Source organism: Diadema antillarum, unplaced genomic scaffold, assembly GCF_040938485.1.
Source record: "Diadema antillarum isolate AM-2024a unplaced genomic scaffold, OU_Dant_1.0 seq00000298_RagTag, whole genome shotgun sequence".
Lineage (NCBI taxonomy): Eukaryota > Metazoa > Echinodermata > Echinoidea > Diadematoida > Diadematidae > Diadema > Diadema antillarum.
In genome coordinates, this window is record NW_027271321.1 from 592,892 (window position 1) to 737,070 (window position 144,179).

At 39.0% G+C, this 144,179-nt stretch overlaps 3 protein-coding genes and 1 pseudogene across 3 annotated transcripts; 3 read left to right on the plus strand and 1 right to left on the minus strand.

Moving 5' to 3' along the window:
* The first annotated feature begins 6,802 nt into the window (after positions 1-6,802).
* Positions 6,803-8,106, plus strand: LOC139730221 (uncharacterized). Its single transcript, XM_071641117.1, has one exon. The coding sequence runs from the start codon at positions 6,919-6,921 to the stop codon at positions 8,104-8,106; it is 1,188 nt and encodes a 395-aa protein (XP_071497218.1). The 5' UTR covers positions 6,803-6,918.
* Positions 8,107-17,044: 8,938 nt separating this feature from the next.
* On the minus strand, positions 17,045-43,418 carry LOC139730214 (mitogen-activated protein kinase kinase kinase 7-like). Its single transcript, XM_071641112.1, has 16 exons — positions 43,255-43,418; positions 36,198-36,308; positions 35,071-35,324; positions 34,046-34,170; positions 33,199-33,327; positions 32,416-32,473; positions 30,261-30,333; positions 29,025-29,076; positions 28,129-28,292; positions 27,038-27,152; positions 23,041-23,616; positions 22,422-22,474; positions 21,677-21,736; positions 20,732-20,787; positions 19,745-19,838; positions 17,045-18,899 (listed from the first exon to the last, which is right to left on the minus strand). Exons 1-16 carry the CDS (start codon positions 43,321-43,323, stop codon positions 18,789-18,791), a joined length of 2,100 nt encoding a protein of 699 aa, XP_071497213.1. The 5' UTR covers positions 43,324-43,418; the 3' UTR covers positions 17,045-18,788.
* Positions 43,419-45,782: 2,364 nt separating this feature from the next.
* On the plus strand, positions 45,783-79,346 carry LOC139730215 (intraflagellar transport protein 88 homolog; annotated as a pseudogene).
* A 5,485-nt stretch (positions 79,347-84,831) lies between these two features.
* Positions 84,832-95,980, plus strand: LOC139730216 (large ribosomal subunit protein eL24-like). Its single transcript, XM_071641113.1, has 5 exons — positions 84,832-84,863; positions 84,999-85,074; positions 93,581-93,828; positions 94,902-94,962; positions 95,821-95,980. Exons 1-5 carry the CDS (start codon positions 84,859-84,861, stop codon positions 95,893-95,895), a joined length of 465 nt encoding a protein of 154 aa, XP_071497214.1. The 5' UTR covers positions 84,832-84,858; the 3' UTR covers positions 95,896-95,980.
* The last annotated feature ends 48,199 nt before the right edge of the window (positions 95,981-144,179 follow it).

A 144,179-nucleotide genomic window follows, 5' to 3' on the forward strand; every position in this document is an offset into this window, starting at 1 on the left:
CTTTTTCTAACATTTTTCAGTTTTCTGTCAAGTGAAAATGTGCAAATTAAAGCTTTAAACTATACAAATGTTACTATAGCGACTGGCATTATGCCTCCGCCATATCGCACCATCCCAATAGGTTTACAACACATAATTGTTAGCAATATTTGTATACAACGTAGCATGATTGACAAAAAAAAAAATCATCCGGTAATTTTTTCATGACAACATTTAGAGTAAATTCAAAACTTTGGAAAATGGGTCAAATTGTAGCATTTTGACATGACTTTTGACTTTAAGGCCTAAGACTTTTCCTACACAACAATTGTGTAGTAATGAATGTTTATGTACCAAGTTTACTTAAACGACAGGTAGGGTCCTGAATACATTCAGTAATTTCCAGCCAATGAAGAAAGCTGTGCAATTTCAGAATTAAGTAGTGCGGTTTTAGTAGTTTAAGATGACCTTTGACCCTTTACAGACCTTTTGTCCTGTGACCCAAATCGTCCAAGGAGAATCAATGTCAGGCAATAAATGCATATGCGCCAAGTTTCATGAAGGTACCTCGAGCCATTGCCAAAATATGGAGTAGAAAAGGTCAAATTTCAGTATTTTCTCTTGACCTTTGACCCCATGGCCAAAGACTTTCACCAGAAATCTTTATTTTGGTAATATCTGAGATGCAGGGGCAGGCACTGAAATGGTAGCATTTGCCCTTGACTTGATCTTCAGCATGTGCGCCCAAATGTTGACAGGCACAGCTTCGTACACTTATACATTCATAATGCCATTTTTGCAAAGTGTTATTCGGATACCTTCAACAGTTTTTAAGTTACCTTGTCCTCAAAATCGATTACGGACAGACGGACAGACGGACAACCAGAAAACATAATGCCTCCGGCGACACTACATGGCGGAGGTATGTAACACGTAAGAGAATAACAACCCACCTGTCCGAGACGGACTGGGGGGGGGGGGATAAGTTGAATAATCACCTCAAGAGCTTATTTCAGACAATGGATGTGTAACCTTAATTGATTATTGCTCTCGTATAGTGCCATTATCAACAGGCTTTTATCAGGAAAGCGTCAATTAATGTGACCTTTAGCAGATTGTCCTCTGAAAGAGTGCCATGATGATAATGTTGTTAATTACGCCGGGACACCTTTTATTTGGTATTTCGCATGTTTCTTTGGAGACAATGCCACAGAGCAAGATGATAATCACTTGAGTAGAATGCGATGATACCAAGGTTAGTTATCCATGGATCGTTGAGTCTGACTCTGCGTGTGACAGAATTATTCATGCATACTGCCCGTTACATTCGGAGAAGAAGAAGAAGAATGAAGAGGAGGAGGAGGAAGCCGAGGAGGGGGGGGGGGAGAGAAAAAAAGAAAAGAAGAAACGCACACACACACAAAACCCCCGAAGGCCGAGAACACGAACAGATGTCGATAGAAGGTGAAGAAAATGAAGGAAAAGAAAATAGAAACCATGATTTACTCGAAAAGATCAAAAGTGAATTTAGCGCGTTTGTGAATTAAGCTCTTCAAGTGATAACAATGAAAATAACCATGGTGATCAAGAAGGGAAAGACAGACAAATACTACAATCATCTGAGAGAAAAAGGAAGGTAAGAAAAAGTGAAAGGAAGGGGCGAAAAGTGATAATGTTTATGATGCTGAGGATTTAAAGGGGATGGCTAGTCACTGATCCGTGGGAATCAGTGGGAATGCTGGGGGATGATTGTTCCAATCCCTGTGGGATTCATTCAAGAGGACATTGTACAATGATTGTTGTGTGAAAATCATTTTCTTCAGAATGGTCTCATAGTCAAGTAATGTGCAATTTAATCGCCCCGTCCCTGTACAGGCATGCTAACCTGAAAACATTAAACGGCACATTACTTGACTATGAGACCATTCTGGAGAAAATAATTTTCACACACACAATAAATACCTTATGTACTCTTAAATGAATCCCACATGGATTGGAACAATCATTCCCCAGCATTCCCACTGATTCCCACTGATCAGTTAGTAGTCATCCCCTTTATCAAGAAAAAAGCAGGAGGAAGAGTATGAAGGAGAAGCGGCAGAAACTGCCAAGTCAGAAATAAAGTGTGGTGGTAGGCGGGGAAAACAGCAAAAGCGAAAGAAAATAAGAACGCAATTCATAGCGATTAAAAGTAAAGTCAGATAAAACGACAGAAAATCAAAGTGACGGAAAAGGAAATTGAAAATATAAGGTAAATGGGACAAAAGAGGCAAAAAATGATCATGAAGATTACGGTAGAAGAAATGGTTAAACGGTTGGGTGGCTGTTGGCAAGTAGAAAATGTGTAGCTAAGTTGGACAAGGCAGATCACGTGACAATCAATTATTTGTATTCGAATGCATTTCAATTATCATGAACTTTGGAAGGTTGTTATGGGTAAATCGGGCAATTTATAAAACCATGCTTTCCACGCACACACACGCACACACACCCACCCACACACACACACACAGATATACACACATACACACGTTATATTCACATCATGGGAACGTGGGAAATAGGAAACACAAAATCATGAATTATTTTGAGAAGCAATTTTACTGGCCGAAAGCTCGAGAATAATGAGCGGAGACGTGGCGGTTGCACTCTTCTTCTTTCGCCTGTTGAGGAAAGCTAGCTCGAAATGATGCTGACACCTATAAAAGTTATACTTGCTCATTTGCATTGCAAAACATACTATTCTTGTGTTCCCCCTTCACCTACCAACTGCTGTATATGGTGGGCAAGTGTTCACACTGATATACGGATCGCCTGGAAGAGCGCGACCTTGAAATATCTTTAATTTGAGTAAAACCTCAATAAAATATTAGAACTAACCAGACATCCATTAAGGAGATTGATCGGGGAAATATCTTTTATAAGATTGCGTAGCTGACAGCACAATGAATATCAATACATATTTTTCTAGTAACTCCGTCTACCAGTGATAACCATAACGAAGGATAGTCAAATTAATTGAGCTAATATATTGCATGCATGCTCTTTGGTGGCGTGTAAAGGCCGGGAACTACGCGACACGCAGCACACGTTTTGCTGTCGAGAAGGCCATTCCAACTAATTGCCCGGAGATGAATACACGCCCTTTAGTATTTTATTCTAAGAGGATATGGATAATGTATGAAGGCAGCTCATGCCATCGCCTGATGGAACTCGGAATCCACTTTGCTTTTCTCGTCAGTGTCTCATGAATTAGGTAAAGTTTGAGTCTGTGTTGTCAATCTTGACTCCTGAACTGTCCAGCCCTCTGTTTTGTTTGCCGCCTTCGTCCCCCCCCCCCCTCTTTTGTACTCATACACGTTGGTCGACGTCCATATAAGTACTAACACCGATGATAAAAATAGATATCATGATATTGTGTGTATGCCTGTTTATAGACACATTGATTCTATCGGTACGTGCACTCCATGCGTTGGACATTATGTCGCTTATTTTACTACTTTTACACAAAAATCAGTTACTCTGTGATTCTGCTGCATACATGCCAAATGCACCGTGTAAATGAAGAGTTTGTTTGCAAAAACCGATAAGTCCATTTTTGAAGATTTTGATGTACGGTCTCTGTCATAAAGTACAAAATAATACCTTTTAAATGATAGATTGGTCACTACATGTAAAGGTACATTTTTGAAGTTATGGTCAAAAGAAGCAAACCTTTTCTTATTATTCTCTTTATTTTTATTGACCTTTAATCGCAAATATCTCCATTTGGCAAATATGGACTTATCGGTTTTTGCAAACAAACTCTTCAAATACTGATGTGCTTATAACATGTTTGATATAGAATGATAACAACAAACATTCAGAAATCGTTCAGTCCGTTGTTGTTGTTTTTTTCATTCTATGGGGTAGCATGCAAACTTTCGGATATCTAACGGCCTTTTATTTGTTATTGTTTTGTTTGTTTCATTTTTCTTTTGCTAAACGTTTTTTTTTTTTTTTTCAAATCACGACTTCTCAAATTGTACACCCTGATACGTTATGACGGATTGTTGGGGCTCCCTCACTTGAGAGAAAGCGAGAGAAAGCGAATAACAAAGAGAGAGAGAGAGATAGGGAGAGAGATGGAGTGAGAGGAGGGGGGGGGGGGAAGAGAGTAAAGACTGGTACAACTTTCGACTAACAGTTAAGCACCAAGGAAGCAACTCTTCCCCCTGCATGTGAGGAAGAAAACACGTAAGGGGAATCAACAAACTCATTTAGAAAGTAACACAACACTGAAGGAGTGACACCTGTGTCTCCTTCCCCAATTTATGATGGACATGCAACAGACATCTGAGGACAAAACAACAAAAAATGACCCACCTCCCTCAAAAAAAAAAAAAATGAATGCATGAAAGTTGAAGCAAGACTTTATTGGAACTGAGAACTAGGGATATGCAATTATCTATATGCGCATCATCTGTGTCAATTATATAATTATGCTGCCTGACTTAACATTAAATAAAATCAAACCTTCATTACGAGCTACGCTGCAAAGAACGAATGTATTTTATATATATGAGAAATAACCTCATGTACTCATATTTTATTCCCCACCATAGGTGGACGGGAGAGCTAATATTGACAGCACCACTTAAATTTGTATTCCGAATTCCTAAACGGCACAATCATCCTGTCCGGGAAACAATGTTGACACAGGGATCGTGTCCCAACCAACAAGCAAGCTAAATACATAGCGAGAAAAACGTATGAAAAGGGGAAAGAATTATGATCGTATGAACAAAATTGGTGTCTCCGCGAGATAGTCATTGTATAATACCAGCATCTTGGACAAAGCTAGAGCAAAATTCTCTTCCTTACGCTTCATCTTAGAACAGGCACGGCAGGTGCGTATGATCAGCTCATGTTAATAGTTGCGTATTTACTAAAGTCGAAACAAAAATTAAAGGCGATGAGATCAGGGGGGCATTTCATGAAGGAACTTATAAGTCAATTATAAGTCAATTATATCCGACAAGTTCAGAGAAATCAGCCAATCAGACTAAAGAATTTCTCAAAACTTGTCGGATATAATTGACTTGTCAGATATTTTATCCGACAAGTTCTTTCATGAACTGCCCCTCAGAAAGGGGTATATGTTTCAGATTGTAATTTATGCGTGTATCGGGACGGCAAAATTTAACCTTATTCAACTGTATTATAATCTTAATATCATGATAATATTCAGTTCAAGAACATACAATGGCAGTGACCTTGAGCGAAATTCTCGCGAATTTCAAGCCATTATTTTCAAGTTGATTACATTCACAATTATTTGACAGAAATGTTTTAACTGTGCATATACCTGTTTTGGTCTACTATTGCATGCAGTAGCTATTAAACGAAAGTCGTTATGTGTGTCTGTCTGTCTGGCTGGCTGGCTGGCTGGAATAAGGGAAAGCTAGAACTTTGTGGAATATAGACAGATAAAAACGTTTAGTTCAACCTACTTCTAGACAACTCACACAATACAATTGCATTTTGTTATCGTTATGATGATGATGATGATGATGATGATGATAGTGATAATGATGATGATAATAATGATAATAGCTATTGTAATGACAATAGGCATTTCTATTAGGCAGCTGTACAATATAATACTTTACGGCGCATTAAAAAATAGCAGTCATAGCCTTTCTATAAGAATAAGGTTAGTTTTTAACCTGATCTCAAAGTCATAGCTACCTGCCTTAGAAATTCTACGAGCATTATGGGTCAAACGGTACTGTATTTATGTGTGTGTGTGTGTGTGTGTGTGTGTCTGTCTGTCTGTCTCTCTGTCTCTGTCTCTCTCTCTCTCTCTGTGGTGCGCATGATTAGAATTAGATGCCATAGATTTTGTAATATTGCAGTAACTTCAGCGACGTTAGTTTCTCACTTTCTTTTGACGGAGGGAAAGAGGGGTTATGCCATAATTGCTGTTGGCATTACCAAGTAGGTCTATTTCATCTAATGTAAACTGGAACCACTAACGTTACTATAAAGTGTCGTTACCCCTGTCAGCCAGGTATTGTCATGCCAAGTTGATTTCCTTTTCAACGTACTACTATAAACGAACCAGCGAAATCTAATTGGGCTTTCACATCGGGCTTGGGTAAAGTTGCGTAGTGTTGCGCACCGACTACGCCAATTTTACGCTATATATACGCTGTGCTTCCGCCAACTTTACGTAACAACACGCCGAGCGACGCAAATGGGTACGCATGGCAGGTGAAAAAAGAGAAGTGTATTTTTTCGCATACTTTCGGCGTAGAGCACAGGACGCAAAAATACGTAAATTATACGCAAGTCTAAGCAACACTACGCTACTGTCGCCATACCCTACTCAAGTCAGTCGAAAAATCCTTTGCGGTTGGTTCAAGGCTTTACCAAACACTTATTTTTGTCACTCTATCTCGCTTGTTTCTGTCCATTTTTTACGACTACGCGACATATTTTTGCGTCTTCGGTTCTCAACACTACTCAACTCTACGCAGGTCCGGTGTGACAGCCCCTTGGAATGCTGCAATGTTTCAATACTGCGTTGGTGAAATCTCGAGGATATATTAACATAAAGACGCATTCTACAAAAGTATATAATGAATAATTAGTTTGAGAAAGAGATAAATGTTACTGTCTTTTTTTGTGTGTGTATTTCGCTTGTCTATCAACTTAGGGTCAACTTAGCCGACTACAGTCCACAAGCACAACGTTGACGGACCAGCTCTACGTCCAATAAATGCTTCGATTTTTTTTTACTGCAATTACGCACAGACTCCGATGATGAGTTAGACAAATTATTTGCCAAACGGTGATGAAGTGAGCCTACAGTATCTAAGACGGAACTTGTCATTTGTTTCACGGTTATTGTTGACAGTCACGCTTCAGTCGCAGACGAGTTGCCATAGAAACAACATGTCCGGTCGTCTGCAAAGTTCCTCCCATGCTGACAAACTTCGGCTCTTGAACACTACCCTCGAGAAACAGTACACCTCGCAAATTGCTCATCTTGATCGTCAGCGGAGGATATTTCTCAGCCAGTTCTTCCGCGACATGCGAAATGTTGAAGAAGAATCTCGCCGTAGGCGTAACTCGAAACTGACCGATCCGATTCCAAAACGCCTACTCGGTGACGAAGCCAAATCAAACATCACAGATCGTCCAGAAGTCCTCAGTGTCGGGCGGACTACAGCAAGTGCGAGTCCTCGTGATAGACTGCGCATGCGTCAGCGAAGTTCAAGTGAGGGAGATCTAGCCGAACAGCGATTTCGCCATGTTTACAAAGACCACAGCCATCTTGATTCCCAAGATGTAACAGAAGCTAGATCCAGTCCACAACCAACGTCGGTGTCGTTGGGTTACCCTGGAAGGAACTTGCGCCGAGATTCAGAAAGTGGTGAGGTAGAAGGCCACGTTGAAAGGGAATTCACGGACATGAACCGCTCCAGGAGAAGAAGAAAAGTGCACTTTGAAGATCAAAAACAAATAGAATCGGATCATAGTCCAGCTGAGGCGTGGTCCATGACAGAGTTGACAGCGGCAGACCATGAATCAGTCGAAGGCATCCCAGCCGGAAATCGCATTTTGGACTCGGCGCGGGCGTTGGCTGTGTACAGACGGCTGCAGCGCAAAGTTCAGGACTCTCTAGAGCACGGGAATAAATCCAAGCACCCGGAGGCTGCTGTCGAATCAACTATGAAACTGATGAAAAGGAGACAGCAGCGAAAAATGCGCGAAGACGACGCGGAGAAACGTAAGGGCAAGCCAACTTATGCCAAAGGGCGAGGGAATCTCGAGCGCGCTCAAAAAGATAATAATTCCAAGTCGAGTAACACGCATGCGTGGTGGAATCGACAGCAACGTAGGTCCTCCTCACCCTCCAACCGAAAGGAGGCCTACGCTTTACCCTCCCTTAGCATCGACCACCACGAGAAAGGTACAGCAGCAAAGCACCTTTCAGCGACCGATGGGAGCGCCTCCAACAAGTTGAAGAGTCGCGCAATAATTGAGCGCGAAACAAAGTTGTACTTCAGCAAATTGGAGCAGACAGCCGAAAACGAAAGAGTTACGAAAAGGATAAATGCTTACCTCAAGACTTATTGAATTAGCCATATAGCTGCACAGCTGTAAAATTAATGAAATACGTTTGTAGTATGTCTGCATAACAGTAGGACCTCGATTATCCGGCCACGTCGGGACCGGCTGGCGTCCGGACAATCGGTGGCAGGATAATCGAGGTCCTACTGTAATTCGTTTCTAACAGAAAATCATTCTTACCAGGTCTTCCTCGTGACAATCTCACATGGCGAAAATTCTCTTCGCTACCTCTCAGTAATTTTTTCCCTTCTCATGTTTACTTTTAGCGTCACGTCAGTGTGTTCTTGTATGTTTTGAAGTGATCTGTCCAGGCAACATCCAGTGCTTCCATGTTTTCATTTTTAAATAGGTCATAATAATTACTCCACATCTCCACTAAAATCAGTTTTGACAACAAGCGTTGGATCTAGGGATCTATCCTCATGCGATCCGATGGATAGAATATTTTGCTTTTGGCGCTAGTATTCAATTTACTGCCGACGTACAGCAGAAAGAATATACTAGCCAAGTTTATCTACCTAAGTTCACTCTTTAAAAAAAAAAAAAAGTTTAAATTGTGGTAAATAATGGAGTGCATCTTAGTCACAATGAAATACGAATGCCTCTGCATCTGATCAAGCTTTGTGATTAAAACGACAGTATCTGGTCATGTATATGACTTATTTCCTGCTCCACAATTACTTCCTTTTTTTTTTCTTTTTTTTTGTGTTCGTTTGTGTGTGTGTGTGTGTGTTTTTTTTTTTTTTTGGGGGGGGGGGAGGGGCAAGTCTTTTCCTCACACTAAATCGCTTGGAGTTTTTGGTTCGTAGCAAAGCAAAGAATCGAGACACAACCACATGCACGAAAGGTTCCTACTCTACCGCACACAAAGCAACGCAATGGTATCGTGGCAAGTCATCCATCCGAAACCCTGAGACACAGCAGAACTAGAAAAGCAGTTGGGAGAGCGCAATCCTTCGCTAAGCAGACCATAATCTATCCAAATTGTGATTTCCACCCTATATTATAGGCCTTCATCCATTATAATCTGCATTTCGTGATACACTGTACTTTGACCATCACAATATGCCCTTGGCATTCGGATTGACATTGATATCATTGTTAGTTTAATTGAGACTCACAAAATCCTTTTTAAAAAATCCTGGATTTAGACCGTGATCCGGATCGCTACCAAAATTTAGTCATCTGTTCTTTGTGCTATTCTAAACTTTTCACAAAACTTTCAGCTGAATCCGTGAGTAACTTTTTGAGTTACTTTGCAAACAAACAAAAATCCACACTGGCAAAAACATAATCGCCTTGGCGGAAGTAACGAACATATCGAGCACACAAGCTAAAATTTCATTCATCTCCTCGGAATGATTACACTCAAACACATTTACAAACACGCATTATAGTAGAGTAAATTTGAGGTTTGACCCCAAAGAAATTGATACAAAAGGTTTTTCAACGGTTTTGGGTAGGTTTTGACCTCCAAAATAACATACTAAAAATCTACTCAAATCCACCTACCGGAAAGGGCCTATTTCCAAGATGGCGTCCAAAATGGCCGCCGTGGGCTTAAATTTCCATAGAATGTGCAATAGCTGGCCTACATTTGTGATTTGTGTGTCAATTTCTATGTTTTGGGGGTCAACAAATCCAATGAAACCATTTTCAAAGCTGATCAATGATGGGAAAAACCTTAAATCCAAGATGGCGTCCAAAATGGCCCCCAAAATGGCCGCCATGGGCGTAAAATTGCTACTAAATTGTCAATAAATACCGTGCATGTGTGATATATGTGTCGATTTCTATGTGTTGGCGGTCAACAAATCCACTGATATCATTTTCAAAGTTGATCAGTTATGGAAAAGCCTTAAATTCAAGATGGCGTCCAAAATGGCCCCCCAAAATGGTCGCCATGGGCATAAATTTGCTACTAAATTGTCAATAAATGCTGTGCTTGTGTGATGTATGTGTCGATTTCTATGTTTTGGAGGTCAACAAATCACCTGATATCATTTTCAGAGTTGACTAGTGATGGTATGGCCTTAAATCCAAGATGGCGTCCAAAATGCCCCCCCCCCCCCCCAATGGCCACCATGGGCGTGTACTTGTTTTAAAACAGGCAATAAATGGACTACATTTGTAGTGTTTGTGTTTATTCCTATGTTTTGGAGGTCATGCCCTATCCTTCAAATAGTGTCTACCTGAAAAGTTGTCCCGTGTGTAGTGATCAGAATTAATTAACCATTTTGTGCATAACATAAATAAAAATATGCTTTGGTAATTTAGAAAGTAATAAATCAATCGGCATTCTCACAATGATCACCATTTCCTCTAGAACGTACTTTCAATTAAAATGCCTTCAAGTTAGGGTAAATCGAAAACATCAACGAAAGTTCGTTCATTGAAGTAGCATTTACCATAGATAAACTATGCTTCCTCTTCGTCCTCCGATACTGTCTTGTTGAAAGGATTTTCGCAGGTATCAAGTTGACAGGGTCCGCAGACGCTGTGGCATGGCAGACCGTATCCCCTACAGCTACAGCGACTTGTTCTACAGCCTGTTGTGCAGTTGCATCGGATCTTCTTCAACAACTTTTCTGGAGCAGCGTCCTCGTTTGACGTGACTGGAACTAGTTTATTGTCCTCCAGTTTCCAGCCCCAGTCTGTTGCCTTCAAGTTTCCGTTCCTCCCCATCCAGACCATAATCTGATGGTATACTCTCAGAGAGTGAAACCTTGTTGAAGACGCTGTTGGTGGCAGACGTTCTGGGGTGACAAACGACTTAGCTGAAGTCAGTTTCTTCACAAAGACATTATATCGCAACTTGGCGAGGGAATCACAGGGATGTCCTCCAAATAATACTTTCATGGCATTGTTGCCGTTTTCCACGACCATGTTTCTTGTTTGGTTGGGGACAAGGAAAGTGTTTGCACAAGTCTTGATTGCTGAATCCCCCTTTGCCAGTTTCTGAAATGCTGACTTTTTTCCAATTCCAAATACTCGAGATGTCGAGTCACACCCAGTGAAGGCATGAAGGAAGAGAAGATGTGGGCATAGCTCTTCACCCAATGATACTTTCAGCTGGTTGATATTGTGCACCTTCCAGTTCCTGGATGAATTGTCAGAACGAAAATACAGTTCTTTGCTGTCGACGCTAGCGTAATGCAATACAGTGTAATAGCACCAACAGATCTGTATCTTTTCCAATCAGGGTAGTTGATTGTTGGTATGACGATGTCACTTCCGTTTTTACTATGTCTACATCAGCATCCCCTGGTGCATGAATTACGTTCAAGCCAATTTTGTTCATTTCCTCACTGATGAGGTTGATGAGCTGTTGCTTGTTGGAGCTCCTGGACAGGAACTCATCCTTTTTGCCAGAGAATTCTGTTCCAGGTGTGAAGCTGACTTCGGGATGAACAATATGGCCACGGCCCTTGTGTGTATTGTCCTTAATAGATGGTCCATCATCATAACCATCAAAAACGACTGTTGCTTTTCCATAGTGATGAATAGTGAAGTCAGCATACGACTTGGCTATCACATTGAAACTGTCCCCGGCTGTCCATGACAAATGAGGCAGCAAGGAGCCACCATCAAGAACATAGTGCTCAGTTTGGGGAACAGAGTCGGACACGGTATCATTTGACACTTTGGCAGAATGGTCTCTGATAGCTGAACTAATTGAGGTTTGTCAGCCTTTCTGAAAATACCTATACCCTCAAACAGGGCAGCGGGAAATGGGCTCAGCTCATAGCCCATGACATCTTCCAACGAAATGTCTCCTGTTTTTGACACGACAAGAAACCTTTGAAAGAGTAGAGCAGGGTCAATTGCTCTGTCTGGACCAAGTTTGACTGAAGATACATCTCCAAGTGTTTTGGCTCTGTCTTTTCGATTGAAGGAAGATGTGAAAGCAGGTTTATTGACCATACTTTCCATAATCTTCTCTCCAACAGACTTATGCTCGTGGACATTCACATCCAACGCGGCCATCACTCCAGTCACAATATTTCTTAGTGAGGGATCTGGAGAAAATGGAGAGCATTCACTGAGTTTTGAACTGCTTTTGGCTAGGTCAGAAGCATCTCTTTCCATCCTTGCGCCACTAGATTCCTTGTGTTGTTCACTAGTCGTGTACAAAAGATCAGTGAATTCCTGCATCGCACTGTTATATTCCGACGTGACCGGCATTGACATTGTCCATAGAGACAGTTGTTCTTCACCCATCCCACTTCCGCGTGTTAGGCCACCAGTGCTCTTCAGGGATCTCATCAAGGTCTGTTCGATGACAAGATCAGGGCTTAGACCCGCCCAGAACTTATTACTCCGTCGGATGACATGGAATCCATCTGCAAACCTGCAGAAGACATCTGGAAGATTCTGTTCTAGCTCTGTCATTTCTTGAAGATACAAGTAAGAAGACTTCAGGTAGTTGGAATGGCCAGCTGCAGCAAATATTGGCAGACATTCAGTTACAGCATGTAGGTGCATTGGCCAAGATCCTTTTCGATCTGCCATGATCAACTTTCTTGCAACCCCTAACATTGTCTGATAATTTAACCACAACTGACTTGTCTTGGATCTTGTTCGAAATTCCATCTTCCGTTTGTCCATTTGTTTTCTGATTGTAACCATTGCTTCAGATGTCACGACATTCTCAAGCGTTGTCTCACCATCCAACACCTTAGAGTACATATCCTCTGACTGAGCCACAAGTGATGCAAACTCAGTATTCTCATTCATCATTTCGGATACAACCATTCGATTAAGGCACTTGTCTACCAGCAAATGTCCTCTGAACGCTCTTTGAACTGCCTTTCCAGTCATCATATGCACCACTGCATTCTCACCATACACGACCTCTAGAACCTTGCTGAGCCCTGTTCCTTGCATAAGTGTTCCTATGGCACCGAGCAAGTTCATGAACAAATGAAAATAGCCAAGCAGTAATACAACCCTTTTCAAGGGACTGTCTTGCAGTGCATCTTGGATGATTTCAGCAGCTTTCCAGTAGAGTGGTTGATCAAATGTCATGATGGGTGAGAAATTGTGCTTCATTGCCATGTTGGTAAGGAACTCCAAAGTCGATAGAACGCAAGTCTTATCCCCTGAATACATGTCTATCATTGGCGAAAACATCACTGAAGACTGACCAGGGTATTCATACCCTTGATAAAGCGAGCACATCATTCCTTGCCAGTTTGAGGTAGCCTTTCGGAAACTGAAGGATAGCTCCCACAAAATATCGATGCTCACACCAACAGTGTGAAATAATAAGACAACAATGACCCAACTCAAAATTGACATTTTGTTTAAGATTTAATTTCATAATCATGTGTTGTCGTGAATTAAAAAACAAACCATCTGAATTTTGCACATATTATCAAGGTGTCAAATAGACTATTGGTGCAAGTTTTTGAAGCAACAATGAACACAGGGACAAATAACATGTTGTTATACGACAAAAGATCGCACAATTTGAAACTGAAATGTATAATCAATAGCCGAGTTAGTAATTATAAAGTAAGTAAGGAAAATGCACATAAGTGGGATTCCATATCAGAATTTCAAGTTTTGTTACACTAGCACTTGGCAAGAAATGATTTTGGCCTGGATTATACAGCTGACCTCCACAATAACGGATTAAATCCAATCCAAACATTGGAAGTATCAGATACGTATTGGGTATTTTGAGTATAACGAATTATTGGCTGTTTTATAGAAATTTTAACCCCATGGTGGCCATTTTGGATGTCATCTTAGATGCCATTCCTGGTTTTAGAGACTTTCCCTTCACTAATCAGCGTGACAAAATAGTTATAGTTGATTTGTTGACCTCCAAAATGTAGAAACGGACACAAACATATCACAAATACACGGCATTTATTGACAATTTAATAGCAATTTTATGCCCATGGCCGCCATTTTGGGGGCCATTTTGGACACCATCTTGGATTGAAGGCTTTCCCATCACTAATCAACTTTGAAAATGATATCAGTGGATTTGTCGACCTCTAAAATATAGAAATCGGCACATACATCACACATGTTCGGCATTTATTGACAATTTAATAGCAATTTTATGCCTATGGCCGCCATTTTGGGGGCCATTTTGGACACCATCTTGGATTCAAGGCTTTCCCATCGCTGATCAACTTTGAAAATGATTTCAATAGATTTGTTGACCTCCGAAACATAGAAATTGACACAAAAATCCCAAATATAGGCCAACTAGTGCCCATTCTATGGCAATTTAAGCCCACGGCGGCCATTTTGGACGCCATCTTGAAAATAGGCCCTTTCCGGTAGGTGGATTTGAGTAGATTTTTAGTATGTTATTTTGGAGGTCAAACCCTACTAAAAACCGTTAAAAAACCTTTTGTATCAATTTTTTTGGGGTGAGGCTATTTTTTGTTGTAGATTTACCCGACTATTATACAAGAACTTGAAAACAATTATTAAAGAGTACATGAAAGTCTCAACGAAGTCTGAATTATTTCATATTGCTATGTTCTCATATTTATTTCATCATATTTATTTTACAGACTACATCTGAACATACTGGCAAGCACTTTATACATAACATCCACCTTTACACTTTTCATAAAAGTCATGCTTTCGTCGAAATTTTCAAATCCTGATTTTTTCCGACAGATCAATCATTAAAGAGTTGGCATAATTCTGAAAATTAACACAATTCGTCCATCGAATCAAAGGCACTTCATGTAGTGTACGCCATGCAAAGCAGGAAATGTTGTGCCAAGTAAATAAAATAAGCAACAACAAAAAAAGAAAAAATAAACATAAAAGTGAAAATCGGATATGCTGCATCTTTCAATGAAATATACCTCCTTAAAATAAAATTAAAAAATTGATGAAAATTCGTCATAATCAGAAGCGACTGCTATCATTCACTTTGCACGATATAAACTGCTGTCAACCAATACACTGTAAAAACAAAATATAACGGTTTCGCCTCTGCCAACAACACATAAAAACAATGACAAGTGTAGTCACTATATGTAACTCTCCCGCTGAGCAATAACCCCCTTTTCAAACCACTGGTATAGTTTAGCTTATCCCAAACATATTAGTTTCGCCAACATCATTTTGCTCGCTAGGCGCTAATGCCATGTTGGTGTGGGAAGGGACAAGTCGAGATAGTTCGGTGAGCAGCCAAACACGTGGCACTTACTTATGATAAATGGATGCTTCTCAAGAGGGTATTAGGGTTCAAAGGGAAATTACAGTTTTGGTCGAGAAGGGGCGTCAGATTTTGTTTTCTTTTGTGAGATAATGATAAAAATATGAGAGAGCATACAATTCTAAGGGGAATTCAAAGTTTATTTGAAGAAAAATCGGTTTTGAAATTGCTGAGATATCCAAAAATAAAGTGGTTCTAATGAAAGGTGGGATCAGCCTTTTATTAGGACCACAGCCAAAACTATTCCATCCCTTTAATTCTTGGGGAAGACGACATGGCACTGATACATCTTTCCCATTTCAATCTTGGACCGCAATGATGGCTTATTTCCATACCCATTACGATATCAATCTGACAGCTGTACAGCATTCCCACGAATGAAGTCATTTTTTTTTAAATGAAATAATGAACCAACAAGTCGGGATACAAATTTCAGTCTATGAGGGAATTTTCCCTCTTTCCCTACATTATCAATACCTCCTATCATAATTATAATTTTACCGCAGGTAGGTTGTTCCAGATATAATTGGGCCAAGGTCCAAAATGAAACAATTATATATATATACACATATATAAATAAATATTAATCAAGAATTCTGTACTTCTTTCCAACACACTATTAGTATAAGCAAATAATCTTGATTACTCTAACCATCTCTATCTCTTTCTCTCTCTCCATCGGCATCTCTTTATCTATCCCTTGATTGTTGCTGGTATAATTGTTGATTCCCTTCTCTCAGTGGACACCAGTGACAGAGAAGAGCACCAGATCTGGTAATAACAATAAAACATCTCAGTAACGGAAGGGGACATCCGGGAGCTCACACCTCTGAAAGCATATAAACTGCATGGTGTAGAATACTCCTCACTTGACAAGCATTCACCTTCTTTCTTTCTTTTTTTTTTCCTGTAATACAGTCAACCTTGCCTATCTAAAGTCGAATCTATTTGGACTGAAGAAATAACTTCGACTTAGAGAAAATTTGACTTATGAGGGATTAAAAATCGATAGAATATAAAAAGAGTACTTTAACTTAGGCGATTATTCGACTTATGAGAGGTCGACTTAAGCAAGGTTGACGTTAGTTCAAATACACATACGAAGGCTAAAATGTTGTGACAATAATTATTCTTGGTCCTCATCTGTGGAGTGATCTGTACGCTATATTTCTGAAATGTTTGAAACCTCGTGAGTGACTGATCGATCAACATGTTGCATTTATCAAATGAACCTTACAATTATTTCACATGCAAAATTGACATATATTTTTTCTTTCTTTCTTCTACACATGGGCAGATTGATTGATAAAAGGTAGATGGGGTAATATACTGCCTCTTTCATAGAATTCATGCCCTACATTTCCTCAATGTAATATATATATCATGATCATATTCATACTGCATTCAATATGATACAGTGTATTCCGACAGGAAGAACTACCGCATTACTATATGAGTCGTACTTCAAGATTTTAAAAGAGATCTGCCAAAATTGATACCTCAAATACATCATATTTCACCAATCACAGGTTAGACAAAAAAGTGGCATCACAAAGAAATCAAAGCCTCTCCACTTAAAGGCATATTGCTATATAGAGGAGTAACACGAAGAGGGACTTTTCTTCAACACTGAGGGGCAAATTTCAAAGCATCGCAGGGAGGTGTCATAAATATAGGAAAATACTTACAAATATGCACAATTTAATTTCGACTACTTCCTTTTTATGCATGAAAAGGACATGCCCCTCAAGTGTTAGTGCAGTATTTATATACCATTGTTTCTATATGCTGACAGACTTATTGCCAATTAAGAGAAAAAAAAAATCTCATGGAGCCCTATGTACAGTCATTAAATCCTCTGGTTTCTTATTGGTGTTTACTTCTTTGGTGAATTTGTTCATTATTTCATGAGTAGCCAAATCACATCCATCAAACAGCCATATTTAACAACTGGCAGCTTGTTTACAAATTTTGAGTGATAAATGTGTCAAGCCCAGTTCAATGGTAACGATAGAAACATACAATAATTTTCAGGAATGAAAAAAAATAAGAAAAAAATAAAATGATACCATAAGGTCATCAGAATTCCTCCATGAAGATAAGCAAAAAATGTCATGTAGCTTTCCTCATAAATTACATGGATTGTCATTGCCTATACATACAGTGTACTCCCGCTGTAATGAACACATTTGTAACAAATTCTCATTTTGACAAAGTACACATTCATGCCCCCAAATAATGATCAGTATACTTCTACCACCTTTACTGTTCTGCTATAATGAAATTTTGATACAACAAAAGAAAACTGGCAGTCCCAAGGACTTTGTAATAACAGGAGTTGCCTGTACCAAAGATAACTACACGGCCTCAGCCAGTGATGTACATTTAGGTGGTCCATTGCTTTTACTAGGCTTTACTTCCCATCTCACTAGCAATGCTGCATTTGGCATGTTATATTTCGTGCAATCACTACTTTCGCGAAGTTTGTGAGTCAGCTGGTATGCATCAAATTAATAACACACACACACACACACACACACAAAAATGCCTCCCATAACACAAAGGCATTGCATTATCATCTCTAAGGTTAGAAATCATTATCCATCTTCTGACAAGGGAGACATCCACTCTAAATGCAGAAATTATTGCAGTACATTATTTTTTTGCATTTATTTCGTGCAACTTTTGACTAGCACGAATTCTAAAACCAGCAGAAAATATTTTCACATTCTTCTGTGCACATTTTGAATGGATTGACAGTTGTGCGCAGCACAAATTCAAGATCAGTGCGAAAATTAATCACGTGAAAGTATCAAATTTTAGTGTATTCTGTCACAATATTTCGGACAGCCAATTCAACCATGCACACAATAATGTCTTACACTTCAGGTCAGTGAAGGTCAGATAAGCAAAGACTGCTGCACACACACACACAGACTCAAATACAAATACACACAGAGACACACATGACTGAGAGAAACAAGTGAGAAATAGCTACCACTTTGTGGAACGCTTCACTCCCTCTATAGGCGATTGAGCTTAGCAAATTGTATCAACCAGGCACATAGTACATACGGCACAACCAGGTTAAAAAACATACACTCAGAGAAGACGAAACAAATTTCATAAGATGTCAATCTACTCACAATGTGGCACCAAACTGATACTGCTGGTCATGAAAACCTTTCCACAACCTGGTTGGGGAAAACAAATCCTGCATCTTGTACGCTCAAAAAGGAGACACGGATTGACAAACCACTGACTGAAAGGAAGGCCCATTAGAAACTCTCATAGAGTTATGGGTCAAAGGTCCTAAGTCATGTTTGACCTTCCGCACACCAGGACACTCTTGATGGACGTCGCATGATGACAGGCGGAGCGAGTGCGGGTGAAACGGGTCGGACCTGTGAGTTGCTATGTCAGCACAAGAGTTGCGTCGCTGGGGGTGGGTAGGGGATATGTGCCCCCCTTTCCAACCTCGCAAAAGTTCTCACATTCTCCTGTTGCCCCCATGGTGCATGTGTTGCTGCTGCCGTCGGAACTTGAGCCGCAGCATGTCCAGCTCAGACCGGCATCTCTTGTGCATTTCTAGTAGACTCTCCTACAAACAGCAACAAAACAAACAAACAAACAAAAGTCTGTAAATACAAACAAACAGACAAACACAAGTTTGTACATGGCAACTTGAGGCCCCAGGGCACTACTCTTTCACTCCAATTGTATCCTCTTTGATCAGGCAAACGAATGAACATCCTGCGATTAGAACCTGAGAGAATCAATTTCTCTTCTCTTTGGCTTTGAAGCTGGGTTTCTTTCACTAAGACATTTTTCCAGAATATAGAGAACACAAATATGACATTGAAGTGACATAGAAATTGAAATTGTGATGTGTGATAACTGTATAATCTTTTTATTGACTAGATACTTTGTATCCAGTTTGGGTAGATTTTAGGTAATTTATGCAACACAAAGACAATTAAAAATAGGGGGTGGGGCTTTGACAGTCTCTGGTCAGGATATGAAGAGATATTCATTTCGTTTTTCTTTCTCTTAAAGGTACTGTTTACCATTGGGGGCAGTGATTTACAACATGTTCGAGATATCACATTTGCTGCAAAGAAATGCGTAAGTCAGTTGTATCACAAAACATCCTACAATGTAAAAATTTTGCAATAAATCCTAAAATATAAGGAGAAATCACTACTTTTCTCAATAAACCTTAACTGTAGACAGTTTAGTCTAGGACCATTTTTATTGTAACTAATGTTCACATCTTGTATATGTAACAATACTTAACATTAATTCTACTGATTCAAATTTCTATGTTGGTTGTTTCTATCCCTAACTCACATTTTAGAAGCTGGATTTTTGTTTCATCTGCAAATGGTAAATTATGCTATCAAGGGCACCTCCTGCAGAGATAGGGAGTCTTGGAGCTGCACTTACCTTCTCTCCCTGAAGAGTGTTGAACTCTTCCAGTAGTCTGAAGCTGGCTTGTTTGTCCTTCCAGTCCTGGTCAAGCGCTTCTGCCAGCTCTTTCCTGCAACCACACAAAAGGCAAATTCGTGTCTTCAAAAAGAGATTCCTTGGAAACCTATCAAGCACTCACTCATTCAATCACTTTAATACTCACTCACTCATTTATTCACTCACTCACTCATTTACTCAATCAATTACTCAGTCACTCATTCACTTACTACCACACTGAATACTCATTTACTCACTCAAACAATCCGTCACTCATTTTACTCACTCAGTAACTCACTGAATCACTCATTTACTTACTCAATCATTCAGTCACTAACTCAGTCACTAACTCACTCAATCACTCACTCACTCATTTAATAATCAATCACTCAGTCACTCACTCACTCATTCCCAAACTCAATCACTCATGCATTCACTCATTCACTCACACAATCAATAAATCAATCAATCCATCCATCAATCCATCATCAAACAATCAATCAAATAATCAATTAATCAATCATGTATTACTAAAATCAGGCTTAGACTGCACTTAATGTTGTAATTCATACAAAGAATGATAACTGTGCAATTTGACTTCTGCAAATACCTATCAAAATAGAAATAAAGAAAAAATGAATTGTTCAGGAGTTTATCTGAACAAGTGCCTAACACAAAAGTGACTTGCTAAGCGTGATTATACTTCAGGGTTAAAGTTCAGGAATAAAGCTTTTCATGCTCTGCTTTTTGTTTCCCTTTCTTTTTGTCACTACAAGAACAATTAAGTTCATGCAAACAAATTTACTTCATATATATCACAAACCAAGAAGAATTGATGAACACATTTTTAAAAAAATCTTCAGTAATTTTGGCTAACAATATCAATTGGTTCCACAGGAAACAAAAGATGCAACAAGGCATTACAGCTTACGATAATTTCAGACCTTAAACCAACTAAATACTCACTTGCGTGTATGTAGGAGAGCCAATTCTGTTTGTACTCTAAGGTAATCCTTGGCCATCTAAAGGGCGAAAAGACAAAAAAAAAAATATCAAAACAAGGCCAAATCCATAGTATCCTCCAAACTCTGTTCGGGGGATACAATAACACCGTTTCTAGCATAGCAATGATACCTTATCAATAATAATACCACAGTCTTTAATCTGAATGAATAACTGTGCACATTTTAGACCATTCATGCATTTTAAATCTAAAGAAAAAATTGTAGGCTTATGTAACCATATCTATCCACCCCCTAAAAAAAGAAGAACATATATAATATTATACATTATCTAATCATTGAACATGCTAACATTTGGATCTCCAAGTTGAATAAAAATTCAACAAACCGCAAAGAACTTGAAATTACATCTCATTCATTGGACATCACTTCTTACGCTAACATGTATGGCACCAAATCTTTGGTTGGGTCCCAATGAAATGATTGATTCAAGTGCCTTGCAGCCGCAGTCTGTGATAAGGCATCAATAATCAAGGAAGGTTTGGTTCTAAGGGATCACTGTGGTGATGTGAATAATAAGGCACTCAGACTTTTGTGGGGAATGACCTCCTGCGTGCATCATTCACTTTATCGACCTTGAGTCACAAGTATCAAAGGTTTAACTGGCAATGCCATTCGTGATAACAATGGCGGGGCCGTAAGAGATAAAGAGAACTCAAACACTGAAGATGCTAGCCCAGGTAAGTGAATCCTTATCACAGCCACAATTCATCTGCTGTAAATAATTCTGCATTCGCCCAAAATGACCAAATATTAACATGGAATTTGCAAACAAAGACTTCATCTCATCTTCCCCTGGTACAGTCCCTTTTGCATTATCATTAGAAGTTTGTCTTCTATAGTTGGTGCGTTTGATTAGTAAAATCCTGATGTTAGTCTTCATACTTACCCTCATGTGCTCATCAAAAATTTCCACTGATTCCTTTGAATTTGGATTTGGTGGAAGAGGCTAGAAGTAAATTAAATAAAAGTAAAGAAAGAAAATCAATTCTGTACTTAAGTGAAAAAATACAAGGAACAAATATGCTTACCCATTAATGTCAAATAACCTTTTGCATGTGAAGTGAATGCAAATGTTATCACACAAAACCTATAATAACTGACAATATACCTCCACACCACATTTGAATGATAATCCAGGGTGCAACAACCAAGTCCTTACATTCATAATGATAAACATACTTGGAACTGTCTTTCAGGTCTAGGCAACCTTTGACCCTGTAACAGAAGCATCCATGAGGGCAATCCCACCAAAGGACTGTTTTACCAGTGGCATGCCTCTACACAAAATTGGAAAAGATTTTCAGTCAATGACATAGCCTGTAGAGCACACCCAAGCACACCTTCCAGAATTTACCTTGTTGCCTATTGGAATTCCTTGGGCGATATCACAAATAGGCAGCTAATTCTACCCAAGATACACCTTAATGGCCAATTTGAATGAAATCTACTTACGAACATGGTAACTAAAGCACACACAAGAAATGCTTAAACACTACCACTGCTTCAGCCATTTGGGCAGCTAAACAAGAAAGAAAGGATTTTTCTTTTTCTTCGTTTGATTGTTTGTTTTAAGTTGGCAGTAAACATAATCAAGAAGACCAAAATGTCAAGAGTAATATGTCTGCACTAACCTGTAAGTGATGATCAAGAGTACTGTATGCCATTGATATGTCAGTGTCTTCACCTGCATAAGGGAGGGGGGAGGAACAACATCAATTTATTTAAGACAAAGAATAGTGGCTGCTGTGAGTTATAATACACACCTCTGGTTATACAAGTTATTTGCATGTCAATTCAATCCACTGAAATATGTAAAAAGAGAAATATTACATATGTCAGCTTCAATATCATTCATTGCCTCACACAATGGTAAATGTACAGCTGTGAGGAGCTTTTACACATTGTTCTGTGAGAAATATTCACACTGATTTCAAAAGCTGAAGTCATATGAACACTCTTTACCAATGACCTCTTATGATTTGTTTTGTATATCTTCTATCAAACTAAATTTAGAGTTGCAACATTATGATTATGACAAAGCTGATCAAAAAATCAACTTCAGCAACTGTGTAGACAGGAAGCTTATTCACCACTGGACGTAATAAAGGTGTGATACTTCGTTCAGCAGAGAATGCTTTCTCACACTTCTTTTTCTTGGAAGATTAATTACTGTATACATTGACAGATTTTAAGTATTGTCATGGGATATCTTTAATGTGATGTAGGGAGCGGAGAATAATGTGTGCATACTTTTTACTCGACTGCTGGATGCCCTTTGGTCTAATGACTGGCTGCGGTCGAAGCGTCCCTGGCCAGACCCGCTGCTGCTCGAGACCGATGACCCGCCCTGGCCCATGCGGCTCTCCAGCACTGCATGTTGGGAAGTGAAATCTTGTTGGTGGGGTTGAAGCGCGGAGAAGTCCGGCCGCAGCTCGCTGGAGCTGTGCCGGTGGAACTGGGAGGGTGAGGTGGAGGTGAGGGAAGGGGATTGGAACTCGCCAAACGAGGCCGGTCTGGGGCGCGGTGCGTCCAGGACGCTGAGGTCACTGGGTACGGAGACGGAATGGTGAGGAGGGCGGAGGTTGGGAGAGGGAGAGGTCTGCTGCACCACGTCGGCAGCGGAGTGGCTGTGAGTGGGATGATGTGTGACGGGGGAGGTGGTGGTGACCGGGGCGGGGCTTTTCGTCAGTCGGGACGGGGAAGCCGGAATGATCACGGTTTGTGGGGGTGTGGCTTGTGTGGGTTTGGTTGGGAGGGGAGGCAGGCCAGTCATATCAAGGATCTGCCCATAGGAATTAGAGCGACGGTGTGTCTGGGTGGGAAGTTCTGCGAAGAATACGCATATTAGCCACACAGAGAACAAGCAACACACGACAGGGAAAAGAAAACAAAGGGAAACAAAGAGACATACTTTTAACATGCAACATCCTCAACAGCAAACACTTGCAAATAATGCACACATACTGTACATGACAGGGTGTATAAAATGATAACACATCTCAAAGAAAAGGGGAAATGCAATTTGGTTCTCATGACTATCCACAGTTGGTTGGTTAACATTTAGCAGCCCACAGAGATAAACAATCATAATCTCATAAATACTTCAAAAGCACTACTGTCATTTTGTCTTCTTGTTTTAGTTTGATAATATCCATCCAATGAAACTGCATACACAAGTACATGAATAACTCTTTGCATTCTTTGATTTCAGTTCTACGGCCTCAGGTGGGATTCACATTGGTTTTCACACTACATTCAACTTTCAGCTGACTTCAGTAAAAATGGAAAAATCATGCAAACAACAATAGAAGAGTAATCAGAATTGCAAAGAAAGAAGTGGAATTTTAAAGTTGACATAATATTCACAGAATATGTATGCTTCACAATACTCTCCTAGATGTTTGTTTGTACACAAAAATATCATTACTGAAATCATGCTTCTAATCAGTGATTGCGCAACTACAAGCACTTTTCCCTCAAGAGTATTAATCATCAGATTATTTCATGACCACAATGACCTGAAGTAGGAATAAGTCTTTACAGATTCTTTTTATGTCATGTACAAACATAAATATGTGTTTTATGAAGATTATGTGTGAGAGAGAGAAATATGAGGTGATGACATCATCACACACTATGCCAATTGGAGAACGTGGCTGCAACTAATATCACTCATTTTATCTCCAATTTTGATAAAACCTCCAACATATTGTTCAACTTTTATAATTTGCTCCATTCTATACAGCCAAGTTGAACAAGGTGTGAATTTGCACTTCAAAGTTCGATGAAAAAAGTTTGGGGCTCTATGCTTGTCAACCAACTTCACTCCATCAACTCTCTGTGCATTTGACATTTGTCACAAACCTTACAAGTCACTACAGGTGAACACACAAGCAACTGAAAAACTTATATTGTCAAACTGATGATAGCCTCTGAAATCTGACACTTCAAAATAAATATTAAGGCAAAAATTAAGGTTGAGAACTAGATATTTGATTGCAGAAATTACGACTGCAACAATGCTGATATCGTATCTTACAAATGTCAAGCAACCGAAACGGATTTCAAATGAAAAGAGTAAGAAAAAAAAATAAAGACATAACGTTGTGTTTGAGGGCAAATTTAACCCCCAGAAGAAATCCTTTCATCTGAATCAAATAAAATTTACATCATTCAAATATCAAGATAAGATAACAGTTATTAAGTTTAACAGTTCATAAGTTAGGATGATCCGATTTTAACAAGTTATGTATCACTTTAAGGCTTAGAACTCAATCTCTGAAACTCTGTAGATATGTGACAGTTTTGGCCTACTTTTTGTGGGTTTTGAGCTGGCCAGTCACACAGTGTTGTTGTTCTTATTTTTTGTTTTTAAACACAGGAATCAGGCATTGCTGATTGGTGTTCTTTGATAAGAAGTCTTGACTGAAATATATGGTGTATACTTTGTATTCATAATCCAAACCTATTATAAACGAGTGACATTCCGTCCAAGACAATTTCAGTATGTTCAAAGAATAAACTGGGAACTTTCACACATATGTTAACACACACTGTTTGAAGCTCCCATGCATTCAAAACACAAATAGGTTGTATGGTAAACACTCTTCACAGAACACACTAACTGCTAATTAATATAACAGCAGGGTAAATCCATGCATGCCTTTCACTCTGATTCCATCACACACTTGAACATAAATGATGCCCTAAATGATATGCAGGGGCACAGACAAAAACAACAGTAATTGCCATACAGTTACATGCATTGTAGATGGTAAAGACCAATAGGATGGAGACTCATATCATCATTGCTCAACTGCAGCAAAGTGTATTATTTTCCCGATAATCGTTGGGAAAGAGATGACTGAAAATCGTACTGCTACAAGTCATATTCCAACTCTTTATCACTAAATAGGGAACATAAATATGATTTTGAAATAAATAGTAATAGCAGCAATAAGACTAATAATGATTTAATTATGAAAACTATAACTAATATTGTTTTATCATTCTCATCCTTATCAGTATCACAAAAGTAACCATTATTATAACTTTCATTATTCTTATCATTGCTATTATTTTTTATCATTATTATTAAAATCATTATCATTATCATTATTATTGCTGCTACTATTACTTTCACCATTATCAATGATTATTATTGTCATTACTGTCATTGTTGGCATTACTATAACTTTTGAGTTACGATAATAATAAAGAAAATATACAATTTTGCCCAAATTGAATTGAATTCTTATACAATGTAACTCTCCATTTCAATGTGCCTGTGAAAGAGCATACTGTATAATCTTTGATCAAAAATGTTACTTTGTGCTTCTTTCTTTCTTTCTGGCTATCAGCTCCGACTTTTTCACAAACCGAATCTCATCTTACACTTTCTGATTCTGGGAAACCTTTGAAGCAGGAAAGATCCTTTGCAGCATCAGATAGGAAGTTAGCAGACAAGACAATCAGTTTTCATCATATTTGAACTCTAGTTGTATTGCATCTAATAACAGTGTATTACTTAATTTCACTAATAATTACATTTCAAATGGTAAACGAATCCAAATCAATCGTTCTGAGGAGAGAAAAGAACTACATCATGCGTAGTAGCCAATGACCTCGAATCCTTAATGAAATATTAAAATATTAATGACAAAAAATGGATTTCCTTCATAATCATACAGGAACATGATCAATGCACAAAAGAAATTATATTGATGAATCTATGTTTCTTATATTTGGACAGTAGAACAACAGCAACATCAACAACAAAAAAGGTGGACTAGTGAAATGTATCTACCCCATCTGTAGGATGAAGCTACAAATACACTATAATGAACTTCCATTGCACAGGCACCCAATATGAGCAACTGACCACAGGGCTGCTAACAGTTATACATTAACATCAGGGAGATTTCCAACAAGCCGTCAAGGAAATAATTAGTGAGTTATAACCATTTAAATGCCAAATGTAATCACATATGACATAAAGGAATAAATATTTTTCAGGGATACTTTTGCAGAATCAAGGATGCCTGGCAGCTCTATCATCATATATCTTTTCCTTGTAAAGTAAGACAAATGTAGGTTTGCATGTTTTTTTTTGTATGTTCCTTAGTCTCTAGATGTGTGCAGTCAATGATTTTTAAACTAGGGCTACCTAAAGTGAATATGGGCCACAATTGTGGACCCAGGAACTTCCCCCAGTGAGGGCAGGACTCCTGGTCCCCACAATGCTTACTTGCGCTATTGTCCTCATCAACCCTCAGTTCTAGGTCCATGGAGTGCCTCTTCTTTTGCTCCTTGCCCAGCTCCAGGTTGCTCGGGATCTCTTCGAAGGCCAGCGGAGTCTCCACCTGCACACGAGGTTGGATTGAACCACTGTGAATACTTTGGGGCACCACCCAACACTGACTTATGTGTTTTAACTCTTTATGTGCCATGTTGTAACCCCCTGTGTGCCACATTACTCTGAGACAGCAATGTAGTCATGCTTTGGGAAAACGTTCTGTTTTTCAAATCAATGTTACTTTCACAGATTTTTGTTACCCTGGACATGTAATGAGCAAAGTTGTAGAGAAAATACCAAGTTGTGCTTGGATGCAAATTGTATGACAAGTCTATGATTGTTTTTTTTTTTCTTTTTCAAATGACCAGTAGCTACATTACTGTAGAGGCATGACTTTTGCACACAAAAAAAGTAACAGAAACTCAGAATTTACTCGCACATCCAGGAGAGAACATAGTCATTCACCACATAAAATGCAAGCTACGTACATGTGACCATTTGACCATTTGAGCAGAACATGCAAACTTGGCATGCCGTCGACTGAGTCAAGCGTGTGAACGTGGCTCATAAAGAATTAATTGATTCATCTACACCTCTCAATCATGAAGGGGGGGGGGGATGGAAGAGATCATCCTTCAGTGGGTGCATAAGGCAAGGTATGGTGAGGATTTTCATTTATAGATCCATCTTATCAAACCATATTTCCTGAAATTTTGTCAGCACCTGTATTTCATGCATATCATCTCTTTTGTGTCTACATTTATACATGATTTCTATTTGTATTATTTGCACAATTTCTTGAAACATAGAGTAACATAATGAAGTGGATACTACTGTAGCGTCAAGGAAAAAATAAAACTACAATATGGTTCTATTTAAATCAAAACTTATTATGTATGCACTTTCCTTCAGCAATGATGGAAATCTTCATAGCAACAAAGTGCCAGATAACTAGGTACCACGGAATGTAGGTGTGAACGTCTCACTTGTAGCCTATGAAATGACAGAGGGCGTACGACCATCAAAGACTCAAACTAATTTACATTTTGTACTTCCTGAGGGCCATTGCTCACACTGGTACTGGAGTGAATGACTGTGTCACTGATAGTGCTCCCTCTAGAGTCCATGGATCGGTTGCTGGCTAGACTCATGTCGGCCGTCTGATCTGCCAGCTTGTCCACCAAGGCGTTGCTACCGGCTCCACCCTCTGTTCAGGGGACGATTTTACATGGAAACATCACTTACCATTTATAATCTTAATGAATGGTACTGTCTTTGTATCACTCTGAGTCAAATTTCTGTTGCCCTTTCTGTTTTGTTTTGTTTTCATTTTCATAATTATCTACACTGATTTTGTCTCAAAAAGGGGGAAGAGAATGTCACACTTATCATTCAAAAACCCATTGGTGTGTGAATACCATGAAGTGGGAATGGCCCAGATAAGATATATTCGAGAATCAACACGAAGAATCATGTACAGCTTTGCCACCAATCTCTATATAAGTATGCGCACACAGCAAAAAATCTCAACAGTCAACTGTTATCAATGAGCGTATGCTTAAATGATGCACGCCATTGCTGACGGGCATTATTCATTGTTTTTGAATGCACTCCTGTGGGCAGCAAATTTCATCAGGCCACTTTATACAAATCCCCATATTTCTAGTAAACTGTATTCGTGATTGACAGTGAAATGCTGACACATATCAAAATATCCTTTTTCACATACAGCTACTCCCATTATAACAAACACAGTGGTAACAAATTTCCAATTATAATTCAGGTCCCAAAATTATTATCTACATTTTATATTCAGTGTATACTTAATTTGTTCAGCTTTACTGAAATTGCAGTGCAACAAAAGAAACCTGCTGAAACTGAGGACCTCACCATAATGGGAGTTTCCAGTACTGATAGAGAGTTCTCATTAGTGCATTACCTTCTTCTGTAACTTGTGGGTAGATAAGGGGTTGATCTGCTCCTTTAAAGAACTGCCGTATGAAAAGAAGACAAATTGTTTTTATTCATAACTTTGCGAGAATGACACACAGCCAAAGAGTATACATGATGAGATATTGAGTGAGGAACAGTGTACATTTGCACCTTCGTCTGAATGCCTCTTGAATGCACTTGGCATCTTCTGAATTCTTTTTGACCTATTGAGACATTATTCTTGCATTTCAGGCCAGGTGAAATCGACATCAGTGTTGTTTGACCATCGAGTTGCAGCTGTCTGAGGATATCATTTTTGGCTACACTTGATCCACATGAAATACATTCAAAACTGTGTAGAGATTTTTGTGTAGAGAGTGAACAAATTTTGAGCACGGCTTTATAGCAAGTTGGCCATATGCGAGAAATCACAAAATGGTGTACTACAATGTAAAACTTAAGTAGGATCCTTGGTGTAAGATGCAATGAAAATCAAACAATGTACCAAAAATTGGTTGGGTCAAAAAATTTTGAGTACCAAACATATGGTGGAAAAAAAGGCAGGCAAAGGTCACCTGAAACTTTTTCTTTATTGATTACAAACTGGGAACAAGGATAAGATATTTGAAGTGAACAACACTGGTTTTTGAAAACTAAGAAAGAAATTAAACAAAACTGCTAGCTTCACAAACTTGATTTACTGCAAAGCAGAAAAAGTGAAGGATGCAAAACCTGTTACTGTAAAAGTGGATATTTTCGCGCGACTAATTTTTCGCGCTTGGCCGGGTCAGAAGAGTTTCGCATGTTTTTGATTCCGCAGAATCAAGACATCATGCACAGGAACATATGGCATGCAAAAATATTTATGTGCTTTTATTTTCGCGCTAGTTTCTGGTTGCACGAAATGTGCGAAAATTTCAACACCGCGAAAATTTCCACTTTTACAGTTAATTAGACACTGCAATAAGCTTAAACTTGCCGACGTACAACCAAACAGTATCTCATGCATGCTCATTCCAGATATTAACATTATATCTTCCATTCATCCAGATACTGCTGCTCATATGCAAACACATACCTGTCCAGTGATGTCTAAAGCCCGCCGCACACTATAAGACAGACTTTGGATCCAAAATAAATCACAATAGCATCAGAATAAACATGCTTGTTATTTCAGATCCAAAGTCTGTCACTTGTATAGTCGTGAGTCCTATACTGTAGTGTCCAGTGAGTCTAAACAAACCTGCATCAGATGTGACATTATTCTGACAACTTCGTGCATAGACGGCCTCTGCTGCGCTTCTTTTGACCAGCACCTGTGGCAAAATTAGAAGGGATTTTGTATCACTGAGCAAAGTTTGTGCTGACGGAAAGATGAAAATATTCCCTCATGACCCCACACATTTAACTCTTCACTGAAGAAATCAGTAAAAAAAGAAAAAGCACAGAAATAGATGACCATGCTGGCAAAGCGTATCTATAATATCTAGAGTCCATCAGCGACAGGACTTTCTATTCTTTCCTTCACTCCTAAAGGCACTTGAAATCATATTGGAGTGGTAAAAATATTAACATTTTTTTTTTTCAAGTGATGCCCATTGGATTTTATACATTTATATGCGTGACGGCACAAACTGTAAAGTTTGCTTGTGGCACCATTGCTCAAGGGGCACAAATTGTTAATAAGACAACTTTGAATGATAATAAGACAGTGAAAAAACAATTACACAAAGATGGCGTGACCCTAGGATGCATCATTCTCAACTCTGACATGGACATTGCATACATGCCAAGTAGCAAATTGTTTAAGATTAAAATAGTGTTTTACATAAATAAGCTAGCAAGAACATTTATGTGCCATTGCCATTACTGTTGTCTAAGACAACCATCGTACCATAGCTTAAACAGAATACTCACAAATCTGATGGATAAAACTAGAAATGTCGCTAAGGCGACTGCTATGCCTCCGCCATAATGCATGATTCTCCTAATAGGTCTATAGTACATGTGGACAATGCATAATTACATTTTCACAATATTGGCAAAATATTGAAATTACATGTTTGTCACAAATGTGTTGAATGTTCACCTTCCTTTACCTAGGTTTAATTAGATGAATAGGAGAGCATGTATTTGGGGATTGACCCATTCATAAGTGTATGAATACTGTAATTTTCAAGGTATGGAGAAAAAGTGTAATTTCTGTATTGAAAAGTACACTGTTACCATTTTCTTTTGGCCTTTGACCCTAAAATTCATAGGATAATCACTGTCAGGCAGAACATGCATAAATATGTAGTAAGTTTCAAGATAACTTGAGCCACTTCTGAGATATGGAGGAAAAAGTTAGTTCAGCACTTTCCCTTGATCTTTGACCTTTTGACCTTTGAGGCAAACCCCCCCCCCCCCCCCAAAAAAAAAAAAAAAAAAAAAAAGAGAAAAAGAAACTTTCCGGATAATCTAGGTTATACATGTATACACCAAGTGTAAAAAAAAATTGCTGGCATTACATAAATATGAGGGAAATAGTAACAATTTGAAGTGTTGCACTTGACCTTTGACCCGTGACCTTTGACCCTATGAACCCTAGATTCTCTAGATAATAACTGCCAGTCAGTACATGTTTATATACTATGTTCCATGAAGATACCTTGAACAATTTCCAAGGTACGGAGAAAAAAGCAAAGTTTTAATATTTTAACTTGACCTTTTGACCTTTGACCTTTGAACTCATGACCTAAAACTTTCACCAGAGAATCTTAATTGGGTAATACATGCATACACTAAGTTTCAAGAAAATATCTTCAGGCATTGCATAGATATGGCGGAAATAGTGAAATTTTATGTATTTGACCTTGACCTTTTGACCTTTGACCTTGACCATGTGCACCCAAAAGTTGATAGGCACAACTTCACCCCCTAATACACATACATGCCAAGTTTCATTAGGATACCTTAAAAGGTTTTGATAGTTACCCTGTCCACAAAATTTATTACGGACGGACGAAGGACGGACGGACGGACGGACGGACGGACGGAAGGACGGACGGACGGACGGACGGACGGACGGAAGGACGGACGGACGGACGGACAACCCGAAAACATAATGCCTCCGGCACCACTTCGTGGCGGAGGCATAAAAAAATCAGTACTGTGTAGCAAACAAGCTGAATGAGGCTAACGTCTACAAGATACCTACAAATGTCATCAATTATTCATTTACTTCATTTCATAGCACACTGTGGTATGTAATGTAACACCATAAAATTTATCTGAAAGCCTGCTCAACATACAAATTACACAACAAAATTGATGCAAGGTTGAAATCTTCCACCTTCCCTGCTATAAGAACTCTGTATGTGTGCACGGAGTCCTGTATCCATAAAATCACTTCTTACCTGGTCATTAATTTTTCTAACGGCTTTGGTATATTTCGTATTAGTGGTGGCCTTCGACCTACAGAGAAAAACAGAACAGAAAAAAAGAAGAAAAGGTACAAAGAATGAGAAAAACAAAAAAAGGAAATTGCATGAAAATGGTAGACCATAATATCCCAAGCAAGTTAAGAATGTGAAGTAGATTCACTATACATTGTAGAAAGCACTCTGTTCTATGGCAAGAGTACAATCTTAGGACAGCTTCGTCTTGTTTTCATATTTCTCTTAAACGCATTAGATATGAACACAACCAAGCTCGAAAGAGCAATTTAAAGATCATATGCAGAATCTCATTAATAACGGAATAAATGCATGAAAATTTACATGCAAGATCCATACAGATTAGAACCTTAAAATCAGGGACTTAAAGATATTTGTTGAAAAAAATATTGGAATGAGAAGTATCTAAACATAAAGACAAGTGTATGAAAAGAATAAAAATATGTGGATTGTTACTTGATTTCAAAATTTGGATTTCATTAAACAAAATCTATTTGACATTCTGCTGGGATGTCACAACAATCCTACCAATTACTTGACAGTGATATCTGTGGGCATACTTTATCTGTCCTGTATACATGATCAAGGTATACTTGCAACATCCTTGTTGTTGTTGGGGTTTTTGTTTTGTTTTTGTTTTTGTTCTACACAGGGATGAGTTGAAGGGGTACTCAGGACATCCCTATTAAATGGCACAGAAAGATTCACTGGAATTTTATCAGCATGGAATGCTGCCCCCCTCACCATTGTGCACGGCCCACATGATGCGGAAGGCCGGGCCACCGATGTCATCGAATGGCTTCCTCCTGGAGATGACCTCCCAGAGTATTACACCCCAGCTGAACACATCGCACTTCTCGCTGTACAGACTCCCTATAAGGGGCGCAAAAGTACAGGGGGAAAAGAGATTCAAGCCAACTGATCATGAATATGCCATTATGCACAGAGGATATGTATCTTAATATTTGCATAATATAACTGGCCATGTATCCATTTGTTAAATGATGCTGCACTGTTTGAACATGGAACACAGATTTGAGAAACTGATTAAAAATCTATGCATTAATTTTTGCACTTTTTTCACTCACTTCTAAAAAAAAATGTATTTCTTCTGATACTGTATAAGCCATACATCTAGAGTTTATTTTTTTTACATATTGGGACTTCCCAATAACTTCACAAGTGGTAAAAGTCGAGATCATGGAGTAGAGTAACGAATAGAGAAACGTACCCTTACATGTCAAATTCCTGCTGGGATCAGAGTTAATATTTTTGCAAGTTGTTAAATTCTCGAATAACACTCGACTTGCACACTTTGCCAACAATTTTTTTAAAAACCCACAGAATATATGGTGTATACAGTACTATAAGGTTTCATTTGATGTACTGTATTATTATCATCTCCCAGCATATTCTTGGATATTTTTCTTTATCACTAGAATTGCAGCAGTGTACAACATGCATATATGATATAAGATAATCTACAAAGCTCAAGAGTTATGCAGTGTTAGTTGCAGTCACAACCAATACATTTGCAGCATGACAGTTTTTGCCTCACGAGGCTACTAGGACTTGAGCTGGCAACACTCACCCTCAAACACCTCTGGTGCCATCCAGGCGGCACTGCCCTTATTGTTTGTCATGTAGGTTTGAAAATCACAAGCAGTACCGAAGTCACAGATCTTCAAAACAGTCCCACCTGCCATTAACAAGAGGCTGGGAGAAGAAGAAAAACATAGCATCACAATGATGTAGAAAAGTTAGTATTCATTTTCATACATTTCAATAGGTGCTGTTGAAAAACTTAAAATAAAACCTACATATTCATTGACGCAGTTGATTAACATTATGATTCTGACACAACAGTGTCTATTGCTTTGCATTTACACCAAGGATGATTTGATGAGTGTGACTTTAAAGGTACTGTTTACCTTTGGGAGCAGTGATTTAAAAGATGTTTGAGTTTAAATATCACATTTTTAAACTATTTTGAAGCACTACAGTTGGGCTTTTGTTTCATCTGCAAATGGTACATAATGCCTTTAATTCATGGCTGGGAGCATCACATTTATTCTGAGCAAGACAAAATAATCTGCACACTGATGATAATTTTGATTCTAGACATATATAACATAGACATCAGTGTCCACATGATTTCATGAATTACAGTTTAAACATAGACAGATTAAAACACAAACTAACATGTGTATGTACACACACCCATGCACACATAGCCATCCCACACAGACACATCAGTTGGTCCTACGGTGTACGTAACCTACACAGGCACAGATGTGCTGCAATAAAAATACATACGCTCAAACTTACAATAGGTACTCATGGGAGTACTCTGCTGCTTTCTCCCATAGACAAATACTCCCACCATGTCATTTTTTTTCCCCCACAGTGCTTGACTGAATAAAGCGAAACATAAGATGGAACCCCCACCATGTACAGTACCTCTTGCTCATCCACACCCACACACCCACATCCATCCCACAGACACATACACACATCTAACTTAGTGTGTATGCACAAACAGACAAGTTTAAAAATAAATGCATCATACACACACATTCACACGTCTGAACTACACTACACATGTTATCTGCCTACTTTGCTGGCTTGAGATCCCTGTGGATGAGTTTCTTTGGCTTCATGCAGTGGAGGTAGTCGACGCCCCGTGCACACTGGAGGGCCCAACTCATGGCATGAGCTGCCTTGTAGATAGGTTGAGGGGTGGTGCTGTGCAGCACATTGTACAGTGAGCCTCCCTCTGCGTACTCCATCACCAGGCAGACAGGTTGTGTGGTGGAAGCGCCATACAGTTTAACAATGTTTGGGTGGTCAACCCTGGACAGTTGACGAACCTGAGAGTGCAGGGGAGGATCTAGTTCATAATTCAAATTCAAATTCAAATTCACTTCAGATTTTATTATCACTCATCACAAAGTCTGAAGACTAACATACCCAAATTCAAGTGCATTCCTCAAAAGGCATATTACAAGGTGTACGTATATCATACACTGATACATTGTGAATCAGTTTTCGAAAGTGATTTTGCATTATCAATGTTTCCTGATTTGTATAACATGGTATCAAAAAGAAAATGGATACTGAAAGGCACATGGACATGATGCAAGGACTACGCAACTGTTTAATGGCCTGACACTTAAAATTGTCTCAGTACAGTACTATCCTATGCAATACACATCATTTTTCAGTTACATTTCTTGTGCTATTTCTTATCGCAAAACCTGGGACACAAATCATGTTTGTACATGAATGCAAGTACTGTCATATCTTCCACCGTTGTTCTTCTTCTACATACACATGTGTATGGCTAATCCCCATTCCTTACTGGAACCTGGTATATCACATTCCCAGAACGTCAACTCAAATCTATACGAAAACCTGGTATACCATGTTCCCAAAATGTATTTTGACGTTTGCTGACCCTATTTGTATTCCCTTATAGTGTACTGTATAACAAAGAGTTTGCGAGCCCATCAGCTAATGCTCTATTCATAATCTCATGTCTGATCAATATTTCCCATTTGTCGATGGCACATGCATTTGACCGTTAAAAGGGAAAACATGTACTGCTTGACTGTCACACAGGGGGATTACCAACCTATCTGTTCTTTGTTGACCAGCAAAAAGAATCTTGTTTGGGGGATTTAAAGGTTTGTGGAAGAAACAGGCTAAAAAGAGGGTAAATTGTACATGGAAGGGAATTGTACCTCAACTCTGAAGGCTTTGATTTCCTCCTCTGACTCGATCATCTTCACAGCAACATTCATGCCCCTCCATTTTGCCTTGCTGACCACTCCAAAGGCACCTTTTCCAACAACCTGGTGATGCAGAGAGGCAATCATGTGATAATACCAAATCAGCACTTGACTTTACATTATTAAGTACCAAGGGCACACTTTCCCACTGCCACATATGTTGTAATTATGAGTGAAGCTTTAGTTGCAGAATTTTACAGGAATATTAATAACAGAAAAACAAAGTGTATCTTTTCAAATCTCAGAATTCTCAAAATGTATTATTTCTCTCCTGTAAGTGACAAGGTAACATGGGTACACAGGAAAAAACAATGGACACATTTCCAATGTGCAACACAACGAATCATAATCTTCAAATTTGTCCTGTTTTGTTTATGAAACAAATGAAAGATAAAACGCAGCAAACAAAGCATTCAAATGATTGCAATGTGGCACATGGACACATGTGTATTGTATGTGGAAGTGCTCTTTTGAAATCTAAACTCCGTCCTATTGTTTTTAAATGATCTATGTATAGAGTGGCTGATTTGTATCACTGCATGCCTGTACATACTCGGAATGTATCTTCAGTTAGACTAAGCATGGGTACTGACTAACTGGCATTACATCTTGCACAGTAGGCCCTACATTATAAATTCAGTTTCAATTTCCCAAACCTGTCCTTCTATCCAACAGTACATTATTGTAGATTAAACTGAAACTTTGTGCAGTAAAAAGTAAAAGAAAGCCTTGCAACAGGGCTTATCACATACAGTTGTATGAATATTAAACAACAACAACAACAACACAGAGATACTTCATTATCAGAACTTACGAGCAACCAAAATTAAAAAATAAATTATGTGAATTGAGTGAAAGCAGCAACGGTACATAGAATATAATGTATCATGTACAAGTTTAAGGTAAATCACACATTATATGTAATTGATTCAAAAGTTATTCAACTTTTTAAAGTATTGGTGTCCTCATCACTGGATGAGAAGACAGCCAGGGTGTCCTCCTGCCATACATGGGAAGTTTTGCATTTGTTATTTTTTTTAAATAAAAAATGATCTGGTGCACATTTTTCTGTCATCTCACGATCTGCATGTGCGTAATTCACTATGTACAAATGTACATAGTTCATGGAGGCGTGGGAAGAGTGTGGAAAGGGGCATTGCCCTTCAACACATGGAAGCTTTAGCATCTCCAATATATATCAAAATCGAAATTCTACAATTTGGTGCACACTTTGGTGAATTTTCCCCAATATTTAAATAAAAAGTAAGAAAATTAGTATTTAGGGGCAGTGTGAACGGCTAAATCATACAGCTTGTATGTATCACCTTTTGATCCATATGCGCGTCTTCACTGTGTCAGTACTAAGTTAATGGAAGTGGATCGAATGGGAGGGTGACTGTGGGAAGGGATGTCCCCTCCCTAAAGAGGGAGCTTTTGCATAATTGTTAAAATTGAAATTCCACTATCGGGCTCCATTTCATAAAAGATGTTAGGATAGCAAATCAGGAAGCTGGATTCTTGTTACCATGACAATTGCCACTCTAGGAAGAGTTGCTATCATATCAACTTTTTATGAGATGGAGCCCTGGCGCACATTTTGGTGGATTATGATTTTAAAAAAATAAATAAATCACAAATTTATAATATTTTGAACAGTCCCACAAATCTATAAAAAAATGGTAACAAAATAGAAAAACAAGAAGAAGCTTATCAAGCTTTGAAAATTATGGTAAGACAATCCCCCCACACCCATTGCTGCCTATGTTGCGCACACATTGCCTTATAATGATCAAAATACCGCATGGAATCTCCCAATAAGAATTTGGGACTTACAGCAAACTGCAAATTTGATTACGTCAACACACTCTGATTCCACTGATAACTGACTGTCCTTCTTACAAATTTACTGGAAGTCTCATCACCTTGCATCAACTACTTGAATGGGTGGATGGCAAATACCTTTTCATTACCTCGAATCACCTACTACCCAATGTGTTTGTAGGTCTAAATTTACAGAGGAAAAATCTAAGGCATTGCCCACATCACCGTGAATTGTTAAACAGTACAGTACAGTACAGGGGTATCTCTCTGACATCCGTGTTCTGTAAACTCCTGGAGCTGCTCATAAAACCACACATAGAGGAGACTCTTCGCAGATCGAACGTGCCAGATGAACTGCAAAGTGGATTCCAGGAAGACCACTCATGTATGCTACTGGCAAGCACTCTTAACATCGTCATTGAGAGTAACTCACTCAACAAGATGCAAACCTTTGTGGCCTACCTAGATGCAGCAAAGGCCTTCGATACTGTATGGCACAATGGCCTGCTACTAAAGCTCTTCAAAGCAGGTGTGCATGGAAGCCTCTGGCTACTCGTGAGGAATCTGTACGAAGGCCTGATGGCCAAGGTCTGGTGGAACGGCAGAACAAGCAAATCCTTTCATGTGAGGCAAGGAGTCAGACAAGGCAGAATCCTATTCCCTCTGCTCTACCTGGTGTATATCAATGGTCTCATCACAAGACTTCACGACTCTGGGCTCGGCTCATCTGTACATTCTATCTACACTGGTATACTGGTTCTGGCAGATGACGTTGCGCTTGTCAGCAGAGGAGCTGAATAGCAAGCTCCAGATAGTGTATGAATACTCCACTAAGTGGAGATACACTATCAATGCTGCCAAGAGTGCCGTCATCATCACTGGACCAGGACCTCAGACAACACACATGTGGCAGCTTGGACCAGATACCATACCACAGGTAGACAAGCACCCCCACCTTGGTATTATCCATTCTACCGGTAACCATGACCCCAGTCCTAAGATGATATCCATGGCCAACAAGACCCTGTACGCACTTACAGGAATAGGCACCTTCCGCATGGGACTCACACCAACTGTCATAGCTTCCCTATGGGAGCGCTTCTGCCTACCACGTACATTGTATGACCTACGGATCGGAAGTAATGTACCTCACAAAGGCAGCCATGAATCGCCTAGACAAGGCCCAGGAGACCTTATTCAAAACCCTGTTAGGACTTCCTCGTTCCACAGCCAACGAATCTGTGCACATATTGACCAGGCTTCCCAATGTTTCTGACAAAATTGCCATACTCCGGCTCAGGCTGCTCGGGAAGATGATCACACTAACACCCAACAGGGTCGAGTACCGTCTGTTCCAGCACATGCTGTGCCATCACCCAGGCTCCAAAACAACCAAAGCCTTCAAGACCCTTCTTCAACAGTACAACCTTCCACCCTTAGAAGATATCATGTACATGCCCACCACTTTCCAGCAGTGGAAAAAGATCACCAATGCGGCAGTCCTGGGTCACAGAGAAAACAAATCCAAAGAGGCAATGGCCACCAAGTCCACACTTTACCTCCTCAGTTCCGTGGACCCCGCTCAGGTATCTACCCTCCTCCCCGCCAGACTGGACTCGCATTCTCTTCGACGGGCAGTACCAGTTAAATGTCAGCTGCTTTGTGGAGTCTATCCCACTAACACCCGTCTAACTCTGGTTGGGAAGCTACAGAACACTAGATGCCCCTGTCAGATGCCCAAAGATGAGACCATCACTCATCTCCTTGGGGAGTGCGAGCTGTACGCCAAGGAGAGGAAGATCTATATCTCTCACCTACCAGAAAGATTGCGGAAATTGCTCTCCCAGACGCCCCAAGATAAGCAAGCCACATTCACTGCCAGCCTAATACTGACCGGAACAAGGACCCCAATATTTCCCAGGAAGAAGCTGCAATTCTGCACATCTACTCCCTTCGCTTCCTAGCTGCTATGCATGTGATCCGCTCATCCATGACATTATAACCTCCTCATACTTGCTGCTTAAAGGGACTGTACAGTACTGGTTGAGGTGGGGGTTCATGTTTTGAACATTCCTAAGTGAGGTAATGAAAAGCCTCTTATGAAATATGAAAGAGCATGTAATTCTTAGAAGGATTTAACGTTTATTTGATGAAAATTGATTTTCAAATGGCTGAGATATCCAAAAAAATGATAATAATAAAAGGCGACATGCCACAACTTTATTAGGATCTCTTTGTTTTACCTTGTTTTTGGATATCTCAGCCATTTCAAAACCGATTTTCATAGAATAAACTTTTGATACCCCTTAGAACTGCATGCTCTTTGACATGTCATAGAGTGGTTTCTGAATATCTCGCAAAACGTTAAAAGCTAAATCCTCACCTCGACCAGAAGTGTACACACCCTTTAATATGTTGCTTCATTTTGTCTTCCTCATCTCTCCTGCTCTTTGCTGTTATCTATTGTGTTAACTCTTGTCTGCTGTCTCCGGCTTGACCCATGACCACATTAGTACATTGCAGCCATTGTATTACTAAATTTCTGTGAATCTAACGCAGTTCTCCAGGACTGGAGGAAGTCAACAAAAGAAGAAGAAGTAAATTTAAAAACATGCTCAATGATATACAAGCAGCTTGCTATACTGTTCCAAAATAAAAATTTAACCAAAATGAAAGCAAAACTAAAAATCAAACCTCACTTGAAGTCTGCCTGCCACCCCTTCCCACAATTAAATATGAATGTGTAATAGTTACTGACTTCTACAGTTCATTCTAGAACTAAATTCATCCTCATTCATTTGTAATTCATATATGCTGGTTCACACTGTTTCTAAACAATACACATCAATTCAACACTCAACAAACAGTAAATTTTAACGCAATTCCGCGCAAGCTGAACATCATTCAACCACAACGGCGTCCAAAATTTGACCACCTACTACAGTCCTGTACAGGTGTACATGTAGAAACCTGATATGGGCGGCTTGCTTTTGATTCAATTTAATTAAATTATGCTTTTTATACGCAAGGTCAAACCTTGGTGCATCCGCACCATGGTGCGGATGGCGACTTAATATCCCATTACCACCTATGTATGTGATTTACTGACTATAATTTTCTTTAGACTCTAGACTCTAGATATTCACAATATTGTTCTAAATTAGAATTTAGATTTAGACCGTAGAGATTCTACTCTAGATGTATCTACTTTAAATGTACATGTTTGCAAGCCTTATGGCTTCAATTTTTACCAATAAAAAAAGGACGTGTAGACCGCCTAGTTTATTGATGTGTGTTGAGAGTTGGGGTTCTGCCTCTCTTGTCTTGGACCGCCCTACGCCTAAATTTACGGATCACTCACTCATCAAGTCTGAAAGCTTAACTTTCTATGCATAATTACGAGATTCGGCGGGTCAGTCAAATTGCGAGTTTAGGTAGAGGTTTAAATGCGCAGATGCTAAATAAACCATACCCAGGCAGGCAGTGCAGCACTGCAACGCAGCAATGCAAGTCAATCAGCTAAGTCACTACTCTGTAGGGGCAAGCATGGTATTACCGGACGCATGGTATTACCGGACACGCACATTTTTGCGTACTAATGACATTCTATACGCGTGAGACTTCGTAGATTAGCCTCGCAGAACTTTGTGTGGACCGAAATCGCAAAAATGCCATGTAAAAATGTAAAAACACGAAAAAAATTCACATTTTACCTCAAATTTATGGTTGAGTGACCCGCACCTCTTCATAGTTAATTTTATGCATGTTTTTATCACATTTCACGACTGAAATTCTATGAAATCCCACTCATATACAGGAAAAATGCTGAAGATTCCAATAGAACCAAAAGTTCACTGATCAATATCGGAAATTTGTAGCTATCGTCCTCAAACGCGAACGATGCAGAATAGTTGTGCCCTAAGGCAGTTCGGGAAACCCACTCACAAGGGGGGCCCCTCCTTATAAGTAACCCGTCCCCCTTATAAGTAACCCCGTCCCCCTTATAAGTAACCCCCGGGGCACCCCTTATAAGGAGTCTCCACGCTTTTTTGCAATGGCAACGCGAAAATGAAAGGACTGCGGCAATTCGCTTGATTATGTCCATAAAGCTTCACAAGTTTCCTAGTTACTCACGAAATTTGAGCCAAATCGGTTTGAGGCATCATATCTAAAATCATGGATTTAAATGCGATGTCAAACGACCCATGCGAATGCTGAAATGCGAGCGATTACTGGCGTGAGTGTCGCCAGGCGCGGCGGCGCGGCAAATGCTTGAGTGCAGACGTGGCGACTGATGTTTGACATCGCATTTAAATCCATGATTTTAGATATGATGCCTCAAACCGATTTTGCTCAAATTTCGTGAGTAACTAGGAAACTTGTGAAGCTTTATGGACATAATCAAGCGAATTGCCGCAGTCCTTTCATTTTCGCGTTGCATTGCAAAAAAGCGTGGAGACTCCTTATAAGGGGTGCCCCGGGGGTTACTTATAAGGGGGACGGGGTTGGATAAGGGGGACGGGTTACTTATAAGGAGGGGCCCCCCTTGTGAGTGGGTTTCCCGAACTGAAGGGGCCCACAACTCATCACCCGCGCGTGCAGCTCCCATAGACAAAGCACGTAAACTAGAAGTATAGAGTCTAACCAGTTGTCGATTTCTCACAAGGTTTTATTGCGTGAACTGTTCGAAATGTGCAAGACAGACATTTTACCGTAAAATACGAAATTTGAGCCTCATTTGCCGATTTTTTTCTTTGTCATCCGCTCGGTGAGAATGTGTACGGTGATTTGTGGGATGAATTGTGATTCTGGTGCAAGGACTTGGTGCGAAAGGCCTCGATTATTCGATTACGAAAATCGCGTCCGGTAATACAATGCGATTTTGCACCGCGCAAAAAACAAATATTTTTAGAGGGGTATTTTGAAGCATATTTTCTAAAAAACTGGAACGAAGAATCGACATGGGTTGGCTGAATTCGTAATTTCCAGGAGTCTGTGAATAAGTGGTGTTATTTTTAGCCGAAATTTCATCCACTGAGTACGGAATTCAAAGCCACGATAAAAAGCGTCCGGTAAATGGATGTCACCCTACTCAAGATCATCATTCACTCAGAAAAAACTTTGAACACTACATGATTTGTATTATTAGGGACTAAAGAGTTCCTAGTCCCTCACACCCTCGACATACCTTTTCAAATTCTATTTGATTGAAATCGACTTCTTCGGTGAAACTAATCTGGGATTCCAAGCGAGCCATTCTTCATCGTTACTTCTCAGGTGTGCATATGTCCTGAAAATCAGCTGAAACCACACATTTACGATATTTACTGGATCATTCGTCACATCTGGAAGGAATGGGGGAGTCCCGTAAACATTCGTCTAGATATATTTTGCGTTAACTCCCAATTTTCCTAATTTTCCTTTTTTTACCAATATAATTTGTATGCAATAAATATTTAGTGCAAAAATATATTTTTGTAATTTGCTTAATAATTTTGTTTTAAAACATATCTTTAATTGATTAATTAATTAAACTTACTCGTTCCTTCAAATTGACAATAAACATCTGTCAATATATCGCAAAGCATGCTGGGACTCAAATTCCTATGTTCGTAAATTTCGGGATAGAGTGAGCTCGTGACTCACACCAAATTCAGGTGAGTATCTACATTTTCGTAGAATTATTTTGACATATCGTAGAACTGTAGTGGTAACTTCGGTTTTCGTTTGTTCTCTCTGCATTTTATATACTCAAGTTAGTCTGAACTACAACGAAATATTAATGTTAACTCGGTGGCCAGCGCTGTGTTTCCATGCCCACCGACGACGCTTTCTTGGGATTCCCTGTATCTATAGCTCGTGCACGCAAAGTGGGGGAAGCTGAGCCAGCGCAACCGGCCTCGAGCTCGGCGAACTTGTGCTGCTGCGGCGGTGTGCCCGCGCGCGCATGAGCTGGTATTTGCAGCATGCTGCGGGTTCAATTGTGCACTGTGTTTCACAAAGAATTGAAGGCGATCTTCAAAGTGAAGATCAGCTTAAAATAGTATAGTCTATGCTGTGCATGTCTTCAGTACTATTTCAGGCCTTATTTCTTATAAAACTTTGGAGACTTTTTCATGTAGCCATTTAAATTTAAATAATACTCGACCAGGGTCCAGCTCCAGGGAGGGTTGTAAACTTTATTCTTAAGTCAGCAGAGACTTGAAGACAGAGACCTCGGTCGTCAGAGTAAGAGAAGGTCTGTTAAAAGCCTATGGGCTGATACTAGAAATGAAACTCAGACAGCACGATCGTGCACATTTTAATTTTTGTTGTTGTTGATGTTGCTACAAATACAATGATAGATTGGAACATACCCCGGTACTAGTAGAACATGGTAACACTATTTAATGTTTTGATATGATTCCCTGGAATTAAAAACCTAATAGTTTTGAGCTACTGTTGTACTAAGTAGTACGGAAGTAGTAGGTAGATCTGCCGGACACCGTTGTTGTAATTCCTTGCGCCGTAAATCTGTAACTGCGTAAATAGTATTAGCCTAGATAGTAATTAATATAATAATAATAACATTCCAATTTCTAGAGCCATAGATATGCATGCGATGGATCTAGTACTAGAGTCTAGAGATGGGATGGAAATAGAGCAAAATCTGAAACCTTACTCAAAAATAAATCTTGAATTTAATGGAACTGATTTATATGCTTTCATTTTTAAATTACCTGCAATAGAATTGTACACTATAGACCACGGTCTACAGCTAGTTTTGGCTTGCTCATATCAATGTCAGCATTATCTGATATAGCAGTTATAGTTTTTGAGCTAAATCAAGGATCAAAAAAGTGGGAAATGTTCTTAATATTTTGGTAACACTTTTTCTAGTATTTTGTTGTCATCATGATGTCAAGTAACTGCGACCAGCCCCAACACGCAGTGTTGGGGCTGCGCATTGTAGCAGACATGATCATGACAGGCGAAGTATAGCGCTAAATATCAATATGAAATCGCAAAAATTTTGGTTCTGCCAATATTCCATTTCTGCTCGAATGGATGAGTTAAATACGACTCGGTCGAAAGGAACTTGCGAGAACGACATCTTATACAGTCAATGGATTTGAAATTTGTGCGCATGCGCTGGCCGTCAATTCATCTGTACAGCTGTAGCTTTTGGCAAGGCCGTATCATACTGTTGTGGCAAACCCTCTCACCGTATATTGCGTTGCTTTCTGGGTGGGTGCGCGCGCGCAGGCCTTGTCAGAAGGCTAAAAGTATTGCGACTCCGCCAGCACACATGAATATTTACGTGCGCAGTGTACTGCATACTGATTTCGAAAATGGTGAATGGGATGGGGAGCTAGGAGATGGACCTGTAAAAAAAAGGTTTTTTCAAGATCATTGGACCAGTGTGAACAAGAACAAGGTGAACGTATGGTAGGAATTAGATAAGAATCTTATGTATACTATGAAAGTAAGTTTTTTTCTAGTGAAATTCGAAACTTACGGAGGCGCGAAAATCTGTGACAGACCGTGCATGTTTTTCAAGCTTACCGATATAGCACTCTATTGACTCAGGACGCTCTCACAGTGTGTAACTGTGTACTCGGAGCGTCCCGGGGTTAGATGTCAAGTAACTACAATGTAGATCTAGATCTAGAATTTATGTTAACACAGCCTTGAATCCTCAATGCTTTCAGGCAGTTCTGGAAGTTTGCTGCTTCGTCCAAGTGTGCTGAAGTGAAGACTAGTCATCATGCAGAACATCCATCTGGCTGGAGAGGAGGATGATGAGATGTACTCTGGATACAATGAGTACAATCCTTTCTTTGATACAGAGGTAAAATGTGACTGTGCATCGCAAAACGAACAAAAAAGTTGCATGCAGTGATTTTGTATGAGGACTGAAAATAGGTGAAATGGGTCAACCTAACCAATCTTGGGTTTTTCATATTTTCTGAAAGAGCAAGTCTTTTTCTATATCATATCAAAGTTTGGGATCATAAAACAAACAGGAACCTGTGCTTTCAGCAGTTTTTCTCAAACACTTTTTGGTGGAGTAGTATGATTAGGTGATTCTCATAGAACTCTCTTCTCATTTTTTAAAAACCCTGTCCTTATTCTTCACTTTCAACTCCAATAACTTTGGAAGGAATGATGCTACTGCATTGAAAGTTGGCATTAATCATCTACAGAATGTGTTAATGAAGCCTGCTCAATCTCAGCTTAATCCGATAATCCCTTCATTGTTGTTGCTCTGGTGGTCAACATCCTGTTTTTTGTTCCATTCATCCCACAGCTAGCATGGCTTGGTAAAGATTAAGCACTTTAATACACCCGGTATGCTGTACTTCAGAGCCTGTTTTCTCAGTTCACACTTGCCTTAGTGTGTCCTTTCTTTCCAATATTGTAATAGGTTAAGAGAGTCCATTTGAATTGAGTTATAAATACATCATTTTAAAGCTTAGAGTCTGCTCTTTCAGAATCAGCTTTTAACTAAAAATCCATGTCTAGCAACTTTTTGTTGGTTTTCTGATGCAGGGTCAGAAATAGACTGGTCATGCCGATGGAATTGCACCTAAAATATTGGTGATATGCGAGTGATAAACTGCTCATGGCATGACAATGCCATTACAAGTGTATCAAAGTATCCTTTGAATTGTACGCTTCGCTCTAAAGCATGTGAATGCCGTTGAGCAATTCCAACAGCACACAATGCGATGATGCCACTAATATTACCCCATCTAGGCACTTCCTTAAAGTCTCAGTTCCCATTCATCTTGCCCTGAGAAATGGTTGTATAATGTAATAAAATGTAGGCGACAGCCGGAACCATGATTTGCAATGTATGTGAAGTGTTTTATATTAAAACAAATAATGAATGGTCTTTACAGCAAATAATGTGCAGTGGAATAAGAATTCACATTCTGTGCATGACTAGGCATCCTATGCAAGTAGACTCCATAATTTGCATGAATAGTGGGTTTTTTTCGTATTCTCGTTTGAAATTATGTTTCTACCATCACTCTCATGACAATTCACTAAAGTGTCATATATGATTTAGATGATCATTTACTTTAATAGTGGACTGATGGTGCTTTAGACAAAAGGAAATCCTCATAGGGTAGATGCCACACAAGTATCTGTTCAGTGTTGGCTGACACTATAAATGAGCTAATGTAACAGAAACATAAGGGTAATTAAGTTCTGTGGCAAATTCTAATGCTCTGACAATACTGGAGTGGTGGCACTCAAACTCAAGGAAGATGCACAATATTTTTCTTTGTTAACATGATGCATTAAATTATGGTTATATATAGACAAAGACATGCATTAGACATGTACAATCATAAGTACAGTTTTATTCTAAGGAAAAATTGGAGTCTGCCAGATTTCACAGTTTTGTGACTTCAGTGGGAGAGAGTTCGTTTTGACATTGCTTTCTGCTTTTCCATGTGCCCTTAAGGGTTGTCATGCATTTGTTTGTTTGTTTTTTGTTAAAAGGAAACTTTACAGGGAAAGTTATTTATGAAGTGAAAGAGATTCCTTGTAAAATGAAGTGCATTTCATGCATACTGAGCACTGAGTGTCACTTTTCATGCACTGTGCATTTAACATTGACAGAATCTGGAGCAAGATGAAACCTTTCAGAAAACTGTGCAGAAAACCAGCCATGGACGACGACCACCTGTAAGTTGGAGTGTTGCCATCGAGACAAAATATTTGTGTAATCCTGAGTAGTGATAACAGAATGGGTGTGTGAGGTTTTTGTTTTGCTGTGAACTAATTACTTGGCAAGGAATTTCAATTTCCTTTCAGCACTTATTTCTGTACCTCTCTTTTTAACCATAGTTATTTTGTAATTTGATATCAAATGCAAAAAAAAAAAAAAAAAAAAAATGCTGTAGTATTAAACCATATTACTGACCAGACTCTCATTTCATTGTGGTGTTGCTAATCAAACCAGAGATTAGAGCTTTAGATTTACATACATGTAGTTGTAGTAATGATAGTGAGACTCCTTGTTGGAAAACTGTAAATCAAATCATCTCTATTAACCTTTTTTGTTTGCTTTATTTTTGAATGAGCAGTGCTTTCATACAATGGATGTCTATAAGTGCTGATGATGGCCGCCTTTGAAAGATTGTACTGTAAAAGTGGATATTTTCACGCAACTAATTTTTTGCGCTTGGCCGGGTAAGAAGAGTTTCGCGTGTTTTTAATTCCACGGAATAAAGACATCAGCTACTGGAACACATGACACGCAAATATATTCGCGTGTTTTTATTTTCGTGCTAGCTTCTGGTTACGTGAAATGCGCGAAAATTTCAACAGCACAAAAATTTCCACTTTTACAGTATCTGAAAATATCTTGCAGTGTAGCACCATTGAACCAGTATTCCAGATTTTCTTTGTAGCAGTGTAATTAAAACTTTTTCGTCAAGCTCTGTACATTTTCAAGCAGACCTTTCTTTTCCCGCCAAAGTAAATTTTTAGGGTATGAACAAAACTTACATCAAAGAAATTAAATTGATCATGTTTTTGAGCTCACTATTTTTGGGCACACAAATTGTGTTGCAAATTGGGATATCAACCTACATTTTTTGTGGTTGATATTGTGTGTGAAACTGATTATGTACTTCAGAATATTTCTGATTTTCCCATTTAACATACTGCAGTGCACTTTGCGATTCCTATTCCAAGTGTTTTTTTCCCCTCTCTCATTGGTCTGGGTATCTTAGATCTGTTGTTTGTATACATTGTAAATTTCTGTCTTTCTCCTGGATACAAACTTTACCTTGCAACAACTGTATGCTTTCCTCAGATGACAGCAGCTAGGCAGGTTCAGGTGAGATATCATTCTCTCTTTCACACACACTCTCTCTCTGTCTCTCTCTTCTCTCGTTGTTTTGTTTCACCCTATCATGCATATATGAGAGGCCCTTCCATTCTTACTCTTGGCAATATTTTGCCTCAGCTGCGCCCATTGCTGTGGCCAGTTTGTGGTGCTTTTAGCTTGGTCCTGTTTCTATCCTCACTTGTTCTTTGGAAAGTGAGCTAGTTCCACCAATAATCCAGTACTCTCTAGCACAGCACAAGCAGATTAGCACAGGTTTGCTATGTGAAAGCTGTAAACTTGAGGCTGTATATGCCAGTAAAAGCAGGGGAAAAAGAAACACAAACAATGCATGGGTTTATTGGATGCAGCATGTCGCAGTCCTTACAAAGTCTCATTCCCCTCAGGACTGAACAACAGAGTAGGAAGTTCTTTGTTTGTTGAGAATCTCTGTGCCTTCTTTGCTGTTCAGAAGATTTGCCTCAAAGTGTATTTTTCACACCACATACAGTAGTACTGCATGATATGTATAGCTACAAGTTTCTGTAGCCCCCGTCTCACACATATTACAAGAGTAAGAATACAAGTGAAGAAAAGGGGGGGGGGGGGGGGTAAAGGGAATTCTAGGCTGAGGATATTCCTGTGCCAAGGATAGTACAAAGCTGAGAACAAACAGTAGTAAAAGAACTCTCATAGTGTCATGTTTGCAAGCATTTTATTTGGTGGTGTATGTCCTAATGTCATCAGTTGCCTCAAGTTTTCAGTTACATAGTATAGCACCATTCATTTATTTCTGTTTTCAGTATCATTACTATTAAAGAAGTTTCAGTTTACAAGCTCACTTATTCTCACAATCATCTCATAATTATTGGATTATTTATTAAAGCATGCCATTACACATATCTATGGTTGAGTGTTACAAGTATATGTGTGCTCACCAGCATCTGAAATGGGTAGAGCTCTTTATTTGCCTTCAGGAATGGCTTCATTTACTCTATTTTTGTAAGTATATGCTAGCCATATCAGAAACAAAACAACAATACAAACAAAAACTTAATTGATTGTCAAAAGTTTTTGTCCATCTAGCTGTAGTCACTACAATTTTCGATTATTACCAGATGCTGCCATTATTTGTTTCTTTTTTAATATATTTTTTGTCCAGATTTTTGTTTAGTTTCTCTCTTCTTTTTATTTTTGCATGCTTGCAATAATGCATAGTGTATTAACACATTTTGTCTTCAGAGAGAGTGGTTGGAATAAATGTTCAAATGCAAAATGTTAATACATCTCATTTGTGATATGGAAATGGATTAAAAAAAAAAGGAATGTGATATGTACCAAGCCAAGTTAATAAAATTGATGTAAATCAGGTGTAACTGTCTCATTTCATAGACAACTTTTGATGCCACTTGCCTGGATCTACTCCAACAGCATTCACATACAACACGTTAATTTTTTTATGACCTAGACAAAGTTTGACCATGGAATGTGTGTCTCTACTGGAAGACCTTCATCATCCAGTTTTGAACAGAAGCTGGAAGTGACACAGTCCTATTCTCATAGCTCTACCATCACAGGCAACGTTTATTTTTCAGGAACTGTTAGTGATTGATGATAAACTTACTTTGTCTTCTCAATGTAGATTGGTGCACAGAGGGGCATGATGGGAACGGCTGCTGGGGTAAGGCTCACATTTTGTACTGATCATCCTTTCAACATTGTTCTGCAGCATTATTATAACTTGCAACAATATACAAATCATACATCAGTCAATTTTTCATGACTGACTTATAAAGTACTGAGAAAAATGTTTGGAAGATATTGTGTAAAACAGTGTAGGGTTTTTGTTTGTATTCCTCTCCCCCTCCCCCTTCTTTAGAATGATCTTCATTTTGTTCATTGTAGTAATTAGTGACATCTCTCAGATATGTTCTGTCTTTCTGTATAAAATATATGTGTAGAAATAAAGGAGCATACATTGTATTTGTTTTTGTCGTTATTCTATTAGAAAATGTGATAGTCTACATGTGTGTATACAAAAAAAAAAATGAAAAGAAGAAAGAAGAGAGTCTATTTTTGAATCATAGGGTATTAGTAAAATGTTACAATGACATGAGAATTTCAAGTTAAAGAGCCTCTCCGGTTTCTTACTCTCCTGGTACAGTATTTCGAGCAAGAAAACATTGTGTGCTGCAAGCTTGCGGTATGGATTGATTTGCCGTGTCTTCTCTTTTCCTTCTGTTTAACACTTGGTATTTGTTCTTCTCGCCCCTAGAATCGGCTGAAGACTGGTCTGACATCATCGATGGGGGCCAGACCAATTACTGGGATGGTTCAGCAGGTAAGATCCAGTTTGAGACTTTGGTCAACTCAGACAGACTGGGCTTGCTCTTCTAGTGGTTGCTACATAGTATAGATTCCAGAGGAAAAGGAGAATCTAAACCACATCCAATTTGAATATGAAATCTCAACATCTCAATTCTCAAATCACTTATTTCAATTTTCAGTTCTAATGAATGGAAATTCAAAAACTTTTCAAAACTCAATTTCAAACCTCAAATCTTTAGTTCATATCTCAAGTCTCACGACTCAAGGCATATATACATGTATCTGTAATCTGAATTACATCATTTTTCACTGTGTTGATGTAGTGTTTTGAATTCAAAAATATGTATTTACATTACCGGTAAGTGTTGCCTTGAATTTTAGGCTCCCTGATTATCCTTCCAATCTCTTCTAGGTAGTTGGATTCCGAATCAGGAGAGTTTGAGACAAGTTGACACACGTCTTTTCATGATATCTGAAAAAATGAAATGAGATGTATGAAATCCAGACTCAAATCTCAAATATCATTTAGGCTCCTTGATTCCCTTTCCATCTCTTCACTGGGCTGTTGGCAATACGTGAGAGTTGGAAACAAATGTACGCATGTGTCTTTTTTGTAATATTTTGGTGCATTCTTTGAGTGTGTGGATGCACGTCAAATGTCTGTTGTAGAAAAATGCTTAAAGGGAGTGTACAGTTCTGGTCGAGGTGAGGATTAAGCTGTTAATGTTTTGCGAGATATTCAGAATCCACTCTATGAGATGTCAAAGAGCATGCAATTCTAAGGGGTATCAAAAGTTTATTTGATGAAAATCGGTTTTGAAATGGCTGAGATATCCAAAAACAAGGTGAAACAAGGAGATCCTAATAAAAGGCGTGGCCTGTCGCCTTTTATTATTATCACTCTTTTGGATATGTCAGCCATTTGAAAACCAATTTTCATCAAATAAACGTTGAATCCTTCTTAAAATTACATGCTCTTTCATATTTTATAATAGGTTTCTCATTATCTCACTTAGGAATGTTCAAAACATGAATCCCCACCTCAACCAGTGCTGTACAGTCCCTTTAATGTATTGCAATAAAAAAGATTAGTGTTGTATATGAAAAAAAAGAAGAAGATTGAGGTGAGTAATATAAGCCTTTTTCTGCATTGCAGAGCCAGAATTTCTGCAGGTTTTTCCACTGATTTATGTCAAAGGAGAGCTTGTGCTCTGAGTTTTAATCATTCAAGAGCTGCTACCTTAACTACTAGACTTGTGTTATATTTATCTCCCCACAGGATGGCAGTGTAGCCAGACCTATGACAGCAGTCAAAGCAGCCGGGTATTCCTCCACAGGCAGAGGTAACCATTTGACATTACATCCCTCTCATATTATTTCTTGCTCGCTGATTGGTCAAGAGCATTGATAGTGTGGCAAAACACTCTTCTTTTTTTAAAGCATATTTTAGAATCCATGGTTCATGTGTACAGGTTTGAGTGAGAATAATAGACTGTCAGTTCATTGGTCGACATTTGCAGTCTGTGACAACATTATTTCCACACTCCTCTTTCAGGCCAACAATTTGACCCCCTCAACCAAGCTTCCAAAGGGCCTGCACCACCTCTGGAAACCAAGAATGAAGACTCGTAAGTAACCCCCCCCCCCCCCCTTTTTTTTTCATTTTCTTTTCTTAGGGTCACTCTTTCGATAGAGTAGCCTTATTTCTGAATGGAATAATGTATTTATCCATGTGAATTCCTCATTGTGTTTCAGTGGAGACAGGCTGACATATTCAATAAACCTAGATGTACATTTTGATGAAAGAAAAATTCAGGGAAGGGGAGGGGGAGGTGAAGAAGCAATATTTATGACTCTAGTCATCCATGCTATACTCTGTTTACACAGAGCACATGGTTAGGAACTGTTTTGCTGTAAAATATAATCTTAGATGTACAGTGTAGGCTCATGAAAACATGGCCAACAACTTTTCAGGTGATGTATTAAAATGTCTTTAGCAGGCCTGGATATGTAATAAGAATGAATGAAGTTTACAGACTGAGACATAGAAAACCCAAATTCGAAGTATTCCATTACTTTTCATGCTTTTGTAAGCAGTAAAGAAGGCTTCCAATATATAATGCATATCAGGGCAATTACCCCTCGTCTAAATAGTGGGACTGATTAGTGATAAGGTTAGAGTAAAGATTAAGTTATGGGTATTGGTATGGGTATGGCGATGGATTAGGGTTAGGGTGAGGGTGAGGGTTAGAATTTGGGTTAGCGTCAGAATTAAGTTTGAGATTAGGATTAGGCTTAGGGTCAGGGGAAGGGTCTTAGGTAATTGTCCAGGGGGTAATTGTCCTTGAACTGTAGGCCTAGTATGATTGATTCGAACAGCAATAAATCTGTGTTAGGCAACATGTTATGATGTTATCATGTGTTATATAATGTTTGTGTTTGTGTTTGTGTTTGTATTTGTATTTGTGTGTTTTTGTGTTTACAGTGCTGAGGAGAAGGTCAAACAGCTGGAGAAGCAAGTGACTGAGCTGATTGAAGAGAGCTGCTTTGCCAACAGCAGGGGAGAAATGAGCGTGGTAAGAAGACTACAATACTACAAGAATCTCTGATAATGTGTCAGTATGAAGCTTTAGAAAAATAGGGTTGCATGTTAATGCTACAATGTACATACATGCTTCAAAAAGAGAAAAATCTATAAGGTACTTTGCGCCACCATTCACAGTATTTCCCATACACAGTTGTAGTGCTAGGATAAACCATCCAGTAAAATGTATGGTATAGCTTTGGTTGAGAGTGGGGCTTCAGATTTCCAATGCTTTTTGATGGTGATTTGTTTTTTTTAGGTAATGATGAACCTGTTATGAAATATGAAAGAACATATAATTTCTAAGAGGAATTCGAAGTTTATTTGCTAAAACTTATATCCAATTTTAAAATTTGTTTTACTTTGTTTTGGATATCTCGGCTATTTCAAAACAGATTTTAATCAAATAAGCTTTGAACTCCTCTTGAGTGGTATGCTCTTTAACATTTCATAGAGTGGTTTCCTTAGTATCTCGCAAAAAGTCAAAAGCTGAATCCTCACCTCAACCAGTACTATACCATCCCCTGGGCTCCCAAGAGTGAGAGTTTGGAGTGTGACACTGCTAGGGGGTGGAGCGGCGTAGAGGGGTAGGGGTGGTGTGGAAGAGGGTCACCTCCATTCTATGGTTCGGAGCTTTGACAATTTTACATGCAGTGTATTTGGTATTAGCCATTGCCATTGAAGTTGTTAAAGGTGCGCGTCATTACTATTTATCTCCTTGAGCAGAATGGTTCTTTCGATCAAGATATGCACTGCCTTTTCCAATTTGCATACAGTAGAGAGGTTGCTGTCATGTTCAGTGAGAGGAGAGGCTTACACTACAAAAATAGTCCATGTTTTGTGCTTTGATGCAATTGTGTGGCTAAGGGCTTAGAAGTAAATGACATTAGAAATTAATCCCTTCCCCCCCCCCCCCATTACCTTCCCTAACAGGCGCTTGAGAAGGCCAAAGAATCGGGACGCAAGGAAAGGATTCTCGTGCGGCAGAGAGACCAGCTGCCTAACAATGAGCAAGTCAATTTGGATCTGACATATTCGGTAAGACAAAGTCTTTTTTTCCCCAACATGTTTGCTGTTGTCATTAAGTTTAGTCTGAGTAATAACTTAACGTATTAATTCTGTGCTTATATGTATCAGATACCAAAATATTCAAGATAGCTGTACGAACAGATTTTCTAAAGAATCTGTTGCTGAAATTGTAAAAAAAAATTGGATGTAGATAAGTTTTTAATATCCTTCTAATGAATAAAAAAACACATTCTAAAATTCTTACCTGTCAGTCATATCCTTAAATCTTTTCCAAGGGATGAGGGATATTTTTTTTTCACAAAGTTTGTTTATAAGAAATGGACGTTTTTTATATTGGTAGCATTTCACTGTCAAAGACTGACATGAGAAATTGTTCTGAAGTCCATGATGTTTGCTGGTCATTTGATATCCAAACTTTTTGTGAGATGTTCAATGACTCCTCATCATTGTTAACAAAAATGTTCCTATGAATTGAGTGTTGTGAATTTCAAAGTGGACAAGGGATATAATAAAAGACATTTTTTACTTTGGCCTGGTCCTTTTTTTTTTTTTAATTCTGGTTGACTTTCATATAATTTTTTTTCTGTTTTCTCAAAGGTTCTTTTTAATCTGGCCAACCAATACGAAGCCAACGAGATGTTCGCTGAAGCGCTCACTACCTACCAGGTCATCGTCAAGAACAAGATGTTCTCAAATGCAGGCAAGTGTGAGAGATATGAATGCCAAAATATATTTGTGGTATTAAGTAATGTGCCCATGACACCAATGTGTCATAAAACAGTGATGCTGGTTAAAGCCAAAACATAGTTCTGGTACGCCTGCAAAAGTTGTCAAATTTCACTTGCAAATGTGCACGTATGCCTAAGAAATGTGTGGAATAACGCTGTAATAACAAGGTGTTCGATGGTTAACGATGAAAATGCGAAATAATAACCAAAAAGGTTCGCTGGAGTCGCAGTCTCAGAACTTACCCGATCGGGGTCAGGCTAAACTCGGACTCGGGGACAACTCGGCCCCGCTTTGATGGCGGGACGAGTTGTCCCTCTGGATTGTACAGCGTTGTACTATGGGAGCAGCCTGTAGCGCTTGGCGTTCTGGCTGGTCACAGTTATGGTCCGAATTGATACCACAGACGCTTAAACTGAAAAGACAGGAAAGTGCGCGCTAATCCTCTACAAAATAAATGGACAGCGCGCGGTCCTCAAGGGCATTACGCACATCACCTGAGACGTGCTGTCTTTGAAGCTGTTTTGTTGTTTATCAAGCGTCTTTGATTGTCTTTTCAATATGGCGATCACGAACTGCGTGTAAATTGTCTGAAATAGGGCCGAGTTTTCTCTGAGATCGAGTTAGTCTGGATCCTTCTGGAATAAAAGTCGGTATACCGACTCTTATTTTTGATCTTGAAATACTCCAAAACAACTCCTCATCCCGGCAAATCGCGTCAGCCAGGTAAGTTTCTTGGTAGACTCTTTCGATATATTGCAAGCAAATATGAAATGGTGCCAGACGGGTTCTCAAACCCTTACCAAAACTATGTTTTCACTTTAAAGAATATCACTGGCCTATGTGCACTGTGCTTTTAAGAGAAAAAAAGGAGAAAATGAAAACCTGCAGTGAGATTGATAGAATTGAAGATGCTACTGCAGCTGTAGCAGGTACTGTAAAAGTGGATATTTTCGCGCAACTAATTTTTCGCGCTTGGCCGGGTAAGAGCAGTTTCGCTTGTTTTTAATTCTGCGGGATCAAGACATCAACTACGGGAACATATGGCACGCAAAAATATTTGCGTGCTTTTATTTTCGCGCTAGCTTCTAGTTGCACGAAATGCGCGAAAATTTCAACACCGTGAAAATTTCCACTTTTACAGTAATTCATGATGATGATGATGATGATGATGATGATGATGATGATGACGACGATGACGACAGCAATGACAACAAAAATACGGAATCAGTAAGATAAAGGTTGATGACTGAGAAAGATACAACATGTCATTAGTATAACAAAAACAAAAAAACTTCTGTTTCAACAATTAATGATGTACAATGTATTGATGATTATTCTAATGCATGGTACTAAGAAAACTGTTATTGCTATGTTCACAAAGTCAAGCCAAGTGTAACCATGATACCTGCTAATGACATGCAGTGACATTTGACAGTAGAATTGTGGATCATTGCAATTATTTGAAAGACTGTCAAACTTGTGTGGCACTGCCATGAAGTTAATTTGTTTGTGCAAGCTCATTAGATTCTCATCACTTCCAAATTTAGGACGACTCAAGGTCAATATGGGCAACATCTACTTCAAGCAGCGGAACTACCCAAAGGCCATCAAGTACTACCGCATGGCCCTGGACCAAGTGCCCAATACACACAAGAGAATGAGGTAATAAAAAGGTGTCTGTTACTATTTCCTCACACCAGCGTGATGGGGCTTATTTCTTTGGAAATGATGGGAAAAAAACACACTTTGTAATGTTTCCCCACCTTATTTTTCAAAGTGTGATTCAATGTCCATAAAGATGAAAGTGACTAGCTTCATACTGACCACACACTTTCATGTTGGACGTTTTTTCAGATCAATTGGATCTATCTACACATAATTATCTATTCACACTATAATCATATAGATAAAGTACAGAGATGATCGCACATGCAAACATACAATGTAAGTGTACTAAATGCATTGAAACATATGCATGTAATAACATACTTAATGCATGCATACACACATACATTGTATGCAGACACCTTTGGGAGGGGGAAGAACTAAAGTAAGAGCAAGCAAACTATTTTTGAATGACTGCAGTTCTTGTACATTGTCAATGGCAGGATACAGAATGTTGGAAAGGGAGTCTTTTCAGTTATACACTGCAGGAGTTCATAGGAGAACATGCAATAATACTAGGCATGGGAGTCACGGTTGACGATGCAGTAGTGTACAGCAAAAAATATTTTTGGCGTGAAAATTTCATGGATTGGGACCGACAGCTTTTTTTTGCAGCGTGAAATTTTCGTGAATTGCCACTGGCATCCAATGCATTAGAATGTAGACAAGAACTTTTGCGTGCATTTCACTTTTCCGAATTTCGGCTCACGCAGAATTCATGATGTTAAAATGCCCGCGAAAATGTCTGGTTTTACATTGATATCCCTTTATCTTCTTGTCTTTCTGCCCCACTCCCGAAGGATGAAGATCATGCAGAATATCGCCAATGTCTTTGTGAAGATGGGCCAGTACGCCGATGCCGTGACCTCGTTGGAGCACATCATGGCGGAGAAGTCGGACCATCAGACGGCCTTCAACCTCATCCTCTGCTACTACGCCATGGGCGACCGGGACAAGATGAAGAAGACGTTCCAGCGGCTGCTGGGGGTGGAGCTCAACCTGGAGGACGAGGACAAGTACCTGCCGCATCCCGTGAGTAGCGTTGACCTAGGTTGCCATGGTTACCCCTTTGCAGCCATACAGTCATCTGATTTCTTTGCACTCTTGATAAGCCCTAGCAGTAGTATTAAAAGGCCAAAAAAAGTGTACTTTTCTTTTGTGCGGCATATCATACCTTTGCTTAACATGCCTTTGTAGAAATTTACGCCAGCAATTCAGTCATTTTTTTCTGTTATTCAACAAGAGTGGAAATGTATACATTACACGTATTGATTTTTCCTGTGAGTAATCCAATTGTGCATGAAATGTGTATGCTTATTTCACAGAAAATAGAAGCATTTTTGTGTGTGTTTATTTTATATGTGTTTGTGTGTAATTGTGTGTGTGCGTGTGGGTGTGTGTGTTTGAGTGGGACTCTTTGCTCAAGAGTAATTTTGTAACTGCTTGCAAACTCAAATGGTTGTGTCCTATTTAGGCCGTTGATATCTTCTTTGTTTTCAATACTATGTTACTAATGTTTATATAGAGCATCTGATATGCATTTATCCGTTATTTCCATCTTTAACGCTTTAAAAGTATGCCCTCCTGTCTTTGCTTGCCCATTTCAGCCCAGCTTGCCCTGCTTATTTCCTTGTTGCCATGTTTTTGAGCATAGAATAGGATAAGTTTGTCCCCAGATTTTCAGACATTTGTCTAATATCCCTTTTCTGCGGGGTTAAGTACAAAGAGGGTAGAAGAAAGACAAACAAAAATTGTAAGTCTTTAGGTTTTTATATGCTCCTGTCCTTCATAGCTAGAGTACCATAAAGGCTTTTTATGCCTCCGCCACGAAGTGGTGCCGGAGGCATTATGTTTTCGGGTTGTCCGTCCGTCCGTACGTCCGTCCGTCCGCTTTCGTTTACGCGATAACTTGAGTAATATTTACTGGAATTTTACCAAACTTGGTCCAAGTATGAAGTATAATGGGGCAATTATTTGATTAGATTTTGAGTGAAATTGGTTAAAGGTCAAAGGTCAAAGGTCAAGGTCAAATCATGAAATTGTATCCGTTTACGCGATAACTCAAGACTGGATGGAGTAAATTTCACCAAACTTTGTTGGAGGATGATGTATGATGGGACAATTACTTGATTAGTTTTTCAGTGAAATCGGACAGAGGTCAAAGGTCAAAGATCAAGGTCAAATCCTAAAATTTATCTGTTTACGTGATAACTCAAAACTGGATGAAGCAGCTTTCACCAAATTTGGTCCAAGGATGATGAATGATGGGACGATTAGTTGATATGATTTTAGTGACATTGGCAAGAGGTCAAAGGTCAAAAGGACAAGGTCAAATGCTACAAATGTTACAATTTCCCCCATATCTATGCAATGCCCAAAGGTATTTTCTTGAAACTTGGTGTGGACATGTACTACTGCGTAAAGATTCTCCAGAGAGAGTTTCATGTTATACGGTCAAAGGTAAAAAGGTCAAAGGTTAGGTGAAAATGTTGTAATATCACTTTTCTCGCAAATGGTTCTATGTATCTTCGTGGAACTTGGTACATACGCATGTACTGACTGGCAGGGATTATCTAGGTCAGGGGTAGTCAGGGGTCAAAGGTCAAGGTCAACTCCTCTAAATTTTACTATTTCCCTCATATACTAGTATATGCAATGCTTGCATTATTAGTTTCAAAACTTATTACATGCATTACCTAATGGAGATTCTCTTGGAAATTTCCAGCCGGAAGGTCAAAGGTCAAAGGTTAAGGGTCAAAGGCCAGGTTTCAATGCCCCCCCCCCCAAAAAAAATAATAATAATAATAAAAAAATAAAAAAATAAAAATCCATTTTGTACTGTCATTACACTCTTTCTTCATACCTTGGAAATTACTCAATGCATAAACTTATAAAAAGGTCTGTCAGAATTCCAGTAAAAATTCTCAATTCCCCAAATATGTGTACCTGCACTCTTAGAAAATTAAAGCAAACCCAGTTCAAGACATTTCTGACAAACCTGTCATTTCAATATTTTGCCAGTTATGTGAAACTGTCATGGATCACACATTGTGAAGACATTGTACTATACGCCTATTGTGAGAATCATGCATTATGGCGGAGGCATCAGTCGCCATAGCGACATTTCTAGTTACCTTTTTGAAGGCGAGTCCTGAGAATACGCGGGCAGGTGTCAATGGAAAATGTGACTGCATGTTATAGCAAAATCAGTCCGTCCTCAACGGGTTAAGGACTGAGTACCTCATAGAAACTCTCACATAAACTGTCACAGAAGTTTTTTTTTCTTTTTTTTTTTTACTTTTCTTTTCCCATTTTTCATTGTACAGTGAATGAGGTTTAATTGAAATTGATATCTCGCTAAAGTATCATGATTTGGTAATGATATGTCCCAAACTCTGAAAAGCTGACATCTCAGCATCTAGCATTTCTACCTTTCCTCTCTGTCTTCCTGAATATTTGACTGTGTGTGAAAGGATGAAGAGTTGTACACTCCTGAAGCGGTGAGTTCTAAACTTGCAGGATGGTGGAATAACTTCTCTGTTTGAAGAGTACTTCTCTCTTCCTGGAAGACATTTGTTTTTCTTCTTCCTTTTCCAGTTCCAAGCACACAAGTGTTTCTATGTTCATTTGTCACTGGCCAGCATGCAATGAGTTTCCATTTTTGTTGAATATTCTTTTATTAACACTGGTTTGTTGCAATTTTTTTAAATATATTTTTCCTCATTTCTGCAAAAAAAAAAGAGGAGAATTTTAAGTACTGCATGAGTTCCTCAAAGCTGCCACATGCACCATGTTATTTTGACTTTCTGCTTTTAGGCTCACTCGAAAAAGCAGATGTGACTATTTGAACTGTTTGAATACAGAGTTCCCATTGAGCTCAGCACACAAAATGTCCATACTCAGTGTGTCACGTATCTACAAGATCCCTAAAGAGTCTGCTGTATGTTTTTTTTTTTTTTTTTCATGTCTCGAGTCAAATATGGGTGCCAGCGGCTTTTGTACATTTTAGGGTTACCAATTTATCAATGTCCTTTCGGGAAGAATTTGCAGATTTGTATAATGTGAATGACTTCACACATTCTTTCTTCACAAATGTTCTAGGTGAGAATTCAAGGCGTCGCATGAAACTTACAGAGACTTGCCCACCATAGCAACAAATTGTGTAGGACAGGCAAATACTAGCGGTAGAGATTGAATGTAGGAAACGGGACAATTAAAAGCAACTAGCGTTGCATTTGGGTAAGAAATAAGTGAATGATATTTCATTATGACACATGTACCTGAGTATTAGATGTGTTTTACTGCAATACTTTAAACAGAACTGTGGGAATTTTAACCACACTTCAGTGAATGTGTGTGGATATAAAGATGTGATGGAATAAGAGGTGACAGATGAAGGGGTAAGCGTTGCAAACAAATATTTCACATTTCAAGTGATGGTCAAGCATTTTGATGAAATGTAGTTGGATAGCTGATAACCAAATTAAAGTAGTCATTGCACCTGTACGTGTACAGTATGTGTGTTTGTTTTTGTTCAGAAAGAGTAGTTTGAGGGCCAACAATTTAGCTCATATTTAAAAATTTGCAATTTGTGTTTTGAATTGTGGTAGGGCAGTTCCTTTCACTGGAATGATCTAGAGAAATTTTAAGAAGGCAAATATCAATGCCAAAATGTAAATTTCATATTGTTGTCAAGAAAAACAATTTCTGTCAGAATAGAAATAAGTATAATGATATAGATCATCTCTGCACTGTACTATTTGAGAAATGACAATGATTGTCTTGTTTGCATGTTGTCTTTTAGGAGGATATGAAAGAAATCGCCCTACACACACAAACTCATCAAGCAAACACATCTCACAGTCACTGCGTACTCTCACTGCATTTGAAAAAGCACAGTGTAATATATGCAGAGGCACGTTAGAGTTCACTGTGTTTGAATATTTCTGTTTATATTTTGTTGTTTTTATCATTTTCTTTTATCAACAGCACTCTTCATTGTGCCATTATTGAAAGGCAGCTGCCTCTTGACTGCTTGTTGTTTGCTTGTTGTGTGTGAATGGCATTGCTTCACACTATTTTTGCCAAGTGCTACTGTGAAAGAAAAACAAAAATTTACAGGAGAGGAAATGTAATGGTGTTTTGTTTTTGTTTTTGTTTTTGTTTTGCATGGAAATCTCCACAACAAAAAATCCTGACACTGGTTTCATTGTGTGTCCAAGCCGTTTACATGATGGCCTTTTCTTTTTTTTTTTTTCTTCTTTTTTTTTGGGGGGGGGGGGGGAGGGTTTGTGAGTTTTGTACTTTTCTTTTTTCTTTCATTCTTATATCACACATTCATGATAACAATAAGCAAAAGTCATTACAAAGTGTTGCAACTTTAATCTGTGCTTCATCAATGAAAAGAATGATTTATGTTTCCTTTATTCTTTTCTGAGTTATAGCATAAAATAAAAATAATTTCTTTTGTTGTTGTTGTTGCTGACTTTGTCATCTACATTTTGTGATAATGCTCTCATCCCATGCCATGGCTATAAAATTTATTGATGTTTTCGTTTTGTCTTCTCTTTTTTTTTTCTCTCTCTCTCTCTCTCTCTCTCTTTCTCTCTCTGTCTCAGGATGACAAGCATGCAAACATGATTCTGGAAGCCATCAGAAATGATGGGCTGAGGCAGGCTGAACGAGAAAAGTAAGTTTACATTCATTCATGTCATTTCATTGCATTGCATTTCATTTCAATTAATTTCATTCCATTTCATCTCATTTCATCTCATTTCATCTCATTTCATCTCATTTCATTTCATTTCATCCCATTTCATCTCATTTCATCTCATTTCATCTCATTTCATCTCATTTCATCTCATTTCATCTCATTTCATCTCATTTCATCTCATTTATTTCATTTCCAACAAAGTGTGAATACAGCATGATATTTGCTAATACATGGTTATACAAATTAAAGAGGCTCATTTATCATGCTAAGGGAAAATACTTTGTAATGAAATAAAATCATATAATGTAGAATTTAAAGTATGAAAGAACATTTGTTGGAAATGGAGGGGACTGCTGAAATGCTTGGCTTGTAATATGCAGTCCCCTCATGAACAATCTCTAATGACAATATGTACTAAACAAATGAAACTGATTCAAATTGCATGAAATTAAAAAAAAAAAAAAAAAAGATGACCAAGTCTGCTTCCTATGCATATCATCTTCTACAGGTAGGTAATAACACTATGTACCCAACACTCATCCTTGATGTATGTCGGTTCAAGGGGGAAAAAACTGAAATCAGTGAAAACAAGGAAAAAATTATGAAGGAGTAGAGAAAGGGAGTAATTTTCTGGACACCATTCAAAGTGTTCAAAGGTGGTTAAACAGCACTGATCAATTTTGTGATGGGTTCTTGTACAGTATCATTCACATATTGTGTGTATGTGTGTGTGTGTGTGTGTGTGTGTGTGTGTGTGTGGGTGTGTGTGTGTTTGAAACTAACCCTACATGTAATGTCTTTTCTTCAAGGGAAAAAAAATCATAGCAATTGCTATGGTAAAGCTCTTTCTAGGGTGTGATTATCATTGAAAGGTGCCACAAATGAAATGAGGTTTCTCTGAATAATTTTCTTTCAGGAAAACCAAGATGGAGCGATGTGTGATGGCCTCAGCAAAGCTCATAGCACCCTCAGTGGAGCAGAGTTTTTCTGCGGGATATGACTGGTGAGATTTCCTTTTTTTCTATGCTCTCCTTTTTGCAATAAGATGACAATCTTGAGTTGACTACTTAGAATACTGTAGATGGCAAATATCAGAGTGTGGATTTTTTAATGTTATCGTTATTATTTATTTGGCATTTCAACATAAAATACAAACAAAATCATATTATATGATAAGATTGTGGTGGTTCTAGGTGCATGCTCGCTGGTTCTTTGTTTTCATAAGTTTCTCTGTGCTTCTTTGGTAAATGCATGATGAAAAATGCCATAATAACATCCCGTGTACGTGAGATAAGGGAGGGTGCAACCTTTTTAAACAAATTTAAGGGTTCTTTTTGTTTTGTTTTGTTTTGTTTTGTTTTACACAAGGCTAGTCTCTACAAAAGAAAATATGACTTCTAAATTGGTGCAGACGTGAAATATCCAAACAGCAGTGAGAATCATGCTTGTGATTCACTCTTTGGTATTTTAGTTTTGCAAGGATCGTGGCAAGGTTGTTTGTTTATGCAACACAAATCACATGCAACTATCATGGATCATGACAAGATATTGGATATTTTTAGCATCTGTACATGTACACATGCACACGACCTAATGTGTCTCATTTCAACTCCCTTGCAGCTGCAATGGAGTTATTGGCATTGTGCAAGTCCTCCCGTTATTCTGTTTAAATAGTGAAGGGCAACATTGTGGAATACAAAACTGCAAAATAAGTATGACATGTTTGTGTGTGTTTTTTTTAATTTGTTCCAATGTTAGGTGTGTGGACTGTGTGAAACAGTCCAATTACATCGACCTCGCAAATGACCTCGAGATCAACAAGGCCCTGATGTATCTCAAACAGAAGGACTTCAGTCAGGTGAGATGAAAATAGACAGCTGCAGTGATAGTTGCCTTTAACCTGTTGAAGACTAGTACCAAGTATGCTCTTGGAGGTGCCAACAAGAAATGCGTGTAATAGCAAGATCAGCTCATTCTGAATGTCGTATTAGGTAAACTATTCAACATCGTACAAAGACCAGATTATTTCTCATGCGGTCGCTCTGTGTCTATATGTGCAAATGTTACCACTTGCAAAATTTTCTTACAAGTTCCGATTCCCAAATCACTATGCTCTTGAGAAAGATTTGCTATTTGTAACAGCAGAAAAAATAATCACCTTAACTTTGTTATTATTTCCGCACTTAGGCAGTGGAGGTGTTGAAAACATTTGAGAAGAAGGAATCAAAGTGTGCAGCCATGGCGGCTGTCAATCTCTCCTTCATCTACTTCTTACAAGGCGACGTGGCGATGGCCGAGAAGTACGCTGAGGTAGCCATGTCAGCAGACAGATACAACCCACCAGGTATGCACAGAAATGATACACTATAGTTACAACTGTGTTTGGATTTATTCTGCTGAGTATTATGTAGGGCTGCACACTATCCCATTTTTTCTACTGGTCCAAACCTGAAATTTACTGGGTCTGTTCTTTTTCAACTGGTCCCGACAATGTTATCTTTTTCTCTTTTTTTTCATCAGTCATGTCGGACCAGTAAATTTAGCAATTTCTGAAAAGTTGCTGGCCCGACAGTGATTTTTACCACTCTGGGTCTGTCAGACTGGTGCCAGTGTGAAGCATTCAACAACAAAAAAAGGAAAAGAAAAAAAGCAAACAAACAAAGGAAATAAAATAATGAATAGATGTTATGGTAATGGTGATAACAGAAAGATTATTGAAAATATCCATAATGCAAGTAGCTCAAATCTACTACTGCATAACAATTCAATTATCTCACACAAAGGTCACTGTGATACATTTGCAATGGGGAAAATTACACCGGTCCCTCTTCACTATCGGATCTTTCAAGACACATGTGTCTATTAGCAAACAAAGCATGATGTGTAAAAAGAATTCCTGTGTGTCACATAGTTTTCAAACAAGCTTTTTGTCTGGACCCCGACCTCTAGCTCTGGTGAACAAGGGGAACTGTGTCTATGTCCAGGGAGACCTAGAGAGAGCAAAGGAGTGCTACCAGGAGGCCCTTCGGACCGAGGCGTCCTGCACAGAGGCCCTCTACAATCTTGGTGAGCATTCCCACCGGCTGGTCATTCTCAGTTACAGCACCGTCCTGGAATCTCTCTCTTTTTCAAGAAAAAAAATGGTTTACTTGACTATACAAAACAGTGAATAGACTATACATGATAATTGTATTAGGCAAAGAGATGATTTAAAGGTATTATTTACCATTTGCAGATGAAACAAAAGCCCAACTTTAGTGCGAAAATGTGAGTTAGGGGTAGAAACAACCAATGTAAAAATGCTAATCAGTATAATGAATGTTAAGTATTGTTAAGTATACAAAATGTTGACAATGGTTATAATTAAATTGTTTCTAGATTACACATCTACAGTTATGGTATATTGAGAAAAATAGTGATATCTCCTAATATTTTAGCCTTTATTGCAAAATCCTTATATGGTAGGATTTTTTTTTTAATACAACTGACCTACTCATATGCATCAAATGTGATAACTCAAATATTTTTTAAATCACTGCTCCCAATGGTAAAGCAATAACTTTAACTTTCTCCATTTGCTGTTATGTCTCACACAATGGATCCAGCATCATTCCCAAAGTATCATGCAAAATTTTCTGGTGTGAAATGCTACATGGGCATAGTGTGAATTGTTTCATATGAAATTTATGTTCTCATGGGGAATATATTTTCACCATATTCTACTCTTTCTTTGGTTGTCTATGTCTCGTCATTCAATCCACACTTTCATACGTGGCTTTAGAGTGAGTGAATACTTCAAAGAATTCTTGTCGTTGGGCCTCAAAGTTTCTTCAAAGTTTGGGGGATTCTGAGGTACTTCTGTGGCACAATTTTGGAATCACAATGTACAGATGGCAAACCTTTGAAAGCAAGGATCTTTACACATATAAGTGTTGTGGTAGAGTCTAACTCATTATTTCAAAGGAAAGGCATTGATGCCACAACTTTTGCCTAACGCTGTCTTGTCAAAATATGTAGCTACATTGCAAACAAACAGATGGCATTGCATAATTACTTTGTATGCATGTACATTGGAAATAACTTCAAACATGGTACCCAAGATAGCTCCTATTTATGTACAAGCTGCAGAGTGAGTCTGAAGTGATTAAAACTGTATGCATGCATGGTATCGTTTAAAAACAGATGGGCAAATTTTTAACCAAGACTCAAAAGGATTTCAGTTGAGTATATTATGTGAAATGTCTCTCTTTCAAAAGACGGCAAAAAACAGATACGTAGGCAAAATTGTAAATAAAACTCAAATTAAAATGACTGAGTTTTTTTGAACACATGTATGCCACTCCTTCCAGAAAAGACAAGTGAATTAAAAAAATCCGTGCACTCAAGCAGTGGCGGATCCAGAGGGGGGCGCAACTGGCGCACGCCCCCCCCCCTTTAATTTTCGTTAAATACAAAGAAAATAAAAAGAAAAAAATGAAATGAAACCCGGAAGTGGCACCAGAAATATTAGTCACGCCCCCCCTTTACAGAATTCCTGGATCCGCCCCTGTCAAGTGTTTGATGTTCCTCCTGCAGGTCTGGTGAACAAAAAGTTGGGTCATCTAGAGTCTGCTCTAGATTGCTTTCTCAAGCTCCATGCCATTCTGAGGAACAATGCTGAGGTCATCTTCCAGATTGCAACTCTGTATCCTTTACACTATACAAAGACCCTACATTCATACACACATATATTATTTGAAAGAACAATTCTTCTCCATTATTCTAAAGATTTAGGATCCTAAAATGAATGGGAAATTGTGTTTTTGGCAGCTTTTCTAGAGCACTTTTGGGAGAATAGTATGGTAAAGTACATGTCTTCCAGGTCTATTGGCATTTCTCAAAGACCTTTTACACACTCTCACTTTAGCTCTAATATGTACATGTGGGATGGAGCTACTGCTCCGAAATTTTGTATCACTCATGGATCACATGTGTTTTGTACTGTGAGTGCAATTCCAATGTACTCTAATAATCCCTCTATTGTGGCTGCTATGGTGTGTTACATCCTGGCTTTTGTTCCATTCATTGTACAGCTCACAGCTTGGTTTAGAATAGATTAAGCACCTAGATAGACCCTAAACTCCACACCCTCTATTTTCAGTAAAAACCTTGCCAGAGTTTGTACTTTCTTTCCATTATTCGAAGAGATCGGGAAGTCTTATTTGTCTTGAATTATGCAACATTTTAAAGCTCAGAGTCTGCTCTTTCATAATCTGCCCTTAACTAAAAATTCCTGTCTGGCAACTTTTGGTGTTCTTTTTATTTTTGTGCTGCAGGGTCACATTCAAACATACATACAATGTATTTGTGTGTGTCTGTGTGTCATATTGCAATACAAACTGTAGGATGTTATTAGGATCATGATACTATTCTCGTTAGCATTGATGTTCTTTCAAGGAATTGAGTTGGACATTGAGAAAAAAAAAAAAAAAGCTTAGGGGATCTCCATGACTTCACAGCAGTTTTCTCCTCAAGTCTGCCTCCCGAAATGCCACCTCTTCCCCCAAACATCACCTTCTCCCCTAAATGCTTTATCCTCCTCCCACAATCGATAGAGAAGACAAGAGAGGAAGTGAGAAAAAAATGCAGCTTCTGTGTCATGGCCGCTTCGATGAAGTAGTCTTGTCATTCTCAATTTGGGGATTTGGGGGGGATTTTGGGGGTTTGCTTTTTCATAGGGGTCATGTTCCTTGACTTAACTCTTGTTGTAGATACGAGATGTTAGAAGACATACCGCAGGCGAGTGAGTGGTTCATGCAGCTCATCGGCATTGTGCCCACAGATCCTGGCATACTGTCACGGGTTGGGGAACTCTACGACAACGAGGGCGACAAATCACAAGCCTATCAATACCACTTTGAGGTGAGTGAATGAAAAAGCAAAGTGAAAAAGAGTTAATGATTTTTTTGTTACAGTATGATTGTACTCTTGCAACATTTTCCATAACGCCTAGTTCAAGTTTGTGTATGTTTATCATCCTACATTAATCCATGCGTGATGTCTTTATTTCTATAGTTCTAGCCTATGAACTTTCACCCAGAAATGCAACAGTCCATGAAAACACCCCCAAAAGACATTCAGAACTAAAACTGCTCTCTGGTGATTTGACTGTAGTACTGTTGAATCATTACATGTACATGTTGTCTAATTTCTTGATTCCCCTCTCCATCCCATCCCCCACCCAGTCATTCAGATACTATCCATCCAACATTGAGATCATCGAGTGGCTGGGAGCCTACTTCATTGACTCCCAGTTTGTGGAGAAGGCCATCCATTACTTCGAGAGGGCGGCGGTCATCCAACCCAACCAGGTCAAGTGGCAGCTGATGATAGCCAGCTGTCATCGTAGGAGTGGTAAGTTGCCTGTCCAGCCGGTCATTCACTCATGGATATGGTAGAGTTTGGTTTATTGCCACTTGGTCTACTGTCAGATGGTCTACTTCCCAGTTCATCTAACACCACTACTGCTAAACTCATTTGGTCTATTGTAAATTTTGTCTAATGCCTGTTTGGTCTAATCCTCACTGGGTTTAATGCACAGATTGGCTGATTGTTGTTTTGTCTAATAATCAGATGGTCTAATCGCAATTTTGTCTCCTTGGGATTTTTTCCCATTTGGTCTAATAAAGTGTGGGTATTAGACGAAATGGGCATGGCCCATCTAGAAGTAGACCAACTAATAATGAGGCTAAGTGGCAATTGGACTAAATGGTCATTAGACGAACCTGGTGTAGACGAAATGGGATTAGACCATGTGGGTTGAGACTAAATGGCTATTGGACAAAGCGGGAGTAGACTAAGTGATAGATCACCGGTAGGGTGTACCAAAGTGCAAGTGGTATTTTGGAAGTTAAGCTTTGTGTATCAAGTGTCTCGAGTTAATTCGGTAGAGGGAAATCGAACATTGAACAGCGTTTGGATTCCAGGCAACGGCACTTTGATATCACTGGCTTCAAAATACAGCAACCAGGGACTGTGCAATTGTTAAGACCTTTTTTTTTTCCAGCCATGTCATTGTCACGTAACTACCGTAAAGTTCCGTGTATAAGACGCACTATTTTTTCGTCGGAAAACGTTGAAAATCGGGGGTGCGTCGTATACACGGGTACAGTCGAATCACGGAAAAAAATCTGCATGTACACCCAATTTTATAAGGCAAACTTGGGGCCATGTATGCCCATCGACGTTTGGAAGGTAAGCAGTCACTAAAACTTACGGATAAATGAGCGATCTTTCAATCTGGACACACACAAAAGCTGCAAATACGAGATAAACTTACATCGGCCTTGTGCAGTATTTAACGATGTATCAATCTGGCCATAGACAGCAGCTGTAACTGCTAACAGCACTGCTGTATGCTACCAATGTCAGTCTACCAAGCTACCAACAGCCAACCTAGTAGCTGGAATACGCGATGTACAGGTATCATTACTAAATTACCGATACCGTAAAACTTATCAATGTACTAGTATCAATATGGCCATAGACAAAAGCTGTAAAATACGGAGTAGGATCGACACTATGTCACCGTAAATATGAACGATGTGTGAAGCATGCATGCATATCCATGTCGTTCGTTTGCTCTTCATTTCACGAGGCCAGCTAGGATAGCATAGCTACACTGTAGCTAGCTAGCTAGCAAGCCTTTGGCAAAGGCAGCAGCTGCAGAGAGGCTTTTGCAATGGACTCGCGTGCACACAGCGATCGGATCGAAGCGCGCTTGCCCGTTGCGCGCTGTGTGTGCAAGTCCATTGCTCTCTGTGTGCGTGTGCTGAAATTATAGGGAGCTGCCTTTTGCAAAAGGCTAGCACTGTGCATACAAGCATAGTACAAGAGACACACATGTTACTGGTAACAGTGCATGAGTGTCATTACCGTACGCACCGTACGTCTTGCCGTATGATCCCTCTGCTACACTTGTTGATGTTTTTCTTATTTTTCGAAATGAACCTTCCAGTCTGACATGCGTCAATATGCGAGACACCCTCTGCTATGTATGACAGCAAAGATCGTACTGTACACTCATGAGTACGATATGCATGACACATGTACCATGATTGAAAGGCGAAACAATAGCAAGTGAGTACCGAGACAAGTCTCGCATTTTGCGTCTTCCATATTTTGCCGATGTCCGATGAATACCGTTAAAAGAAAATATAAAAGGAAACGAAAAATAGAGCAAATACGTGCTGCATTCTAGGGAAATTTTGAGCTAAAATAATATGTATGACACACGCAATATTTGCGTGGAAATTGTCGTGTTTTTGTTTTTTTTTTAATTTTAGGTTCGAAAGTAGGGGTGCGTCTTATACACGGGTGCATCTTATACACGGAACTTTACGGTAATAGTAGAGCGTAATGTCATATTCTTTTTTTTTCTTTCCATGAATGATATCTCGGAAAACCAAGTGGGAAGTAGTCTACAAATCGCTTTTGTGACGTATGTATAGCATTTAATGTGCCAGAAGCGTTTGGCAATTGAGAAGAAGTTAACATATTGAGGTTGAACTTATATGTGTACAGATTCATATTTGTGTGTTTTTTGAGGTATTAAATCAGGGGCTGCTTTGCACTCAGATAATGAACGTTCCAATGAAGGTCATTGTTTGAATAGATTCTTGAAATTGTGAGTGATAGTGTGTATGGCAAGATTTGTCATTGTTTCTTTTGTTGCTTTTCATTTTCATTCACAATACAGGTAATTATCAGCAAGCATTGGAAACATACAAGAAGATCCATAAAAAGTTTCCTGATAATGTTGAATGTGAGTATGAAAACTTGGTGACCTTTGATCAAAGATGTAATTCTTTAAAAGAGTAGAGCTGTTTATTTCTCAGTTTTAATGAATTGGCAGATCAGATCATTGATTTAGTTTTGTTGAAAAGATTAAAGTGCAATATATACTTTAGACATATGATTTTGTCTTTCTTTCTTCTTTTTTTTGTCTATTGTGGTTTAGAACTTGCATGCACACCTGGTATCCCACATATTCTTTCAAGATAGGTTTGCATATATTTGAAGCTTTTTGATATTTCTTCTAAATGTAGGAGTGTTGGTTGCTGAAAAATCTGTTTGGATTTCTTCCAGGACCACGGATTAGGCTGTATGTTATATTCAAGATTGATAGGGATCCAATATACCATAAAACGTGATAATGTTCCCATTATGAAATTTCAGCAAAGTGATGCTGATGTTCTTCTCCATGGCATGAAATTTTCGCGAATTGCAACTGGCATTCAAGGCATGATAGTGCAGACAAGAACGTCTGTGCGCATTTTAATTTCGCGAGTCTTGGCTCTTGAATGTCTTGAATGCATGCGAACATTACCTGTTTAAAAGTTACTGTTGTAATTTGTTTTCACATCATCCTGGTCAATATTTCTTCTTTCTGTTTTAGATGACGAAATTTGGGCTGGCTAAATTACATATTTGTTTTTAATTTATTTTTCTCATATACCATCAAACATGAGACTTTGTTGTTGTTGTTGTTGTTGTTTTCATTGTTTGAAGCCTGTTATATTGTTCCATTGTTCATCAGTAGCTTGCATTAAAAGTCCTCTCAATGTCTTGTGTGGTTTTTAGGTCTGAAGTTCCTGGTCCGTCTCTGCTCTGACCTGGGCCTGAAAGATGCGCAGGAATACGCCACCAAGCTGAAGAAGGCGGAGAAGGCGAAAGAAGTCAGAGAACAAGTCAGTTTCAGAGAGCCCCTGATATCAGACGCATGGCTGTAGTTACAGATTTAATCTTACTGCATCCTACTCCTCATAACATGTTGTCCAACTTACCTATGTCTCCCTTTAGGTGTTCACACGTAGCTAAAGAGAAAAATTGGGCTAATTTGATGAGCTAATTAGCCAATTACAATTCATTCTCCAGGACCTTGTGTTGTATTGTGAGGTTAGCTGGATTTGATGGCAGGTTTGTTCTGTACTTGATGAGGGACCTACTGACCATGGATTTCAAATTTCCAGCCAGTTGCGTTCGTTTATCATGCATGTGAAGTAGGCTTCTCAAAACAAAACTGATCATGTTATTACTCTGTGTCATGAGTATTTCCATTACAGGTAAATGGAAATATCATACACAAGATCTTTTCTGATAGAATGAAAAACTTTTCTGAACTTCACCCGGAACAGAGCAGCTATATTTTTTTGAAATTGTTTTTGTGTTGTTATCATCCCTTGAAATAAAGATTGTCCACTCTTAGCAAGTTGCTTAGTCACTGTCCAAGAGTACCTTTAGATTGTGTAATATGATTTGTGCCACAAAGATACGTCTGCAATGACAAGTGTTACAATTACAAACCAATTACAAGTGTGTCACAGATTGTTGCATTGCAAAACTGGATGTATGATAAAGCAATGAGTGCGTAAATATTCAATCAACAGTACTAAAATTGCTCTTTTTTTTTTGGGGGGGGGGGGGGGGGGGGGGGGGGGGGTGTCAACTACCAAAATTAGAGATGGAGGCTCATGCATAAAACTATAGGCTTCATAGGTATTTGTGTGTGGAGTATATAAAATTCATTGAAATTTGCATCAATGAAGTGGTGTCTGGTATTGATGCATATTAATGAACATATGTGACCCGCTACAACAAAATGGTCCTAAAGTCGCGCACGGTCGAAGCCGTGCAAATCGACTTTGAAGTTAGAGCATCAAAATTGGTCAAAACTTACGATTTTCTGAATTTGACATATTATTAGAGTCTGACATGTCTTCTATCATCTGTCGAAATTTTGAAGCAAAATGATGAAAGGAAAGACCAAAAAATAGCGTTTTTCTGGGCCATGTTTTTTTGGCGTTTCAACGAAGCAGAAACTGGTTCGAACATTTGGATTGAGCGCCACACATAGGCTCCGCCCCTAACAACGACCAGAGTGCTCTCATTGGTCAGTTTGCTGCTTGCCGCTAACCGAAGCGTGAAGCTCGCACTCTGCCCAGTCGACTGGTGCGTGCGGGCGGGTTGAGCTATGCCTAGCCGCTTCTCCTGACATCCTGGTCACTGATTGGTCGGTGAGGAGACCGCCGACGCTGTGTTTGAATGAGCATTTCGGGGGTTGCTAGGGCTTAACTTCTATTGTCCGGAGGTGAATACTGACTTGCGTGTCTCTTGATTGTGATTGCGTCGCAAGGAGAACTTTTAGGGCGCTTTTCTCGAAACAGTGATTTCCCACAAGTCTTGACATGCTCTCTTTTAAACATCGATATCTCCGCAGCCGATTATTTTTATAAGACGTGTTGTATATCAATTTAAAGCAGAAAGATTAGGGAATTGTGTCATGCAATTTTCAAATAATCGACCTCGCCCGACTTTAGGATCATTTTGTTGTAGCGGGTCACATATATTCTGTCTTATTTCCATAGCGGGCAACAAGTGGAAATCGCCGTGGTAACAGTGGGCGGGGCGTCAGAGGTGGAAGTGCAGGTATGTGAATAGTATTAACCAGCACAAAGTAATATCAGTGTATTATACCAACACTAATAGTTCACCCATCCTCATGACGTGTGTCATTGCACTACAGGGTCAGTTGCTTCAGAATAACTTAACAATAATAGTAACATACATCAATAACAAAACGGCACATGTGACAGGAGAATATACAGTCATTACCACATCAAGGTAAATACTGGGAGTTACTACTGTAGTAAGTCTTGAATGCTACAGTTCTGTGGTGATATATTTCCAATTCCTGCATTAGCATAATTAATGCAAATTTTATTTATTTATTTATTTATTCATTTTTTGGTTGCCCTGTTATAATGTGTAGTAACTGTATAAGCTAACTGAGCATGCTTCCAGCATTACTTCTGTAAATTTTGATTTGTTTGTTAATAGCTTGCCTTCCATTTTAGTTCACGGAAAACTTCAGCAGATAATATCTTTTGTGATTAAACTCAGCAATGCAGCTCATGTTTCAAATTTTTATTTATGATACTGCCTCTCTGAACAAGATTTCTTTCTGTATCACATGAAAGCCACAAAATGCCATTGCTATCTGCATGAACCCTTCTACAAATAGGAATTGATTCGGCGCACAGCAAATATCATTTCAAGTGATTTTATTTGAGGAGTATCGCTTCTGCAGCTCAAAATTATATATTGCTTGATTCCACTGTATTTATGCGTTCATTTGATTCAATTATGCTATCAATTGCTCCAGACATTCGAGGTGAGTTCAAAATTTGCACTCATCTTCAACAAACACAGGAAGTGAAGTATATGTCTCCTATAAATGACTGGACCCCCCCCCCCCCCCTCCCCGACCCCCCAGAGCACCAAATTACTTTCTTACTTCCTTCTTTTAATTACTGGAAAAATTTGAAAGATCATGTCAGGTGTTCTTATGTAAGGCATCATAGATTGTAGATTTCCTCCTAATCCTAACGTTACAGGTTTTGGAGGAAAGTGAGAAGTAGAAAGAACAATACATGTCTGTAGTGTTGTGACTTGATTTTCCTTTAAACACCAACTCAATACCCTCTCATGAGCACACATGCCGTAACAACTTTGATGTGGTTTTATTTCTTCCTTCCTCTAACTACATTCTGGTATCCCTGATAGAAATATATATGTACATATCCTTTGATCAGCTTGTTTTATCCACCCTAATGCTAAATCAGTTTCCACTACTTAACAATATTTCTATGTAAAAGAGTACAACAAATATTGGTTGTGACACCTAGAAAAAGTCTAGTTGTAGCATTTGCATTGTGTTTAGACGTGAATTACACTGTATTTTGAGAATGATGCAACTCTGTGCCAAGTAGTGACGGGATCAGGCATCAATAGCAGTTATATTGCAGAGGGATGCTCAATGTGCGACACAATGTACAAAAATGGAAGACCATTGTACAGAAATGGAAAAATGCAATTGAACAACACAGATTTCTTTCCATGAAAGGCACAGTAAAGAGTTGATAATGTGAAATATGAGAAGAGCTGATCACAATAATGGCCTTCCAAAAAGATCATAACATTGTAATACTTGGCTTCCTTAGCAAGTCTTAACACAAACTTTCAAACAAATCATTACATGCATGTTTATTATGTAATCGCTCAAATTAAGTTAAAAAAAAAAAACAAAAACAGAGGCAAGTCAAAGTGTAAGTTTTTTATGTGGAGTACGTCAAGATATGGCTCCCATACTTATCCCGCCCCCCCCCCCCCCCCCCCGACCTGCCTAAAATCCAACACACTTAACTCATCCTCATCACTTCCCCTCCTTTATCCTGCACATTGTCTGTTTTTGGTTGACTTTCTGCTTGGCATGTTTGTCAGGGTCCGAGCGAATCGGTAGTGGGACCAGAAGGGGTTACGAGGACGATCGCCTTGATAGTCCTTCGGGTGAGTGCCAGGGAAAGTGACTAACCGCATGCTTTCTTACCTCATAGCACACATCACTTTATAATCTCCATGCTGTTCATTCATCTGAATCACTGTATCATGTCTTAATAATTTTGTTTTCAACAGTTATGTCTTCCTTTGCCGTGTTCTTCTGTCCATTTTACTGCTGTTACTATGTAAGCATGAACATATGTTTGTCACAACTGTGCCTCCAGCATGGTAGACGTGATACTGTTGGAGGTAACCAGAGAGCCTATGTTGGCAAGATTGTCATCACCAATAATGAAGCTTTACATTCATATTTATACAACTTTGCCGACACAGGAAAGATGTAGGAAGGCTGATAGCACCTCTTAATTTTGAGTTTTATACTTGTTGATATTTTTTTGTTTCCATCTTTGCTATTACACATAGGATGTGAGACTGTTCAAACATTCAAAATATAGATATCATTATTACAATTGTACTTAAAACTTTCATGAGCTAGAGTGTTAGAGTGTCATGATTTTCAAGTGTATCATATTGTAAAATGGCAAGTACTGTACAATGCATCAAGCAAGAACATTTGTCCATGTTGTTCATTTAAAAAAGAAAGTAAGATCATTCCATAAGTGAGTACACTTATTCATTTCCCATCTTATTAAGCAACATATCTTACGAACGACCGTCATTTGGAAAGTTTCTCAGAAACTTGTGCCATTTTTGGTATGTCTTCCTAAAAATGCGCAATCATTGCTGAAGTGTAATAGGTCTGTGGCAGAGTTATGTGGCGATGCATATTTGGAGAACCAAATTTTGTTGTAGTTTATAGATCATTGCCTTTGAAGGACACCAGATTTTGTTGTCAAGATCGAGTCACCATTTCTGTCTGTTACCTGCGTTCATTTCACAATTGTCTTTTGATATTCACTCAGCAAGCAATGATGTAGAAAGCCAAACATAGCCTCATGTTGAAGTGTGTCAAAATTCCATCAGCATTGCTTTTCATGCCAACCTGGCTTCCGCTTGATGTTATGACCAGAACATTCAAATGTTCTTGAAATAGAAGAAACTATCATGTCGTGGATAGTCCCTGCAGCGTGTAATCTGCTGCTTTGAAGTATAATGCCCCTTGAGAATAGTGTATGTGGAAACACAGTTAATAACCTCAGAGATGTCTAACCATGAAATCCAAAAAGGGAGCTGTACCCAGTACAGAAGGGTGATATTTCAATTTGAAAAAAGACAAATTAATCCTTTTAGGCTTTTATTTCTACCCCCCCCCACCCCACCCCACCCCCCCCCCCTAAAAAAGGGATAGTTAGTTATCCATATTTACAGGTACCCACACATTTTGTGCATACACAAAATTGATGTAATATTCTTTCTCATCGACAAGAGAGCAAATTGTATTTCAGCTCATGCCTGGTATGTTGTGCATTATGAACTTGACTATCATCACGCTATGCATCATAACAAACATACACCGCAATATGTAATAGCTGTCATGGTGTACTGTAAAAACATTCACCTGCAGATTCTGGAAGGGGAGGAAGCGGCACCAGCAGCCGCCAGAACAGCGGCCGGTCCAGCGCCCGTAGGAGCAGCGGGAGGATGAGGGCTGCTCTGCCAGAGACCAGTGGGTCTTACCAGGTGGAGGAACAGAGTGTTGGTGAGTGTCACACCTTAGTGCATGCCTATTAGCAATCTTTAAACCCATTGAGGGCGGGCTGATTTTGCTACAACATGCATTTCCCACAGACACTTGCTCAAGTACAGTGCACTCCTGTTATAACGAACACGGTTATAACGAAATTCCGGTTACAACGAAGTAAAAATTCAGGCCGAAACATCATCAACTCTATGTATTTTCATTGTTTATTTGTTCGGTTATAACAAAATTTCGATATAACAAAAGAAAACTGCTGGTCCCGAGGACTTCGTTATAACGGGAGTCCACTGTACATGTATACTTAGGACTAGCCTTCATTGGGTTAAAATGCTTTCCTTGCTGATTAGCACTGATGTCTGGAGATTAGCAATTATTGTCAGTGAATAGAGATTACCTAATCCCCCATTAGAATCTCCATTGCCTTAGCTATGCCTTCCTGTTGGCCACAGGTACACTGCTACGCATGAGTGCGCTTGGTAACCACTCAGCTAGGTCAAGTTTTGATGGATTTCTGAATGTTGATGAAAAAGCTTGCCAAGATAAGCCAAGTTCCAGGGCACATAAAAGGAACCTTGAGTTTCTTCTTAGACCCATTGAGGACAAGTCCCGAGTATGCTCCAGCATGTGTGTATGGGAAATGCGTGTTGTAGCAACATCAGTCTGTCCTCACCAGGTTAGGTCTCATTTTGCATGTTGTGCTTGGCTGGCTGATGTTGTTTAAATGGTGGTATAAGAGTCTTTTAGGGTGAACCACAAGGGACTGGTGTGAAACAGCAATATCCAGCAGTGCTTCCCTGCTCTATTACCTTCACTAAATTGATTTTTATGAAATCTCAATCATTCATGTGGGTCATTGATATACCATAGAAAACAATTCCATATTCATATAATTTTTCCTTTTAATGTCCATAATCACCAAAAATGTTGTGAGATGTAGATTCATGTGTTGTGACCTCTAAGATGCTTTGTATTCTAATATGACTCTGCAAAATTACATTGCACATATATCTCCTGAAAAGTGAGGTCAGCAAGTGTAAGGGTAAGGTTTTTTCCCAACCACATGATACCAAGGTAAACTAATTCTCTCTCTAACACTCTCTGTCTTAGATGCATCCTATGTGGACCCTCTGGGGCCTTCAGCGGAACGACCCAAGACGGCGGCCAGAAAGCGAGATGCCGTGGAGGATGAGTTTGGGGATGAGGAACTGGGCGATGACCTCCTCCCAGAGTAGGCCCTAGGACTGTTACCATGGGAACGAGATAGAGAGTCTATTTCCTTGTGGACCACGGGTCTAGTCTTGACAGACATTCGAGACAACACATTAGGCTATAAAGTGTCAGATGTATCCTCTCTGCATACTACCAATCCTGAGGACAGTACTCCCTTTCAGAAAGAATGAATTTATATTTCAGATAGATTGGTCATCGTACAGGTTTTTGTTTGTTTGTTTGTTTGTTTGTTTGTTTTTTTTTTGGGGGGGACTTTACAAATGTCATGGTCTCAAAATGTATTTCTTGTATAATTCTTCTGTAAGTACACCTACCAAGACAGAAAATTATGCCCATTTGAGTACTTCACGAAGATTATCTCTTATGCTAAGTAACTCAAGCTGACAAGTGTGTGACATGACTCCTTTTGTCATGGAAAATAAGAAAGTGGTAATAAATGACCTCACAATGCCCTTCTTGGTGCACTCTATTCTCTTCTTAGTTCAAAATTGTTGCGTCTGAGAATGTAAAAGGGTATTTTTGGTGTAACTCAACTTGTGCATACAAGTTTTGAGACAGATGCTGCTAGGAAACTGGCTTTTAAATGTAGTACTCTTGTGAAATTTTTCTGGTAGTGAGTAGTGTGATAAATGTGCAACATTCACTATAATAAAGTGTCAGATGTGTAGCAAAACATGAGCTCTCACTAGCAAGAATTGTTTCAAAATGGCATATACAGGGGAAACTCGGTATAACGAACACTGCTATAACGAGATATCGGTTATAACGAGGAAATTTTCTCGGTCCCAAATTTCCTTCCACACAAGTCTATGTAAAATGCTACTCTTATAGCGAGATCGGCTATAACGAAATAACTGCTATAACGAGATAAATTTTGTGACTTCCAAACAAAGAAAAACATTGTAAATCAAACCTGCTATAGCGAGGTAAAGCAAAATGCCTTCGGTAAAGCTTTGCCTTTACTTCGCCTGTGCTATCATCTTCCGAGATTGTAAAGCTTGATGCGCCAAAAACTGTCTTGTACACACATAATCATTTTCTTCAGTGCACTCCAGCCAGCACTGCATGTTGTACGTGTGAAGTGTGTGTGTGCACGCACACTGATACATGCAGAAAATGTGCTGGGACGGCCATACATGACATCATCATGACGTTTAGCAGGTGTGAGGCAATCTGATGCTGTGATTGGCCTTCTACTTAGGGAATTCCCCGTCTTCACACACACGCAGTCATAATGTACATCACGCAGAATGTGTCACATACACACACAGCATTGTGCAGACCATATTCAAGCTTTCCACACAACACACACCCATACGATAACCACATACCAATCCACAGACGATCTTGATACAGTCGCAAGCTATATAAATTTACAAATTCAAACATCTACAATTGATAAGAAACGCATTCTTGATATTGGATATCCTTGGCGAAAAACATCTTCTTACCCATAAAGGTGAGTAATTACCTCACACACAATATCAAGTTATCAGTATTGATTGAAATATGATGGGTAGTCCCACATGTGCAAATTAATGTCTTTATTTTATGCCTTCTTTTATGCCTACTGATATAACGAGATATCGGCTATAACGAGGAAAATGACTCGGTCCCGACCATCTCTTTATATCGAGTTTCCACTGTACATGTCTTCATCACCTTGATTAAATGAAGCTATCTCACTATGGGAGTGGGTGGGTGAAATGTGAGGTCACTGTTGTATTGAGAGTACTATGTAGCATCAATATGTCTTCTGAGATGAATATGAATGTAACATTACCTGAAGATCCTGATGAAATTATATCATATACATGAAACGTAAAAAAGACCGCTGAGATGTGATTTGTAGGTGATACAATGATCATAACAACACAAAATTAAGTGAGAGGATGCATTACTAAGTTCACTTAAAACTTAGCCAAACATGAAATTTGAATTACTGTTATTATTCATTAAATCACCAAATTTAAAATTTGAATTTCTGTATTCAGTATGAAATACCTCACCAAGTACAAACTTTGAAATGGGTTTGTACAATATCAGGGCAAAATTTTGCTTGTGAATGACTCGGCAAATATTATTCAAAGAATTGTTTTGTTGAATGCTTTAAAAAAAAAAATCATAATTTTGTCTTAAATGACATTTAACTGCCCATTGTTTGTGAATGAATTAAGTTGTCTTTAGTGAATAGGTATAATGTAGGACTTCCTGGAATATTGCCTTATTAGACTGGTATGGCTTTACCTTCTCCAAGATTGCCAACAAAAGGTGCACTCTATCAGCATGTGAAAGAGGCTCATTTTCCACACACACACACACACACACACACACACACACACACACACACACACACACACACACACACAAATAGTATCTATTAACCCCTTGTATGCTTTGAGTATCAATTAGCACAGAAAGGTTTAGCAATGACATCAGCAATGTTGATGCTATAAAAGTTTACATCATGTTCGCGGCAGCCACATGTAGACGTAGCATAAGAGGATGGTTGGCAAATGCTGCAAATAGTGTGTGCAGGTCTTGACACTACCCTTCTTTTCTGGTCACCATTTGAGCCCGCCACTAATACCTGAATTTTTAAATTTAGGTTGCCTGTAATAAAAGGAACCATAATAATCTATTTCTGATCCTAGTTGCTCGATTGGGCCACCAAAAGATAATCTTTTTGGAAATTCAGTGGCCCCAGCCACCGCTGATGTGGAGATGTATACGTAGAGTATGGCATGGTGAAATGCAGGTTTATATGAAAGCATTGAGTGTGCATGCTTGGTGGGTATTACAGTGTACCTACAATTTATCTGTATAATATGTGCAGAAAGCTGCAGTGTAAAATAAGAGAATACAAATAATATTAAGAAACCATGAGTGTTGTGTCATTTTTTGTCTCTCTCATTTCTCTTCGTTATTTAAATACAATGGATTATTTGTTTAACTTCATTGTCTTGGGTGAAGCGTGCAAGCTCAGCGGTGACGGACTCAGTCCAACGTTTGTTCAACGTGTTGTTGTCTGATGTGTTTCAGTCTAAAGTAAGAATCTTTACACAGGTACATGTAGATTATTCAAATGATCACTTGCACCTTCCTGTAACAAGTGTTCTTTAAAGTTTATCACCCATTACTTTGCACTCCATCAAAGTCATGGTGATATGTTCAAATATGTCAGTGCTGAGTTGTTGAAATCAAATCCACATTAGAATGTGGAAATCATGATTTTCAATAATAAACATACTACAATTGTACGTGTATATATGTACTATGAAAATACATCCACATAACTCATGAAAGCATGACATGCCAGATATAGTAGTGGTAATATATACCCACATGATTTATATACACACAAAAATGAGATGCTTTTCATAGTCTTAGACCAAGATTATAAGGACGAGTTTATTTCATACATATTTATGAAGTGATAAATATCATTCTTTGTAGTGATATAAATCTATTAGTATCATTAATGCAGTACATTTGGATGATTATTTATTGTGATGGGAATTCGGGTTGAGGTGAGTGTTGTGCAGCATAATTATAACTGACAAACATTTATCATTGCTTTCAGCTTTATTTGCTCAGGGAATATTAACACATTAATGGATGAAATGTTATTCCCTCTCCCCTCTTCTTTTCTCTATTTTTTACAGGATAGAACTGTTAAATTAAAGAAATTTGTGTCTTTTTCATGAAACATTAAAGTACATGTACTACTATTAATCATCACAATTCATATTGCAACAATTTCATTAAATGAGTGCTCAAGGCGCATTCAAGGATGAAAGTATGAAGTATATAATGTATGTATTACAAGTATTAAGTATACATGTATGTATATATACTACAAATAGAGAGAAAAAGAGGGAAGGAGAGAGAAAGATTATCTACATCAAATTGTTGCCAGGCAAGAGTGTCTATTTGGATGGTATTTTTCTTTTCACACAAAACATGGTTAATAACTTCATCATATTTACATGATACATGATTCAATCAATATGAAGTAATACTTTTTTCTCGGCACAGCGCAAAAGAGTAACCAAATCATTTTTACAAATAGTATATTTTCTCTTAAACTTTGTAGGGGGCTGGATTTATATCTAAAATAAAGTCTATTCTTTTGGTTTACTGATGTAAAAAGTGATCGAGATAACCAAGGAGATTTGGCTTTCTTTAGATAACTGGATTTACTTTTGCCAGATCGGCCAATATGAGAGTATAAATATACCCATAATCACAAAATGTACTGTTTCAAAAAAATTATCACATGCAATATTAACATCAATCATTTCTAATATGAGATGTATGACCAATCATGTGCATTCGGTATCTTCTTCACCAAATTCAGTCTGGCATCATGACTGGGCACTGATATAGATCTGAAAGAGAGGGATTCACACATCTGCCATATGAGGCTGCACAGTACATGAACACAGGGAAGTGGTCTGACATTTATAAGTCAGTTACTCACTCCCAGCCAGTTACAGAATTGAGAAACATGGCAACTCTGTATCACTGCTAAAGTACTAATATGTTTAACAAAATGCATTGCAGGGAAATATGAAGTTATTCTAAGTCTAGACACGGGAGCAGTAGGGGTGGATCTAGCTTTTTGCGATAAGTGGGGGTGGGGTGGGATTTGGGTCAGACAAGCAAAAACAAGATTAAAAAAAAGGTCTTCACATTTTTTGGTGCCACTTCTCCGCCAAAATCGGCTGACAAGAGAAAAAAAAAAACAATCCGAAAATCTCAAGGGGTTAAGGGGTTTAGACTCCCTTAAAGGGATATAGTACAGTATTGGTGGAGATGAGAATTGGGCTTTTAACTTTTTGCGAGATACCAGGAAAACATTAAATACTACAGAGCATAAAACCATTCTACTTTTTAAGAGCAATTCAAAGTTTATTGATGAAAATCGGGTTTGGAATGACAGAAACATCCAAAAACAAAGTAAAACAAAGTGATCGTAATAAAAGGTGGGTCCCATCACACTTTATTAGAATCGCTCTGCTTTGGATATCTCGGCCATTAAAAAAAAAAAAATCATCAAACAAACGTTGAATTAATCATGGAATTACATGCTCTTTCATATTTCATAAGAGGTTTCTCATTATCGCACCAAAAATGTTAAAAATCTGAAATTAGGTCTCAACCCAAACTATACACTCCCTTTAAAAACTTTTCCTGTTTTTGTCGAGAATCAAAAAGCCTTCAGATTTTTTGCTGATGCTTCTAGCTCCACTGACAAGCCCCCCCCCCCCCCAAATAAAAGGAGGAAAAGTTCAAAAGCTTTTCCTGTTTTTGTCGAGAATCAAAAAGCCTTCAGATTTTTTGCTGATGCTTCTAGCTCCACTGACAAGCAGAAAAAAAAGAGAGAGAGGAAAAGCTCAGAAGGGGGTAACCCCTAACTCTACCCCCTCCCCCTCCCCCTCCCCCCCCCCCCCCCCCCCCCCCCCCATCCGTCACTGCGCTGGGTAGGTGCATTCCAGAGAGGTGTGTGCATTAGTGTGATAGCGATCACAGTTTGTATGATCGATAGTAAGTGCAGCGAAATCGCTTATCGACAACCCTTTTATGCATTTGGCTGGCCGGCCTTCCCATCATCCATCATTCTTTCTTTCTTCCGCTGAAGCCAAGATGAAGTAAGCTCGCGACTTGAACTCGTATGAAAATCCATCCCGATCAGATGATCAACGTACATATTAGAAATCATGACATTAGAAAAAGAAAGATTCGATTCATAATAATACATCTATGTTATTTCTGCTCTGTTTCAGGACGGAGCTGTGCAATTTCAGTGGATACAAAATCCAACCCGGCCATGGCCGGCGATACGCTAGGATTGATGGAAAGGTACGTACCGTATGATATGTGAGGGAGCCATACATACACTCGTAGAGATGTAAGTGATGATAGCGCGCGTGTGAACGAGACTGTGAATGCGAATGGCATGCTATGTTTCGAGAGCAGGGACCTCAAAGTGTTCGCAGTATCCAACAATCTGATTAATGACGCAGTATTGCCGTAAAACCACCAGTTTTCGAACACCCAAACTTTACTGCAATATTTTTGTCCAACTAAAATCATGAAAATAGGAAGTGACAGTGTTCAATGAGAATGTGTGACAATGGTATGGTGATCACCACTGGCCACTGCCACTACCTGGCACTGATCACTTCATATAAATTTTACACAGGCTCACAGCACAGCCAGCTCGTAGCTATACGGTAGCTGCCCAGCGCGCCCGGCCGGCCCTGCCCTATTGCTGTTGACACGAGTGTCCCGTCACTCGCGACCCTCGCATTGCCTCTGGTCCGGCTATGACAGTGTAAATTATGCTGCTCACACACACGCTCTTGTCTTATGCCATCCAACCACTAGAGTAAAATATCCCGTTTGCGGCAGTTTAAGCATTGTTAAGAGTTTTTCCAACTTGTAAACAAATCAGGCAAATTATTTTCAACCATTTCATATATCATAGACAAGATTATTCATTAACGCAATTGTTTTCATGAAAGAAATTTACCATTGACCAACGCAGTTTTCATGATTTACCAGGGCTAAACCCGGCACAATTTTCGCCGATAAGGGCGATATGCGACGTAGTATTTCTGCTTGCGGCACGATGTACAATCCCTATGCAATACGCGCGTGCTCCGCGATCTTTAGCTGAACGCCTTCACATGTCTCGCGAACATTGCGTAAGCGCTAATTCCCATTGCGAAAGCACGTGAAAATAGCGTGCGCACATGCATTGGCCGCAAACAAGATCGCAATTCTGGCGGTGTTGTTGATGTCTTTCTCGTGTTTTTCTGAATTTTTTTTCGATGGTAACATCCACTTTCCGAAAAAAATGGCGGCCCACATCGGCTCGCGAAAATTCTATTTTACGTGAGGATATGTTTTCAATATCCATGAACATCGAGAAAACGACAAAAAATCCAGTTTCTTGGACCATTGTTTCTTAACTGTTATGTTAAGAAGTACCGAAAATTTCATTTTGGATGCGATATGTTATCATTTAGGTGAGAAAATTTCACTTTCGTCAGAGATCGTGCCCATTTTATCGGTTGGGTTTTGTTGATTGCTAGTGTGTTAGTATATGTGTAGTGTGCATGTAACAGTGCAATGCTGTTTAGCTGTATATTACCGTGTATGTTGTACCTGCCGCGAACGGCTGCACGGCCGCTTACTGACGCAGTTACTCTAGAGTAACTGCGGCAGTGACAGTCAGACCGCAACGTCCTGAAAAGCCTTCGCATTTATCGTACGCGTATGCATGGACCTCGCGGACATGAATACGTAATGAGCTAAGAGACCACATTTTTAGAGGGTCTGTAAATCTAAATGACATTATTAGTCTTCATGATTTATACATCGATAAAAAGCTGACGAGCTATACTTAAATGAAATTTGACCAGTTTAAAGTTTATGACATATAAAATACACTGCACAAGGAAATTATAAAGCACAAAATTTGCATATTTTTCAGTTTTCCTAAGAGGTGCACTAGACCAACGAAATTAAGGTGGACCAAAATGGAAGAGGTATAAAATGAAAGAGGAAATATCATTCAATGAAAACATAGTGACTTTATATGGACTGATCCTATGAACGGGTCAGGTTGGCGAATAAATCATTGCATTGTACAGTTAATTTTTGACGAGATTGCTGTTTGCCGCGAATATGTGTTTCTGATTGGTTAATTCCCTCTGAGTGGAGACTTTAATGAACCTCGCGGGATGACAGTAAACGCGCACTCTACATAACAGTAACAGACTGTGTGTAGATGACAGTGTAGGACCCTATGGTGTGTGTGTGCGCGCGCACAGTGTATGTATACGCACTCAGGTTCAGGCAACTGCAGCTAAGATCTCCACGTAAATAACAAGAACAACAGTCCACTCTGATCGACAGCTCAACTCTGGCTTGAACTTTGTTTGCACAACTACAGTACAATTGTAGGTAGAGTAGGTAGAGTAGATTTTTGCATACATTTTATTCAAGCAATTTCATTTTCTTTTGGTTCGTACACATAATTTGTAAAAGTTTCGGCAAGTTTCCCTTACCATGTAAGCACCGTATTGTCATTCACCGTACATCACGCTGCTGCTACGATATTCCGTACAGTAGTATGTATTCTGTGCATGCAATCCATACATGACAATCACATGTGTGCAGAATGCGCTGTGTGTGCGCGGCCATTGCTAGTGTGAGCGGTGGATGCATACTGCTGCAGCGCAGGTAGGTACACACTACGCCACGGCATTCATATTCCCGCTCGAGTACTGCGTAACTACAGCCTAGTCGCGGTACGTAGAGATTCGCACAGCTAACAGCGTCGCGCGCGCGTCTGGCCAGCCAGCTGGTCGGGCTATCTTGATCCCGCGAGCAGAAAATGGCATGCGGCAGGCAGTTCTTCTGCTGCCGTTTCGACAGGAAAGATTGAACTAAGTTGTTACATCGCTGAACAGTCCCTGGTTTGAGATTGAGTATGCATGATTTCATGGGTTTGTTGGAGGGAAAATGTAAGGAGAAAGGGTGGCTTTTAAATTCTTTGCTTGCCAGATTCTGGCAAGCATTCTTTCCTCTTATTCCAAAACGCTTCCCGACTTTGATTTTCACTTGCCGCGGGAAAGCGCTCACTGTAATTTCACTCGCGGTACGTGTATCCGGGACCGCTAGCGTGCAAAAATGCGTGCAGTTTCCCATAGCCAAGTAACGTACCATGACGCACCCCTCGGTTCAAAATAATGCGTGTTATTTTCCATAGCCAAGTGACGTACCATGACGCACCCCTCGGTCAAAATTTTGACCGACAATGATGGGATTTTGACGCACCCCTCGGTCAAAAATTTGACGGACAAAGCTGGTAAAATGACGAACACCTGGGTCACAAATTTGACGGACCAAACGAGGAAATGACGCACCCATGTCCGGGGGTAGTGGGGTGAGTCATTACATTGACAAGTGCATAAGGAGAAAGGGTGGCTTTTAAATTATGTGCTTGCCAGATTCTGGCAAGCATTTTTCCCTCTTATTCCAAAACACTTCCCGAATTTGATTTTCACTTGCCGCGGGACACTGCTCACTGTAATTTCACTCGCGGTACGTGTATCCGGTACTGGTAAGCGTGCAAAAATGCGTGCTGTTTTCCATAGCCAAGTGACGTACCAGGACGCACCCCTCGGTTTAAAATAATGCGTGTTATTTTCCATAGCCAAGTGACGTACCATGACGCACCCCTCGGTCAAAAATTTGACCGACAATGATGGGATTTTGACGCACCCCTCGGTCAAAAATTTGACGGACTAAGCTGGTAAAATGACGAACACCTGGGTCACAAATTTGATGGACCAAACGAGGAAATGACGCACCCATGTCCGGGGGTAGTGGGGTGAGTCATTACATTGACAAGTGCATTATAACAAGTATATCTAAAACGTTAACCATCATTCATGTGGCGATTCAACCTATGAACTGGTCGGGTTGGCAATAAATAGAAAGCCTTGTTCTAATTTGTCTCAGGGTCGTTTGGAAAATATCGATATAATGCAGAGGTATGAGTAATGGTATCATAAGCTCATTTTATATAATGTAAGCATTAAAAGGTGTTATTTATTTCAAATATTCACAAACCATGTCCATTAGTCACGGATAGTAGATCTTCATGTCGCCAATAAGTGAATCTCGTAGACCATGCACTTTTTCTCTGAATTCTCTTGCAAAATCTCGGGTGCTGAGAAGGACATGCGCAAAAACCTGCGCGTACGAAAAATTTTTGATTTGAGCTCATTAACAGCAGCATTGCGGTCTGACTGGTAAGCGGCCGTGCAGCCGCTCGCGGCAGGTACAACTACAACATACATGACCGCTAAACACAGCATTACACAGTTAGGCTACATGCACACTACACATATACTAACACACTAGCAATCAACAAAACCAACCGATAAAATGGGCACGATCTCTGACAAAAGTGAAATTTTCTCACCTAAATGACAACATGTTGCATCCAAAATAAAATTTTCTATACTTCTTAACATAACAAGTAAGAAATAATGATTCAAGAAACTTGATTTTTTGTCGTTTTCCCGACGCTCATGGATTTTGAAAACATATCCTTACATAAAATAGAACTTTCGCGAGCCGATGTGGGCCGCCATTTTTGTTCAGACAGTGGATGTTACCATCGAAAAAATTCAGAAAAACACGAGAAAGACATCAACAACACCGCCAGAATTGCGATCTTGTTTGCGGCCAATGCATGTGCGCCCGCTATTTTCACATGCTTTCACTATGGGAATTGGCACTTACGCAATGTTCGCGAGACATGTGAAGGCGTTCAGCTAAAAGATCGCGGAGCACGCGCGTATTGCATAGGGATTATACATTGTGCCGCAAGCAGAAATACTGCGTCGCATATCGCCCTTATTGGCAAAAATTGTGCCGGGTTTTGCCCTGGTGAATCATGAAAACTGCGTTGGTCAATGGTAAATTTCGTTTATGAAAACAATTGCAATTGCTAGAGTAAAATATCCCGTTTGCGGCAGTTGAAGCATTGTTAAGGGTTTTTCCAACTTGTAAACAAATCAGGCAAATTATTTTCAACCATTTCATATATCATATACAAGATTATTCATTAACGCAATTGTTTTGTTAATATTTGGGGATTTTGTGAAATTTTATGAAATTTTATGTTTGACAAAATCAATATTGGGAAAAATTAGGTTGATATATTTAACATACATTATTATAAATATAATTTTGTAGAGTATTATCTGAGTTGAATAAATATTGCAAAAAATACTTAAGTGTCCGAAAATTGGGGCTTTTATTCTAGACAACTCCCATTTTTCGGCCGGCCTCCAAAATCCGGACACTTGACTTATTACAAGCCAGCAAATGCAAATTCTAGTAGAATTTCTACTGTCACAGCACACGCATATCACGTCGTTTCAAATACTTGATTACTGGCACGCTCGTTCACCACAGGAAAGTGCCTGAGTCACCTTCAAAGATCCATCTGAAATCCCAAATTTTGCCATCAAAAATGCTGAATCGGCGCAACTTTTCCAAAGCGTGCGAATTGGGTCCTATCTTATGAAGTAGGGTTGCGAGAAAAAAGTGCTAAAAATTGAAAAATTACATTCTGTTGCAAGATTTTTTTGCTTATCACAAGCTCAAAGTGTGATGGTATCCTCAAAATACAAAAGAAAAACAAAATCTCCCTACGTGCTGATGCAGTGAATAAATGTACAGCCCTTAGGCTGAATACAAGTGCTGAGTCACCAAAATTTGGACACAAACGGGTGCCGCAACGTCCCCGATGCAACTTTGGGGCTACAATGTATGGCACACACTCATTTTTCTGTGGCCTTGTATGCGTATTGACATTGAAGGCGCATAGCGTGTGTCCGAATTTTTGAGACGCTGACTGAATTTTGGGGAATTATCAAGGTGATAATATTTGGGGATTTTGTGAAATTTTATGATGTGTTTTACAAAATCAATATTGGGAAAAAGTAGTTTGAAATTATATAACATGCATTGATATGTAGATATAGTTTTGTATGTATTATTTGAGTTGAACAAATATTGCAGAAGTGCTTAGGTGCCCAAAAATTGGTGGTTTTACTGAACATAGAGAGTAAAACCACCAGTTTTTGGACACTTGAGCTTTTCTGCAATACATGTATTTGTTCAACTCAAATCATACAAAATCATATGGAGAATTTGTCTATAAAAATGTATGTTAAATAATTACTACTTTTTCTCAATGTAGATTTTGTTAAATACATCATAGAATTTCACAAAATATTATCACCTTGATAATCCCCCAGAATCCATCCGGCCTCTTGAGAATTCAGACGCATTCAATGTCAATGTGCGTACAAGGATGCTGAAAAATGTGCCACACCATACCTTGTTGGCGCAAGGTTGCATCGGGGATGTTGCGGTGCCCGTTGATATCCAAATTTCTGGCGAGTTGGCACTTACATTCAACCCCTGTACATTTAGTCACTGCATCGGCTCGTACAGAGATTTTGTTTTTTTTTTGTGTTTTTGAGGATACCATCACACTCTGAGCTTTTGATAAGCGAAAAATCTGGCAACAGAACAGTATGTTTCTCAATTTTTAGCGCTCTTTCGCCGACCCGGATTCTTAACGCAATAGATAAAGTCTACTTAATTCGCTGGTGCTTTGGAAAAGTTGCGCCAATTCTGCATTGTTTATGGTGAAATTTGGAATCTTAGATGAATTTTTCTGTTGTGAACAACAGTGCCAGTGTGTGAAACGATGTGATATGCGTGTGTTGTGGCAATAGAATTTGCTGGCTTTGATAAGTGTCCAGATTCTGGAGGCTGGCCGAAAACTGGGGGTTGTACTTGGAGTTCTACCTTCTAGACATCTTTATTTTCCTACATTTTTTTGAAACTATCCTCATTTCCATTGCCTTTATTCTATGAAGTAAATATAAAATCAATAGCACATTTACAATGGTTTGGGGGACCTACGATTCTTACGATGTATGATGCATCACAACTCCACAATCGATGGCGTCGTGGCCTTGGGACAAATTGAGACTTCGGCTCAGCATGCATGCTAGCTAGCTATAGATCTACATGTACCAGGCAGCGCAGCTACCAGGTACTCGTAGCTACCAGCGCCGTGAGCCTTTGTGCTCTGAGCACATCATCAGCACATGCACATTCTCTTACTAAGCACTGCATGCATGTAGGTACACAAGGAAAGCGGCTGTGTGCTGGCAAGGCTGTGCTTCGAGATAACTTACAATTATTATAACAGATGAACATTTGTGACAAGAACAAAAAAAAAAGAAGAAGAAAAGACGAAGAGAATGAATTGGAAACAATTTAAGAAAATTAAAGCTGTCTAGAAGTTAGTGCACTTGTCAATGTAAAGTCCTACCCTGCTATCCTGGACACAGGTGCATCATGTGTGCGTCATAATCCTATCAGTGTCAGTCAAAAAAAAAGGCACAGAGGGTCTAGCTATGCCGACTGTCTGAAAACCCCTGGCCCACATAAATTTCTTATGCCTCCGCCAACGAAGTGGCCGGAGGCAATATGTTTTCGGGTCGTCCGTCCGTCCGTACGAATATCCGTCCCGTTTTGTTTTTGTCGATATCTCAAGAACCATGTGGTGGTTTTACATCAAACTTGGTATGAGGGTATATCCTGGGGGGATAATACTTTGTTTGGATTTTAGGGTCACGGGGTCAAAGGTCAAAGGTCACAGGTTATTTTGTGAAAAAAAAGGTTGAAATTTCATGTTTTTCGCCATATCTCGCAAGTGGTTCAAGGTATCTTCATGGAACTTAGTATATATGCTTGTACCGATGGGCAGTGATTATCTAGCGAAGTTGGGGGGTCATGGGTCAAAGGTCAGGGGGTCAAAGGTCAAGGTCAACTCCTCAAAATATCACAACTTTCTTTATACTTATGCAATGCCTGAAGGTGGTTTTTTTTTTGTTAACTTGATGTATGCATGTATTACCCAATATATATTCTGTGGGAAGTTTCTTGCCAAAAGGTCAAAGGTCAAAAGGTCGAAGGTCAAGTGAGAGTGCTAAATTGCACTTTCTCCTCCATATCTCGAAAGTAACTCAAGGTATCATCATGAAACTTACATATTTATGCATGTTCTACCTAACAGTGATTCTCTTTGGAACTGTGAGGTCAAAGGTTAAAGGCCAGGTTTAGATAATGCTATTTTACCATTTGATACTGAAATTATGCTTTTTCTCAGTACCTTGAAAATTACTCAATGCATAAACTTATAAAAGGGTCAAAAGTCAAGTAAAAATCATCAGTTCCCCAAATACCTGCACTCTGACGTTTTAATCATTCATCCAATTGAACCTAGTTCTAGGAAAGTGAACATTCAGCACATTTGTGGCAAACCTGTCATTTTAATATTTTGCCAATTGTGTGAAACTGTCATCACACATTGTCAAGACCTTGTACTATAGACCTATTAGGAGAACCATGTATTATGGCGGAGGCATACCAGTCGCTGTAGCGATATTTCTATTTTTTAATAAACTGAGGAATATATTCAGGAATTGAGGTTTGATAAGAACAGTTGGATTTGTAATACATGTACCACCCATCTGATAATGCTTTTGTATTTTCTGACTCAAAACACAGCTTTTGATTAAATTGTTTTATTATCAAGTACATCAGAAGCTTTTGCAGCACAGAAGAATATGTCTATAGGGTTTGTGCTAATAAATTGATATATTATTAATTATATTATTATTCTGAAACATGTTGCTCTGAGCATTTTGAATTGACATTCTTTTTATTTTCCAACCTAACTTTCAATCACCAGGTCTTCAACTTCATAAATGGCAAGAGCAAGGCCTCTTTCATGATGAAGCGCAACCCACGCCGCATCAACTGGACTGTGCTGTACCGCCGCAAGAACAAGAAGGGTTCCCAGGAGGAGGTGACCAAGAAGAGGACGAGGCGCACCACCAAGCACCAGCGTTCCATCGCCGGTGCCTCACTGGCTGAAATCCTAGCCAAGAGGAACCAGAAGCCAGAGGCAAGGAAGGCCCAGAGAGAGCAGGCCATCAAGTGAGTCAGCATTTTAACCTGTTTTGTCTTGTTCTTTCTTTGAATCCAATTAGACGTAATAGATTACAGTGCGCTCTTGTATAGCGAATACAGTTATAACGAAATTTCTGTTACAACGATTTAAGAATTCAGGTCCCCAATTTTCTATCTACATATATTTATACAAAATGTATATTTTATTTATGTGATTGCAATGAAATTTCGATATAACAAAAGAAAACTGCCAGTCCTGAGGACTTTCCATATCACGAGTCACCTACCTTATTAAAAAAGCATAGTAAAATGCAAACTCCTCAAAGTGCACACAAAACAAGGGAGACCTGATAAGCTTGTAATAGAATTTGTTGGTACAATAACACTGAATAAATGGTAGTGAGGCAAGTAAACTGTGGTCAAGGATGAATTTTGTCCTTGACATTGTACAATCTTGACCAAAAATGATTTTTTTTTTTTTTTTAATTAGATACCCCGAATATATTTTATCTCAATTAGTTTTTAGTGGTGTACAGTCCATATACAGATAATAGAGCGATCTGGAAAAGTTGCGGCCAGATAATGCAATGTATGCACCATGTTCCCGGCAGCCACGGCAATCACATTCAGGCCACTGTGGACAAAACAAGATGGATGTGAGATAACATGAAGGGAAGGGATGGGCAAATGTGACAGGCCGTGATTGCCATGGAGGCCATGTCAGATTTTTATACTGTCAAAAAATTTGCCACTGTAGTTGGGTGTTCGTGACAAACGTAATAGGCCATAGTAAAACAGCATGAACAGAACAAAATATGACAGCATGTAATGCAAGTGTAGGCTGTAACAAAACTTGGAGGTGGTCTGTAGTCAGACGCGACAGGAAGTATCGTGTAGCATAAACGTGTGTGCAAACGTAGCATAACTGAAGTTGGACTGTACTTTCCTTGATATAGTATACGGGTACTTGAAAGTTTTTTTTGTTTTTTTTTCTAAGTTGCTTGTATGTACAAGAGAGTCAATGTACCGGTACATTCTTTGACAATTTATTGTGTTATATAAAGTGTAACAAAAGTCTTTTTGTTCCTATCATACTGTAGGGCTGCAAAGGAAAAGACGAAAGCCAAGAAGGCAGCAAAGAAGGCCGCAGCTCCAGCAAAGGTAAATATACAACTGTACTTCACCAACTCCATCCGGTAGTTGTGTCAGAAGCAATGTTTTCTTCTCTTTATTCATTTATTTATTTATTTATTTATTTATTTTTGCATAAATGTGTCTTATCATTCTTCATATTGTGATGCCATATAAAAATGCAATAAAGATATGAAGTGGCTTTGCTTACAAAGTGTGTTTCCTATATATACCATTATCATTGTGTATTCATAGATGGGGTCATTGTCAAAAGTCAAATTTTTATTCCACATAGTAATTCATGGAGCCTTTCTTTTTATTGTGCAGAAGCATTTAACTACTGCAAAGCAGCTTTGCAATGTAAAGAAAATAAAAAGCAAATTCAGCATACATGCTGCCCTATAATGATGTCATGAATTGTAATCTTATCCAGAGATGATGGCAGGCGGATTTAACCAAAACGTTGCAAAATTCTAAACTTTTGAATGAATTGTCCAATTTTCCTCAAACTTCATTCTTGTGCCCTGCTGATATTCCTCATTTAATTAATCCATTTGTGTATTTTGGGTAGATTCACCTGGTAGTAGTGATATTTCATGTCAAATGGTTCATCTCTTTTGCGAGTGGAAAGGAAATGAAACTGCCTTGAATGTGTAAAGCAAATGTGAAACAGGTATAAATGACTCCTAGATGTTGTTAGAATGTCTAATTGTTGTGAAACCAGGATACTGACTAAACTTTTAAAAGCATAATGTTGTTTTGCATATACAGTGTATGACTATCTGAACTGCTAGCACTAGTGTCATTGGATAGATTGATACATGGACCGGATTGTAATTTGTTAACATTTTCTTCTTCTTTTGTGTGTACGTTTTTCCTCCACCATAGCCGACCCGTGGCAAGCAGCAGAAGGCCCAGCAGAAGGTGAAATCCTCAGCCCCACGTGTTGGTGGAAAGCGATAATTTGTGACAGGCCAGAGAGGATGGGAGACGTAAAAAATCATGTACAGATTGTTTGAGTGAATACACATTGACTCTTGCAATGCAACTCGCCATAGTTTCCTAGAAGCTTCTATTTGTGGTCCATGTACACTGAGTTATGTGAGTGAGTGAAAGTGAGAGATACATACGGGCTTGTGTAAATTATGCAGGTAACTTTGTGCATGGTACAAAAACTTTGCCAAGTCAGTGCCCCAAAGGATATTAGATTTTTATTCATCCATCTCAATGGATATTGTATTCATATACATTGTACATGTAAATGTTTGTGTGTGTGTGATTGATTGTGTGTTCGCATGTATCTGTGATTTTCTAGCAGTGTAGAGTGTTTGTGTAGCAGTGTGGTATGCCGAGTGTTAGAATTCACTGAAAAAGCTAGACGAGAAACCTAGAATTTCATATGTGCGTACAGTAGACTCCTGTTATAACAAAGTCCTTGGGATCGGCAGTTTTCATCCGTTAAATCAAAATTTTGTGATAACCAAACAAATAAACAGTAAAATACATAGAGTGGATAATGTGGCCTGAATTTATATGTCATTGTATTAAACCGAAATTTCGTTATAACCGTGTTCGTTATAACGGGAGTGCACTGTACTGTGAACCTTAGTGTCATCAAAATAGTAGGTCATGGTGATGTTTGACGGCAAGCGTACAGTTACTACACACACATATTCACACACATGAACATTCTCACACACATGCAAAATAGTAGATTAAAGTGATCTTATGATACATTTTATGTGACCTTGCGTCACAAAACTAACAAAAAGTCGCACCCCTCAATTTCACGCGAGGACTCAAAAATGGTGATATGTGTCAACCGAGTCAATTTTGAGTTTTCCATATTTTCTGAAAGAGCTACATTTATACTTCTTGTACACTATTCATAAGTTCGGGATCATAAAATGAATTGGAAAGTGTGTTTCAGCAGTTTTTCTACAACCCTTTTTGGTAGAGTAATGTGATCAGGTGTGTATGTTTTTGAGGCCCCTTTTCGTTTCTTAAAAAAGAAATACATGTAGTTTTCACACTCTTCACACTCTTCACGTTCAACTCTAATAACCTTCAAGAGGTCAATGCTATTGCTTTGAAAGTTGGCATTAATCATGGACAAAATGTGTTGATAGAGCATACTTAATTTCAGCTTAATCTGATAATCCCTTCATTGTTGCTACGGTGGTTTACATCCTTTTTATGCCTCCGCCACGAAGTGGTGCCGGAGGCATTATTTTGTGTGTGTGTGTGTTTGGTTTTTTTTCGCATTCATCTCACTGCTAGCACGGCTTGATAAAGATTAAGTGCTAATAGACCCTGTACTTCAGGGCCTCTGTTCTCAGTTTACGCTTTTCCAGAGTACAGTATGTGCTTTCTTTGCAACATTTAGATAGGTTAGGAGAGTCCATTTGAATTGAGTTTACCATTTTAAAGCTTATGAGTGCTCTTTCAGAATCTGCCCTTAAAGGGATTGTACAGTTTTGGTTGAGACCTAATTTCAGGTTTCTAACATTATTGGGTGAGATAATGAGAAACCTCTTATGAAATATGAAAAAGCATGTAATTCTATGTGGAATTCAACGTTTATTTGATGAAAATTGGTTTTGAAATGGCTGAGATATCCAAAAAAGAGCGATTCTAATAAGCTGTGGGACCCACACTTTATTACGATCGCTTTGTTTTACTTTGTTTTTGGATGTTTCAGTCATTCCAAACCCGATTTTCATCAAATAAACTTTGAATTCCTCTTAAAATGGTATGCTCTGTACTATATCATGAGTGTTTTCTTGGTAACTCGCAAAAAGTTAAAAACCCAATTCTCATCCCCACCAATACTGTACTATCCCTTTAACTAAAATTTTCTGTCTGGCAACTTTTTGATGGTTTTGTGGTGCAGGGTCACTTACGATGAGGGTGTAAGTACATATATCATACTAGTAAGAAAATGTGAGGGATGACTGTTTTGGGGTCAATCATGTGCAGTAACTTAAAAATCCCTTACATGCATATGTGGAATGAGAATGTCAAAATCCTTTGTATGTGAGTACGAGTAACATATCCTGAGGTTAAAGGGAAATGAAGTCTTGTGGATTGAGGGAATTCAGCAATACTGGCCAATGTACATTGTATTACATTTAGTAGAACACACCTGCAAAGTTTGAGAAAAATCGGGCAATCCATTCAAAAGTTATCAATCTTCACAGTTCCGGTGCTGCCATCACTGGATGAGAAGACTACAGCTGTTCATGACGTCATGCTTGTACAACAATAACTTATTATAAAGAAAATATAAACAAAATTCACCATATTTTCATATTTCTAGCAAAATGAGAGAGCCCTTGAATTGAATAATTGGTACTTCTTTCTGAGAACAAAGACAATCCTATTATCCTCAGCATATATCATTTCCTAGTTGAGGGAACGTGTACTTTTCATTTGATTTTTTTAAAAATGAAGGAATTCTCTTTATAATTTCGTTATACTGTTGTACATACATGACATCATGGACTGTAGTAGTCTTCTTATCCAGCGATGGCCGCATCAAAACTAAAAATTGATAACTTTTGAAGGGATTGTCTGATTCTTCTCAAACTCTGCTGATGCGTTCTATGTACAATGTATTAATAATCAGTTGCTGCATTCACCCAATCCACGTGTATATTTGGGTTTCATTCCCCTGTTATACAACTGTATTCAACAGGTCTAGTATCCAATGATATTGAATTGATTTTATACAATTTCACCATTCATGTGCGTACACACACGTTTCATTACCTGTGCACACACCACCAGACACAACCAGCAAGTATCGCTCTATGCTTTATAATTAACATCATTTCAGTGTTTTCACTCACTTTAACGTGAAAGAAGTTCACTGTGCACCAATTACAAGATTACATTGAATAAGCAGACCATTAATGCCACACATAGCACAGAGAAAGTTTCGACGAGGCAATATTCCAAAGCTTTTATTCTGACATCAATTGCACAAAGGTGTGACAAAAAAAAAAGTGATTCGTAACAATCGGCAATACATACATTGTATTTTTATAATGTTCAAGCGGTGTTGTATTTTAGATGCACATCATGAGTTACCATCACCTACGTTGTACTGGAATTACATGACAGTGCAGAAAATACTTTCCGTAAATTGCGAAGTACTGTAATTTATGAAATGACATAGCCATTGAAGTCATCTGCTTTTTTGGGGGGGGGGGGGGGGCGTGGGAGGTTATTTTAGTAATGTATGTGACGTATGGAAAAAATTCTAATCGATAACATAACGCTGGTGTGGTAATAAACGTCATAACACAGCATACAGTTTGTGGTTAACAATTTGCGGTCGACTACGCCCCCCCCCCCAAAAAAAAAAGGGTTTTACATCAGTCTTCATTCAAATAAATATCTGCACCCTTCCTACTATGATTAACATTGCATGAAAGGTGCAGACATTTATGTGAATTCACTGAAACATATGAATACATTTAGTGAAAAAGTTGATTGAAACGGATATAAAGTATAATTCCGTGAAACTGTTGAAACTGAAATTGAACAGCCTTAGGCCCTTGTTATATGGCGCTATAATTATTATATCGTGTTATATGAGTCTGTCACTCACTTTTTTGTTTGTTTGACTGTAATTCTATATGAAGGAAACGTGAACACGGAATGGAGTTTCGCTGTAATAAAGCTGACGGATAGAATCATCACTGAAGCTTATACCAATTTCCTCTTGGTGCTGGGATGACGAATAACCACTGCAGCGTAAGCTTTCGTAAATGTCAGGCTCGTCCCAACTGACGATGATGAATTGTATATGATTTCAGGAGCAGGTGATTCAAGATGATCATTAACAGTACACTTTGATATGACTTACGATTGTTCAAAAAAATAACAATAACCACTGAAGCGCCTGCAGCTATAAATGACACTGCTTTGTTTTGTTTTTGATGCTTCTGGGCGCTGATACATCGAAGGCAGGTGATACGAGAGCGTATTAAAAAAAATATCAGCTGTATCATAAGATTATATTCTTATTATGTTGATCATTTATTCAGCCAAACTACATATGGGTAACCATTCACTTATGGCACTGTGTAGAACATCTCAGTCCTATAGTAGACTGTTATGAACACAATTAATATGAGTAATGAATATGTTAGTAAAGGGAGGACAAAAGAAGGAATTATCCGTTTGTTGCGCCTTTTTCTTCTTTTGCATAGAGCTGTAACAGAGTGAATACAAATACACTGTATCTCGAGCTCGTGGTATTCACCAGACTTTATGATGTGCATCATTACGTGCATTACATAATGTTGGGAATTTGGGGCACTTGAGAGCAATCTGTAGTTCTGTAAGCCGAACTGAGCGGGACACCTATACCACTTTCCAAATACTTTCGAGTATATAGCCATAACATCGGTTCTACTCCTGTTTTACACAAATACGACTACAAACCATGTACATGTATACATCTAGCCAACTGTGTAATTTGATGATGACTGGTCCTTCAGTAAAAAGCGCACGCTCGCCATGAGATTGGCTCCGTGCTACAAAAGCATCCTGTTACTTATCGGAGGAGGAGGTTGAGGAGAAGGAGGGGGGGGGGGGGAAGAAGAAGAATAGGATTTGATTCATTCTTACTACTAAGACTACTGTAGTATTCGCAAATCACTGGAACAGAATAAGCTGCACTTAAGACAATATAACCCCGACGTCAATAAATTTAGAGCAAGGACGGAAGACTAAACATTGAAATTGACGTAACAATGAAGCCGCACCTTTTGCGTCGTCTTAGCAATCATTTTCATTGTTACCGGAAATACAGATGTCTAAGAGTTAGCAATGAAGGTGCAACCTTACCATACTCTTCTTCCTTCATGGTATAATCTGAAAGACTCTCACCGATGCAGAAAGATAACAATGCACATAATATATCATCAAGCAGACCAAACGACAATCGTAACAACATGTGTTCAACGCGTAATCCTTAGAAAATAGTCGTTGCTGGTTGACGAAAACGCCTGTGGCTATATAGCGTCCTGTATAGCGATCTAGCTGTTTCGGCTATGTCACCCGCTTTTGATGTTTAAATATACATCTATCTCACACGTCACGTCTGTAACTTTCTTCATGGTTACGCCCATCAAGACAACAATACATTCAACTGAGATGCCAAAACTGGTACAGAATAGATGAATCAAGTTAGAACATAATTATTTTTTTTTTCCGGCTTAGACAAAATTGAATGCCAACGAGCACATGTTTTTATGTGCGTTGAAAGGATATGAATCCCTTAAAAAGTTTTCATGCAGGTGAATAAGTCTGACATAGGTTTGTATCAACTACGACGTCATCTTCCACTTCGGCAGATTTTCCAAACACTGCGCCTATACAACCGCCGATATTGTAATATTATAGGAACGGTTCTTTTCGACGCGATGACGTAGGGTTTGTTTTTCGTTTGTATTGTGACTCTGTGAGGTTCAAGAGTTTGCCAGGAACAATGCTCCAATTCGTTTCTGCGTGAGCATTCTCAGGCAAAATCACTGCTGAAATGTGAAAAGCCGCAATGTTCTGCATCTCTGCACTGCACTTTCTTTACCTCCACGGAGTCCGGTCTGTCCCTGCGGTGTTAACGCCGTCATGAACACGTGAGTGATACACATTTATACCTCGATGGTCATGACAGTTTTTTCTTTTCCACATTACAAGGCATGCCGGCCTCACGTGTATACCTGGTATTTCCCTTTCCCATCCGCGACTTATAATCCAAAAGTACAACGTAAAGAATCTCATGAAATGCCACAGCGCATAACTTCGTTACGTCGATGCTCCCTCCGGCGTCTATCAGAATTCTATTCATCAATTCTGGCTCAAAAGATTGACTCCCTGTACAGCGTATTCCGTCTCGATAACGAGAGTGACACGTAACATTTTACAGTCATTACTCTTCACACAGTGGGAGAGGCGCTATGCACGCTCTTACTACGTCTCTCGATTTTGCTGTGCAGGGGTAATCACCAAGACCGTGACCGACATGGAGATCGTGAAGCAGGCGTAGATGAAGAAGAGTAGGCGATCGATGACGGTGGCGAACAGGGCCCATTCCCGCTGGATCCGATGTCGCCGGTCCGTCTTGCGCCGCATCGTCTTCAAGTGCTTGAGGATGTTGTCGACGCCCTGCTCGAGGTTCGATAGTCGTATATCGCCAGTCTCCGACAGATGCTCCTCAAAGCCCGCCCAGTCATCGTGGTCGTCGCCGTCGCCGCCGCAGCCTCCGAAGGCGTGGATTTTGGTGTTCTTTTGTAGCCTTCCGCTGCTACCCGTCAAGTCATTTGCCACCAGGGGCGTGTAGGAGACCCCGTACCTGCGTAGCGAGCAAAATACCAACACAGATCAGAAATCAGTCCATGGAAAATATTATAACATAACAAAACAAAACAAAACAAAACAAAAAACGTCGTCTGCTGATTTCTACGCCTGTTGCCCTTGCTATTCGAGCGTATCGAGGAATGGGAAGGGTAATATCATGCAATGGCGTCTCTACTGACATAATTTTCCACGTTAACAGTATTATCCATCTCTTTGTTCCGTCTTCCGAAAAACCAGGGTAGTCCCATTCAGAGCCACAAAGGAATGCTTTACAAGGGAAGGATCAGCCCTGCGTAGGCGAGCTGTTTCTCGTACCTCGCTGCAAACCATCTCTGCTTCTTGATCATGGCCAGGCGATCAGGGTCAATGGCTCGTCGCTTTCTCTCCGACGTCATCTCCTTCCAGTACTTGACGACAAAACCCATGCAGAGGACGCGGGCCGTGTAGTTGAGCACCAGCTTCCGCAACCATTCGGGCACCTCTCTCTTGCCGCTCTCGCCGCGGTGGAAGATATTGAGAACGGCCACGTTCATCGCCGTTGAGACCGCGATGAGTACCATGATGATGATGTAATACTCGGCTGAAAAATAAACAAATAAACAAACAAACAAATAAACAAAAGAGAATAAGCAAATCCAGTTGATTCGTAGCTGATAAGAGGAATCATATGCGCCATTTGCGTAATCTAGCCCATGGGAATCTAGCCGAATGACCATGCTTTCACGTACTGGCATGTATTTTATTACAATGAGACATAACATATTGTGGAAAATGAAAAGCTGTTTAGGGCTGTCGTGTGCTTCATCTATTCTGTTGACGGTGCCCTTTTGATTTTGTTTCGAGTACATTATGTTTTCAGCCAACTACTTGATAAATCACATTGACAACAGATGCGATGAGAAGTGAAGTTCTGTTACCAGAGTGTTGAAACTTTATATGATTGTGTACAAATCACGGATGGAAAATAAGCGATATGTTATTATTCTGTAAACGCAATATACAAGACAAGGTTTAAAATGTGCATCAAATTTTACATTATTCTGCAGCCAATTTAAGGACCGCCCTGTTAGATATGTTTGAATCAGTCCAATGAAAATCATAATGCATCAGATATGACTTGATTCGAGGTCGGTGACACTGGCGATCATGCACCACATCGCACATCTGCAGTATATCTTACTGTATCTTTCCTGTTAATTTATCTATTCCTCTGCATGTTACAATGATATTGTGGGTGAATGTGATTTTTTTATACAGGTAAGTCACACCAAACACACTCGCGTACACACATACCTGCACATGTACACACATACAAACTAATGAATAATTAGGAATGTACGCGTTTCACTTAGTATTGTGCTCTCTTGTTGTCATGATTCAAATTTTAACATTCAAGTTTAAATAAACGAGAAAAGACAAGAACAGTTATGTAGATAACTACAGTGGAATCCCATTATAACGTTCCAGGTGATTTTCCTCGTTATATCCGGACACTCGTTGCATCCGATCTCGTTATAATGGGATTCCCCTGTATAACCATAATGATGACAACGATGGGGAGGCGGACAACGGAACACTAAAACCGAAGCGAACTCGCTTACTGATGAGCGGCATGCTGTCGGACGTGCGGGGAATCGTCTCGGCCACCAAAAGCAGGAAGACGGTCATCGAGAGCGTGAGCGTGACGCTGAGACTGGCCTTGATGACGCCGACGTTGTAGGGCATGAGGAAGCCGACCATGGAGAGACCAGACAGGAGCACGATGGGCATGACGAGCTTGACGAGGTAGTACAGGGGTTTCCGCCGCAGACCGAGGTAGAGCGTGACGTCGACGTAGCGGTCGGGACAACAGATGTACTCCAGGACGTTTCGAACGAAATATGCGTATCTGTGAAGTGGGTGAAGTAAAAAATCAGGGTACAACAACATATTCCGTGAAAACAGCCCAAACGACACTAGAGGCAGGCCATGACTACACCATCGGCTGAATGTTCTGATTTGCTCATTACTTCCGAAGTTGTGCATGTATACTCATATCTACTAATGCATCTCCGACAAAACTATTAGTATTACGAGAAAAAAAAATATTTTCGTATGCACAGACACCATTACCTCTTCAGACAGATTGAAACCAACGACAGTATAGGCCTTACAGAGGCTTTTTGTTTGTTTTTGTGTTTGTTTCTTTGTTTTCCTGTTAGAGCTAGGCCTACTTGACAGCTTAAACCTTTAAACATCACGATTGCTTTTGTAAAAAACAAACAAACAAACATGATATCTTACCATAAAACCCCTAATGAGACAATAGTAAAGCTCACAAGAAAGTGTTAGCTTACAAAGTTTTCATTTCCCTTACGTGAGGTCCCACTGTTCATTGGGCAGGAAGTCGGAGAAGTCCGGGGTCTGCGTCGAGTTCAGCAGGTCCACGAACTCTTGGGTGTAGGTCCAGGAGCCGAACTTGAGGGTGCACTCCTGCATGTCGAAGGGGAAGTACCGGATGCGAATCTTGCAGGTGCTCTGCTGGACGAAGGGTTTCGACACGAGTCGGATAAAACCGTCGTGTTGGAGGATGACGTTGGAAGAACTGGAATTGCCGTAGGCATAGTCTTTGGGGTCGCCACTGCGTAGTAATTAATGATGCACAATGATGATTGTTTTTTTTTAATAGCTGATGGAAAGTGTTCAGATATAATAGATTCATACAAATTCTACAACGATGCGGTGCCATTCCAAGCAATAAGAATGATTAAAAACCATAAGGTGTGATCGCCTACAGAGTACTAGTTTCTCCATTTTTTTTTCATTTTCGTACCATTTCTTCCTCAAACATGAGAATTAACTTTAACAACAGAGATCGCACATTATTAGGTATGCACTGTCTGTAGCTAATATATGTCATTCATTACTCACATCCCTTGAGAATTAGAATGAGGCTAATGTAGTTCATTTTATGTCTATGGTGTTAGTGCCCTTCTGGTACTGAATCGCATAACGTGTGCGACTCTCCTGATTGGTGTGGTGAGAGGTATGTACACTGGTAAGTGTGCCGTATTTTATGGTTCAGATCCCTTTCATTCACTGAACACTTATACCGACGGATGAAATGTGTTTTATTATCATGTACTTTATATTTTAGCAACTACAGTGTACAGTGAATTTCACGAGAAGCGCATTAATAAATAATGACATCAGCACAATAAGAAATAATGAACGTATACAACAGTGAGTATAGTTCATAGGACATTGTAGGAAGTACTGTCAGTTGTCAAAAACAATACATCATTACCACCAGTATTGTTTGTTTGTCAAATCAGTGTGGGGCATCGGTCATATTCAGTGATAGTTTTAGTTGTACTTGTATTTGAATTCAGTGCATATTTTTGCGTAATAATGTATTATTCGATAGTGTTTATAGCTGTTTTATACATTGATGTAGCTGATTCTGGGTGCATGCACTGGTCGGGGGAAGGCCTCGAGCCTCGGTGATTAAGTTTGCCTTTTCCTCCCCTGGCAACCAGCGGCATGCACCCAGAATCACCGCAATCTTTATATCATGTAATATGATTTTCTGTTTCTATTCTATGTCCGCTTGTATTTTATGTTGAATTGCCAAATAAATAATAATGATAATAATAGTAATGATAATAATAATAATGATAATGATATAGTAATGATAACAATAATAATAATAATAATAGTAATAATAGTAATAATAATAATAATAATAATAATAATAATAACAAGAAGAAGAAGAAGAACACGTTATAATAGTTTTAAAAAACAGGGAAAACAAACAATGGGCATTGTCGACGGAATTAAGAATCTTTGTAATGAAAATCTTGAACATGATATTCTTGATGATTATAATGATAATTGATAAACAATATGAATTATGATATCCACATAACCATTACCCTTGTCTTGACTATAACAAGAAAATATTTGCAATAACAACAAGATAACAGCAAAGCAGAATGACCCTGCCTTACTGAGTAAACCCATTATACCCTGTCTTTCTCCATAAAACCCAAATCACAATAGTGACACTTGCATATAGATACATCTACTTCCATTATGCAGTCATATGCAGACATGGTATATGCACCAAGGAAAGGAGGGATTATTTTCACCAAGTCCGCATGTCTACAACGTTTGACTTTTCGATGAAATGGCTCCCCTTTTGGGCGCATACCATAAAATGAAGGCAGGAAATACCCTTCAGTAGAAATTGATGGAAAAACACCATTATTTCGAGGGGGATAACAGGAAGTGCCGTGCCCCTCGAGCACAGCGGATTCCTCGGATGTCAGTTGCGGTGGCGGGAAAAAGTGTGGAAGTTCAGGCCGGAGAAGAAGAAGAAGAGGAAGAAGATTTGCGCGCCAAGAGCTTGACAGATGCGAGTGCCAGTCGTAAACGTCTCTCCCTCCCCAAACAGAATCTGTCAGGACTTTCTGCTTAATTGCGTTCATAGTAAGGATTAAACAACGTAGAGGTAAAGCAAAAGGCAAAAGGCAAAAAAAAAAAAAGAATGCGGCGCTGTTGCCATGATGCAAAGAGAGGAAAAAAGAGAGAGAGAGAGAGAGGAGGAGTTGTCTATTTTTGGAGAGAGTTTACGAGGATGCTCGTGCGAATGGGAAGGAAACGAAATCGCGCTGCTCGCTGGTGGTGATTCCCGCAATCATATTATAATTCAATGTGACGTGCTTCTCAGGTCAAACAACACTCTAGCTCTACGCATATTTTTACAATCAAAACCTGTAGTTATACCATGCATGCTGAACATGTTGAAAGCTCTCTTTTCATTGCAACGCGTGACATTAGTATTTACAGTGATTTTGAACTGTCTTTGTACAGATACGTCGTACGATGATTTAGCATCCATACAGATGGTTAATACTATTGAAGCACGGGAATGATTAAAAGATGCAAATAAACGCTGCATGATTATTTTATGTCTCACGCTAGCATATCTAAATTTGTCGACTGAGGAAGAGAAATCAATAAACAAGGGTCGTAGAGAGTCATTCTCTTTTTCTTCCTTTCAGACCTCCATTTTTTAATCATATACCATAATCTTACGGCTTCGGATTGGAAGCTTGCAAACAACTTACGTATTATACAGAGTTGTATCGGGTCGCCAAACTTGATTTGCGGGAAAGCGAAGCTCTTTTGTTCCACCGTAGGCAGTAGGATCCCATTTCAGTAACTCATCGGTCCAGCTCTGAATGGAGGAAAATAAGGTGGAAAAAGGTGGCGGGGTGTGTAGTGTGTTTGGGGGGGGGGGTGTAGAAGCAATCAAGCCCTTGTCTATTTCTCATATAAAGAAGTGTAAGGATTGTGAATGATAGCAGATCTCATGAGAATCTATATTCCGAGCACTGTTCAGAAGAAAACCCATTGATCGTAAGTCGAAAGCAACTGAATTCAATGCTAACTATAGACATGACATACACTGTACATTCATTAGCTCTCAATAAGTGCAATCTATAGTTGACATACTTGATTGAGGCCAACTTGCTACAACATGTTGATAAGAACATTTCGTACTTCAATCAAAAGTTACCAATCTTATATTCTTGTCACTGCGTTTTATAACAAATGTGCAGCTCTAGAGGTTCAATATCCTCTGAGGTGAATGACCCCTGATGAAGTCAAGAGTATACCACATAATGTGCCAGCGATGTGCTAGATATCCGATATGAGCGAAAATCTCACATGATCAGATGAAAGTGCAAATGAGCAAACATCGTGATTAGCGCCCAAATGTTTTCCGCATCGGCAAACATAATATGCACTCATGAACGCAATTGAGGTTATTGCCGGCCGATTGCCGCTAAAAACAGGCTTCAGGTTTTTCTGGACTCTCTGCTTTAGCAATAATGGTTTTCACGTCAACATCGGTAAAGTGAAAGAAGTACCTGATTGAGCTGTATGTTCAACTTCAATATTTGATTCCTTTCGTCCTGCATAGAAAAAAAAGAGAACAAGAAGCACATACAAACACATGTTATTTGTGTATGAATCGATAGCACAAACGTTATCAATACCATGTCTGGTGTTGAGTGAGAATTATACTTGTTATGTTGACACTGTGAGTTGCCATCATCACCATTAGGGCCCGCCTGCAAATTAGCTATCTGTTAAGCTAGTCCAATGGATCTAAGCATTTTTCTTTTGTTTTTAATAAATTGGAATAGCCACACAGCAGCAGTGTTGTTATACAAATGATCATGATCATGCCGGTGACACTGACAATGATAATAATTATGACACTAGTGGTGATGATTATGATAACAGAAACAATGATAATATTCGAGTAGTCACAATACACCTACAATGCCATCTATATTCGAGACTAAAATAATGAAATCAAATGAGTAAACACCAAAACATGAAAATTCCTGACTATGCAGAATACGCGATCCCACCCCAAACTGATGTTGATAGCTCTACCTTCCTAGAGTTTCAGGGGCATCAGCCTTGTCGAACAAGAGTTGACCTACACGACCACCATGATTGGACTGGATATATACCTCATGAGAGCAAACGAATTTCTCCTTCATTCAGGGAAACGTGATTACGGTTTGTAGGTTATTCCAAAAGTTCCTTATTTCGACGGTTTGTTATTCCGAACCTTCAGAATGACGAGCTTTATTTCATTTCCTTAAATCAACGAACCTTCGGAATAACGAATACTATTCCATTTTTGGATTAACAGACCTTCTATACAGGTATAGGGAATTTTTGTGTTTCGGAATAAGAAACATTCGGAGTAACGAATGTTCTTTCATTTTGGGATTAACAAACCTTAGGAATAACAAACCCTATTCCATTTTCGGATTAACGAACCTTCTAGGTACATGATTAGGGAATTTGTGCGTTTCGGAGGTTCTAGGGCAATTACCCCTGGACAATTACCCCAGTCCCTTCCCCTGACCCTAACCCTAGCTACTCCTAATCCTGAACCTAATCCTAACCCTAACCCAAACTCTAACCCTTAACCTAACCCTAACCCTCATCTTTACTCTAGCCTTATCACTAACCAGTATTTAGCCGGGGATAATTTTCCTCGGGGGGTAACAATTGCTCTGATATCACGGTTCGGAGTAACGAATCTTATTTCATTTTTGGATTACAGAACCTTCGGAACGACGAATATCACCCGCGAAACATCATGAAAGTATATAGAAAGACGAAGTTACATCTGTCAAAGCTATAAAGAAAAGCTGTCAAAGTAATCAATTTCCAATTTCCAAAATTGATGATTTGGAAATTGAAATCAGCATGACGTGGCCCTTGGAAGACCACACCGTACCAGTGGTCAACGGAGCTCTAGGACTTTTGAAGAAATGGAGGGAAAAGTTCATTGATCGAATACAAGGCAACAGAACTCCTGTATGGTCCAGAATATTACCATCTCACGAGCAATTGACAATCCTTCGCTGGATCCTGTCAATTAAAGGGTGTCTACTTGATCGGATGTGGGGAGCGAGCCATGGCAATGCGCAATAATAGTGCTCGGCTTCCCTTTTTAGAGTTCCTTGTGAGTTTTGTGCATGCGGAACTTGCAGTATGTGTGAGATCCTCACCTCTGGAGAACGGGGCAATAAGCACAAGGATAGCAGATCCGAAGAGAAACCGTGATGATAAGGACATTGAATGGCGTCAATGATAATGGTGACGATAATTGTAAAAAAAGAAAAGAAAAAAAGAAAGTATTGGTTGGCATATAATAGCCCTCTTCCAACATCAGTATCAAACAACATGTTTTATACATAGCGCCTCCAAGGGGGGGGGGGGGGTATATTTTTGTATTCCCCATTCTAAGGTCTAGATTGATCCAGTTAAAAATGAAATTCTCAGAGGCTCTGGTCTAATCAATGACATAAATATTTGATATTTGTATCATAAAATCGCTGGTAAGTACAACAGTATAAGGGGCCAAGTGGGATAACTTTAAGCAGGGGATTTTCCTACACGTTTCATTTAAACTTTCAGTGTATTGACCTCGTTGAAGTAAGCATGCTATATAGGAAGCAGAAAATACACCAAAAATAGAACAAAAAAAGAACAAAAAAACCCCGAGTAATCTGAACTACAGACAAGTCAAGGGTGGAAAGACATGGGGAATGTTTTGTTGGAACACATCTATCGGATCTTCCTTGGAGCATTAGTGTCGAGTGCAATGTGTCAAGCTTTCTAATCGGTAGCCGAACAAAGCAGTGCACTAGGTTGTATCTATTGGACTTTGTGATTGATGCCGGGAGGACACGTGACAGGACTATTCCCCATCCACGTACATCAAGACCTCCCGTCGAACATCGTCGCGGTGAAACCGATCTCGAACCGTCACCTCTTCGATGACGCCGGTGACCTCCCTCATGAATACGGCGTCAAACAGACACGATGGCTTCTCTCTTGAGGGCGGTTTTACCTTTCCTATTGCATTTTTCATGACATCACACTGAATTATCTCCGAAATGCATCTGGGCTCGGGATTTGCACTGCCGAGCCCTTGCTGCCACTATATCACGTGACTATCTCCGGCAAGCACACAGTAATCCTCGGCAATATATATTCTGTCATAAAAGCGGCAGTCATATCAACTCCATAATCCTTATCCTTCATCTTCGTATCGCTATAGGTATCATGAATTTTCATGATTTCACGCCATGACGGGCAGCAGTATACTGGTTGATTAAAATAGGATGAGTCTTTCCAGAAAGGGACAAATAATATACAAGCAAAATCCGCTGCTTGTAATCAATGTATAGCTCCCTGAAATTTTGTACACCGGTGAGGTCGTTATCAACACGCGACCTTTCACCGGCGTCACGAGCGTATTCCGTTCAAGTCAGTTATACTTTATTTCCGCCCATAAAAGGAAATACATAATAAAAAAGTTATACATTAATTGTTAATCACCCCGAGTAGGGGATTGTCTAGCTATGGAGTCAGTGACTGTGTTTGACCTAGTGTTTATCTTCCGTAAAGATAATTTCCAGTCGCCTTAATTTCGACATGGATAAATGGTTTCATTACCGAGGGAAAGACCATAATGACAGTGTTAATGCCCTAAGGGCAAATTAGCTCAGTGGGAAATTAAGGTAATAACGTGTGTCAGATACATCACTTCGTGATTGGTGGACATGACACAAAACAGAATAATTTTTGTTGGGTACGAGTTTTTATTCAATTTGTCTACCTCTGTACAAATGAGATTTGTAAGATTGCAACTGCTGTTCTACATTTTAACAGGCATGTCGGGAAAAAAGGAACCTGCAGGAATCGAACCTCTCATCTACTGCTTTACGAGCAGTGACACTATATACCACTAGGCTATTCCTCGTTGCCGGCAGTGATACGATGAACTTGGAACAATTGAATTCGTTCCTTTTTCCAACATGTTTGTGAAAAATGTAGATCACAGTTGCGAATTTACAAATCTCATTTGTATAGAGGGAGACAAATTGAAAAACACTCACACCCCGTATCCTCACCCCTCTGCTTAATAATTTCTTGCTTTTATTTAAAATAGTTATACTGTTTATAACAATCTTGCTGATGAGAGTGCTGCACTAAAGATAGTGCCTATGAACCTGTACACGTTACAACGACTGAGTGTATCAACCACATATCGACAGTGCTGTTACACCTTAGGAAGCGGAGTGGCTAAACTCTAGAGATTCAGTACCTCACACATGACAAATGACAAATTTGCACATTTTAATGAGACTAACGAGCAATAAAAACTAATAGCGCATGTTCTAACATAGACAGACCCGGGGTGAAAAGAATTGCGAATAGGTTTATCAGTACATTATCAACAGAGGCAAGAGAGGATTAATACAATTTCGACGGACGAGGAGACCTCATGAATGCTCGGCACGTATATCCTATACTTTTAATGATATTAAAACGTAGAGCCTTGCAAATTAGAACTGAAACCTACGCAGAATGATAAGTAGACCATGCAATTGCCCGATACCATCAGATATTTGGTATACAGTGTGCAACCGTGTCCCGATTTCTTAGACGAAAGCGTCCAAAGATCATCATAGATCAGAAACGGGTTTATTTTGAGAGGACAGTTTGGGTTTGATGAGAGCCATTTTACATATGATTCATAGACTCGTTGAAGATATACTGGAGAGGTATACAGGTAATCACTAGACGTTCATGCTGCGTCCATCAGCACTATTCATACAAGAATAACAACTGTCCAATGTCACGAGCTTATTGTGTAACTTACCGCATTCCGGCAGTAAGCGATCTCGAAGCTACTTCATCAATTGTTGACAAGCACCATATATCTGACAATAAGTCATTCACAATTTTCAGATTTTTTAATTTAATGTGGTTATAGGGTGTACAAAAAAAATGCCTAGATGTTCCCTTCAAGTTGGAGTGGCAATGTATTCCTAAAATGGCTGTAAGTAATCAGGAGATGCGATCGAATGACTTCGTGCTTCAATCTATTTGCAGAATACAATGACTTTATGGGCGTTTTTAACGTCAAGGACATCAAATTATCATATAAATTACAGGTCACTATATATGTAGCCTGCTGTTTGTATGAAAAGGAAACTTTCAATCACAATCTGTGAAGATTTTGTTTACTTTTACTCTGCATATTCCCAATTTTCTTCCTTCTCCTTTGTCTATTTTTTTATCCATATTACTTGATCATTTGTATTTAGCTACGGTAATACAAATGTTGTGTTTGAATCAGTCAAAATGGAAAATGATATCCACAAAAAATAGTACACGTTGGGAGAGGGTCAAACAGAAGTATGTAATAACAGGAATGTCGAAGGACAATTTGTCACCCAATATTGCATTATTGACATTCTTCACATTCTTTTCATCTCCCTTCCCTTCGCCTCCTTTTCTCCTCTAACATTTATATGATGTTTTATCCTTTTCTTTATGTCTTGTGGAGTATATCTACTTAAACTCCAGCTCCTTCATTAAATTTTAACCTTTCTGAGATTATGACGATATCATGAGTCAGATTAGCGTCATTACCACTATGATAATATTAACATTTCTAACAATACGGATATATCACCTCGAACACTACTATCAACACTGCATGGCGATAGAAACATTTCTGAACTTATGAGTGTCGAACAAGAGTTAGGCCACTATAAACAACATTTTTACTACCCCATCGTATAATCAATATAATTGTCATCATCACCACAATCAAGATGGTCATATCATCACCATCACTATCTGTGATGATGTTATAGCATCATCACCACTTTCGCTATACCACCACTATACCACCACTACTATGATAGCAGCATCACACACTAATCTTGTTTTACACAGATGCATTGTAGAATATCGGGCCCTTCCAGCTTTTCCTCACTACTGTGTACTTTTTTTTCTGGGTCTGCACTTGTCGTGTATATTCTATCTCATTCATTTTATCATTGCACGTAGAACATTGCATTTTCCTCGTTTTCTATCCATCAATCTGTGTCATTTCCATTGTGACGTAAGAAACGCTCTCGCTCTCTGCGAGCCGTGTCACCTTAAACAATGACAAGTACGCCGTCAAACTGAGCTGGATCGGGACGACAGCGGGCGAGTCCCGTCTATCGCTGGGTTGCTCCCCTGTGTACTCTACCATTAGAGATGCTCCCATTCTTTCTTCTTTTTCCCCCTCGACATCTTTAACGTCTCCGAAAAGCACTTTTACCTAGAGCGAGCTATCTCGAAACTGATGCGCCTAGATCCCGGATGATTGCCCCATTTCCTCTAGGACTTCTTGAAGGGTTCGTTGCTACCGGCCATGTCCTCTTTCGGGGTATTTTCGCATACCATATTGACTTTCTTCTCAGGTGCACTTCTATTTGTTCAGCACTTTCTGCTTTTTGCTGTAGAATGAGTCTTACGCCCGAGTTATACGACATAAGCCGTCCAAGTGCTTTGGCATGTTATCTGCTTGATCAGCCTGTCATCTTTCTCTTACTTTATTTCTATAAGACCCCCCCCCCGTAATTGAAGTCTACCCATCTTCCGTCGAGTTCTTTATTGAGTTTCAACACTAGGTCATCATGCAACATTCTGAGAAAATGAATACTGTACTCATCTTCTATATTTCATCTGTGCTTGATTGCAGTATATCTCTTGAGCATTGCATTTGCAAAGATATATGTATATATACATCAAGCCACTTCCGTTAATCAGTTTAAGATTTTGCTTAAGACTTATCTTTTTAGTAGATAGTTCTTTGGAATAGTCCAGTTGTGGGTCGGTCAATGGAGGTGCACACTGGTTTTGATTTTCATTATTTATCGTAATTATACTCTGTATCTATTTTTTTTTCTTTTTGGTATGTTTGTACTTGTATTTTGGTATTTTTGTATTATTCTGGTATAGATATTAATTTTCCGGTAAACTGTGCGCTTAGAAACATCGGTATTAAGCGCCTTATAAATGTATTGTATTATTATTATTATTATTATATGAATAAGCGTTAAGTATGAGTGTGCTTCAAAGAGAAAATATTAAGAGCTTTGTCTATATTCCTTTTAACGTAAAGTATTTCTGGATGTAATATAATAATGTTACATTAATAACATAATAATATTGCATTTCAAAATCATATGAAACGGCAGCGGATGTATAACTCGAACAACGAATCACTTTTCTATTGCCTACGATCATCTTTCCCCTAATACGTGTTTGAAATCCACTTGTCGTCACCCTCCTTAAGAATTCCTCATCTCTCTTCCTTACCCCCCCCCCCCCCCCACTCTAAATCCAGAAGAGAATGTGCAAGGAATAAAGCAGAGGACATAAGAAAGGAAACCCGCAGTGGAAGAGAAAATGAAAAGTCAGCCAGGAAGCATAATACTGGTCACCAAGGCGTACAGCCGTGTTTCTTTACCCTGCATATTTCATGAAGTGCAGGCTTGAAAATATCGCGCGCGCCTTCGGAGGATTAAAGCGTAGTCTGACTTTTCGACTAAATTGGAAAGGGAAGACGGACAACAATCGCGTGAAAAGGGAAAGGGGATGAAAGTGAATGCCACACCACAACCATAGTGGGAATACAGGGATAGAAATGGGGAAAGACAAGGAGAGATTGAGAGAGAAAGACAGCGGAGAGTGTGATGGGATTAGAGAGGAGAGACGAAGAGAAGATAGAAGGAAAAAAGAGAGAAACGTTATGTATGGCGAAAGGCAAAGGTAGAAAGATCAAATCTGGTTCGTTAGGAGGAAAAAGAGTTTGACAAACTGTAGGAGAAGGACAGAGTGACAAGCATTTAGGGTGATGTGGAGATTTCCACAACCAAAATGAGGATGACCCTGTTTTCAAACTAAAGATCGATTAACCTTCCCAGGACTGCCGTTTCAATCTGCCATTGGGATTGTATGCAAACAAGTCGTAGGTGGTGCTCAAAGAGTTAAGCAGAAAATGAACGCTTTGGGTCTTTATTGTTTAAATGCTCTTACTGATGTGAGTATATATACTTATATACATAATCATGATCAAGCGCGTACATGCACGTATTCCCCTATACAAATAAATGATTCATGTTTGTATATTATTTCATTGTGGAAAAACGAAATAAATTTGAATTTGAACTTGAACTTTAATGGTCTTGTCCATGTCAAAGTGTCTTGTGGCTATTATAATAATAGGGTCTTCTTTACTCAAGGTAGCCTCTTCAGTGTTGCCACGGCTCTACTAGAGGGCCCTGCCATTATTATTACCCTAGCGTTGCCAGGTACCCACTTATACACCTGGGTTGAGAGGGACGTACGTGGTGGGTAAAAACATCTTGTCCAAGCGACTGGGTGGGAATCGAACTTATCACATCAGTGCCCTATAGGGCTCACACCCATAAATATTTCCCCATAGGGATGTGTAAAAATCAAATTTCAAAAAAATTCTGTAAATTAGCTGGGAGAAATGAGGTGTTTCAGCATCACTGACCTGGATAAGTTAGATATACCCTTTCATCCATTTTCAGGGTGGATAATTCAGTTCAAATTCTGTCCAGGGGTCCGCAAAGCCAGACTACGAGTTCTTGTCACTCAAAAAATCACCCATTTTCCGTACACGTACCCAATGAAATATAGTCCCCTCAAATTCCACCAGAAAAGCTTTCATCTTCCAACCAAAATGCAATTTGTAGAGGAATTCATACTCAATATCTACAGCTATTCAGTTTTTTGCCAAACTACATCATTGATTTTTTATTAATTTTTTTCTTCATTTATTTTGTTATCTTTGGTACGAATTTGTGAAGGGGTCTGGGACATTCCATTGTATTTACGGGTGTGAGCCCTATAGACCACACTGATCTTCTGCAGTGCCGTATACGGCACTGATCTTCTGCAGTGCCGTATATACGGCACTGATCTTCTGTATGCCACAGCGCCCTCAGCGTTATTAACCAGCAAGACATGCCTATCCAGACTAAGTGTCTTCTTGGAAGAACTGTTCCTGTACCACCAGTGTCATCCTTAACACGAGGGCGTTCTTTTCCCCCTGACAATTACCCCTGACGCTATCAGCTGTGAAATTCCCTGACTCATTACACTATTTGACGTATTATGAAAATAAAATCTGAAAGACATTGTTCTAGAAATACCCGGGACATATTCCTTTTTCCAGGCGAAAATCATGTTTCGGATGACTATCAGTTTTTTCTTTCTTTCTCTGCCAAGAAAATCCTCTTCACAGTCATTGATGCAGAGCCCGACAACTGGCGAGTATGGCCCAAGAAGCATTCCAACACTGAAACATCCAACCAACCCTTAAATGTTTACACTCTCAATCGCTCACTCTAAAAACATCCGGGTCAGAACTGACCCGGAAAAGGGTCCGTTGTGGTCACACTCCGTTCCAGGTCAAAAATGACTTGGAATTTGGGTCATGAAGACCAGGAATGGGGTCACCCTGACCCAATTCATGACTCTGAATGGGGTCATATCTGACCCCATTCCTTGTCATGTCTGACCCGGAACGGAGTGTGACCCCAACAGACCCTTTTCCGGGTCAGACTGACCCGGATGTTTTTAGAATGCTCTCTTACACATACAAACGCAATCCTCACACGTCACTTTAGCACCTCATTACACTCTCTTGCACACAAATCCTATTACACTGTTTGATACGTTCCTACTATCCTTTCTCATTCCCTGACACCGGCATGGTATCATAACACGAAGGACTTGTATAGTCGCTTTCAACTTCCTTTAGATGCGCCAGTTTCCACAACCCCGTATATAATAATAATAATAATAATATCTTATTTATCCAGGGTAGCCTCTTCAGTGTTGCCACTGCTCTACCAGAGGGCCCTGCCATTATTATTACCCCAGCGTTGCCAGGTACCCATTTATACACCTGGGTCGAGAGGGACATTGTGGGTAAAAACATCTTGTCCAAGGACGTAAGCACTGGGCGGGAATCGAACTCGGGTCCTCCGATCGGGAGTCAGGAGTCTTATCCACTATGCCACAGCGCCCCCGTAAGATATCCCGTAAGAGACCACAAGGTGTGATTCCCTCACAGCTCCAGCAAGTTTCCTGAAATGAGTAGTTTTACTGACGATATGAACGGAAAAAGTTCCATTCGTGTATCATCTATCAATTTACACAAAAAACCCTTACATTGCAGAACTAATTTTTACAGTCCTTCCGGTTGGTGTTGGATGAATAGGTTTCGTGATACAGTGTACTACAAGGTCTTATCAGTGGGGATGCATTGAGTTAACATAGGATGAAGCCATGAAGTAGAGTTTTATGAATTCCTCATGATTGTACAATTCACGGTATAGAGTCCCGTGAATCTTGTCGAACCAGCACATTATTGGTTGTTGGTTTTTCGTTGAATTTTCCCGGGGATTCATGCGAAGTAAGGAGTAAACGTCACGACTTATAGGGTACTGTACTCGGGAGAGTGATTACAAGTCGCGGAAACAAATATGGCTGATTAAATGCTGCTTTTAACGACCTTTCAATGTGATTCAGGTCCCAATTTCCGCAACAATCAACTGTAATCGACAGGTGTCTCATGTGATCAGTTTGGAGGCATACAGACACATTTTCTAACTTTCCGTGCTGCGTACAATAGTGTCTATTGAAATCTCCATGCAGCGCGCGAAGGGAAACTTATTTCCCGATTTCCCAGCGAAGAGCATTTCCCGTTGTCATTCAAGATTACTTGGTAAATACAAGATGATGTATCGTGTCCGCTGGCTATCTCCGTGGGCCCAATGCAGATTTGGAGTCTGTCAGAGCGTCAAAAAATCGAAGGTACGCTTTTACGCTGATGGTATCCCGGAGCATAATCCTTGGAGACACAAAGATGATGAAGGCCCACAAGAAGAAGGGGAAAAAAAGTGTTTCATAAAAACAAACGAACAGACAGAGTGACATACTGGCAGCAACTACGTGTCACGTGAAGCAATTTGCGTGAAAGGGGTTGCAAACCAGAGCATATACTTCAGCGAATGCATGGAGGCGGACATTTTTATTACAACCTGCAAGGCACATTCTCATGTGAAATACGGAGGCAATACGAGGTTCCTCCCGTTATTCTTCAATGCTCCATCTGGGCTTTATATGTGTGTTTGTTTTAAACAATGCCTGTATATTCATTTATTTGCAGAATGCATAAAGATATATTCTTTCATACCTAGAGTCACAAGCCTATTGTCTTGCATGCGAACACGTCGTCAGTATACTGTTACATATAAGAATTTATTCCGACACTGTTCTCTATGCCTTAACAATGATGGGGACAAGGTTTATGGTCAATCTAGTAACTCCCGTTTTTGCATTTTTATTATAGTTTAGTTTTATTCTTTCTTTTTTTTCTTTTTTTTTTTTGGGGGGGGGGGGCTTTTTATCAACTTGAAGCATTTGCAATTTTAGCAATAAGTTTCCATCCCAATTTTGTCATTGCCTCTCTCCATTTCGAAGATCCTGGTCAGCATGTATGAAGATGCAGCACAAATACTTCAGACTGGAAACATAGTTAACCAACATCATTATCAACGTTTGGACATTATTTAGCAACATAAACGTTGATCCCTTTAAGAATCAGTCTAATTAATCAAGTATGCCCAAGGCACTTTGCTTAAGAATAAATCAATAAAGATACAAAATGGAAAATTAAAAATATACATATATATGTGATTATATTGGTGACCATAGACACATGGATACATTATAAGTCTTCAGAGGATGCTTTCATGTCAGGAACAGGCAGGATGTAAGCAACTGATGAAAAAGTTCAGACAATTAAATTTTTATGACGTCTTGTATAGGGAAATTCAAACGGCAGTACATTCTTGCAGTTCCAGCGTAGGCCACCCGTCACTTGGCACTTGCCAATCATATCTCATAAAAGTTCATTGCTCTCATGTATGCAGACGGAATTTTCGTTGATTTGAGAGTTAAATGAAAGAGAAGTTTTCAATCTCGGGAAAGTGGCTGTGTGGAATTGGCATTTGCTTTTTTGAGCCCATTTTGATTTGATAGGCACGCTTTAAGCGCTTAGCAATATCTAATGATATGCGAACATGTACTGTGCTGTCGTGCGGCGAAACGGCACCGCGTGCTCAGACCGCCATCGCAACTGACCGCAATTGACCGCAAAAAAGAAAAGAAAAAGAAAACAACAACAACAAAAACGAATTAGCATCAGCAGAGTTTGCCAAAATGCGATAGAAGTTGTAGGAGCATTGACCGAACGTTTATCGCTTCTTTCCCGTCCCTCAAGTTTAGGGAAAATGTTCTGAATTCTGCATGTGACAAAGGAGATGATGATAGTCTGAGAGGCATGAGTAAACTGTCAATTATATTCTTTCCCTTTTCTTTTCTTACATCGTTTCTATCTACCCTCCCCCCCCCCCTTGCCCTCACTTTGGCACCCGGGCGCAAGGTGACCTTTTGACGGGTATTTAAACATATCACTTTTGAAATCCGCTTTTATCCGTCTCCTTTTAAAGTACGAGTAACCCTCAAATGTTATCTTCCTATCTCAGACCTTCAGAAAAGACGACACACAGTTGCTTCAACATCTTCTCGTCATCGATGGAAACCAGTGAAGAATCAGTCACTTATGTTGATATCTCTAAAATGAGCCTCACTGCTGTCATTTAATGTGTAGCGGGAAAAAGCTGCTAAGAAAACAAAGAACTGCAATGAGAACACACGGGGAATATGAACACGTAATGCGCATGCTACATCTTCTTGAGAGCAATGAAGAGCTAAAAGAAACAAAATATAAGTAGAGAAAACAGTGTTTCTGTCCAAGACTATCATAATGAAACCCTGTGAAACCTGCCGAAAAAAAAAGTCGCAATGCGATAGCAAGTGACGTCGATCTTGTCTCGTTTCTCGAAGCGTTGGATGCACTGTCATTCATCAAATACCACTTTACCATAAATCCCCATCGTTGACGCTCGTCACACATTGATAGGATGCGAGGGATATAAGGTGAGAAGAAGAAGATCCGGGGTGAAAGAAAAGCAGACGAGAAGGCAAAAAAAAAAAAAAAGGTAAAAGAATTCGACACAAAGTAAAAGACAAAGAGAGAAGAAAAAGAGGGAGAGAATGAAATATAGATCAGGCGCAACAGCGCACAGTAACGATCAGAATCAAGAAAGAAAGTAGGATGGGAAATAAAAAGAGGTTCACCAAACACGGAGAGAACTGGGGGCGGACAAGAAAGACATGCCCAAAAGTTAAAAAAATAATAATAAGCAGCGAAGAAAAGGGAATGATGAAAAAACAGAGATTAAAAAGACTTTTATGATGGGAAGTGATTTATTTCACAGCTCACGTAGTTTAGCTGCACAGTGGCACATAAATAGCCACTTTGTTGTTGTTGTTTTTTTCCCGAGCAGCATGATCAATAATAAATTGTGTCGTTCCTCCGTCAAGTTTGTTGGTGATCATTGCTTATAATCTTGTCCCATGCGCTTCACCAGAATATCGTTTAGTTGTCGACAAACAAATAAACAAATGAAGGAACCCAAGCCAGCAAAACAATCAGGACAGCATTATTATTTTTTCTTTAACTAAAACATGTGACATAATGATCAACGAGAAACACAAAACTGTATATGTACTTTTATTACTTCTGCTACTAAATATACAGCATGTGCTAAAGATATGATTGACACAATGAATATATTGTTTAAGAGCAATAATGAATATGATCACTAACACATCGATGACAATATTGATATTATGGATATGATAATGCTAATGTTATTGCTAATGATGGGAGTGTTAACGATGATGATGATAATATTCAATAATGTTAAAACTGGTAATTTTCTCGTAGTTTTTATCACTTTTCGCTCAAAATGCTAATGCACCAACTACTCGGCGATCTGCAGCATGCAGTCTGCACTGCAAAACTGACTCGAGAATAAATGGGTTAACAAAATACGATAGGACATGATCGATTATGTCTATAATTGGTCCCTGTCCGCTTGACATTCCGGGGTATGCGTCTGAATAATTTGTGCGTGTTTAACTCCCGGTGGCTCGAGGTTTGGTGAGACTGTTTTTCTTGCATTGTGTATGCAGATTCACGTAGCCCCAGGCGACATAAACTGTAATCGATCACACGACCGGTGATCGCTTGAAGGTTGTCAAGTTTGATAGCGGATGCCAAACGTGAACAGTGAAAAAAAAATATTCGAGAAATCATCTTCACAATTAAAGGGAAAAAAACAGTTTATGATAGAGTTGAAACAAACTGGGTAAAAATCTTTGCCGCGAAACTTTACACGGTGCATTCTAACAGTGAATCTACGAGATTAAAGCAGCTATGAAATGCACAAGTGAGCTGACAATGTGAAGTATAGGCCTAAGAGTCCGACCTCTGTTATCTGGCCATGTCTGTCGGGGCCGGATCCGCATGGATACTATACACAAGCACGTAATTTGGCCGGATAAGGGAGAAACAACGTTTGGGCCTAAATCGTATGAGCTTGAAGGAGTTTTGATTGAATTCGAAATCACCTTTTTTCGTCTTCACTGCTTTACCACGTCCGGATGATAGAGAAGTCCGCATAAACTGTAAGAGATAGCCAGATGATCGAGTTCCTATACTGTAGGTACAATTAGCTATTGCAGTCTATGAAAAGCCATTTCCTCTACCCCCCCCCCCCCTCCTCTCTCTCTCTATCACTTTGTTTCTGTCTATCCATACATCAGACAGAACTGACGCACCAATACAAGCACACGAGAACACAGATACGAACTATTTAAACAATTACACTGCAAGCGTTGAATCTATGGAAATCATTGTTCTGATGACTTTTGATTCATCTTACCCAACAGAAAGAATTTGTACAGGACCTGGACAAACAGTTCATTAATAATAGTAAATCCGTATTACTTTGAGAGCATAGATGATATTGGACTCCCTCTTACAACGGCAGGCAGTTGTTTGCCAAAAAGATCCAACTTCTACATTAAAAGCAAATAGATTGAAATGTTTGAGAAGGGTGGCAAATAGTCATATCTCGATAGGAGCGGACAAGCGAGGAGATTAGAGCACGAAATCGGATGAAAAGGAATAGTTTTCCAACTCTCCGCTGAGAGTGCAGGAGTTCTTAAAAACGACCCATCCCATCCCCTCCCCCCCCCCCCCCCCACTTGCACGCCCGCTGCAAACACTATTACGTGCTTGCGGAGCAATTTGCCCCGTCCTGTGTACAGAGATTCTTATAGCCCGCAGGTGCGCCATTTCGGGAGAGCATGCACTTCTTCTTTTCTCGTCTTGTTTTCGGTCTACGTTCGTCACTCCGAGATTACGACGGACGGAGTGGAAGGGATGAGGAGCACGATCGACGAGAGATGGCGTCGACGGAGATCAAACGATCTCTAATCTGGACAAGTCCGTTGTTGATTCAGTGGACGCTGACGCTCCAAGCTGCGATTCAGCGTCCCTTTGATTGCTTTCGAGGGGGAAAGGAGGCTGATTTGTCAACGGAGAATCATCTGTCGATGCCTATTCATCGGCTGGATTCGTCTCGACTTTCTCTCGAGTAGAAAGTGCAAATGATGGCTTTGATCATGCCACTACCGCAGGGCCGCCCGTTCTCTCATTCGTCGACGATATCGAAAACATTATCATTCTCTCCATCCTCTTTTGCCTCTTCACTTCTCATTTCTTTCGATCATATCGAATCTATGATTGTCTTTACATTTCAATGTTTTGTTGCCAATTTTCCTCTTTTTTGGGGGGGGGGGGGGGGGGGGGGGGGGGTTCATCGTAACCAAGATGTAGTCACAAAACATAGATTGGTGTAAAAGGTAACCGCAAACACTTTTCTTCGAGAAAGCAGTGAAAATACTACAAGTTTCTACATCTAGCAGCACTGACAATCATCAGAAGCTTCAGAGATGATAAGACGTCTCCGTCAGAAGGTATAGTTTCAACAGAAAGTATGTAAGATTCACATAATATATATTTGTATCACTGTGATTCTATCGTACTGGTGCGAGTCATAGTTTTTAGATAAAATCAAATTTACAGTCTATTCCATGACCAGGTAGCACGTGCATGCATGGCTGGCAATAACAATTTTCGCTTTTACACATAGACACTGTACATCTCGATAATTCTTCAGACCAGATATAAGCCAGAAATATATTCGAATCTAGAAACTGTCTCATCTTTATTACAACTGCTTAACAAATTGACCTACATCGACGTAAATAAGCACTGAATTGATCAGTGATTTAGTAGTAGCCACGATAAAAGAAATCATGGGCATTCATACTCGGGCAGGATCCGAACCTATACGACTTCCTGATCTCCGGAAAGGCGTCTTATCCACTAACGAATCACCAAGTCCGATGCAAAAGTTCGCCTTTCCCCTTGTACATGATCATCAACAGTGAATAATCATCTTCATTCATTTAATCATTCGCTCATTCATCCATTTACTAGTTCTCTTTTTCACTCAGATTTAATTTTCTTTTTTTTTCTTCACTTCATACGACACCAAGGTATTCACTGCGAGCAGGTAATGTTTCGACATGTGAAAAATAGCCTAGTAGAAAGGATTCGGAGCCAATTCATTTTGCGTTCACTATCTTTGGAATCTATCCTTTCGAATCTATCCTTAGAGGAACTTAAATTCTACAATCAAGAACGTGATATTATACGATGAATTGGTATTCAATACCGAAGTGACAATACTTTAAATGTAATTCTGTATTGTGGAAGACACTTATTCAGGTATACATGTACCTGTTGCAGATCCTATAAAACATTTATTTACGAATTCACTTAATTCGCCCATTCATTCATGTATCTATTGCTCTATTCATTAATTCATCTATCTATACATTCGTCCTATTTATTTTATGAGTGAAAACATGGGTAATGAGAGGCGTCGCATCGGAGACAAAACATTTCATTCACCCGTTTCGCCGTCCTCAAATAGGAAAATGATCAACTAATTATAGCCTTAATCCACAGCAGTTTCACATCGGCGCCAAGGTTAAGCATGAATATTTGAGCATGGTTGCCTAGCAACTGCATCTGAATGGGGAGGAGCAGAAATCAAGCGGAGAGATACAAGGTTGTTTCTGTCGTTGTATCTTTAACTCCATGCGTGCGATGTCAAATTGCTAGTTCAGAGTTGAGCCGCAAGCATTACAAACAGTAGGCAAACAGTGGGCAGTATGCTAAAAAAAATCTGGCCTTTCTCGGTATCCAGGCTAGATAGCGGCAATCTAAAAAACAATATGCTGTGCTCATCAAGATGATGTATATTTTTGTGTAAATCAACGCAACTAGGTCAAGTTTTAGCACTTCATTGAATTATCATCGTTTTATAGATTCGAATATCTTGAGCTGGTTTTAAAATATCAATTTGAAATAATGTCTTGTATGCTTTAAGGATGGATGGCCCGTACTAACATGATTTGATAGAATCCATATCACAGAAATCGGGTAATATCATGCGGCAGGTGTTGCTGACCCCATGATATGCAGGGAAGCTTATAAAAATCTAAGGTGTTTGATCCGAAAAAGAAAAGTACAAGGAGGACACAAGCCATGACGTAAAATATGGCAGGTAACGAAAAAGATCGACATTGTAAAATCGTCAGTAAATAACACTGCCTAGAAGCACGGGTTTATTCCTCCACAATTGTATTTCTTATATTCTACTTTCTTCTTGTTGCCGTTGCTGTAGTTGTACTCTTATTTTTTTTTCGATTAACGATACTATTTTTCAATGTACTCTTCGCTATTACCGTACCTATACATTCCTACTTGGGATTTTTTTTCCAATGGGAATGCATATCTAGATGTTGATTGACATGACATTTAAGAATGCAAAAGTAGAATAAAAGGGGAAATAATATTATGACACTAACACGCAAGAAAATAACGAAATATCTATAGAAGATTGCACTACTCAAAATACAGAAACACAAAGCATGCAATTTCATCAAAGAAGGACCTGACCATGCAATCTTCAATAGTTCATTGACCACATCAGTCGTGTTCTAAATACATGAATTAGGGCACAAGCGTTCACGCTATATCCTCGTATTCATATGCTCATGATACCGGTATATAGGCCTGCTCATACTCACTATATCAACGGTCTGCATTCCATGCTCATTTTATCGGTATACTCATTATATCGTCGATCTGTATTCATATGCCTATCAAATCGGTATACTCACTATATCGACGATCTATATTCATAATGATTATCATATCGGTATATTCAATCGACGATCTGCATTCATATGCTCATTTCATCGGTATATTCACTATATCGACGATCTGTATTCATATGCCTATCATATCGGTATACTCACTATATCGACGATCTATATTCATAATGATTATCATATCGGTATACTCAATCGACGATATGCATTCATATGCTCATTTCATCGGTACATTCACTATATCGACGATCTGTATTCATATGCTCATTACATCGGTATACTCACTATATCGACGATCTGTTTGAGCTTGATGGTGAAGTTTACGACGACTTGATCTGTGTGTTTCCGCACCGGTCTCATCTGCTTATTGTAGTGTCTCGTGATGTCTTCAAACACGGACTGCTCGTCTCCCGGAAACATGTGTCCCTCAACTGTATCAAAAAATTGAAATAGAAAATTAATTGATTAATGGATTAACCGAAATGTAATATGAAAAATGACCTACTATTGTCCATCACAACTTTCTGACATGAGTGATCAATCACTGTATTGCCCGATCAACGATTGACTCGTTGTTTATCTATTAAAATGAAGAACAAATCACAAATTTATGTAGTATTTGCTTGAAAATCCGTTCAAACTTTTTTCTTTTATTTTCTGATTCATTCATAAATAAGAATAAATCAGTCGTTAGTTTCATTGATGATAGCGATGGTTTCTGCAATTCCCCTTTTCTCAAATGAATCGTCTGATAAGTAAGGTTGTATGACTCCTTGAAAAAAAGTATAGAAAATCATCATCATGACCCATTGATTAGATGCTAATCACCCAGTGTTATTGGTTATGTTCGGTCTTTGCATGCAAAGATTAAACAACATCCGTGAAATCTATACAGAACGTGCAGACACACAGACACACATGCCAAATATAAACATATAATTATGATATACTCAAGCGAGTTGACAATTGAATACCCCATCGTTTCAACAGCATCAATTGTAAAATATTACCTATAGCCAGCATGCTAAGCGTGAGATTCCGTAAACCATTTTATCATTGCATCTCCTACCAGTAAGTTTCGTGTTGACCATCTGTATTACTCTCTACTTCTAGCTTCTAACAACGGCAATATACAAATAAAAATGCCAATAAAACAATCTAATGAAAGTTGAATCCAGTCCCGACGGTCAATAAAGAAACCCACTAATCTAACTACATAATTGTTTTCACGATAATCATGGCAGCGCGTTGACTGTAGAGGCCAGAGAAAGTAGCTGACGAATAATCACGTGGAAAATGATTTGGGTGTGGAGTTGGAATCAAGGTCAGCTTTTACAACGAGGTCGCAATATCAGGCTAATTAAGGACATTTGCCCACGGATAATCCTTCTGACTTAATGACATTTTATAGCGTCGCTCTTGCTTTCATTCTGATAAATAGCCATTCTAGGCAGTCGCACTAATCATTGTAGCAATGAATTACATGATGTTAACAATAGCACTTCGTTCAGAGTGAGCAGACAAACTGAAAGTGAAAACACACACACACACACACACACACACACACACACACACACACACACACACACACACACGCACACACACACACACACACACACACACACACACACACACACACACACACACATAAACCTACACACATAACCTTCATCAGGGCTGCATGAACAAACGAAAGAAAAATTCTTTGCTGCAACACGGGTAAGATAATTACAATAGTGTGTGTGGTAAAGTGTATAGCATGATAGTAAGTGTATAGTATAATGGAGGATAGTGTATACATATCCATATAGTAATAGAATATTCTATTCTATAGCATAGTATAATAATACTTTAGTATATAGTAATATTATAGATGAGGAAATGTTTGATTACATGCCTGCAACTCCTTTCTTCTCAATATGAATGGCTACTACACTGATAATGCTTTATAATGGTTGTTTGACAGTTTGACAGGTCCATTTTATCTTGGTCTTTTCTCCAATTCATAGTTTTCGATGTTTTTCTTTTTCTCTCGCAGCTGCAATACATCATCTTTTTTTAAAGATTCCATGCCGCCTTTTTGACGGTCTTGTAGATGATCTCCTCTTTCTTTAATTTCTTTTTCTGTTGTGTTGTGGTGTTTGTGCGATCGCTTTTGTCCAGGTGCACGTACGTGCGTGGATTGTATGTCTATATGTGTGTATGCATAAATGACTTCTTTTCTGGGGATCTACCTCAACAAGAGACTTTTTTTAGTATGGGTTCCACACACTGATTCCAAATATGAACGAATTAATAATCTATACTATAACGATTTAAATCATCATGTAACTTCACTTATTACGCAAGGTTCATTCTGTGTACATGGGAGTTCTATATTAGTGTTGTTATCATTGTTTAAAAATTTGAAATTTGAAAATTTTGAAACTTTAAAGTAAAAAAAGAAATAATGCGTTTGCTGTACACATATACGTGCCCTCCCCTCTCATATATCATATATATATATATATATATATATATATATATATATATATGTATATATATATATATATTCATATATATATATGTATATGTATAAGCAAAAGAAAAGAACACACTTTTTCACGTTTAAATCTATCGCAGATAATTTGACTAAAAGTTAATGTATTATATACCATATATGAAATGTAATTTAATTGGCTATGTTTGTATAATCATGAACATACGCATGACGAAAACAGTACGCACACGCAAGCGTAAAAGAACTAGTATACACACCCTTTTCTCTTCACACCAATCCATACAATTGCAAACATGCTACAGTCATTTAATAGCTTGCGTGCGGTTGGATAAGTGGATGAGGACCAAAATAATGAACGGGACAAGGAGAGACTAATGAATTTCATGGACATATATGATGAATTTAAATTAATTTTCCAAATCAATTATGTTACAATGCATAATTATAGCCATATGATTTAAGACCCAATTCATGTAAAAGCCATATGTTATCAATTCAGTATGAGGTTCCGTAGACTAGAATATACTGGGATACATTCTCAACATCATAATCAAAATGGTTTGACACGAGGAATAGAAAAATAATATATCGACCCCAATTTTGCCTCTCCGTGAACAAAATAAGCCTATATCTGGCGAGAAATATCAGATTACCGAATCACCGATAATCCCGGCCAATACGGAAGGTTTTTCCGGGCGGAAATTACAGAATTGATCCGAGCATTGTATCGCCCGGTGTCAGTTTCACCGCGTTTTGTGTTTCACCCGCGAAATATTCCCCCACCTCCAATCTCATTTTACTCGCCGCTAAAAAATTCAGAGAGAATGAAACATTTTTCGTCTACCGTTGGAGAGCCAGCGGGGCAAAACGGGTGTTATGCTCCATTCAACTCTACGCGTGACGCAGTGAGGAACTTATTGCTTTAAAGGAGACCTCCGGATGATTTTTAGATTGTTACATTTGAACAACTATAGATTAGTTATACTGAGTACAGAGTTTCAGAATTTATAGTGACTGGGATGTTGAATAAGAATGTTTTCAAAATTTATAACAAATTGCAATGAACAAGGATGATGACACGCAGCCTCACCATAAGAATGCATGAGTTGGGGCTCAAGGAAGCAGAACAAAAGAAGAAGGCATGCATAGATTATACACAGGTGAATGGAATTACACTGCTTCATTTCTGAAATATGTGAGGCTCTATGTCATCAACACTGTTCAGTGTAATTTGTTTAAGATTTTGCAGAGTATTGGTTTCTCTGCTCTAGAACTTAATAAATTCCACAAATCCATACATGGAGCTGTCGATTTATGTACTGCATGATGTGAAATTATGAAAATCATCTGGAATGCCCTTTAAGTACCGGTTTGTATCGGTGAGAGGTTTATGGACTATCAGCATGCAAGCCTACCTCTGTATTACAAGGCACTTCTCCTTAAGTAATTGATATTCACTTCAGCATAGTCTAAAACCAATTTCAAGCTACTGTGTTCAGTAAGGCTTGTAAAGGTATACATAGAACCTGTTTCCAATAAATCAGACTAAGTTGCTGAACATGCAATTCATAAATATTAACAAAGAAATGGGATGAATTGAGTAAAAAGTTCACCATAAGTGAATATACAAAGACACGAATATAGACACATGTACAATATCTATATATACATGACAAATTTATATTCACAGACATAAAAATATATCCACCCTTTATATACACAAAGGTTTCTTCGGATGTTAATGATCACATGTCCCACAATTAAAATCATATCGTAGCGCTGTTCCTGTATATTACATTCGATATGCATGAATATGCATTCGATAACTTGAATCATACTCAGAGAAAATCAAATCCAGTAATTAAACCGAAACACCAGCTAAGACGTGGGGGGGGGTAAGATTACCAAAGCAGTCTTAAAGAAACAAATATCTATATAGAAATAGTTGTATAGTTATATGACATTTTTTTATGCAATTATAAAATTATGTCGTTACAATGAAAGCAGGGGTCAGCATATAGTTTTCAACTTCTACTGAATTGCCACAGATAAAGTACTACAGTAGTGCAGATATTTCTTTTTTTTCAACCAGCATGGATTATACCACTCTCAGCGAAAGTGTGTATTGTTCAGACAGCCCGATAGCTTTCCAATCAAATACGACATCACGAGTATAATGCCACTAATGTCTAATTTAATCACTTGGAGTGTTTTTCCTGCGCCATTTTCAGTAACTGGTATAGGAAACCGAGTCTTATTTTGTCAGAAGCCGTAGTGGCTTAGTGGACTAGAGCGTGGACTCTCAATCAGGGAGTTCCTAGTTCAAGTTCACTATCAATAGCGCTTCTGCCCTTACTTCTCATTGTCTAGGGGCATTTCATTAAGTGTTTTGTCGGATATTTCGTCTGACAAACTGTTAAAAGCTACTGGAATATCCTTGCATCTGATTGGCTGCGAGCATATTTGTCCGACAAAGTTGTCGGACAAAATGCTCGTGAAATGCCCGCCTGCAGGTTTGGGGTGTTCTAATACTTCTAATACGTCCTGTGGTGCAGATTGCTCAAAGCATTCAAATGCATGACTATTGTATTTCCTTTTTTTCACCAAATAGAATAAATCCAATCGTGCAGTTCATGATGAATCATGAGCATGATATGCGGCTGTGATTAATTTACCTCTCAGCTTGCAATTTCATGCTACCCTGATATCGGGATATGCTCGTCTTTCAAACTCGGATGGCCCATGGTAATATTTTAAAAGATTGGAACTTTTATAGTTCGCTTTTGTTGTGTTTGTTTTGTTTTGATTTTGCTTTGTTTGAATGTTCGTTGTTTGTTTTGTATTTTAGGCTATTAGGGATTCCTCGTAGTGAATGAAGATGATCAATAAACACGTACCGCATGGTTCATTACATTCACCAACCAGTATGGGTTTGCGCTCTATTTTTGGCACACTATGTTCTAAAGGAACAAACAGACAAACGGACTATGTCGGAGATTAGCAACTTCCGAAAACGAGGCTGCGGCCTTCGGAATCATCCATATAAAGCGATCGCATAATGCAATTTTGATAAATGAAATTTGATGTCCAACACTCCGTGAAACATGGAATTGATTAACGCATCATTTCCTGAAAAGACTCGCGATCATGTCATAGCAAATGATTATTGATCCTTTTGAACAATGGGCCTATCCGTGATGTTTTATTTATACCAAAGTGAGGAATACGTCATGCTAACCGTTCAGCATTTTATATATCTATGTACCCTATATATATTTGACCTTAAAGTGTTCAAGATATCACATTTGATGCATATGTGTAGCTCTGTTGTATTACAAAACATCCTACCATATAAATATATATATATATTATTATACTGTATATATATATATATATATATATATATAAATATATATATATATATATATATATATAAATATATATATATATATATATATATATATATAGATATATATAAATATATATATATATATATATATATATATATATATATATATATATATATATATATATTGCAATAAAGCCTTGAATATGAGGAGATATCAGTATTTTTTTCGGGAGGACGGTTTAGTCTGGAAAATTTTTCATTATAGCTATTGTTCACATTTTGTGTATTTAACAATACTTAACATCGATGATACGGATTCAAATTTTTGCAGTGGTTGTTTCTGTCCCAAACTCATAGTTTAGAAGTATTTTAAAGCACTAATGCTGCGTTTTTGTTTCTTCTGCAAATGGTAGATTATGCCTTTAACAAAGTCATGGTGTGTGTTGAAGAATTTTTGAAAATCACAACGAGCGTCCATCCACGTGACAGCTTGCAGCCTCGTCACACTCCTTGATCCGTCGTGATCGAAGGAGCGAGAACGACAAGAAAAGAAAAAAAAATGTTCCCAGCTGCCCTTGCAGTTTTCACGCCTCAATGACTAAACTAATGAATTTCATACCGCGCTTAGCAGAATCATGTCAAGCTCATTTATTCCTCTTCAAATCTCGTCCGCTATCATGACAGTCTACGTCAGAGCTACAAGGGAGAGGGGAAAATAATATGTGTATTGATAATGATAATAATTGCGCACGTGCACAAGCAGCTTTCCCCCCTCCGGGCTCGCAGAAAAACACGAAGAAGCAAAATTGAATTGAAATGTGGGTCGACAGATTGTTTTTATTATGCCTAATATTGTAGGTCATCCATGTAAGATGATAAAAAAGTGCTGATGGTTTATCAGCACGACTCGAAATTACCTTCCCTTTTTGCTCGTGTGTGAGATATCAGGAAATCAGGAGGATATAAGGGTATTAGGATTTTTGTACGTGTTCGAGCAACAGGGTATAGACCCAATATCATATGATATTATGAACTAAAAAAAAAAAATATCATATCATGTTTCAGAATTTTAAGTTCTAGGGCAACTGCTTACTTTTTCTCGTATCATTAGGTTAGGTACATGCTAAGTAATGTAGTCGAGTATGGAACTTGATATATCATTCGACTAGATTGAAACAATACACTTGATTTTAACATACAGTGTTATCAACGTACTTCCAAATGATGGAATTAACTCCAAAGAAGCCTCTATGACAATGACAATGCACGAGGGGGCGCTTTTGATTTTCTAATAAAAGTAAAAAAACAAACAAACCACATGTGTCTTGCCATGTAAGTAATCCACTTGATATTTTGAGCACATGCAAGAAATAAGATGTCTTCAGACCATATATGGGATTTTAGTATTGAAATTTATCACCTGATTGTGGACATGCGTTATTTGTTTTATACAAAGAAAGATGTCGCCGCATCTTGCTTTGCTAATGCCGATGTAGGCAATGTTTCGTAGGGCATTATAGACATTACAGTCAATACGTCATTCATTTCTGATTAAACGAGTTTTAGATTAATTGATTGAAATAACTAAATTATTTCAACTTTTTTTTTTTTACCAAAGATGAATTCTATGCTTCCTCAAAGCACAATAAATAAACTTACTGTGCAGTACTTGAAAAAAGCCAATACAGGTTATTGTATATTCGATGTCACATACATTCGTCAGGGTTTGATACAGACTTCTTGGTGAAATTGGACTTGCTCGCAATGACAGTGGCAGTTTTAGGCGCACAAGACTGTCTCTCCCAGTCACGTGGCTAACCTGTTTCAGACTTATGAAGTGAAGAAGTGACTCTAATATTGGCCGAGCGATAGAGAAACGTGGAGACATCTCAAGTTTCTACGACAAACACATACAATTATGTGCGTGCAGCTCCTCGTGATTTCACATGGACTGTGTCTTACGGAGACGTGACGTGAGGTAATGATCCGAGAATAGCTACGAAGAAGAAGAAAGAACCACTGAGAAAATTACGTTTGCCAAGTGATCAACGTTCATGTTGAAGCACCCTCGCGTCCGTCTGGTATCAGTATTTTTCATTGTAAGTCCGTGTATTAATAGTGTATTTTTCACGCGGGAAATCGCTAACCAGTATACCTCCACTGCCCCTCACGTAGCAGTGATTGATCCGGTCGGAAGACAAGAAAACCAGTAGAACTTGAGATAACAAACCCAGGCCTAGGGCAGTTCATTCTGCATTATTGGATTCCAGTAATGTGTATATCATAATACGACATTTCCAGCTTGTCATTATTCTGTTGCTCATTGGCGATATCATGTTGTCGGGTTCGTACGCAGTGCCAGCAGGGTACATGGAGTTTCGAGGTTAATACTGTTTGTGTGATGGCTGTAATTCAACTTCATTGCGAACTCTACAAGCTATGGCAGACTTTTCGCTTCTTTCATACATAAACATGACATTTTTAAACGGGACTGTAGATCGGAGGTATTTACTGATGCATCAACATTTACCAGTATACTTATAACTGGGGACGTCAACTGTTAAATGAAATTGGGAACAAGATCGCCACTAAGTATAAAAAGACACGTGTTTTTATAATGTGCAGTAGACTGAAAAGTAAGGTCAGTGAACTCAATTAAAGTAAAAGCTTTTAACTCAATTCTATCCCATGCCTATACTGAAAACCTCCTTCACTAATGACTATGGTCGATGAATCGAAACAAGTACCCAGACGTAATTTGTGAGAAACATGTTAGAAACCTGTCGTTCACAAGACAACGCTGGACTTTGCTATAACAGGCATCCCTTCCAACTTCTCCCTGTTTGAGAATCAGTGAATGAAGTCGGAAATGAGACAGGTTATCTCTATGCTTGCCTAGAGGAAAGACCAACCATAAATTCTCTTTTTCTTTGCTTGAGTTCGTGTCAAGAGTACCTCTGCCCTGTAAGCTTTTCGCTAGTATAAAACTATATAGAATAATTCAAGGCACGTATCGCAATTTGAATTCATGGCATTAAATGTTATGTCTGATGAGCTATTTCAGTTATCTTTTCTTCACATCTAATATTTTAATTACATTATGACACCAGGCGTAGTGCCCACCCCTTATCCTTCTTGCCTAGAGTTTCAGCATGCGCATCCTTGAATTGAACTGATGTTGTGTGTAATGTCTCGATGGGCCATTAAACACCAGACTTCACAGATTGAATTCTCGATTAATTCGGCAGCTGTTTAGTGTTTTTACCTGTGAAAGAGATGAACACCGATGGACAAATCTGTTATAAATGAGTGAATCTTAAAGCTTCTTCTGAAATTGTCGTTGTGAAAATCGGTTTATACAGATATTAATTATTTGTCAATCAAAAAAAACAAACATTGTTTCACATTGGCAAGATGTTCTGTAGACTTGCGATAGTAATGCGAAATGGCAGAGGCACACCAGTCGCCATAACGACATTCCTAGCTCTGTACAATAATCACTTGGCGTATATGTGCTCAATGTGAAATTATCATGATTGTCATATCAAATAATATTATATAGTGTACTACGGTTTTCTATGTTTTATATATTCCCAGCGCTTCCTTAGGTTGGTTGGAAAGGCCCAAGGGTCATAGTAAATCATGATTGCCTTTTCGCGCCCGGCACTTCAGGGAGGAAGCACATCATTACAGCAGGCAAAGCCTGATTTCGTATACTCTCGTATTATGCTTGTTCTTTTTATTATTATTTATTTGTATTTCTCCTGCAAATGCCGAATAAAATTAATACTACGTATACTACTCCCACTACTACTGTTACTTCTTCTTCGAATTATAATAATGGTACCAACTGTGATGATGATGATGATGATGGTGATGATGATGACGAGAACTGATTTATCATCATCATCAACATCATTATCATAAAAAAATAATCTCAAATGATCTAAAGAGGTGAAAAGAAATGGGATGAAGGGAACACACTGCTACATAATTATTGCTAGGTTTCGTATATGAGTTTGATTGGGTATTAGGATAGGGGCAAATTCTATACATCTGTCATCTGATTGACTGTACCTGAATGTGTGCAATTGTCAGAGAGAAAGAGAGAGAGGGGGGGGGGGCATGGGAGACGTAAAACCATAAACCAATGGCCATTATTACTTACGTATGAATGTCAGTCATATCTATAGCGTCGACAGGCTGAACAATAGGAAAATGCTACGTGAGGAAAGATTGATGGTAGGAATTGAGGATTATTACAGGGTGTAGCAATGAGCTATAGAAAGGATCTTGATAATACCCTAGTACATGACAGCACTTTTGTCACCCCCTACGACTTTGCTACATTGTGTGAGTTATACAAGCAAGACAATGGAGAAAATCCAAGGAAAATGAATTGATGATAATAATAATTCACATTATTATCGCAGGAAATGTCTCTAAGCGCTACTGGGAAAAATGATAATAATGTGAGAATCGTGTCATTTCATTGTACGTATATAAGAGAACAAAAGTCATGTCATCCAGTTACACAATTAAACACACACACACACACACACACACACACACACACACACACACACACAAACAAAAACAATCGCAAAAGAATGACTGTTTGTTTGGTTGTTTTCATCTATTTGAGCCGTCATTTCACGGACGGAGCTCTTGTTACACTTTCAGTAGATGATGATATTGTATCACGACTTTAAATAGCGAAGGCCAAATCTGTGCATGTGCATGTGTATTGAACGGACACGGGGCTGCTGCACGCAAGTTATATAGGTGTGCCCGAAAGCGTTGAAAATGAAACTTTTATGAGGGGTAGAAACGCTGTCTGGTTTGTATTACAGCCCATCGGCAACCCACTTGCATCCTACACTAATTTGTCCAGTGACTCTCAGAGTGCCGCCGCGAACTCCACCACACACCGAGTCGATAATATCTCAGTGAGAGACTTGAGAGCATCTGGCCATTAACATGCCAACGCGTAAACCCACTTAACCATCGGCTCCGGTGCGACGTGTGATGAGGGTAGGTATACTAACGGACAATAGGGCTGGTATAACATGATATAGAGAAAGAACCGTGTACATGTGAAAGAAGGTATGTTTCCCCCCCCCCCTCCCCTCCCCCTTCTTCTATCTATCTTTCTGTTCGTCTGTTCCTTAATATGTGCATTAATCTACTACAGAATGATTATAACACCAGAAATGCCCAGAATATAAATTTTCCCACTAAATCTCACATCTTGTACGAGTACTTTACAAGGATATACTCTTATGGAATAATCTCATTTTTTCCACATTTATGAAATTCTTCTGTCGAGATGTTTTCATTGCAACTGATTGACAAATAATGATATTGTATTGAGTATGTACGCTCATAATTTCTTTTATCATGGCTACTACTAAAACACTGATCAATTCAGTGCTTATTTACGTCGATGTAGGGCACTTTGTCAATCAGTTGCAATTTGATCTTTTTTTAAAGAGTCAGTAAGACCGTACGACAATTTAGAATATTATATAAACAACACTTTTTTGATGTACCTGTGATTAAGTTACAACTTACTAAATAACTAAATGTAAAGTCTCCTTCTCTTCTCTTCTCTTCTTTGTTCTCTGATTTGAATGAAATGTTGTTTGTGTATTCTATTGTATATGATTTGTTGATATTTATGTTTGATTCAACCTACTTGCAAATTATTACAAATGATTAAATGTATACGTCATATTATTTTGCTAGATACTATTTTCAAAAAGTCTAGATTTTGTACTTCTCATGATTCCGCAACTGTCATATTTGAATCCATATATTAATACTGTTTGTTTATTTTGTTTGCAAACTTTGTTAAACCAAAGATTTAGAGTGGAAATTAATGAAATGAGATAGAATGAGTGAAAGAGAGAGAGAGAGGGAGATGGAGGGAGACAGGAGGAGAGAGAAAAACATTCAGCTTTAATCAGATTATAAAGTATTAGATTTCTGGTTGATTACACTTTGTGCATTTATTTTCCCCTTGGGCATGTTACGGACCCTTTACAGTAATACAGTAGACACTGTATTGCAAGATTAAGAAATGAATCTTGCGGAATAATTCTTAATGTTACTTAATATTTGTTTTTGTGCGCGCGTATGTGAGTGTGTGCGTGTGTGCGTGTGTGCGTGTGTGTGTGTGTGTGTGTGTGTGTGTGTGTGTGTGTGTGTTTATCTATACAGCTCATCACATTAATTGGTGAAGGCGGGAGATTGTAGCATATAGTGTATGAGAATCTTTGGCTTTCAGCGGAGGTTCCGAATTCGAATCCCACCAAGTGCTTACATTATTGGAAGAGATGTTGTACATAACCCACGATGTTCCCCTCAGCCAAGGGGAGTGAAACTGTGTACTACAATAATGACATAGACCTCTAAGAGATTATTATTATTGAAAGAATGCTGAAGAGGCCACTCTTATGATGGGTAAATCAGTCCATATCAGCATTTCATTGTTATCATTATTTCTATTTTAATCATCAACTACCACTGCTACTAACAATAGTAGGCCCTCATTGGTAGATCGTTATTATTTTGTTCTTATTCTGTAATGTATAGGTCACATCTATGTAATTATCACGCCGGGTAAAACAACCAAACAGTTGAGATAGAGATGGAAAAATAATGGATTTGCGTCATAATAACTTTCATACAAAATGGTTCCACTATCTGTGACTGATAGCTGACTGTTTTTAAGCATCTTGTTTAACAGGGACTTTGAAGAAAACCCTTGGATGAATACTAGAAATATATTCAGTTCTGGAAAAATTGTCAACATTCATGGGGAAATTTCAACGTAAAATCAATAACAAAAGTAGATCTACTTTTCCACTATGATTAGTATTTCCAGAGCAATCAAGCTGTATATAGGCAAACTCAGATTTCCCATTATGTTCTTAACTCTTGAAAATGATTTAGAGACATTTTGCACATCAAAGTAAAACCCGGATACAGAAATGGAAGATTAATCTTCTGTTCAGAAGTACACGCTATCATCCCGACAATACCTATACATACATGCATGCATACACACAAACAACGGAAACACGCCATTACTAAAATCTGCCCTTTATCATACATGCGTTATATTGGACAGTATAAAAGCATCTAAGCCCTGGAAATAAATACAAAAACAACCATGAAGTTTCTTTCCCTCATAGCTGATGTCACACAAAGATTCCACAGTGGACATGTACAGTGAGTATGCCTATAGAATGCCCAGACCCCAAATGTATGGCACCACGTACAGTATAAATAAAACCCAATGTTTTACTTTCCATCTTCCCGAATTCTGATGTTAAAGCAACTAGGGGGCGATGCGGGGACGAATGGAAAACATCGATCTTTTTCCAGGATTGCAATCTAATCAGCACAGAGTGTTGTTTCCAAAATACTTTTTTCCACGCAAATCGCTTGGAGACGACGAATGAATCAGTATTAGTTTACTAACCCCTGAGGTATAGGGTATTGTGATTTTCCACAAAGCCCGCCAGTTCCGCCGATGTTATTCTCCAGGCAACGAGGTAAAATGAACGACTACTACTCAAACTTCTGCTGCCGTGAAGTTAAAGCACACAAAAACATCTACTCATTACGGTGTACTGGCTAACGCTGTTTTCACATTAAATCTTAAATGCGATTTTGATTCTAAGAATCATGTATACTTGTACAAACAAGATAAGCGTTCTGTTATTTTTTTAATGCGAAATCAGTCCTCTCTCCCTTCTATCATATACAAGTCTTATGTTCGTCTACCATTAGTGTAGAAGCACTGCATGTAGTTACATGTGGACAAGTCCCTGGACAGAACAACTGAGAAATAAAAAGTACGCCTTTAAACAGTAAAGACAGACATCACGATGTCTTATCTTATAACCACGACGTATAAAGAAGTTTTCTAGCATGGATTTACAAAATACTGGCAGGATCAATCAGAGGATACAGTACACGCACTGAAATCAATGCTCTACGTAGAATTCTTAATATTTTCCACTTGTTCGATATTGTTGCGATTGTCATTAGTGTCATTACTGTCATAATCACCATTATTGTTATCGTCGTCATGATTACTTCGATAATGACTTGTCAACATCCTTCCTTAATCAATCCTCCTCTTTCATTTCATTTATAATATACCCTTTCGTTACAGTACGCCTACTCCAACTCATACTGCTACCACTAATATCATCGAACTCCACTCAATTTATAAACAAATCTACGGGCATAAACAGCCAACTGATTTGAGTCGCCGGCTGTGGCGCTTTAACCTCGAAAGCCCAGACAAACTGATTTGAACCAACAGCGGATAATCATCATGCTTGGTGTATCCGCGACACGCTTAGCTACCCTGGTTACGTGACTTTCTGAAAAAAAAAAAGTTGTCGGTGAATCATCAAAACAAATTACTTTCACTTGAATCAGTGTGCCAAGTTTGTCTTGTGTAGATAATCTCTCTTTCGTGACCATGATGAAAAAGGGTGCATGATTAATAATAATAAATCATTTATTTCATCAATTTATATAATTACTTTATTTCCATCTAACATAAGTTGATACATTATACTATATGAAATATACAAGCAAAGAGTACAGACGTACAAGCTATAAAGCATAGTACAAACAAATCAATGCATAATAGTATAAAACAAATAATGCATGCTTTACTTAAATGACATTAAGAAGTGAAAGCGATGGAAAATAGTGATCTGCTAAAAAGCAGAGCTTGTGGACGTGGATAACTGGGTAATCAGTGTGCAAGTAACAGATCCATCCCAAAAATTATCTGTATTGAATAAAAGCATCTGTCAGCTGTTATGATAAAAGCATGATTGAATAGAGTATCAAAGAAAAAGACAAATGGCCTTGTGTTGCATTCCACCGTAAAAACAGCTTTTGTATTCAGCATTCCATGCTATAGAATTGTTCTGCAAATTGAGACCCAGATAATAAGAAACAAACAAAAAACCGCACACACACACACACACACACACACAAACACAAGATAACGTCACAGAAATCTGTGACGTTTGAGATCTACAGAAGATGTGAACCTGTTATATCAGTCCAGTAAAACTATGAAACGGAAATATGTACAGAGTCAATGAAGTTAATCTACCAATAGATTTTTATCATCCCATCATGCCCCCAGTTAAGGCCTGTACCAAAATGTATTACGGTGCCTAATCTCCTTTTTCTCAAACTTTACGTCGAGGATTTTAATGACAACCTTTTCTTGAGAACAGCATTGGTAACAAAATGTTCTTGAGGTAAAATGTTGATTCAGAAATGTTTGCAGTGTACCTACGTTCTAAACAAGAAACTTACAGAAACGCAACTGGATGGGAGGCTGTGTATAATCAATATGTGGGTGAATGTATGTTTGTCGAAATTACACATACATGTATGTATTTGGTACTGCGCAACCTAAAATGAGATACAAGGCAAAGTGGCCTGGTGGTTACATCTCACAAAGCGACTGTGCCATGTTTTTAAAGCTCTTGCAGGTGCAAAGACTCTCATCTCTACGTTGCTAGGATACGGAACGGATCGAATTGCATTGTAAACAGGCACGAAACCACAATGAACTCTTGCGAAGAAATAGTGGAAGGAGAAAGGGCGGGAATTTCTCTTCATGGGGGCTGCGAAAACGTCTGAATTTCAAAACAGCATTGGATATTTTCCCAGTAGGCATACTTGAGTTTGCGCATCCTAGACTGCCGTAGTTCAAGCCTAAAGATCGCGGCAGGGTAATAATTGTCCATGGTGTAACGTAGGTTGATAAAGTGATCAGTGAGATATCATCACTATGACTACGATCAGCAAAACTGAAATAAAGTTCTTTATACTTAGAGTGTGCCACACTCTATGGTTTGTACGGAAACAGCGTGTCTAGACATACACATACATAATCACAGACAAAACGAGAGAGAGAAAAAATGCAGATGTATTGTATTTATATAATGTAATCATAAGAGATGGAGAGAGAGAGACAAAGACACACAGACAGACACACAGACAGACAGACAGACAAGATGCATACTAACAATGTTAGCCTGTTCACTTGGGCAGAAATCATGCTAAGTAATCACTCGCAGAGAAACAGATATGCGGCGCAATTTCGGTCGTATAAGAAGGATAGCCCGCTATATCGTCTGCGTTGCCCCCAGGACTTTTATGAGGATTCTGTCACTGTTTTCCATCACCGTGAGATGAACGTATCAAAAAAGATTCCAGCTTTCATGCGCCTATAGCAAACAGAAGCCATTCAGTTTCGTAGGACGTCCCTGATAGATCTGATCATACAGCATTTCACCTCAGCTCTCTTCTCATATCATACAGTCGACTCCCGTTATATCGAAGTCCTCGGGACCGGCAGTATTCTTTCGTTACATCAAAATTTCGTTACAACTGTTCAGTAAAGTATACGAGTATGATGATTACGGGACTTGGATTTTTACTTCTTTGTAATGAGAAGTTTGTTATAACCCTGTTCGTTATAACGGAAGTAGGCCCTACCCTGTACACCAAGAAGCGATTTAGACCACACTCTTCTTAGTTATAGACGCACTTTTTTTTTTTTAATAACGTGATGTCTGTCTAATCTATATACTGGATATTTTGCACTTTAATCTTGCAAAAGAAGAGTAAGGCTAACGTAGTCACAGAAATTGATAAAAAAAAAACTATCACTGCTATATTTGATAGGGAAATTTGTCAAAAGAGACATTTACATGAAAAAGAAGAAACGGATTGGATAAACCAAAGTTTTTCAATTCACCATTTGCACTGAAAAAAAAAATTAGTTGTTTGTTGTTTGCTTGCTTGTTTGTCTGGTTTTTTTGCGCATGCGCAACTTGCCACTCTACTTTGTATGTAATAGCACGCAGATGTGAAGTGATCAAAAGTTGGAATCAATCTGGTGAGCCGGTGAGTGAGCATTCACACTGGCACAAAAATAAAAAATTGAGAAGTTTAATTTGAAGGGGAAAAAAAAATCCACTTCTGAGAAGGGTTTAAAGATTTCGGGTTTCCGCTCACATATACCGGTAGTTGCCTAGCAACTTCCGACAAAAAAAGTGGAGTGTGCAACAATATTATGATTTTATTCTGCCGCAGTGTAGATGCCCCTAATATCTATGTAGGTGAAGGGAGTGGCTCCAGACTTCAGGCGTATGCTGGTGGGGGAGGGAGGGGGAGGGGGAGGGAAAGGTTTTACCCGTTACAGCCTCACTTGGCCTTGCTCTGTGTAAGTGTTCTTTCTTTCTTTCATATTGACAACCTTTATCGCTCATCAGAGGTGCCTCGCAGCCGTAATCTATCGTCGTAAACCTATTAGGCCCTCAGCTGGATTTAGACCTGAATCCACTTTCACTTCGGCTTTTCGAACGCGCCATTCGCCCGGCCCGCCGGCAGTGTACACTCCAGCCAAAGGCATAATCTATACGTTGGCAGCTGGTGCGGAAACTGGCAATATGGAGGTCAGTCTTAATATAGGTGTGGACATAGTCTAGACTACAGAACTGGCTTCCTTCCAGCAGTATGCTTCTCCCTCAGGCTAAACAGTCGCGCAGGCTGAAATCATTGCAACATTTTACGAATTGACGCACTTGAGTCCCCCCCCCCCCCCCCCAATATCTTGTCGCACACCCACATGCACACATGCACATCCTTACATACAGACAGACAATATGTAGACACATTCATGAGATGGGAATGATGCCCGTAGTCTACAAACAAAGAGAGAGCGAGAGAAAGAGAGACACATATCAAATCGAATAACTTTTTTTATTACCCGGCATTTTACTGTACAATTTACCAGAATGGACTCCTTCAAATACTTCAGTAGAACATATCTTTTTCAAAGGAGGGAGTAATTAGCTGTACAACTTAAAGTTGTCGTTGCTGATGTTGTGAACAACCAACCGAAAAGGATATTTTTTAGTGTAAGTATAATGTTAAAGGAAAATATAAACTTAAAGGAGACCTCCGGGTGATTTTATATTTTTACATTTGAACAACAATAAATTGTTATAATAAGTTATATGAGTACAGAGTTTCAGAATTTATAATGATTGGGATGAGGAATAAGAATGTTTTCAAAATCCATGACAAATTGCAATGAACAAGGACGATGACATGGCAACCTCACCATAAGAATGTAAAAGAAGAAGGCATGCATAGATTCTACACAAGTGAACTTGTTAAGCAAGCGGTATTGCCATGGAATTACACTGCTACATTTCTGAAGTATGTGAGGTTCCTATGTCATCAACACTGTTCAGTGTAATT

Coding starts and splice junctions, on each gene's coding strand:
- LOC139730214 (XM_071641112.1), bottom strand. CDS start 43,323: ATGGCTCGCTTGGAATCCCAGATTAGTTTCACCGAAGAAGTCGATTTC. Junction 35,325..36,197: donor TCAAAGCCTTCAGAGTTGAG/GTACAATTCCCT, acceptor CTGCACTCTCAG/GTTCGTCAACTGTCCAGGGT. Junction 32,474..33,198: donor CATGTGGGCCGTGCACAATG/GTGAGGGGGGCA, acceptor TTTTCTCTGTAG/GTCGAAGGCCACCACTAATA.
- LOC139730216 (XM_071641113.1), top strand. Junction 85,075..93,580: donor ACGCTAGGATTGATGGAAAG/GTACGTACCGTA, acceptor TTCAATCACCAG/GTCTTCAACTTCATAAATGG. Junction 94,963..95,820: donor AGGCCGCAGCTCCAGCAAAG/GTAAATATACAA, acceptor CCTCCACCATAG/CCGACCCGTGGCAAGCAGCA.
- LOC139730221 (XM_071641117.1), top strand. CDS start 6,919: ATGTCCGGTCGTCTGCAAAGTTCCTCCCATGCTGACAAACTTCGGCTC.